We start from the raw sequence: 144179 nt of genomic DNA, 5'->3' as shown, positions 1-144179 counted from the left end.
CACCATACTGAACAGCTTGGTGTGAAGAAGTGTACACATCGACGGCCGCAAATATCGGTGACATATTAGCCAAATATTATAGTTTTTCTTGAGTCGATGAGATGAAGTTTTATTTGTTTTAGCGTTCTGAAGCCTTCCCGTTTTCAAATTTTGGGATATTCAACACTGAAGTTAGTAACTTCGAATTTCTTTTTTCCGCCCCTGCATCATACATTTTCAGTCAACCATTGTGGACCTAATAATTCTAGCCGGCCTCTCTGGCCGAGCGGTTCTAGGCGCTTCAGTCCGGAACCGCGCTGCTGCTACGGTCCCAGGTTCGAATTCTGTCTCGGGTATGGATGTGTGTGATGTCCTTAGGTTAGTTAGGTTTAAGTAGTTCTAAGTCTAGGCGACTGGTGACCTCATATGTTAAGTCACATAGTGCTTAGAACCATTTGAACCTAATAATTCTCTCTTGCACTGGGGAAATGCGTAAATATATTTCTTCACGGAAATTTAGAAAAGCTATAACATAAAAAATTGGAAAACTATTTTCAGAATACCTTTTTACAGAAAACGAAACATCTCTACTTTCTGTACTGATCCTACAATACTAATCCATGTAAATACTTATCCAAGTTACACACACTAGCAAAATACCCATTTTCCGATTTGTATTGCTTGTCCTTTATCTTCCACAACCAATAATTTGCCTTGTGAATCCCAATGAATAGCAATTAAAAATACCAGTCTATAAATAAAAATGTGCAATCTGCAAATTCGATGTTTTACCCCACACATCTCACAACAAAACACAAGTCAAATATTATAAATCAAAAAATCACTATCAGAGATCAACGAAGCGGTAATTACACACATCAAAAAAAGTTTTGCATCACCCCAGTTCCCAGAACTCCTGAAGATAGACGTTGACTGTGGATACTGTATCACAGACACAGTCACTTTTACTGTTCAGAGATGTCACTAAAACCGTCCAAAGATGTAAACAACCGTGCATGAGCAGCGCCTATTAGATAGAGGGGTCCGACAGTCGATCAGTTCCAGTCATTCCCCCACGAAGGAGGTACACGGCTCTTGTTGTCTGTAGTTCAACCATGCCTAGACGGTTAATACCGCGGTTCGATCGCGTCCGCATTGTTACTTTGTGCCAGGAAGGGCTCTCAATAAGGCAAGTGTCCAGGCGTCTCGCAGTGAACCAATGCGATGTTGTTCGGGCATGGAGGAGATACAGAGAGACAGGAACTGTCGATGACATGCCTCGCTCAGGCCGCCCAAGAGCTACTACTGCAGTGGATGACCACTACCTACGGATTATGGCTCGGAGGAACCCTGACAGCAACGCTACCATGTTGAATAATACTTTTCGTGCAGACAGAGAACGTCGTGCTACAACTGTAGGCAATAGGCTGCATGATGCGCAACTTCACTCCCGACGTCCAAGGTGAGGTCCATCTTTGCAAACAACGACACCATGCAAGGGCACACACGGGACCAACAACATGCAGAATGGACCGCTCAGGACTGGCGTCACGTTCTCTTCACCGATGAGTGTCGCATATGCCTTGAACCAGACAATCGTCGGAGACGTGTTTGGAGGCAACCCGATCAGGCTGAACGCCTTAGACACACTGTCCAGCGAGTGCAGCAGGGTGGAGGTTCCCTGCTGTTTTGGGGTGGCATTATGTGCGGCCGACGTACGCCGCTGGTGGTCATGGAAGGCGCCGTAACGGCTGTACGATACGTGAATGCCATCCTCCGACCGATAGTGCAACCATACGGGCAGCACACTGGCGAGGCATTCGTCTTCATGGACGACAATTCGGGCCCCTATAGTGCACATCTTGTGAATGACTTCCTTCAGGATAACGACGACTAGAGTGGCCAGCATGTTCTGCAGGCATGAACCCTATAGAACATGCCTGGGCTAGATTGAAAAGGGCTGTTTATGGACGACGTGACCCACCAGCCACTCTGAGGGATCTACGCCGAAACGCCGTTGAGGAGTGGGACAATCTGGATCAACAGTGCCTTGATGAACTCGTGGACAGCATGCCACGGCGAAACAGGCATGCATCAATGCAAGAGAACGTGCTACTGTGTATTAAAGATACCGGTGTGTACAGCAGTCTGGACCACCACCTCTGAAGGTCTCACTGTATGGTGGTACAATATGCAGTGTGTGGTTTTAATGAGCAATTAAAAGGGTAGAAATGTTGTTTATGTTGATCTCCATTCCAGACTTCTTTACAGGTTCCGGAACTCTTGAAACCGCGGTGATGCAAAGCTTTTTTTTTTAAGTATGTTTATAGGATAGTCAATTGATAACGAAAAAATTGGAACGAAGTACTTAACCTATTTATTATTTCAAAATTAATCACCACAGCTGTTAATACGACGGTGTGCTGAAAAGTAATGCCTCCGAATTTTTTTTCAGTTCTCAATAAAATTTGAGATATTACATGTTGGGCATACTACTTGGTCAACTTAAACTGCTTCGTTGACGTTAGAGAGCCCTGAACTGCAGCGTGTAACATGGCGATGTGTAATATAACGCTATTGGTAAGTGAGAAACAGCGTACCATAATCTGTTGTTTTGTAGGTGCAACCACAGCCAAACGTCGACATTTTTCCAAAGAAAATTCTGCACTGGCAGTATGAATGATTTTTATTAAATCTGCGACCGGTTTCGCACCACTTATCGGTGCATCCTCACGCAATATACGCTATTTATAACATAGTAACGTTGAACATTGCCCTGTAGGCACTTCCCACAATTCACGTCCAATGTACTGTCATCTGATGAAAGCGGTAGTTAAAATTTAAAAATCTTTTTTAAAAAATTTTTAAGTGATAGGAGCGGCAATGACCGTGCAAGATGAGACAAGCGGCGAGGCAGCGGACACGGCCGTGTCCCCAGTGCTTACACCTTCACTGACTTCCCATTAGATGTCCATTGGTGCAATGCCCGTTTCTCATATCCATTCTTCGAACCCCAACCCCTGCAGCTCCAAACCGAAAATATTTTTCATTGACGGGGGCACGTATGGCTATCATAGCATATCATAACATACACTGAAGAGCCAAAGAAATTGGTACACCTGCCTAATATCGTGTAGGGCCCCCGCGAGCACGCAGAAGTGCCGCAACACGACGTGGCGTGGACTCGAATAATGTCTGAAGTATTGCTGGAGGGAACTGACACCATGAATGCTGTAGGGCTGCCCATATATCCGTAAGAGTACGAGGATGTAAAGATCTTGTCCGAACAGCACGTTGCAAGACATCCCAGATATGCTCAATTGTGTTCATGTCTGGGGTGTTTGGTGGCCAGTCGAAGTGTTTAAATTCAGAAGAGTATTCCTGGAACCACTCTGTAGCAATTCTGGACTTGTGGGGTGTCGCATTGTCCTGCTGGAACTGCCCACGTCCGTCGGAATGCAATGGATGGATGCATGTGATCAGACACGATGCTTGAATACGTGTCACCTGTCACATACGTATCAGGGGTCCCATATCACTCCAACTACACACGCCCCACACCATTACAGAGCCTCCACCAGCTAGTATAGTCTCCTGCTGACATGCACGGTCCATGGATTCATGAGTGTCTCCATACCAGTGCACGTCCATCCGCTCGATAGAATTTGAAACGAGACTCGTCCGGCCAGGCAACATGTTTCCAGTCATCAACAGCCCAATATTAGTATTGACGGGCCTAGGTGAGGCGTAAAGTTTTGTGTCATTCAGTCATCAAGGGTATACGACTGGGCATACGGCTCCGAAAGCCCATATCCATGATGATTCGTTGAATGGTTCGCACGCTGACACTTGTTGATGGATCAGCACTGAAATCTGCAGCAATTCGCGGAAGGGTTGCACTTCCGTCACGTTGAACGATTCTCTTCAGTCGTCGTTGGTCCCGTTCTTTCAGGATCTTTTTCTGCCCGCAACGACGCCGGAGATTTGATGTTATACCGAATTCCTGACATTCTCAGTACACTAGTGAAATGGTCGCACGGGAAAATTCCCACTTCTTAGCTTTTTTGGAGATACTGTGCACCGACTATAACATAAGGTTCAATCTCACTTAAATCTTGATAACCTGCTATTGTGGCAGCAGTAACCGATCTAACAACTGCGCCAGACACTTGTTGTCCTATATAGGTGTTGCCGACCGCAGCCCCATATTCTGCCTGTTTACATACCTCTGTATTTGAATACGCATTCCTATACTAGTTTCATTGGCTTCAAATGGTTCAAATGGCTCTGAGCACTATGGGACTCAACTGCTGTGGTTATCAGTCCCCTAGAACTTAGAACTACTTAAACCTAACTAACCTAAGGACATCACACACATCCATGCCCGAGGCAGGATTCGAACCTGCGACCGTAGCAGTCGCACGGTTCCGGACTGCGCGCCTAGAACCGCGAGACCACAGCGGCCGGCCGTTTCATTGGCTCTTCTGTGTATAACTCCCATGGGGTATGGGCATGGGTTCGGGATTAAAAGCGACATATATTGACAAACCACGCTTACATTTGGGTTCGGGATTAAAAGCGACATATACTGACAAAGCACGCTTACATTTATCATATGTATTGATTACATTGTTCCCCTACAATACTATCGATTTTAATTAAAATGGCTTTAAGATGTTCTGCACTCGTGCTGCTTTATCATTGTCATATCTTAAAATATCTGTTCTTTGTCCGTGTATTAATGAGCCTACTGCGACTTTTTAAAATGCCTCTTGTACATATGGGTTAACCATAACAGCTGATAATGCAAAATTTTGCCTGCCACTTTTTCGTATCTGCACTGCTACCCGGCTTATCCTTCCACAAGCACCAGCCCTCTCACTTGCGTATACGTTCCATATTATTCTTCGATATTTACTGTCAATTCCTGCTTTTTCAAGACTCCAAATATTTCATCACATTTGCCATTACTAAAGTCCACATATACACATTCAGACATACTAAGCTTTCATTTTTTGGACTGGGACACATTGCCCCATAATTAATTTTTTAAAAAAATGCCCCATCCCCCGTTTTGATAAGGGTTTTGAGGGAGGTTTACTGTGGATGTAAGGCAAGTGCCAGACCTGAAAAAATCCTACCCAAATAGGAGTACTCCGAACTGGGACTCCCTCTACTCCTCAACCAGCTCACCTTGTATCCTTACTCGTCTTTATTACTATTTAGAATATTATACTTACACTACTGGTAATTAAAATTGCTACACATGAAGATGACGTGCTACAGACGCGAAATTAAACCGACAGGAAGAAGATGCTGTGATATGCAAATGACTTGCTTTTCAGAGCATTCACACAAGGTTGGCGTCGGTGGCGACACCTACAACGTGCTGACATGAGGAAAGTTTCCAACCGATTTCTCGTACACAAACAGCAGTTGACCGGCGTTGTCTGGTGAAACGTTGTTGTGATGCCTCGTGTAAGGAGGAGAATTGCGTACCATTACGTTTCCGACTTTGATAAAGGTCGGATTGTACCCTGTCGCGATTGCGGTTTATCGTATCGCGACATTGCTGCTAGTGTTGGTCGAGATCCAATTACTGTTAGCAGAATACAGAATCGGTGGGTTCAGGAGGGTAATATGGAACGCCGTGTTGGATCCCAACAGCCTCGTATCACTAGCAGTCGAGATGACAGGCATCTTATCCGCATAGCTGTAACGGATCGTGCAGCCACGTCTCGATCCCTGAGTCAACAGATGGGGACGTTTGCAAGACAACAACCATCTGCACGAACAGTTCGAGGACGTTTGCAGCAGCATGGACTATCAGCTCGGAGACCATGGCTGCGGTTACCGTTGACGCTGCATCACAGACAGGAGCGCCTGCGATGGTGTACTCAACGACGAACCTGGGTGCACGAATGGCAAAACGTCATTTTTTCGAATGAATCCAGGTTCTGTTTACAGTATCCTGTTGGTCGCATCCGTGTTTGGCGACATCACGGTGAACGCACATTGGAAGCGTGTATTCGTCATCGCCATACTGGCGTATCACCCGGCGTGATGGTATGGGGTGCCACTGGTTACACGTCTCGGTCACCTCTTGTTCGCATTGACGGCACTTTGAACAGTGGACATTACATTTTAGTTGTGTTACGACCGTGGCTCTTCCATTCATTCTATCCCTGCGAAACCCTACATTTCAGCAGGATAGTGCACGACCGCATGTTGCAGGTCCTGTATGGGCCTTTCTGGATACAGAAAATGTTCGACTGCTGCCCTGGCCAGCACATTCTCCAGATCTCTCACCAATTGAAAACGTTTGGTCAATGGTGGCCGAGCAACTAGCTCGTCACAATACGCCAGTCACTACTCTTGATGAACTGTGGTATGGTGTTGAAGCTGCATGGGCAGCTGTACCTGTACACGCCATCCAAGCTCTGTTTGACTCAATGTCCAGGTGTATCAAGGCCATTATTACGGCCAGAGGTGGTTGTTCTGGGTACTGATTTCTCAGGATTTATGCACCCAAATTGCGTGAAAATGTAATCACATGTCAGTATTTGTTGATGAATAACCGCTTATCATCTGCATTTCTTCTTGGTGTAGCAATTTTAATGGCCAGTAGTGTATTATCATAATTTAAGTAAATTGTGATGAAAGAAGTATCGGATGCGTAAAATATTAGTGGAACGTGGGTCTGAAGGCCTTAATCCGATAAACAAGATCCGGAATGAGCGAATGTAAATGTCGGCAAATAACATCAACAAACACGGATTCTGTGGTAGCGGTAAGCGCCCAGGAGTAATGCTCTTTCCTCGTTAGCTAACCAGGAGCGCCGTTGTTTCTTTAACGCGCAACCTGGGGCGGGCATCTGGGAGCCCACCAAGACGCCACATGCCACCGGCCCTGGAGAGCAACGAATAAGAAAAAAGGAAATAATCCCCTTTACGGCGCAGTAAGGAAGACGTTTATAAGGGTGCGCTATAAAATGGGAGGGGAAGCACCCAGGTAAAGGTCGGCAAGGTTGCCACGGGCTCCGGCCGACGGTATATTCCGCCTTACGAGCCCACAGAAGCGAGCCCTCGAGAAGCCCGAACCCTCGCAGAGGGCAGAATTCCAAACAAACTTGACACTGAGGGTACGTAAGACGAAGGCGAGACATCAGTTGTATTTAGGGCAGTTAATATTTCTTCATAACTGTAATACCGCTGTCTGTATATTGCAATAACAACGATGGAATTAAAATAAAGTTATGGAGTGAAAAAAGGATGATTTATAGGATCTGTCGAACGGATTGAATGTGAGCAAAGAACATGGACAAAGAATTAAGCAAAGAAGGTCAAATCTAATTAGGAGTAGCAGAACTGATATAACGATAAAACTTACCAAAATTGGCAACCATGTACTAGAAGAAGAGGAGGAATTCCGTTAGCTTGGAAGTGAGGTAGTAAATGACGGACAAAGAAAGGAGGCTATTCGAGGGCGTGCTGAAAAATAATGCCTACGAATTTTTATGTGAAAACTCGTAAGGCTTTTTTATTTAAAAGGCTTTAAGAGTTTACACGTAAAAATTTCGGAGGCATTACTTTTCAGCACGCCCTCGCAAAAGCAGGGTAGCACAGGTAAAGAGAGCACTCCTCGCTAAAGGACGTCAAACCTAGGCCTTAACTTCGGAGAGTACGTCAAGAGAATAGCATTGCATGGAAGTGAATCATAGACTGCGAGAAAACCAGAAAGGAAGAGAATCGACAGTTTGCTTCGTGGTGTTATAGAAGGATGTAGAAATCTATGTGGATTGATAAGATCCGAAATGATGAATGTGTGAAACACTGCCTATAAAAGTCGTCAGCATTATAGAAAATGTGTTACGACATCAAGGTGTAACGCCCATGGTACTAGAGTGAGCGGTAGAGGGCAAAGACTGTAATGGAGGGCAGATGCTGGAATACATTCAACAAACAATAGAGTACTAGTTTGAGATGAAGAGGTTGGCATAGAAAAAACTGATTCAAACCAGTCAAAAGACCAACAAGTAAGTTTTTTTTATCTAACTCAAAAGAGGCTATCATTGAATTTTCCATGCAGTCCTTTCCAAGAACGTTTGGAAAGAAAATCTTCAAATTCGATGTGCGCAGAACGTTACATTTCCACAGACAAGACTTATCAAGAAAATAATCACAGATAGAGGATAGTAACTTGATTAAAAGTAGCAAATCTGAAGACGAAGCCCTCGCAGGTAAATGCAGCAAGCTCTTACAGTGTACAAGCATTTACTCATTTAAGAACTAGACTGACAAGCATGGGACAGGTATTCGGCTATGGTCTTATTATAAATAAGGGGCAGTCAAACGAAAAATAGACAGATGGAAAAAAGGAAGTAAACTCTTTATTATTTCAAAAGTATTCACCACAGCCTTTAATATATTTATCCCGTTGTAAGACAAGATGGTCAATATCTTCATGAAAAATGTTTGCGGTAGCGTAAGTTACCATGATTGTACGTATACGTGCATCTTTTCACCCAGCGCAAATCGACAGCCACGAATGTCTTTCTTCAGGGCTCCAAAACTATGGAAATCGCATGGGGAGAGATGGAGACTGTATGGAAAATGTGTACGGGCCTCGCAGCGGATCTTCTGCAGATAGTCGAAACAAAATGCCAAAAAAATGCCTGCCCAAATGTTGTCGAGGACGTTTCGATACGCTGCAGAAGTATCGCTGGGAAGCCCTTACACATGATTTCTACAGTCCTTACCCATCCTATCATCCATTTCCATATTTTTTGAGCCCTGAGGGAAGACATATGTGGCCACATATTTACTTCGGGTGAAGAGGTGCACGCCTAGGTTACAATCACGGTTCTGGAGTCAACTGCAAACGTTTTTCATGAAGACACTGTCTTGTCTCACAGTGATATGAATGTTTTAACAATTATGGCGATTATTTTTTTTAATAATACACTGTTTCATTACTTTTTGACATCTGTCTCGTTTGAGGGCCCCTTATAGTAGAAACCGTCATAGTGAACGCCTGGGGCAATTTAAGGAAATCACAGAAAACTCAAATCAGGATCGCCAGATTGAGATAAGGACCTCCATCCTCCAGAGCAGAAGTCCAGTCCATTAACAACGACGCAACCTTATTCTTTTTATGAAAGGTCACATGCACATATCCAGAACACTGTGCAGTCACGACACATGGCTTTCAGTAATCATCATCTGTCACACATCACATTGAATACGTGTCCATCCTCGCTACACTAAAACCGGATTGCAAGCGATGATGACAAAATAGCCTCAGAATTAACTGACCCCCGTATAAAAGTTTTATTTTATAGTGATTTATGCAGGGCGACGAAAATGTCAATGATTCATTTCGCCTCCTCGATTCCATAAATCACATACTGGAGATTCCCTCCAGCCAATACAGAGCTTGGTAATGGACCCACCAATGGCTTAAATTAATGTGACACTGAGCACAGATGACCATTCCACAGCTATTCTGGCTACACGCAGGCAAGCTGTTACGCCATTACTAATGTGAATAATCTAGTTTCTAGAATACGTGTTAAGTGGTGATAAGGTTTTTAAGATATGTAATTTTGTTCAGACATTATATGAATTTTGAACACAAGGCCAACAGGTATACTTTTTAGTGAGAGAAGTGTGCTGGCATAAGCTGTCACCAACACACCAGTCGGCAAAGAGGTTGTGAGAAGATCGATAATAGGTGCAGGAGCAAGCGCACCTGTCAGGAGAGAGGCCAAAGACAGACTCACAACCAATGTGCCGCCAACGCCCTGTCGACCGACGCGGACCGGAGGGCCCAGTCAGTCATCCAGTCACAGACACGAGTCAGTCGCAGTCACAGTCAGCTCAGTTACTATTCTAGTTGGCGTCTGTCGGTTCATGTCACCGGGTACGAGAGTGTAGTGTTTATATCGGGACTTGCACTTTACCAGCAATGAAGCTAACGTGGACTACTACAAAAGAGCTTGCACCACAACAACTTGCTTAAAGACAAGTAGCTTTTTGTTCTTACGTACATAGAACCCTGTTAATACATGTGTACAGCTGTATTATAGCTGGCCACTGGCCACCAAACAACAACCTCTCCTTGCTTCCCATAGTACAAGACTACAGTGCCAACGACGACACGAAAAGAAGCCTCTACGCTATGCTGGATGGCTAGTGTTCATCAGAGACGAGGCTAACTTAGGGAGAGCCCCAGGGGAATTTGGTAGCACCACTTCTGTTCTCCATGTGCATAAACGATCTGACAGGATGGGCGGTAACCTGAGACGGCTTATTAGTGACGCTGTTGCATTCGAGAAAGTGTTATAGATGAATAACTAGAGGTCGGTCAAAACAAAACTGGCCCGAAAGATACTTCAGGCTTCTTTTGGCAGGCAACCCCAACTTACATTTTCTACAAGTGAGGAGGCTGACGCACGTTGGGTTGTGTATCTGAAGTATTTTCCAGGCCAGTTTTATTTTGACCAACCTCTACAAGGAAATTTAGGGAGACTGACAGAATTTCTGTTTAGTAAGACAAATGACACTTTTCTTTAAGTGAGAATAAAAGTTTATGCTAATGGCTAGTAGACACATCTCTGCAACATTCGAATACAGTGTTAATGGTATACTGCTTGTATCAGTAAACTCTATCAAATCCTAGGGATAAAGCTGTTAAACGCCAAGATGTGGAACGAGTACATCTGATCAGTTGTAGGTAAGGCGAATGGACGATTATGATGATTTACGAGAGTTCTGAGAAAGTATAGCGTACCCATAAAGGAGACCGTATGCTTTCTGCTCGTACGACCCTCTCTTGAGTATTACCTGCATGTTTGGGAGTACCTGCAGGTTGGAGCAGAGGAAGACGAGGGAATTCAAAGGCGTGCTGTTCGATTTGTTACCGGCAGGTTCCACCAGTACTAAAGTGTTACGGAAATAATGTGGGAGTTTAGACGAGAACCGCTGGAGGGAAGAGTGCGATGTTTTCGAGAACGTTATTTAGGAAGTTTAGAGAGACAGTATTTGCGACACAAGACAGAACGACTCTACTACCTCCAACATAGATCTCGCGGAAGGACCGTAAGGAGAAAGTAAGAGAGACTAGGGCTCTTACAGAGGCCTACAGTCTTTTTTACCTCACCCCATTGACGAGTGGAATAGGATAGGAAATGGCTAGCAACGGTACAAGATACACTACGCCATGCGTTGTACAGTGGCTTCCGAAATATGTGTGTAGTTGTCGATACTTACCGAGTGTTAGTAAGGCTATACGTCAGGTGCACTTCTAAAGCGAAGTATGCAGTGAACGTTTTTGATCCATTATTGAGATACTGGAATGTGGTGAGATGCAATAGAGGTTCCAATGTTTCGAGTATATGATTGGTGTAAAACTTTCAACTTGGAGTGATCTAACCGCTCCTAGAGTGCTTCTTTGCTGTGTCGTAAGTGTCTGTGGCTACAACATCACTGTAATAATGAACCACACGACTCTGCTAGGCTCCAAGGCGAAGAGATTTAGTGCAGCAGCGGTGTGCTTTACCACCAATCAAAAACTGGGATTTCACATTTATAGCTTTAAATTTGAGGAGTGTCACTGTTCATTTCAGTCTCCGTAAGTGGAAAGAACAGATGGAACTGGCCGCCTTTGTTTCAGTATCATTCTGATGTTAATGTATATTTTATCATCACAGCTATCGATAACTTCATCTATCGTCTGATTAAATGAACACGAAACGCCACGATACTGAAATTTCAAGAACCGCAAAATCATTTGAAGTCAAGCCAGTATTAGTTTTATAGAGTCAGATACAGACTGTGCGGTTGACTGTTATATATCTTACGTACTCGTATATGAATTTGCCTTTCGTCGTTATTCATTTGTTACTTCTGTAAAAGTTTTCAGCAGACTAGGAAGTCTTTGTGCCGAGGTGTAAAATGTTTCACAACTTCTCCATAATGCGTATCATTTCTATCGGTTCTTCAGATATCTGTTGCTTCTTTGCAAAGGCTTAGAACGAGTTGATTATTCATCTAGATCTCTCTCGTTACCAACATTCTGAAGTATCGCCAAAAGTTGAGCATCTCATTTGGAATCTGCTGCTCCAGACAAAAATTTTAAATGACTACATACCAAGCTAGTTGTGAGATTGCTGTTACCGTTAATTATACAAGGGCTATCTAAGACACATACTGGCATTAGTCACGCAGCGCTGAAATAATTTATTGCCACTCAGAAGTGATGTGTGATGGATATAACAATTCTTCTGAGAAAAATATAGAGATATTCCGCAAAAGTCTCCATTTCTTAAGTCATCTTAATGAAGTACGGGCGATGAAAGTTAGATGTTGCATAATTCTGGAACAGATTTACCGTCTGCACTTACACTCCCTACTCTGTAACTACATATTCTGCATTTTTAAGGTTAAATAATAATTTTACTGTTATTGTTCTACTGACTTTTGTTTATTTCGAAATAGTTTTCGGCTTATTAGGCCATCATCAGGAAACAGCTGACAAGAGTCGGGAAGGGACACTGATTCTTAGCCAACCAAACCTTATAGGCGAAGATACAAAATCACTCGCATTAAGTGTTGTGCATCGAAGTAGTTGTGATGTTTAAACACCTGCAAAAAGTATTTTTGAAGAATGGCTTTTCACGTGGGCAAGTGAACAGAGTGATGAAGACCTACAAACGACGGAACAAGGAAGAGGAAGAGGCCTTCAGGTCGACTGTTTATCTACCATTTATTGGGAATATTTCTTCACAGATAGGCAGAATATTGAGAAAGTATCAAGTGAGAGTCATCTTTCGCCCTCCTTCCAAAATTTCATCACTGGTGGGATCCGTTAAAGACGACCTGGGCCTGCGTAAACCAGGTGTTTACAAGATTCCGTGTGAATGCGGCAAATCATATATAGGGCAAACAACACGAACTGTGCAGGAACGCATTGTGGAACACCAACGGCATACTCGCCTTCTCCAACCCACCAAGTCCGCAATCGCCGAACATTGTATTTCCACAGACCATTCCATGAATAACAACGACACAAAAATGTTGGCCCATACATCAATCTTTTGGAGCTCGATTATCAATGAATCTGTGGAAATAAGATTGTCTGACAACGAGACTCTCATCAATCGAGATAGCGGTTATCAGCTGAACTCTGCTTGGAATCCTGTTATAGAGAAACTTCTTAGTCGACGTAGTTATCTGCATAAAGATGGAAATCGACCTGACACCGATACGCCAGGCTTTCACAGTGGAGGGCGCGAGGCGCAGCGCACGGAGCCGTTATGAACGCGCGCTCTGAGCAGCGCATACGCAATGTCACCTCAGAAGGCTTTAAATAGCGGAGCTCAGCGCGTACTCGCCAGTACTACTACAGTGGCATTCACCTGAAGATGACCAGAAGACTCTGCGCCGAAATATCGTGGCAGGAAGTTATTGATATCCGGCAGTTCTCCCGTGTTTTTATGGAACAATCGAAGTTGTTTCTTAAGATTAAAATTACACTTCACAAATGGACAATATTAAGCGCAATAAATGATTAAACCACACAATATTACCGGTTAAATGGTTACAAAGCCTCTTTTTTGTGCTTCTTGACACTGGCTGAGAAAGAGTTAAACTGAGTGATCTCCATTTATGTTGTGCAATAAACATATTTCTTAATATTGTAAACTAAACTTCAAGCAGTGGACAGTATTATACACAATGATTAGGATGCATAATCTTAAAGTATTGCAGATTATATGGTTATGATGCCATAGTTTTTGAGGTAGTGACATTGGTTGAGAACTATCTAACTGAGCATTAGTACCTTATGTTGAGCAACAAACATGTTATACGTTGTAAATAACATTTTTATGCAGTGTGCAATATAAAATGTAGTACATGGTTAAAATATACACTATTAAAGTATTATAAGTTATACTGTTGAAGTTTGTGGGGTAAAGATCAGGAAATTCCCTTACGTTTTAATTTTGTGTAGCAGTATGCATTATTGTGGCGTTTTGTGGGCATATGGCTGGTTGATAGCATCATGTGAAGCTTAAAAGTGGGGATGTGCTCAGCTGTAATTGATCATTTAGAACCAGCCGGGGATTTTGAGCTAAACGTGTGTCTGTTTACCCCAAGTGCTTCTAAAAGGTTTAGTTTTCTTTCTTTCTTGGCTATACGTAGTACTTTTGTGTGGCCTTTGTATTTGCGTCCTTCCTTCAACACATATTCGGCAAAGGTGGTGCCTAACTTATGTAATCTCCAGCTGTGTTCGTGTTCAGCCAGCCTAGTTGTTATAGCGTCTCCTCTCGGTCCTCTTTTAGCAGAAATCTTCATGGACCATTTCGAAAAACAGTTCCTACATAAAGAGCCTCTCAGTGATAATATCAAATATTGGTACAGATATGTAGATGATGTACTCTATGGACTGGAATCAAAAGACAACTGCACACATTTTCGAACATCTAAACTCACAACACAAAAACATACAGTTCACCATGGAGATCAGTAAAAAATCTATTAACTTCTTAGGCCTCAACCTAGGTGTCACTACAAATGAACATACTTTCAAAATTTACGGAAAACCCATCACAACAGACACTGCGATATCCTCATGTTCACAACACCCAATAATACATAACCATGCTGTCTTCCATTCAATGGTACATCATCTTACATCCATACCAATTTCAAAACAGAACTTTCAGACTGAATTAGACACCACTAAATGTACTGCATGGCTATATCCCCAGATTAATTGATAACATTTTACACAAAAAGCAAAGAAGAAAAACGTAATAACTAAAACCAACTGGTTTACTATCCCACGTTTAGGAAAGCTATCTGATAAATTAGCCAAAACCCTCAAATCCTGCATAAAAAATTCATTTTATGTAAGAGGCACTACAGCCCATATCCTATTCAACAACAAGAACAAAATAGATTTATTAAGTAACCGTAGTGTTTACAAAATCTCTTTCAATGACTTCAATAAACTGTATATTGATCAGACAGCCTGAGCCATAACAACTAAGCTGGTTGAACACAAACGCAGCTCGAGATTACGCGAACATGTGGTGAGGGAAGGACACAAATACAAAGGCCACAGATATGTACTACATACAGTCAACAAAGGAAGAAAACTAAGCCAATGAGAAGCACTTGAGGTAAACAGACATATGCTTAGCTCAAAATCTCCGGATGGTTCTAAATGATCAATTACAGCTGAGCACATCCCCACTTTTTAGCTTCACATGATGCTATCAACCATCAACATACCCACAAACCGCCACAATAATACATACTGCTATACAAAATTAAAACATAATCTAATTTCCTGTTCCGTACCCCACAGACTTCAACAATATAACGTGTAATATTTTAATAGTGTAAATTTTAACCATGTACGATATTTAGTATTTCCCATCGCATAAAAATGTTATTTACAATGTAAAACATGTTTCTTGCTCAACATAACGTACTAGTGCTCAGTTAAGTAGTTCTCAACCAACGTCACGACCTCACAAACTATGGCATCATAACCATATAATCTGCAATACTTTAAGATTATGTATTCTAATTATTGTGTATAATAATGTCCACTGCCTGAAGTTTAGTTTACAGTGTTAAAATACATGTTTATTGCAAAACGTAACTGAAGATCACTCAGTTTAACTGCTTCTCAGCCAGTGTCAAGAACCACAAAGAAGAGGCTTTGTAGCCATTTAACATGTAATACTGTGTAGTTTAATTATTTATTGCGCTTAATAGTGACCATTGTGTGAAGTATAATTTCAATCTTAAGAAACAACTTCGATGCACAACACTCAATGCAAGTGATTGTATCTTCTCCTATAAGGACTTGTTAGCTAAGAATCAGTGTCCCTTCCAGACGCTTGTCAGTTGTTTCCTGAAGATGGCATAATAAGCAGAAAACTAGTTCGAAGTAAACAAAAATCAGTAGAACAAAAACAGTGTACTTGTTGTTTAACCTTAAATATGGAATTGTTGTACCAAGACGTAATTGGATAACCCATAAGTAACACATTCTAGTTTGGGAAGAGCTTAAGGAGCGGAATTAGTTACGACATTTTCTTCGGGCACTATAGCCAACATTAACGACGAACTTTTTCTTGTGTGAACTCGACGGCCTACGAAGCGAGATAAACATGATGACCTACCTGGAGCTACATGTTAAGCGTTCCAAAATAGAGACGTTAAGTTACTAGCAAAAATTATAGCAAGAACAGACGAATACAGGGACTTCGACATAGCGGTCGCTTCGTGATGAATGGATGTGCAACAGGCAAAGAAGTGTGGTACTTTTGCATGCTGCAAATGCTGTCTATAGCAGTATATCTGCATTGAGCACTGTTATCAGGTCTCCTGATGAGAACACCTTCTTATCAGGTAAGCTGTTTATGGAAGAACTCCTTTAATCGTGGTGGAAACTAGCGCAGCTAAGCTGTTCATCACAAATATTTCCGGAACCGTTTCAGATATCGTAGCTCTGTCTTCATTCAGACGAATTGTAAGGAAGTCCTCGCCGAACAACTGTATTTTCTTTTTGTAACTATATTAATTACAAGGATATCGGTATCAACTTCGCTTTTTCAAATGGAACCATAGCAATTTCTGCTGTTAGTACTGCAGTACTAAAACAGACTAATTAAACGGCATTTCACTCTTCAAATCCCGATAACTAGTTTCAGAGTAATAACAATAACTGTCTGGAACTTAGGATTATCTGTTTTCAAGATGCAACTGGTTTTTTGTCTTATAAGTTAGTTCGTGATTACAAAAATGTTCAAATGTGTGTGAATTCCTAAGGGACCAAACTGCTGAGTTCATCGGTCCATAGACTTACAAACTACTTAAACTAACTTACACTGACAACAACACACGCACCCATGCCCGAAGGAGGACTCGAACCTCCGGCGGGAGGAGCCGCGCAATCCGTTACATGGCGCCTCAAACCACGAGGCTACTCCACGAGTCCGTGATTACAAACCCAAATAAGCAAATACGTAACGCCGGATGAGGAGGCAACAGTGCTGCACAACCACGATACTGGTACAAAAGTGGCAGAAAGGGAACGTAACTGTGATTCTATCTTCGTCGTTCTCAGGTGTCGAGTACTGATTACACTGATCAGCCATAAAATTATGACCACCTACCTGGTAGAAGCGGACCTCGGGGAAGATCAGTTTGGATTCCGTAGAAATGTTGGAACACGTGAGGCAATACTAACCTTACGACTTACCTTAGAAGAAAGATTAAGAAAAGGCAAACCTACGTTTCTAGCATTTGTAGACTTAGAGAAAGCTTTTGACAATGTTAACTGGAATACTCTCTTTCAAATTCTGAAGGTGGCAGGGGTAAAATACAGGGAGCGAAAGGCTATTTACAATTTGTACAGAAACCAAGTGGCAGTTATAAGAGTCGAGGGGCATGAAAGGGGAGCAGTGGTTGGGAAAGGAGTGAGACAGGGTTGTAGCCTCTCCCCGATGTTATTCAATCTGTATATTGAGCAAGCAGTAAAGGAAACAAAAGAAAAATTCGGAGTAGGTATTAAAATTCATGGAGAAGAAGTAAAAACTTTGAGGTTCGCCGATGACATTGTAATTCTGTCAGAGACAGCAAAGGACTTGGAAGAGCTGTTGAACGGAATGGACAGTGTCTTGAAAGGAGGATATAAGATGAACATCAATAAAAGCAAAACGAGGATAATGGAATGTAGTCAAATTAAATCGGGTGATGCTGAGGGAATTAGATTAGGAAATGAGACACTTAAAGTACTAAAGGAGTTTTGCTATTTAGGGAGTAAAATAACTGATGATGGTCGAAGTAGGGAGGATATAAAATGTAGACTGGCAATGGCAAGGAAATCGTTTCTGAAGAAGAAAAATTTGTTAACATCGAGTATAGATTTAAGTGTCAGGAAGTCGTTTCTGAAAGTATTTGTATGGAGTGTAGCCATGTATGTAAGTGAAACATGGACGATAACTAGTTTGGACAAGAAGAGAATAGAAGCTTTCGAAATGTGGTGCTACAGAAGAACGCTGAAGATTAGATGGGTAGATCACATAACTAACGAGGAGATACTGAATAGAATTGGGGAGAAGAGGAGCTTGTGGCACAACTTGACTAGAAGAAGGGATCGGTTGGTAGGACATGTTTTGAGGCATAAAGGAATCACAAATTTAGCATTGGAGGGCAGCGTGGAGGGTAAAAATCGTATAGGGAGACCAAGAGATGAATACACTAAGCAGACTCAGAAGAATGTAGGTTGCAGTAAGTACTGGGAGATAAAGAAGCTTGCACAGGATAGAGTAGAATGGAGAGCTGCATCAAACCAGTCTCAGGACTGAAGACCACAACAACAACAACCTAATAGCCGGTATGTCCTCCTTTGATAGTGATAACAGCGGCGACGCGTCGTGGCATGGAAGCAATGAGGCCTTCGTAGGCCGCTGGACAGAGTTGGCACCACATCTGCTCGCACAAGTCACCTAATTTCTTTGAAATCCGGACAGCGGAGCGATGAGCTCTGACGCCACTTTCAAGCACATCCCAGGTGTGTTCGATCGGGTTCAGATCTGGCGAGTCGGAAGCCAGCACATCAACTGCAACTCCTCACTGTGTTCCTCGAACCACTCCATCGCACTTCTGGCCTTTTGCAACAGCGCATTATCTTGTTGAAAAATGCCACTGCCTTCGGGAAACATGATCGTCGTTAAGGGGCGTTCGCAGTCTGCAACCAGAATACGATACTCCTTGGGTGCCACGGTGCCTTGCACGAGCTCCACTGGACTCTTGGAGGTCCACGTGAGTGTTCCCCAGAACATAACACAGCCGCCGCAAGCTTGTCTCCATCCCGTAGTACAAGAGTCAGGGAGCTGTTCCCTTGGAGGACGACAGATTCGCTCCCTCCAGTCGGCATGACGAAGAAGGTATCGGGACTCATCATATCATTCAACGCTCTGTCAGTGAGCCAAAGTCCAGTGCCGATGGTCACGTGCCCATTTCAGTCGTAGTTGCCGATGTCGTAGTGTTAACACTGGCACATGCAAGGGTCGTCGGCTACGAGACTCATGGGTAGGAGTGTTGCATGGGGGCTTAATTATATAAATAATGAATGCAAATACTTTTTAAATTTTTTGTAGATTTAGTAGCTGACTGTCCGGTTACACAGTCTCGTAAACGGTTGGCCCAGACTAGTATTAGTACGCAATCTGACTGCATAGAATAACAACAAAGAATGAGAGAAAACTTCCGTTAACACAATTAATTAATTAAGTCCCCAGCAACTATAAAACCTACGAAGCAACAAAACACAAGTGTAGCTGTTCTGTGTGTGGAAGTGTGATTCAACGTACACATCTGGCACGGTTCTTCCTCAATAAGACCAGATATTTTAAACATCATTTATACTGAAGTAATAAAAAAAATCCAGAAATACTATAATTGCACATAGAAACCAGAAATACAGTCTAATACAAGAACACGAGCCAGATGCTTTGTTGACTGAACCTGTAACCAATAGGCATTATTGTTCAAGACATTGAAATAATACAAAAAAAAGGAATTTTTTTACCTTCATATATATTGACGAAAAGCACATTACAGTATCCCTAATCCAACAACATCTGGTGTCTAGCCCACCAAAACAATATGACAACATCTGAACAAGCACTCTCCATGGGAACCTCTCAACAACGACTCACCACTGCTACATCTCAACAAGCACTGCCTACTACGACTTCTCCACAAGAACTGCCAGTGGAGGCGGCTGAATAATACTCTTTGGCGCAATCTCTGGCGCTGTGGCTCAGTGTAGCCACCTTTCAGTGTTCGGTGCACTGTGTGTTCAGACACACTTGTACTCTGCCTAGCTTTTAAGTCTGATGTTAGTTCCTCCACAGTTCGTCGCCTGTCCTGTTTAACCAGTCTGCCCAGCCTCCGACGTCCGACATCTCTAATGAGGAGTGGCCGCACAATCCCACGACGTCTGGACATTGTTTCACCTTGGTTTTCGACATCTTGGAAGACACTCACCACAGCACTCCTCGACCACCCGACAAGTCGTGCGGTTTCCGAAATGCTCGTGCTGAGCCTCCGGGCTATCACAACCAGTCCTCGGTCAAACTCAAATACACTCCTCGAAATGGAAAAAAGAACACATTGACACCGGTGTGTCAGACCCACCATACTTGCTCCGGACACTGCGAGAGGGCTGTACAAGCAATGATCACACGCACGGCACAGCGGACACACCAGGAACCGCGGTGTTGGCCGTCGAATGGCGCTAGCTGCGCAGCATTTGTGCACCGCCGCCGTCAGTGTCAGCCAGTTTGCCGTGGCATACGGAGCTCCATCGCAGTCTTTAACACTGGTAGCATGCCGCGACAGCGTGGACGTGAACCGTATGTGCAGTTGACGGACTTTGAGCGAGGGCGTATAGTGGGCATGCGGGAGGCCGGGTGGACGTACCGCCGAATTGCTCAACACGTGGGGCGTGAGGTCTCCACAGTACATCGATGTTGTCGCCAGTGGTCGGCGGAAGGTGCACGTGCCCGTCGACCTGGGACCGGACCGCAGCGACGCACGGATGCACGCCAAGACCGTAGGATCCTACGCAGTGCCGTAGGGGACCGCACCGCCACTTCCCAGCAAATTAGGGACACTGTTGCTCCTGGGGTATCGGCGAGGACCATTCGCAACCGTCTCCATGAAGCTGGGCTACGGTCCCGCACACCGTTAGGCCGTCTTCCGCTCACGCCCCAACATCGTGCAGCCCGCCTCCAGTGGTGTCACGACAGGCGTGAATGGAGGGACGAATGGAGACGTGTCGTCTTCAGCGATGAGAGTCGCTTCTGCCTTGGTGCCAATGATGGTCGTATGCGTGTTTGGCGCCGTGCAGGTGAGCGCCACAATCTGGACTGCATACGACCGAGGCACACAGGGCCAACACCCGGCATCATGGTGTGGGGAGCGATCTCCTACACTGGCCGTACACCACTGGTGATCGTCGAGGGGACACTGAATAGTGCACGGTACATCCAAACCGTCATCGAACCCATCGTTCTACCATTCCTAGACCGGCAAGGGAACTTGCTGTTCCAACAGGACAATGCACGTCCGCATGTATCCCGTGCCACCCAACGTGCTCTAGAAGGTGTAAGTCAACTACCCTGGCCAGCAAGATCTCCGGATCTGTCCCCCATTGAGCATGTTTGGGACTGGATGAAGCGTCGTCTCACGCGGTCTGCACGTCCAGCACGAACGCTGGTCCAACTGAGGCGCCAGGTGGAAATGGCATGGCAAGCCGTTCCACAGGACTACATCCAGCATCTCTACGATCGTCTCCATGGGAGAATAGCAGCCTGCATTGCTGCGAAAGGTGGATATACACTGTACTAGTGCCGACATTGTGCATGCTCTGTTGCCTGTGTCTATGTGCCTGTGGTTCTGTCAGTGTGATCATGTGATGTATCTGACCCCAGGAATGTGTCAATAAAGTTTCCCCTTCCTGGGACAATGAATTCACGGTGTTCTTATTTCAATTTCCAGGAGTGTAGATAGCGCCTTCCCCAAAGTACACACCGACAGCACGGTGCATTTCGCGTGTCTGACTAGCCGTCTTTCCTCGCCAGGTGACGCTGCTATCGCCTGGACGGGTTTATATCGATATTAGGTCGGTGGTCATAATTTTCTACCTAATGAGAGTAGTCTGAAGGTATAAATGTCTTTCACAAACCGAGAGACAAGAGAAATGCTGCTGTTGTGAAGAGTGCTGACAGAGATCCGGACAGCAGTATTTTTCTTCAGACAGTACTCTTTACCAACGAAATTACCTCCACAAATCGTGTTCAAAGTAGATAAATCCTAAGTTCTCAATACTGTAACTTTTCCAGTACTACGAATCGGAGTTTGAAGTGTGAAACGCCGCTGAATTCGACTCTTTTAGAACTATGACACCAGCGGAAGAAACTACTATAGTTTCACTTGAAAAAATGAAGTTGAAACCGATATCGCTGCAATTATTATAGTTATGAAGAGGAACAATTCTTAACAATTCATACATGTGAAAACAGAATTACGGTAATTTAGGATGGTTTAGAAAATATCTGACGTGAACAGCTTGGTTGAACCATCCGACATAGTCACGTCGTGGCGCGGGTAACACTGCAGGTTGTTTCAAAATATTCATCCGATTTTGCAAGACTATACCTTCCACATAAATGAAAATGAAAACTTGCGGTAAGTGTTGTCTTTCGGGTAGTTGTCTCCCTGGTGTAGCTCGCTACTTCGATCGTTCATTACATAATGTGCGTCACGTCGACGTAGCTATGACACAGCAATAAAACGGCGTTTTGCGTTCTTCGTTTCAACACGAGCATTTCGGTTATTACTGTTGTTGAGCAGCTGATTTCCGTCGACAGTACGGCACTGCATGTCCTACAAATCGTTAGTACAGATTTCCCACTGCACCCAGGTTTCATAGGTAGCTTTTATGTGGGGAAGGTTTGTCAAAGGCTCCGTCTATGAGCCTCCCCTTACGCCTGCTTCGGGTGAACTGCGAAGCAGCGTAGCAACAGCAATAAATGCAGTAAGTTCAGACTTGCTCGCTGAAACGTGGGGCGAGGTGCACTACGATAGAATGTCGGTCATGCGCCCATTGGAGGACACGAAAACTGGTTGTGTGCGCATGACTGTAAAAGTAGTACTTAAAAGTTACACTTTCGTAAAATCGGATGCTTCTTTTGAAAATAAAAACTCTGTAGTCCTATGTGGAAATTAAAATTTATCGTAAGTTTCTGTTGAAAGGTCTCTGTTGGATTCCTTTCATGTTAATTTCTTAAATCTGTTGTCATTTACGGCATAAATTCCTCTTCTAAATTTACTGTGGTGTTTCTGACTATCTGGGAGGAGACTGAGCAGTGAAACGTGTTACTTTTACACATAAACAAGAACGATCTGTCACACTACTACACTTTAAAACACAGTTTATATGTAATTCATGTCACACAGTCTCGTACAGAACCTACATCCGCTTTCTTTTATATACTGTATATGATAAGATACTGTCATCCCCCTTCCCTTCTGTATGAGAGGATGAATGAGCAAATGTATTTCTAGTTGCATACTTGATGGTAGCAGACAAGCCTGTCTGCTAGAGAACAGTAGGACCAACGTCGGAACAGGTAGCTACACTTTCTAAAAGCAGAGAGGTTTCTATTCTTAGTATGGTCCTGTCCGTCCCTTGTCATGTTAGTATAGGAAGCTGCCTCTCTGGTCACTTCCGTTTGTATCTGTTAAGCACGCTTGGTAGGGGCCCAGGTCAGTCTGTCCGCCGCGAGCGTCTGAAGTAGTAAGATCTCCGGCTATGCGTGTCTGCTAAGTTTGTAGGACAATGGATTTCATAAGTTCAGCCTAACTGAAAATTTAGTCACCTTTATTTCAGGTTTAGCTCTAAAATATCTAATGTTATCTTAAATTGCAACGCAGTATAATTCGAGTGTGAAGTTCAGAATATCTTCCGGTAGTTGCTTTGTCACTACTTTGTGAGTAAAGTGGAACCACGTGTTGATCAGTAACTCTAACTAAGATCATCAATCTTAAATGTGAATGTGCGCGAGATTATAACGTCTCGTCTTGACATTATTTTTCAATATAGCAACTTTTCTTTATGTTCAACCCACGTGGGGTGTACTTTGTGAGACCAGTACCACGTGCTTATACAATTGTTTGACCCATCAGGTTAATAGTAAGACGATAGTAACCAGTTCGAGGTTATTCTTTTGTGAATTGCGTTTCGATGTAATTTATTTTAATTATCAAAATTATTGTGGAGTTACACTCTTTGTGTAAACCAAGTTGACCACGTGAAGCATGTGGTGTAAGCATCAAAGTAGCCCTCAGCTATTCTTTTCGGGAAGATTTCACAGAGAGTTAGTATGAATTTAGTATACCAGTGTGTGGTAATTTCATGACGGACAGGATTGCGCTACGAACGTAACTTCTTTGGGTGAAAATTGAATCGGTTGGTTGTGGTTAATTTCCTCTTGCATATGTTTTAACGTTCTTCGTGTGTTATTTTATGAATGCAGTGTTGTATATAGTCCCCCAATCTTGGCTCCCTATTTGATGTGTTCCGTAAGATTACAAACTCACATTTTCACAATCCCAAATAAGGCACCAGTTTAGTTATGAATCAAGTCTGATATGCTGAAATTATAACGGAACAATGATCAATGTTAAAAAAAATGTCCAAATATAAACTGATTTATTTCTTTTTTATTTAAATTGTCTTTTTATATATATATCACCGGTTATCGTAAGATGAGTACTAAAAGATTATAATTAATGTTAGTCTGGTTGGGAATTTGGTAAGCTAGACTGGATACCTGGTGAAACAGTTGCGCAGTAATGCAAGGTTAACTTCCTCAGCTCACAACTTTTAACCCACTTTTATGGTCTTGAATATCAGCACCGCTTTCAGAACAAAATAATACAACAACGTTACACTGTCTTCATTAATGTAGAAGATATAGTTTTGTACAAAACTCACTGTATTGTGGATTTCCCTTTTTAAAACATTTTTAAGTACTTCTCTTGGAGTCTGTAAACTACTGAAGATTTTAATTTTAATTTAATTATATGTTTACTAGCCTTCTCCTGGTGTCTTCACCTGTGTAAGCGTTCAACATGTATACTGAACACACCTCTTGGTCCCCCTCTCTGTTTCCGCCTCTTCCTCCCTCTGGCTGTACCCCTCATCCTCCTATCTCTTCCTCCTCCAGACTCTCTGTGCAACTGTTGCCACTCAACATGCCTCTCATACAGAGCAGCTTATACTCTGGGGCCCGAGAAAAAAAAAAAAAAAACGATTTTGCCCGTATCTCCGCTCCAATTGGGCCTAGGTTGTCATAAACTCCACAGTGCTGATACTCATGAGGCCTGCTGTTTTTGTGTCAAATTTGGATGAAATCGATCCAGGAGTTTGGGAGAAGATCCCAGACATACGCACGTACACTCTGCTTTATATGTGTAACAGATCTGGCTTTTGGCAACTAACGACCATTCAGCCAGCTAAAAGGTAAGGAACTTGTAATTTTTCCTCCTATCTATGCTAATTATGTAATTATGTAGTTCTCAATTCGTTCGAGCAATCAATCATTCATAATAGGAAACACAGTCATAGCTCAGTTACTCAAAATGATTCAGAAATTTTACTTGTTAGAATGAAATCAGGCCATGATTCTTCTTCTCTGCAGGCTCGTGCTTTGCGGCAGTCTGCTAATCTGTACAAATAAAATGCCTCGTATTTTTGGGAGCGTTGTATAATCAGTCTGGAAACCTCAGATCAAGCGGATATTTGGCTTTGATGAAGTTTAACCTTCCGAAGAAGTAATGGAGCTCTTCGATTATTAAATGCAGGTTCGTATCCAGTCTTTCGGAAGTCCCTTCTGATTAACAACTACGCAATATATCGATGAATATCATTAATTCTCGAATGTCAAATAATGTAGACTGGTACACACCATTTGTATGAAGGAGCAATATATATATATTTCCCTTTTAATCGTACAATTTCGTATCAGTTATCTTTTGTCATAAATCTCAATAATCAGATTACAATTCTTCAAACAAAGCTCAGGCTAATCGGCACGAAGACAATCTCGGAAGCTTTTTTTCTAACAACCACCAGAGAGAGTACTCCAAAGAATAATTATGCGCTCATGGCATAGCTATTGTATGAAACTACTTTACGCATGGATTCTGCGAGTATGAAGATAGAAAATAAGTAAACGTCATTCAAGAGTAGAATTGTATCAGAATAATTCATCGAATATAAAGAGATATTACAAACTTACATACAGAACAGCACAAGAATTCATGACATAAGACCATGCAGATACAAGTAAAAATGGGAATTTGTGGTAAGGTCTTATGGGACCAAACTGCTGAGGTCATCGGTCCCTAAGCTTACACACTACTTAATCTAACTTAAACTAACTTACTCTAAGGACGACACACACACACCCATGCCCGAGGGAGGATTCTATCATCCGACGGGGAGAGCCGCGAGATACAAGTTTAATTAAGGTCTTCAGAAACTTGCAGTTGATTGAAACCCATGTAAAATACTGAACAGTAAGTTTTGGTAATTTAAAGGAAAGGTTGGAAAAACAATATAACAACATTAACGAATAACAATAATGTTGTGACACAAATATAAATTAAAAATGTACCAATACACTTTCAACGAAAGCGATTGACATGTTGTGTAAAATTTTAAAGTGCGGTTTAATATAGTTAATTGGTCTGGACCACAAATGTAGGCTCAAATGGTTCAAATGGCTCTGAGCACTATGGGACTTAACATCTGTGGTCATCAGTTCTCTAGAACTTGGAACTACTTAAACCTAACTAACCTAAGGACATCACATACATTCATGCCCGAGGCAGGATTCGAACATGCGACCGTAGCGGTTCCAGACTGTAGCGCCTAGAATCGCACGGTCACACCGGCCGGCACAAATGTAGGAAATAAGACGAAATGAATAGGAACGATACAGATACAAATGTTCAGCGCCTAACTTGAAATAACTACAAATATTAACTTTAAACGACTGTTAACACAGTTCCTAGTACTGCTTTATCACTACGAAGATATTTTAGCAGAACGTCAAATTTTAAAAAGCTCTTTATTATCGGCAGTATTCAAAGAAACTAGAATGGAGGCAATCGTGGGAACTCGACTTTCAGATGACGTGACTGTTGTAAAAACGATGGTCTGTGCCTCTCCCATTTTTCACACGCAAACAGAACGTAGTTGAATTCACATTCTGGAGTGTTACTGTTAGAGTAACTATAATGCGGTGATAATGATACTTCTGATGATTACAAAGGCGTGAGAGAAAGCGCTGCAGTAGAAGTACCAAAACTAAGACGTGTCAATTTTAAGAGACTTGTACAACCAACTTTCCAACACAGCATGCTTTTCCACTCTTAAAAACGATGACACGGCATACGGATGAGTCTGAAGAGAGACGATAATAATAGCAAACGTAGACACAAAACGTCTGAAAGGACGGGTCTGATACTTTTTTATGTGGGGGGAGGGGGCGGGTAGGGGGGGGGGGGTTGAGCGGGGCGTCGACCTTACTGCCGTGAATCACTCTGGTTCTTCTTTCATTTATTTGGAAAGAGCAAAACAATACGCACATTCTAACAAGTTACGAATACGTTCTTCCAGTTAGAGGAACTGTTGAATCTTTTTCATAAACAGTGGAACCTGTCCGTTTGCGAGTACAAAAAAGTGGTTCAAATGGCTCTGAGCACTATGGGACTCAACTTCTGAGGTCATTAGTCCCCTAGAACTTAGAACTAGTTAAACCTAACTAACCTAAGGACATCACACACATCCATGCCCGAGGCAGGATTCGAACCTGCGACCGTAGCGGTCTCGCGGTTCCAGACTGCAGCGCCTAGAGCCGCACGGTCACTTCGGCCGGCTTGCGAGTACAGTCTCACAGACACGATAACGAGGAAACCACAGAAAAATATCAGCTGCCCTACAGATGACAGACCCTACATGAACAAGGTAATGAAACCACTGACGAGTGTGAAACGTTACTGAAACGTGTATAGGTGAAAAAAGAAGGAAGTTGTGTTTGCTCAGTACAACACGGGTGGCGCGCTCTGAACACGGGTGATACCAGCAGGTGTGTGTTGACACGTACGTAAGATCGCGCAGTCACGCGATCGCGCCTTACGTGCACAGCTCGGCGGAGCCAAAACGGAAGTTGTGCCTGTGCTGGCGTCCTCGAGACGCCTCGCGTCACAACAAGCAGAACCTCGGCGCGCGGCGCGTCCTACTTTCGACTGAGCGCCAGTCCAGGGCCGACCGAGTCTGCCAACCCCACGCGGCCACCTTCCGTCTGGCCGCTCTTGCGTCACCTCCTGTGTCCCTTACGCCTCACTCCAGCTCCGCAGATATGGCTGGAAGTCAAACCGTATTGCCTCCATTAACAGAGACAACAGAAGACATATTAAATTATTAAGAACAAAAAAAAAAACATCTAGGTGCGACCCGAATAAATTTAAAGGACGTGAGGTAATTGAGAGTTACCAAGGTGGCATTAGGCAACAATTGACTGAAAAAAGGAAAAAGATAAATGACGAATGGGTAGTCAAAACAGATGATATTTTGAGGGCAGCACAGGATTAAACAGGCAAAAGCACAAGGTGCAGTATGTACTGAATAAAGCCACCGAAACGAGAAAATATAAAATGCAGCGAACTAAGCACACGAAAGGCAATAGAGATGACACAACAATGAGACTGACGGAAAATGCAAGACGGCTAAGCAGGAACGCATAGAGGACATATATAGGGCTGTAGAAACATGCACGTCTGCGGGAAAGATAGATGGCGCTTATCGTACAATTAAAGAGATCCTTGGAGGAAAGAGAAGCAACTGAATGAGTATAAAGAGCTCAGATCGCGCGTCAGTAACATGCAAAGAAGGGAAGGAATATAGAAGGGCTGTCTCCGTCAGTAGAGGCGGTACAGAGCCACACAGAGGGCGCGTCACACGGAAGGCAAGCCTCAAGCGTGGTGCAGCACAGTTATGGTCAGAAGCTACAGGTGGCGGAAATAACTGACCATACGTCAGTCAAACAGCACTATCCATTCCCGTAAGTAGGGTCTTATGCCCTAGAGGGTGCATTAAGCACGGACTGTATCATGCTTCCGCCTGCCATTACGAAAATAGTCCTCAAATGAACATTAATCTACTGGTCGCGGATGTACACTATGTGATCAAAATTATTCGGACACTTAGCTGGAAATGACTTACAAGTTCGTGGCGCCCTCCAACGGTAATGCTGGAATTCAATACGGTGTTGGCCCACCCTTAGAGTCCGTAGCTCGTGGTCGTGTGGTAGCGTTCTCGCTTCCCGCGTCCGGGTTCGATTCCCGGCGGGGTCAGGGATTTTTTCTGCCTCGTGATGACTGGGTATTGTATGATGTCCTTATGTTAGTTACGTTTAAGTAGTTCTAAGTTCTAGGGGACTGATGACCATAGATGTTAAGTCCCATAATGCTGAGAGCCATTTGAACCATTTGAACCACGCTTAGAAGCGATGAGAGCTTCCACTCTCACAGGTATACGTTCAATGATGTGCTGGGAGGTTTCTTGGGGAATGGCAGCCCATTCTTCAGGGAGTGCCGCACTGAGGAGAGTTATCGATGTCGGTCGGTGAGGCCTGGCACGAAATCGGCGTTCCAAATCTTCCCAAAGGTGTTCTATAGGATTCAGATCAGGACTCTGTGCAGAACAGTCCATTAGAGGGATGTTACTGACGTGTAACCACTGCGCCACAGGCCGTGCGTTACAAATAGGTGCTCGATTCTGTTGAAAGGTGCAATCGCCATCCCCGAATTGCTCTTCAATAGTGGGAAGCAAAAAGGCGCTTAAAACTTAAATGTAGGCCTGTGCTGTGATAGTGCCACTCAAAACAACGAGGGGTGCAAGCCCCCTTCATGGGAAACACGACCACACTATAACGCCACCACCTCCGAATTTTACTAATGGCACTACACGCGCTGGCAGATGACGTTCACCGGGCATTCGCCATACCAAAACCCTGCCATCGGATCACCATATTGTGTTCCGTGACTCGTCACTCCACACAATGTTTTTCCACTGTTCAATCGTCCAATGCCTACGCTCCTTACACCAACCGAGGCTTCGTTTGGCACTTACAGGTGTGATGTGTGGCTTATGTGAAGCCGGTCGACCATGGTATCCAAGTTTCCCCAGTTCCTGCCTAATTGTCATAGTACTTGCAGTGGCTCCTGATGCAATTTGGAATTCCTGTGTGTTAGTCTGGATAGATGTCAGCCTATTACACATTACGACCTTCTTGAATTGTCGGCGGTCTCTATCAGTCAGCAGGCGTCAGCAGGAGAGGTGGGTCTGTACATTTTTTTTTTTTTTTTTTTTTTTTTTGCTGTACGTGTCCCTTCACGTATCACTTCACTATCACATCGAAAACAGTGAACCTAGGGATGTTAAAGAGTGCGGAAATATCGCGTATAGACGTATGTCGCAAGTGACCACGTTTGAAGTCCGTGAGTTCCGCGGAGCTTCCCATTCTGCTCTCTCGCGATGTCTAATGACCACTGATGTCGCTGACATGGATTACCTGGCAGTAGGTGGCAGCACAATGCACCTAATGTGAAAAACGTATGTTGTTGGGGGTTGTCCGGATACTTTTGATCACGTAGTGTAAGTGGATGCACAGGTCTGCTCAGTACGGCATCACCAGTGCCGCAGTATCCTCCGAGCGGTACAATGAACGTATCAACACGACCACGACTTATTTCCTGTCCCTTCCAGCAGAGCCAGACTGGACAATCTACTACTTTAATCCACTGTTCACTTTATTCAGGAACAGGCCAGTGTTCAGAACTTTAATAATACTGCCACGCATCATCACACTAAAGATACGTTGTGTGTATATTTTATTAATAAAGTATTGTTGAGAGTATATGCATTTGTGTCGCCAACATTATTCTGTCATAGTTCCACTAGTCAACTGTTTGGTTTTTATATTAAGGGTCGAAAACCCTCAAAGTCAAGGCCGCAAATAAATTTTTATTTTGATTACTAGTTCAGCTACAGCCGGAACATTTTCAGGCCAAATAATATTCTTGATTAGTATAATTGCCATAGCGGTTCAACATATCTTTAAAATGGCAACATCCATACATCAGTATTTGTATTATCGCATAGCAGAGATGATCATGTGATCATGTGATAATACAAATACGGATTAAATTATGTCGATTACCAACTATTAACAGCATAACGCTTTAGTTTTATGACCTTCGTTCTACCTGATTGGTTATGAACGATTTAAAATTATTTCAGCTATACGTTCTGTATGGATTTTGTCATTTTAAAAAAATGATTTTAATGATGTGTTGAGCCGTTATGGTCTATACATTAATCAATAATGCTTTTATGACCTGAGAATGGCTCATGTGTAACTAAAACTAACAATCAAAATTAGAATTTATTTGCGATATTGATTCCTAGGATTTTCGATTCTTAATATAAAAATTACGACAACTGCTTGTCCCCAGCGTTGACAATGCCAACAAACATGAACGACTGCTTAAACCTGTGACGAGAGCTAGTTGATGTGTCCTTAGCAAGTTCCTCAATAACAGCGACGTTCCTCAATAACAGCGACGACTCGTCCTGCCACACTAGGTGTTTTTGAAAGACACTACAGTTTGTACGAGGCTAACCAACATTAACACCCTTATTTTACTGCATTTCATTCCTTGCTCAAGAGAGTTTTGTTAGTATTGTAGAAAAAGGAAAGAAAGTAAATAAAGATGACATCGGAGATGTAGACGCCAACCCCTCACAATTATTGATGTTTGCCAACGAACTGTAATTCTGGCACAGACGGCAAAGGACTTGGAAGAGAAGTCGATCGGAACGGATAGTATCTTGGAAAGAGGTTATAAAATTTAACATCAACTAACATAAAGCAAAGGTAATGGAATGCAGTCGAATTCAATCGGGCGATGCTGAAGGAACTCGATTAGAAAATGAGAATAACGGTAGTAGACGGAGTTTTTGGACAGCAAAGTAACTAACGATGGCCGAAGTAGAGAGGATGTAAAACGTAGACTGTGAATCTCCTTGTACAGAAGAGAAACGTGGGCGGTAAATATTTCAGGCAAGAAGAGAGCAGAAGCTTTTGAAATATGGTACTACAGAAGAATGCTGGAAGATTAGATGGGTAAATCGAATAACTTGGGATCATTTGATACGACACATTCTTACATATTAAGGAATTGTCAACTTGTTATGGAGCTAAACGTGGTTGGTAAAAATTGTAGGGGGAGACGAAGACTTGACTACTGTAAGCTGGTTAAAATGGATGTAACTTGTTGTAATTACGCAGAGATGAAGAGACCTGCACACGATATCTAATGTGAAGAGCGATATCAAATCAAAACCACAACAACCACCTCTAAAAATAAATAAATAAGAAATGTTCCTGAAGACGCGCGCACGCACACGCACACAAGTTACTACTCCAGACAAAAAACATGCTATTTATTCAAGTATCTTATTAACGTTGTGGATGTGCGGATGTAGTTGTTCCTAAGAGTGTATCATATGTGAACAAATGACACTCTTTCCAGTGTTCATGTGCCATAGGAGTGTGAGCTGAATGCCGTTTACGTAGGCACGTGACGCCGGACAGTCACAAAGTGCTCGAGAAGCTCGCTGTTTCAATGAATCCAAGGGCTAATAGATCGAAAGCAATTCCTTGATCCTACAGGTCACAGGTTCGAGATAGGAGACACGAGCGGCGTCGCGCCCAGAGCGAACACACCACTAGGTGTCGGAGAACAACAATTACACTCCCGCTGATAGCGAATGGCTGCTTTCTCCGATTATTAGAGTTTTCCGCTTCATTCAACAAAGGGATGTTGACTTCTCCGAAGAGAAACGATAAACAAGCACTCTGCGTATTTCTGGAAGAGCACGAGCGATTGTGGCAGAACATGACCTTTAATACAAATTCTCATGAGTTGCTGAGTGTGTGGTTCATGGTGTGGGTTCCTGTCCTAGTTCATGAACCACGGGCAACGTATGAGTGGCCAAGTAAGTGGTCCCGACAGTCGGGATACCAGTTACTTCGGAATAAGGATGGGCATCTCGGACATATTCTGAGTCGTGGTCACCTTTGTGCTCATACGGCAAAGACTACCAAATCCCCCGGTTAGTCCCTCAGCCGTTAGGGGTAAAACCCAATGGGACTCGGGGCAAGTAAGGCTAGCAACCTGTTTCCCTGGTACTTTAAATATGATGCTGGCAATAATCAGAGCAAAATGCCTCGGACCTTTGGAGGTGACGGAGTCCCACCTCTAACTGACAAACCAGGGACTCCTAAGATACGACTTGGCAAACAAATGTTAATGAGATGGGGAGCTATTAATATCAATGGGGGCTACTCTGGGAAGAAGGTAGAGCTGGCAGAGGCTACAAGTAAGATGGGGCTGGACGTTTTAGCTGTTAGTGACATTCGGGTAAGGGGTGAGAAAGAAGAGGAAGTGGAAGAATACAAGGTCTACCTGTCATGAGTCAAAGCAGGAATAGCACAATGGGGTGTAGGGCTTTACATCAGGAAAGAAATGGAACCCAGCGTAGTTGCAATAAGGTATGCAAACGAACGACTGATATGGATAGATTTGACAGTGCCTAGCAAGAAAATTATGATTGTGTCAGTATATTCGCATTGTGAAGGGACAGATCAAGAAAAGATGGATAGCTTTTATGAGGCACTCAGTGATGTAGTTGTTAGAGTAAAGGACAAGGACAGTGTTCTGCTCATGGGTGATTTTAACGCCAGGATTGGAAATCGAACAGAAGGGTATGAAAAGGTTATGGGTAAATTTGGAGAGGATATGGAGGCCAACAGGAACGGGAAACAACTCTAGGATTTCTGTGCCAGTATGGGCTTAGTAATCACAAACTCCCTTTTTAAACATAAGAACATTCACCGGTATACTTGGGAAGGCAGGGGAACCAGATCTGTCATTGACTATATAATAACAGATCAGGAATTCAGGAAGGCTGTTAGGAACACACGTGTATTCAGGGGATTCTTTGATGACACTGATCATTATTTAATCTGCAGTGAAATTGGGATTGTGAGGCCGAAAGTGCAGGAGGTCAGGTCCATATGTAGGAGGATAAGAGTGGAGAAACTTCAGGATAAGGAAATCAGGCACAAGTACATAACAGCGATCTCAGAAAGGCACCAGTTAGTTGAATGTGGTCAATTACAGTCATTGGAAAAGGAATGGACAAGGTACAGGGAACACAGTACTAGAAGTGGCTAAAGAATGTCTTGGAACAGTATTGTGTAAAAGTAGGATGAAGCAAACAGCTTGGTGGAATGACACAGTCAAGGCAGCCTGTAAAAGGAAAAAGAAGGCGTGTCAAAAATGGCTACATACTAGAACTCAGGTAGACAGAGAAAGTTATGTTGAAGAAAGAAACAAAGCCAAACAGATAATTGCAGCACCCAAGAAGAAATCTTGGGAAGACTTTGGAAACAGGTTGGAGACTATGGGTCAAGCTGCTGGAAAACCATTCTGGAGTGTAATTAGCAATCTTCGAAAGGGAAATGACAAGTATTTTGGACAGGTCAGGAAAACAGCTGGTGAATCCTGTGGATGCCTTGGGCAGATGGAGGGAATATTTTGAAGAATTGCTCAATGTAGGTGAAAATACGATCAGTAATGTTTCAGATTTCGAGGTACAATGGGATAGGAATGATGATGGAAATAGAATCACATTTGAGGAAGTGGAGAAAATGGTCAATAGATCGCAGTGCAATAAAGCAGCTGGGGTGGATGAAATTAGGTCGGAACTCATCAAATACAGTCGAATGTCAGGTCTTAAATGGCTACACAGGATAATTGAAATGGCCTGGGAGTCGGGACAGGTTCCATCAGACTGGACAAAAGCAGTAATCACACCGATCTTTAAACATGGAAACAGAAAAGATTGTAACAACTACAGAGGTATCTCTTTAATCAGCGTTGTGGGTAAAATCTTCTCAGGTATTGTTAAAAGGAAAGTGCGAGTATTAGTTGAAGACCAATTGGATGAAAATCAGTGTGGGTTTAGGCCTCTTAGAGGTTGTCAGGACCAGATCTTTAGCTAACGGCAAATAATGGAGAAGTGTTATGAGTGGAACGGGGAATTGTATCTATGCTTTATAGATCAAGAAAAGGCATATGACCGGGTTCCTAGGAGGAAGTTATTGTCTGTTCTACGAGATTATGGAATAGGAGGCAAACTTTTGCAAGCAATTAAAGGTCTTTACATGGATAATCAGGCAGCAGTTAGAGTTGACGGTAAATTGAGTTCATGGTTCAGAGTAGTTTCAGGGGTAAGACAAGGCTGCAACCTGTCTCCACTGTTGTTCATATTATTTATGGATCATATGTTGAAAACAATAGACTGGCTGGGTGAGATTAAGATATGTGAACACAAAATAAGCAGTCTCGCATATGCGTATGACTTAGTTGTTATGGCAGATTCGATTGAAAGTTTGCAAAGTAATATTTCAGAGCTAGATCAGAAATGTAAGGACTGTGGTATGAAGATTAGCATCTCCAAAACGAAAGTAATGTCAGTGGGAAAGAAATATAAACGGATTGAGTGCCAAATAGGAGGAACAAAGTTAGAGCAGGTGGACGGTTTCAAGTACTTAGGATGCATATTCTCACAGGATGGCAACATAGTGAAAGAACTGAAAGCGAGGTGTAGCAAAGCTAATGCAGTGAGCGCTCAGCTACGATCTACTCTCTTCTGCAAGAAGGAAATCAGTACCAAGACTAAGTTATCTGTGCACCGTTCAATCTTTCGACCAACTTTGTTGTATGGGAGCGAAAGCTGGGTGGATTCAAGTTACCTTATCAACAAGGTTGAGGTTACGGATGTGAAAGTAGCTAGGATGATTGCAGGTACTAGTAGATGGAACAATGGCAGGAGGATGTCCACAATGAGGAAATCAAAGAAAAACTGGGAATGAACTCTATAGATGTAGCAGTCGGGGCGAACAGGCTTAGATGGTGGGGTCATGTTACACGCATGGGAGAAGAAAGGTTACCCAAGAGACTCATGGGTTCAGCAGTAGAGGGTAGGAGTAGTCGGGGCAGACCAAGGAGAAGGTACCTGGATTCGGTTAAGAATGATTTTGAAGTAATAGGTTTAACATCAGAAGAGGCACCGATGTTAGCACTGAATACGGGATCATGGAGGAATTTTATAAGGGGGACTATGCTCCAGACTGAACGCTGAAAGGCATAATCAGTCTTAAATGATGATGATGATGATGATGGATGATGATGCTGAATGAATTTAAGATACTTCACATCTCCTCAGACGACTCACTAATTGATGATGAAACACTGATCTTTGTGTTGAGGTTGAAACTGACACCCAGTCGTCCCAACAAGCTTGCTATGAAGAGCCAAGACAGGGTCAAAAGTTTCAATTCGGTCGAATGTAAAGTACCTACTCACTGTGTTCTACAGTTCCAACGGCACAAAATACCGCGAGTTTCTGTTATTACGTCTATAACTACTTCCTGGAAGTTTTACGCTGCTTACGCGAAGTAACCCGAAGAAAACGCCCGCGTTTGTGGCAAAACAATTCAGTGAAAGCGGGCATTTGTAACACAACTGACTACTTGATCAGGAGCTTTGTTTTACCCATAAAAAGCTAGTTATGATACCTTAGCCTCAGTGTTCACCGGACTTTACTTACGCTGCCTTCTCTTCTTCCCAAAGCTGAATAGAACCAGCAAAAGATGATGCTTTGTCAGCAGCCAAGAGAAAGAATCGCTAAAAAAGCTAAATATCGAAAATGGTGCTCAATCCATGATTCGAACTCAGGATGAGGCGCTTTCACAAATGTCTCACTTAGATCTGAAGAAGAGAGCCCTGTAGGAAATGTAATTAAAATCGATTAACAAATAGCGGTTTCTTTAAAGAAAAATCAAATTGCGCGCGCTTGAAACCATGTATATTTGGAAGAGCCCAGGAAGGCATCGACTTGCCGGTATCTCACGGGCTGCTAACCATGTCGGATGCTTTGTGCAGGCTATGATCCATCGCGCTCTAGCATTACAAGTGATTCTAAAATATTTTTGTTTGCTGATGGCACTAGCTTGGTAGTAAAGGATGTCGCGTGCAATATTAGCACTGTTTCAGATAGTTCTATTCATGACGTAAGTTCATGGCTTGTAGAAAATAAATTGACGCTAAATCATAGTAAGACTCAGTTTTTACAGTTTCTAACGCACAATTCAATAAAAACCGTCGTTTTAATTTCACGGAATGGGCATATGATTAGTGAAACTGAACAGTTCAATTTATAGGTGTTCAGATAGACAGAACTGTCGTGGAAAGCCCACGTTCAGGATCTTGTTCAAAGACTTAATGCTGCCATTTTTACTATTCGAATGGCATCTGAAGTAAGTGATAGTTCGACACAAAAAGTAGTCTACTTTGCTTATTTTCATTCTCTTATGACATACGGTATTATATTTTGGGGTAACTCTTCTCATTCTAAAAGGATATTATGGCTCAGAAACGGGCAGTTCAGGCAATAAGTGGCGTAAGTTCGCCAACCTCTTGTCGTTCCCTGCTCAACAGTCTGGGTATTGTGACATTGGCCTCTCAATATATATATATTCCTTACTGTCCTTTCTTGTAAACAATATCAGCTGATTCCCAAGAATTAGCAGTTAGTTAATACTAGGTAAAAATCCAGTCTGCATTTGGATCGTACTTCCTGACTCTTGTGCAGAAAGGCTTACAGTATACTGCTGCGTCCATTTTCAGTAAGCTATCACAACAAATCAAAAATCCTAGAAGTAATCCACGCGCTTTTAAATCGAAACTGAAGAGTTTCCTCATGGGTCACTCCTATTCTGTCGAGGAGATCCTTGAAAAATTAAGCTGATTACTGTGTTATGTTGCTGATTGCGTTTACATAAACTTACGGCTTGTCTTTTTTTGTTCATAAAAATTTATTTACTTTGTTATTACTTTTATGTTATTATTTCATGTACTGACATGTTCCATGACCTTCGAGATTTGCTCCTCAATTTGGTCCTAAGGAACTAGACGCGTAAAATAAAAAAATGAAAATAAAAAATAAATAAGAATCGACCATGGGATGCGTGACAAGCATGAGAGCTCCGCATATGTGAGCTTCCAAGCTGTGCTATCAACTGAGGACGGTTGTTTCTCTGATAATCAAAAATGGCTCAAATGGCTCTGAGCACTATTGGACTTAACATCTGAGGTCATCAGTCCCCTAGACTTAGAGATACTTATACCTAACTAACCTAAGGACATCACACACATCCATGCCCGAGGCAGGAACCGAACCTGCGACCGTAGCAGTCGTACGGTTCCGGACTGAAGCGCCTACAACCGCTCGGCCACCGCGACCGGCTCTCTGATAAACTGTGGATCACAATAGCGTCATTTCATTGTGTGTGTCCATAGCCCACATTCAAAATGCACGTGAACACTTGATATAGCTTTGTACAATGGTTCTCGCACGGTGAGAGAGACAGATAAAACGATGGAGACGAAATAATCCAGGGTATCTTCATCTGCACCTGTACCCCGCAAGCCACATTATGGTGTGTAATTTGTGTAACATTGCCACAACCCCGTTTCGTGTTTCAGTTTCGAATGGTCCACGGAAAGAACGGCTGTTTCTAAGCTTCCCTGTGAGCTCGACTACCTCTAATCTTACCTTCGTGGTGTTTTGCTAAATACATCTAAAGGAATAAAAAATAGCTGACTACTCTAGGAACGTACGTTCCGGAATTTTAACTGAACCACAGCGTGATGTAGAACGCTTCTCTTTCAGCGTCTGCTGCTGAAGTTGGCTGCGCATCTACGTGACATTTCCGCGTTAACTAAATGAATCTGTGTCGAAACGCGCTGTTCTTCTTTGACCCTGCTTTATTTCCTGTATCAATGCTTTACTGTGCGGAACCCAGACTGACGAGCTATATTCAAGTACTGGTCGAACGTGGGTTTTTAAGCTACTTCCTTCGTGGACGGACTACACTCTCTGGAGATTCTTCCAATGAATCTCAGTCACGTATCTGCCTTATCTGTTATCGTTCCTGTATAAATCGCTTCGTACACACACTCTCAGATGCTTAATGGATGTGACTGTTCCGCAATCGTATAATCATACAATGGTGGATATTCTGTCTATTTATTCGCAATACTCTACATATGTTCGTGTTGACTGAAAATACTTGCACCAATCGTCGATCCTCTGCGGGTCTTCCACAAATTCTTTACAATTTTCTAACATTACGACTTTCCTGATAACAGCATCATCCCCTAAAAGCCTCATGGAAATCCCGAGGTTATCCACTAGGCTATTCATATAGGCGATCCTGTCACATAAATGTGACCACTACCTATGTTCGACGTCAACCTGCAGAAACCACTCACAGATGGTAGGTGGCAGCATGAGCAGTGGGGAATCCATAAAACCTCTCGCTCCTCAACCGCTCACGCTAACCACGGGACCACGGCGCTCCTGAGCACACACTCTCCTCGATGTTGCATGTCTTGCACGTGGACTACTCAGTTTGTATATTTTGCTTATTTTTTCACAGTTCCACACAACTTCTTCCTGTTTTCTCGATTGCTCTGTGTTCAGTTTTTCAAGGCCTATCCACTGTGCCAACTTATAACTAAATCTGAGGGGGGTGCGATGGGGAGGTTCCCTTGTCAGGTACTACTGGCAACCCCAGATGCTCGACCCGCCGAAAAACAGGCAATCGCAGGGAAGCCGTACTGTACACAATACGCAAAACAGCCACACGCACACCTTACACTGTGAGCTGATCTATGGCCGATCGTCCACTAATGCATAACGACCTCGAACTGTTACAGGGACGCAGCAGCTGCAGCAGGCCCTACAACGAGCACCCGCAACGACAAAGGTAACGATGCAGATACCTCGCACTAACATAACCACACCTTGCATGCACTGTCGGAGCTAGCAAGCCGCTACTGCTCTTACTACCCGCCCTACTGTCGCAGAGCTTTCTTTTCCCTTGGCGCTTGCCTTGGCACTTTTTTCTCTCTCTGCCCTTACAAACCGCTACCCGTCCGCCGCTTTCGTCCACTAGCTGTCTCCTGATGGACCATGTCACTGAGTAATCCTATCCAGACGCATGGACAACATCACAGCCCGCATCCTGTGACTGATTTGAAAACTAACATGTTATACGGAGGTTACAGTTCAAATTTTGGTTTGGTCACCACGTCGGTGTGGGCGTCGAGTGGCCCAAACCATTATATATATATATATATATATATATATATATATATATATATATATATATATATCGGTATATAGCGCACTCGTTGTCGTATTGCGGAAACGGAGCGATTTTTCTGACGTCCGAAAGTGCATAATAATTGGCTTTCGGGCCAAGGGTGGAAACATTTCCCAAACGGCGAAGTTCGTAAACTATTAGTGTGCCACTATGGTTAAAGTACATCTTCCATGGCAAAACGCCACTATCCAAAACCGGCGCCGAGGCAACTATAGTGTACCACGAGTTGTAGGTGACAGAGGTGAACGACGGCTGTGGTGATGTGTACGGGCAGAGACGTACAACGGTCGAGCAACTAACCGCCCAGATGAACCAAGAGGCTACCAACAGTGTTTCCTCAATGACCGCCGGCCGCAGTGCCCGAGCGGTTCTAGGCGCTTCAGTCTTGAAACCGTGAGACCGCTACGTACGCAGTTTCGAATCCTGCCTTTGGCTTGGATGTGTGTGATGTCCTTAGGTTAGTCAAGTTTAAGTAATTCTAAGTCTAGGGAACTTTTGACCTCAGATGTTAAGTCCCATAGTGCTCAGAGCCATTACCATTTTCATCAATGATCATTCATCGAACGTTGCTGAGCCGGCCGCTATGGCCGAGTGGTTCTAGGCGCTTCAGTCCGGAACCGCGCTGTTGCCATGGTCACAGGTTCGAATCCCGCCTCGGGCATGAGGTGTGTGATATCCTTAGGTTAATTAGGTTTAAGTAGTTGTAAGTCTAGGGGACTTATGATCTCAGATGTTAAGTCCCATAGTGCTTAGAGCCATTTGAACCAATTTGAACGTTGCTGCTTAGGGGACTCCGCGCAAGCGCTTGGCTCACGCACCCATCCTGACTGCAGCTCATCGGCGGCGAAGGCTGAATTTGCACGCCGGTACCGCAACTGGACGTCCACTGATTGGCGACAGGTGGCCTTCTCAGATGAGTCATGTTTCATGCCTCATCGGACAGAGGGCCTTAGCGTGTACGGCCCTGCAACAATCCTCGGAAGTGTCCAGGCCGGAGGAGGGAGAGTTATGTTCTGGGAAATGTTTTCGTGCATCTATTCATGGGGAACATTTCCACCGCTACTTGCAGTCTGTTTCTCCTCGTTTCGATGGCACATACAAGCAGGACAATGCAACTGGTCACACAGTTCGCCGTATACGTGCGTGGTTCGGAGAACACCAAAATGAGTTTATCGGACTTCCCTGGCCACCAAACTCGTCGTATCTAGGTCCCGTCAATATTCTCTGGCACCACCTCGATCGGGCTGTTTGCGCAATGGATCATCAACCGGGAACCTAGCGCAGTTGGCCACGACACTGGAGTCAACATGGCTCCACATCCCTGTCGGTAGCTTCCAGAACCGCACCGACTCTCTTCCTGCACGTATCCCACCAGTTCGTGATGCAAAAGGCGGTTATTCGGGTTTTTTTTGACCGGTGATCATATTAATGTGGCTAAACAGCGTATATTGTGACTAGAAATGGTCCTGTAACACTACTTTTATGGTTCAAATGGCTCTGAGCACTATGGGACTTAACATCTGAGGTCATCAGTCCCCTAGAACTTGTTGTTCTTGTTGTGGTCTTCAGTCCTGAGACTCGTTTGATGCAGCTCTCCATGCTACTCTATCCTGTGCAAGCTTCTTCATCTCCCAGTACTTACTGCCACCTACATCCTTTTGAATCTGCTTAGTGTATTCATCTCTTGGTCTCCCTCTACAATTTTTACCCTCCACGCTGCCCTCCAATGCTAAATTTGTGATCCCTTGATGCCTCAGAACATGTCTTACGTCATCTACCCATCTAATCTTCAGCATTCTTCTGTAGCACCACATTTCGAAAGCTTCTATTCTCTTCTTGTCCAAACTATTTATCGTCCACGTTTCACTTCCATACATGACCACACTCCATACAAATACTTTCCGAAACGACTTCCAGAAACTTAAATCTATACTCGATGTTAACAAATTTTTCTTCTTCAGAAACGCTTTCCTTGACATTTCCAGTCTACTTTTTATATCCTCTCTACTTCGACCATCATCAGTTATTTTGCTCCCCAAATGCCAAAACTCCTTTACTACATTACGTACCTCGTTTCCTAACCTAATTCCCTCAGCATCACCCGACTTAATTCGACTACATTCCATTATCCTCGTTTTGCTTTTGTTGCTGTTCATCTTATATCCTGCATTCAAGAACTTAGAACTACATAAACCTAACCAACCTAAGGACATCACAGACATCCATGCCCGAGGCAGGATTCGAACCTGCGACCGTAGCGGTCGCGCGTTTCCAGACTGAAGCGCCTAGAACCGCTCGGCCACACTGGCCGGCACTACTTTTATGTCTGAAGAGCTTTCTCCTTTAAGAGTGACATGGTGTGTAGTTACGTAACCCAGGGATGGCTATCAATGAGCGCAAGAAAGTGACCATTTATATTCACGTAACCCAGGGTGGATCTATCAATGAGAACAAGAAAGTGGCCGTTGATATTCTGACAGTATGTTCTCACACTACTCCGTTCCCTCCCATGGTACTCCTGTTATGAGTCAGCTTTCATTTACCTGAAACGTTATTTACTCCACCCGAGCGGCGGTAAACAGGTTTACCGGCGTCAACACGCAAGGGGCCTCGACACAGTTTCGTTGTTGTGGTCGACTGGAAGAGCCGACTTGTCTCTCTGCCAGGCCCGGTCTTAACTTACAGTCTCTCGCAGCCCCCTACGTAATCTTGTCATCCACGTCCCCTTATTTTACACCTAAAGCGCCAGTGGTCTGTTGCATCTCTGTTTCCGTCAAACGACCACCCATTAATAGGTAGAATAAGGCGTGGATCTAAGTCTGTTTGTATGAGGGGAGGGGGGAGTAATGCGGGTCATGACCCTCCGTCAAAACAACCTTTTAGTAGAAGCGATTATATTTTAACATACGTGCCGATAATGGTGAGCGCACATTTTTGGGAGAGCGAAAAAAAGACTCCCTAGAAATTAGACACTTGGTTTTTGTCCTAATTTTCATACCCAAACAGAGTGGGAAATAGACAAATGGGGTACCATATTGACACGCTAGAGGCCTAGTTTTGCAAAAGCAATATGCAACTGCTTGAAAGTAATCAATGCAATTAAGAAAAATTACTTAGTCATTTGAGGAAAAATTTAAATAGTTTAGGAGAAGCTGCTGTTAGCTATCTAAATGAAGTGTCAAAAAGTTAATCTCTTCAAGGCCCAGCCACTTTAGGCACAAAAGGTTATATTGTTGTAGAAATTACGGAATTCTGTCTCTCATGTTGACAAACTAAAATAAACGTCAAAATACAGATTAAATTGAAAGTTCTCTGGTTGCTCTTGCTCTATATACTCATAACAATAATAGACTACTGATGGACATTTAAATATATTATATTTAATTCTTTCTGAACAAACCTGAATACAAAAAAAATGAAACTTGGACAACAAACTAGTCAAATGTTTTGTGAAATGCGTGTCTAACACGCACCTGTGGTCTAGGGGGCCGGCACGGTAGCTCAGCGTGTTCGGTCAGAGGGTTAGCTGCCCCCTGTAATAAAAAACGGCTCAACACTGAACTTGAACGGGTGACATGGGACATCCGCATCGAACAAATGCAACGAACAAAATGAGAACAATAAAAAAAAGGGGGGTAGCGTCTTTGAGTCATAATCGAAACGACTTCGCCCCGGGTTCGAGTCCCGACGCTGCTTAAATTTTGATTAATAATCAGCACTGGCGATCGAACCTTCATTCTGCCAACAGCCTTATCAAAGAGGGCAGAGGAGCGGACAGAGGTTCAGGCCACTCTCTTGTCCTTCGGGTGGGAAATTGCCCTTAAAGGAGGAAGAATCAGCAATGATCAACGGCATGAGGATGCAGAAGGCAATGGAAGCCACTGCATTAAAGACACGTAACGTGTATCCACAGGACATGTGGCCTGTAATTGAAGAAGTGTCATGATGACCTCTCCATTGGCAAAAGATTCCGGTATAATACCCCATTCGGATCTCTGAGAGGGGACTGCGAAGGGGGAGGTTACCATAAGAAAAGGATTAAACAATCAACGAAAGGATGACGTTCTACGAGTCGTTGCGTGGAATGTCAGAAGCTTGAACTAGAAAATCTGAAAAGGGAAATGCAAAGGCTCAATCTAGATATGAAGTGAAGTGGAAGAAGACAAGAATTTCTGGTCAGAAGAGTATAGAGTAATATCAACAGCAGCAGAAAATGATATAATGGGAGTAGGATTCATTATGAATAGGAAGGTAGGGCAGAGAGTGTGTTACTGTGAACAGTTCTGCGGAAGGTCGTTCTTATCAGAATCGACAGCAAACCAACACCGACAAAGATAGTTCAGGTATACATGTCGACGTCGCAAGCTGAAGATGAAGAGATAGAGAAAGTGTATGAGGATATTGAAAGGGTAATACAGTATGTAAAGGGGGAAGAAAATCTAATAGTCACGGGGGACTGGAATGCAGTTGTAGGAGAAGGAGTGGAAGAAAAGGTTACAGGAGAATATGGGCTTGGGACTAGGAGTGAGAGAGGAGAAAGTCTAATTGAGTTCTGTAACAAATTTTAGCTAGTAATAGAGAATACTCTGTTGAAGAATCACAAGAGGAGGAGGTATACTTGGAAAAGGCCGGGTGATACGGGAAGATTTCAGTTAGATTACATAGTAGAATGTAAGGTGTACCGAGGAGTAGATATGGACTCAGATCACAATATAGTAGTGATGAAGAGTAGGCTGAAGTTTAAGACATAAGTCAGGAAGAATCAGTACGCAAAGAAGTGGGATACAGAATTACTAAGGAATGACGAGATACGGTTGAAGTTCTCCAAGGCTATAGATACAGCAATAGGTAATAGCTCAGTGGCCAATACAGTTGAAGAGGAATGAAATCTCTAAAAAGAGCCATCACAGAAATTAGAAAGGAAAACGTAGGTACAAAGAAGGTAACTGCGAAGAAACGATGTGTAACAGAAGAAATACTTCGATTGATCGATGAAAGGAGGAAGCACAAAAATGTTCCGGGAAACTTAGAAATACAGAAATACATGTCGCCAAGGAATGAAATAAATACGACGAGCAGGGAAGCTAAGACGAAATGGTTGCAGGAAAAATGTGAAGACATCGAAAAAGATATGATTGTCGGAAGGACAGACTCAGCATACAGGAATGACAAAACCATCTTCAGTGACATTAAAAGCAAGGGAGATAAGATTAAGAGTGCAAAGGGAATTCCACTATTAAATGAGAGGAGAAAGCGGATAGGTGGAAAGAATACATTGAAAGGCTCTATGAGGGGGGAGATTTGTCTGACGTGATAAAAGAAGAAACAGGAGTCGATTTAGAAGAGATAGGGGATCCAGTATTAGAATCAGAATTTATAAGAGCTTTGAGGACTTACGATCAAATAAGGCAGAAGGGATAGATAACATTCCATCAGAATTTCTAAAATCGTTGGGGGAAGTAGCAACAAAATAACTATTCACGCTGGTGTGCAGAATATATGAGTCTGGCGACATACCATCTGACTTTCGGAAAAGCATCATCCACACAATTCCGAAGAAGGCAACAGCTGACAAGTGCAAGAATTATAGTACAATCAGCTTAACAGCTCATGCATCGAAGCTGCTTACAAGAATAATATATAAAAGAATGGAAAAGAAAATTGAGGATGCCCTAGATGATGATCACTTTGGCTTTAGGAAAGGTAAATGCACGAGAGAGGCAATTCTGACGTTGCAGTTAATAATGGAAGCAAGACTAAAGAAAAATCAAGACAGGTTCATAGGGTTTGTCGACATGGAAAAAGCATTCGACAATGTAAACTTGTGCAAGATGTTCGAAATTCTGAAAAAAGTAGGGGTAAGCTATAGGGAGAGACGGGTCATATACAATATGTACAACACCCAAGAGGGAATAATACGAGTGGACGTCCACGAACGAAGTGCTCATATTAAAAAGGGTGTTAGACAATGATGTAGCCTTTCACCCCTACTCTTCAATCTGTACTTCGAGGAAGCAATGACGAAAGTAAAAGAAAGGTTCGGGAGTGGAATTAAAATACAAGGTGAAAGGATATCAATGATGTGATTCGCTGATGACATTGCTATCCTGAGTGAAAGTGAAGAAGAATTACATGATCTGCTGAACGGAATGAACAGTCTAATGAGTACAGACTATGGATTGAGAGTGAACCGAAGGAAGACGAAGGTAATGAGAAGTAGCAGAAATGAGAACAGCGAGAAACTTAGCATCAGGATTGATGGTCACGAAGTAGATGAAGTTAAGGAATTCTGCTACCTAGGCAGTAAAATAACCAATGACGGACGGAGCAAGGAGGACATCAAAAGCAGATTAGCAATGGCAAAAAGAGCATTCCTCGCCGAGAGAAGTCTACTAATATCAAATATCAGCCTTAATTTGTGGAAGAAATTTCTGAGAATATACGTCTGGAGAATAGCATTGTATGGTAGTGAAACATGGACTGTGGGAAAACCGGAACAGAAGAGAATCGAAGCATCTGAGATGTGGTGCTACAGACGATTATTGAAAATAAGGTGGACTGATAAGGTAAGGAATGAGGAGGTTCTGCACAGAATCGCTGAGGAAAGGAATATGTGGAAAACACTGATAAGGAGAAGGGACAGGTTGATAGGACATCTGTTAAGACATCAGTGAATGACTTCCATGGTACTAGAGGGAGCTGTAGAGGGCTTTCTCCAATTTTTTTATATATTGTGTAAATTATGACATTGTCAAAGCTGTAACAGTTGGCTGCTAATACAGTTCTCAACTGCATGATCCTTGTACTTCTTAATTTACACCTGCTTCAACATTATGCTAAAGTCATGTCAATACACAAATTATTATTATTATAAAACTCGTGCACTTCTGTTGCACGCTAAAAGTGAGCATGGCGGCAAAAAGTGATTCCCTCCCCTTCTCCACGGATTTAACAGACTGCGGACGGCTCCCAAGTTTAATCCCGTTTCGCACAGTATCCTTCACGGACGGATCTCAAAATAATTCGTGTTTTCTATAAGCTGTCTGTACATGCCACCTGCCCCAATATGTTTTAACTACTTCGTCTATTTAGGTCTTTACACCAGTAGTCAACGTATCAAGTTTTCGTTCCCTGCATGTCCTTTTTGCTCATTTATCATTTTGCTTGCATTTTGATATATCGAACAGTTAATATTTTCGCCTTGGTGTTCTTCCTGTTTTTAGAGAGGGGCCCTATTCAAAACCGAAGAAAATGAATGAATCTGAAATACTTTCGAAGGTTTTTGACGATTGTTATTCAGATGTTCCTGGGAGTATTAAGGTCCTGATGACTGAATGAATTTTTTATGGTTCACAGCAGCCGATGTATGCCCGAGTGCAAAGTACTGTGCCGCAGAGTGACAAGCAGAACCTTCCTATTCAAGGGATGATGCAGATGTTCGAGACCATGTTGTTTTACACGAAAAGGGTGCCTGTCAGCGACACGCACACATGTTTAATATTATGTATATATGCCTGAAAATCAAAAGTGATAATTCTAAGCAACTGAAAAATCATTATGAAATGGAGTTAACGATTTTCGATTTACAATTTAATCACGCCAATCACGTTGAAGAATAGAGCAACTCCCGTATATGTACTTCACTTTAACGACGTCAAGTTTCCAATCCAAAGGGAATATAGCACAAAAGCGATGCTAATAATTAAATAGCACACTCAGTCATTTAATTCATTTGCACCACATCTGTGAATCGCAACATAAAAGTGTTCAAAGAAAAGAGATCTGTGGCGCCAGCTAAAGGTTAGAACCCGCGTACCTTGACACAATAAACAAAAGACTATTGGTTCTTTGTTCTGTGACATTATATACACGAACCGCTTACTCATTCCGCTGTGGAGTACTTCGCGCTCGGGTATTAGCCGGCTGCAATGCGGCGGAGGGAATGACTAACAGCCGGTACGCGCGAAGTTTAAAAGCTGTACATTCAAAAGGTCGTAACTGCGCACTTTCAGAATTATGGGCCAATATTTTTCGTGGAGTGATTTCTGAGACTGATATCTTCCAAGCGTGCTTTTTCTCCTTAAACTGTGACGACGTGTTGTTGTTATTTCCGTGTAAATCATCCTGCGTCCTCCTACAGTAAACCAATGACGACAGTTTCATCAGCAAGCAGTTGCAGATTGCTGTTCATCCTATCCGTCGGATCGTTTATGTGTACAGAGAATTAGAGCGGTAATATCGTACTTCCTGGGACACTCCTGACGATAGCGATCAGGCTTTGGCAGTGATGTGTTTGTGTTACTGTTCCACTTGATGCCCTGCGCCGTTTGGTGCGACAGTGTATTAACAGACGCTTTTCCGAAGAACTTTGTTAGAATGCAAAGCAAATTATCTCTGTCGATAACATTGTGACACAAATTCTTAATAAATCAGAGCAGACCAGATTGTGATATAACATGTAAATAAAACACTTATCACAAGCTTTGATGGATAAAATGTGGTTTAATTTCGAAATCGGCACAGAATCCTGAACTTCATTATTATTTACAATTCAAGATTTCTAAAGGGTAATTTTCCTTCGAAAAATTTGCCAGCGAGCCTGCAAGGCGCACAGGATATGCTACATGGATAAATTCTTAGGGTACCTTGTTTACAGTGACTATAACAGTGGTTTTGAGCCCTGAAACCAATACCTAAGTTACGAGACGGATGGAAAAAAGACGGGTCTACTAACTGTCATTACAAGCTGTCATTAATAGCTGAAATCAAGCAATGATTTTAACGGCTGAATCGCATATTGTATTAAGTAACATGTATAATATTTTCTACAAGTGAATACGAAACGAATTTCTAAACACTACCTACGCTGTGCACTTTTTTTTTACGAACTTCTGAATTACATATTCTTCAGTGAATTCCCCCTTCGTGCTATGCTATGCCTCATTGGTTTACAGCTTCCACAGGGCTGGAAGGCAAAACATCATTTTAGCTAGATACATTTTGTTTTCAGATGATTCTTGAAAAGAAACGCGTGAATGTTTCTTCTGTTGTAACAAGAAATAACTTTCAATTTAATCTATGGTGTCAGTTTAATGACAGTAGGAATAAATGCACCTTACACTTCGTTTTTCGAAGCAGATGACATTTCTTATTTATTGATCTGAACTAGTGGGTTCCTCCTTTTTTATTATTCTTTAGGTACTAAATGCGGCCGGCCGCGGTGGTCTAGCGGTTCTAGGCGCTCAGTCCGGTACCGCGCGACTGCTACGGTCGCAGGTTCGAATCCTGCCTCGGGCATGGATGTGTGTGATGTCCTTAGGTTAGTTAGGTTTAAGAGTTCTAAGTTCTAGGGGACTAATGACCTCAGAAGTTGAGTCCCATAGTGCTCAGAGCCATTTTACTAAATGCGAAGGAAAATAAAAATAATTCGTGGCACTACATATGGCTTCAGTTTCCTTCCGATACGAAAAGCCTAGAGTAACAAAACTTTCCGGTAACAAATGGTTGCTGCATTGCTTTGTATGATCGTTTCCCTGAAAAGTTTTCCTTTACAAGGCAAGGGCACAAATATTCCTTCATAGTTAATCTGTGGCAGAACTTTTAAGGCTATTCAGATTACTGAAAGAGAAGTCACAATGTTAGTACCATGAAGATAGGAGAGAAAAATCATGGAATTAATATTTCACAAAGTTCCGCACATATTTTGCAGTTAGATATACAATGAGTGTTAGCATTAAACGAGTGATATTTATACACAAATGGACACCTTCAAACTGAAGACCATGCGTTATTTGTTCGGTAATGATATCACTCATTAGCTTCAGTCTAAATTGACCTTATCTCGAAAAATATCATTGTAAATTTTTTAAATTTGAAGACACTTTTACCTGTGCAAAGAAATATTGCTTATTTCACATATTTTTCGATTCACAGGACTTGACCATTATAATTCAAAAGTTTTACTAAAAATACCAAAATAATAAAAAATAATGTTTAATATGTTACCCGTCTACGAAGTCTATCCGTCGGATGATCGAGATTTTGGTTTTAGTCTTAGACTAGAGAGAGACACAGACCGCGCACGCCCCTATCTCTGCCGTGTTAAAGTTTGAAATACCATTTACGGCAGTTAACGGAGAGCAAAAAGTAGAGATTCCCTCGCTACGCACTAAGAGAATTGGAGCCGATAGTTAGTTTTACTCATTTACTGCTGAAATCAATGAGACAGGGTTGTAGCCCATCAGCGATGTTATTCAATCTGTATGTTGAGCAAGCAGTACAGGAAACAAAACAAAAATTTGAGGTAGCAATTAAAGTCCAAGGAGAAGAAATAAAAACTTTCAGGTTTGCTGATGACACTGTAATACTGTCAGAGACAGTAAAGGACTTGTAACAGCAGATGAACGGAATGGACACTGTCTTGATAAGAGGATATAAGATGAGCATCACCAAAAGCAAAACGAGTATAATGGAATGTAGTCGAATTAAATCAGGTGATGCTAAGGGAATGAGGTTAGGAAACGAGACAAAGTAGTAGATGAGTTTCGCTATTTCGGAAGCAAATAAACTGATGACGGTCGAAGTAGGGAGGACATGAAATGTAGACTGGTAATGGCAAGAAAAGCGTTTCTGAAGGAGAGAAATTTGTTAACATCGAGGATATATGTAAATGTCGGGAAGTCTTTCCTGAAAGTATTTGTGTGGAGTGTAGCCATGTATGGAAGTGAGACATGGACGATAAATAGACTAGACAAGTAGAGAGTAGAAGTTTTGGAAATGTAGTTCTACAGAAGAATGCTGAAGATTAGATTAGTAGATCACGTAACTAATGAGGAGGTACTGAATAGAATTGCGGAGAGAAGATTAATTTGTAGCTCAACCAGACTAGAAGAGGGCCGGTTGGTAGGACACATTCTGAGGCTTCAAGAGATCACCAATTTAGTACTGGAGGGAAGAGTGATGGGTAAAAACCGTAGAAAGAGGCCAAGAGATGAATACAGTAAGCAAATTCAGAAGGATGTAGGTTGCAGTAGTTACTCGGAGCACAGGATAGAGTAGCGTTGAGAGCTGCATCAAACCAGTCGCTGGACTGAAGACCGCCAGCAACAACAAATCTGGGGGCTGACGTATGATTAAGAGCATAGTGAACCTTCTTATTCAACTCGTAATATTTGGATATAAATAAAAACTTTGAAGTAGAAGGCCATTCGGAACTGGTCGGTAATGTTGTCACTATTTAGCTTCATCCCGTAAATTCACTGACTTAATTTGGAAGAATGAGTTGCATTTTTTAAAAAGAAAGTCACCTATGGGACGCTGTATTACTTCCTTTCACGCATCTGTCGGCGAAACCAAACGCAGCACGAGGTTTCAGCACTGTAATAAAGACGCCTTTACTGAAAAATACTACAATTAGTATAAAGGTAAGTAGAAGAGTAATCCTGAAGACGCCTGCAAATGGATACGGCCATCAATCAGCTGCTAGAGACGCTGATTTCAATACAGTTACGTCATTTACCGTCTAAGGGCAAACCGTCTGTAGTTAGACGTACGAGGGTCACTCCAAAAGAAATTCACACTATTTTTGTAAAAACACAGTTTTCATTCAGCATGTGTGAAAGCTTTACAGTGTGTAGATACATCCTTCCCGCTTGTTTTCAAACTTAGTTCAACCTGTTCCCGTGAGTGGCGCCGGCACAGCATGTCTTCAAGATGGCTGCTACACTTGACAGCAACGTGATGTCATAGAATTCCTGTGCTGTGAAAACGAGACAGTGGGAAACATCCACAAGAGGTTGAAAAAGGTGTATGGAGATGCTGCTGTCGATCGCAGTACAGTTAGTGGGTGGGCAAGCAGGTTACGTGATTAAAGCGGGCACGGCAATATTGAGGATTGTCTTCGCACTGGCAGGCCTCGTACTGCAAACACTCCAGACAATGTGCAGAGAGTTAGCGAATGACTGCTGACAGACGCATCACCGCGAACGAATTGTCACGCTACGTTGGGATAGGGGAAGGAAGTGTTTGCAGAATACTGAAAGTGTTGGCGTTGAAAAAGGTTTGTGCCAGGTGGGTTCCCAGGACGTTGACAGTGGCTCACAAAGAAGCAAGAAAAACGGTATGCAGCGAACTTTTGGAACAGTACGAGAATGGTGGAGATGGTTCAAATGGCTCTGAGCACTATGGGACTCAACTGCTGTGGTCATAAGTCCCCTAGAACTTAGAACTACTTAAACCTAACTAACCTAAGGACAGCACACAACACCCAGCCATCACGAGGCAGAGAAAATCCCTGACCCCGCCGGGAATCGAACCCGGGAACCCGGGCGTGGGAAGCGAGAACGCTACCGCACGACCACGAGATGCGGGCTGGTGGAGATGAATTTCTTGGAAGAATTGTGACACGTGATGAAACATGGCTCCATCATTTTTCATCAGAGACGAAGAGGCAATCAATGGAGTGCCATCATGCAAATTCACCCAAGAAAAAAAAAAAAAAAAAAAAATCAAAACCACACCACCTTCTGCTGGAAAAGTTTCCTGAGGAATCAAATCTATAGTAGTACAAACAGCTGATAACCTACAACATAGTGCCAAATAATTATTTTAATAATACCTGTGTACTAGTAATACTATATCATATTATCTTCTGTGAAACAAGAAAATCGATTATATTTAGAAGCAGAACATCTGTATGAACGAGAATCTTTGGCATGTTTACGTTCTGCTACTACAATGTGCGAAAAAGTGTGAGACTATGTATATATCCCAGAATGTACTGCAAAATTAAAGATGTACATTGTGTATACCAACTGCACAACAGAAGCAGACATCATACAATGTTAAACTGTAAGTTAGTTTCATATTATTAAAGCTGTTAAATTTATATCTACAATATACCATGTTGTAACACAAAAATGTAATATCAACAGGCAAACAACCAAACAAGCTGATGTAAATCACTAAAAAGCACCTGAAGTTGAGCCTCCAGGGATCGAAATGCATAGTGCAGTAAATAAACGCAACTTGTGACTGAAGGCGGTTTGTTCTTCATTTAATGAAAATGATGAAACTTCCTGGCAGATTAAAACTGTGTGCCGGACCGAGACTCGAACTCGGTACCTTTGCCTTTCGCAGGCAAGTACTCTACCAACTGAGTTACCCAAGCACGACTCACGCACCGTCCTCACAGCTTTACTTCTGCCAGTACCTCGTCTCCTACCTTCCAACATTACAGAAGCTCTCCTGCGACCTTGCAGAACTGGCACTCCTGAAAGAAAGGATATTGCGGAGACATGGCTTAGCCACAGCGTAGGGGATGTTTCCAGAATGAGATTTTCACTCTGCAGCGGAGTGTGCGCTGATATGAAACTTCCTGGCATTTCACTCTGCAGCGGAGTGTGCGCTGATATGAAACTTCCTGGCAGATTAAAACTGTGTGCCGGACCGAGACTCGAACTCGGGACCTTTGCCTTTCGCGGGCAAGTGCTCTACCAACTGAACTACCCAAGCACGACTCACGCCCCGTCCTCACAGCTTTACTTCTGCCAGTACCTCGTCTCCTACCTTCCAAACTTTACAGAAGCTCTCCTGCGAACCTTGCAGTAAAGCTGTGAGGACGGGGCGTGAGTCGTGCTTGGGTAGCTCAGTTGGTAGAGCACTTGCCCGTGAAAGGCAAAGGTCCCGAGTTCGAGTCTCGGTCCGGCACACAGTTTTAATCTGCCAGGAAGTTTCATATCAGCGCACACTCTGCTGCAGAGTGAAAATCTCATTCTAATGAAAATATTGTTCCTAAAGGATGCATCTACACACTGTAAAACTTTCAAAGATGTAGAATAAAGGATGGTTTTAAAAAAAATAGTGTGCTTTTCTTTTGTAGTGACCCTCGTATGCGTAGAAGTGTGCGCGCCACCTGCCGGGCCGCGGACGGCTGGGGCGACTCGGCTTGTCGCTGCTGGCCAGGCCCGCCCGCTCCTTAGCCCGTCCTTGGCCCACTTCCCGCCAGACACCAGCCAGCCTTGTGCGCCAGCGCCGAGCGCCGACACTTTCACCCGGCGCGCCGACAGCCGCTCTATTTACAAGCAAACCGGCACACTTTTACCTTAAACAACGCTCCGCGGGGGATTCTGCCGGTCACTGCCGCCCGTGACTTTATCAGGACCGGAGTCTGAGGCTGCGCAATTGTTCTGCCGGATTAATCATATAACTCATGAGATGTTTCCCCGTTCGACAAGTAGGTAACAAGTTATATAGCTCAGTAGGAGAGCATTCGAGTGCAGGTCGAGTAACCCGAATGGTCCCATAAAATTTACAGCATGAAATTAGCCAGTGAAGCCAGGTGCTGCGTTCGTCACTGCTTGAATCATTATTTGATAAGAAATAGTTACACTCCCATTGTAGTCTTCACTCCCAAAACTAGTTTGATGCACCTCACATCACCAAACTACTCTATGCTCTCCAAGTTTCCACATCTCTGCGTACCTACCACTACCTATGTCGATTTGAACGTGCTTAATGCAATCATAGATATCCCTCCCTCTACAATTTTTAGCCTGACGCACTTCAAAAATGGTTAAAAATAGCTCTAAGGACGGTGGGAGTTAACGTCTGAGGTCATCAGTCTCCTAGACGTAGAACTACTTAAACCGAACTAACCTAAGGACATCACACACATCCATGCCCGAGGCAGGATTCGAACCTGCGACCGTACCAGCAGCGCGGTTGCGGACTGAAGCGTCTAGAACCGCTCGGCCACAGCGGCCGGCCTCGCACACTTCATTTCGTAGCCAAATTGACTATTAATTGATGCCTCAGCGTGTCCTATCAATAGATCCATTCTATTAGTCAGTTTCTGCTATATATTTCTTTTCTCCCCAGTTCGATTCAGTACCACCTCACAAATTACGCGATCCACCCATCTAATCTTCAGCACTTTTCTGCAGCACCGCATTTCGAAAACTTTTATTCTCCTTTTATTTGAACTGTTTATTGTTCACGTATAACTTCAATAAAGGGTAAACTTCGGACAGGTTCCTTCAGAGAAGACTTCAGATACTGCCAAATTACTCTTTTTTAAAAATGCTTTTCTTACAGTTCCAGTCTCCATTTAATATCCTATTTTCTTCAGCCATCACCGATTATTTAGCTGACCAAATAGCTAAACTCATCTGCTACTTTTAGTGTCTCATTTCTTGATCAAATTCCCTCAGCACAGCACGATTTAATTCGACTGCCTATCATAACTTTTGTTTTACATTTGTTGGTGTTTCGTCTTGTAATCTCTTTTAAGCACACTGTCCATTCCGTTGAACTACTCTTCCAAATACTTTGCTACGTCTGACTAATGTCATTAGAAAACCTCAAAGTTTATACTTATTCTCCCTCAACTTTACTTTCCTGTCCAAATTTCTCCCTGGTTTTCTTTAGTGTGTTTTCAATGTCCAGACTGAACAACATCATGGACTGGGAAAAAACATGTCTCACCGCCTTCTCCGCCACTCCTGCTCTTTCATATCCTTTGACTCTTGTTAACTACAGCATGGTTTCCATAGAAGTTGCAAATAACCTTTCGGTTCCCTTATTTTATGTCTGTCACCTCCAGAAAGAACAAAGAGTGTAGTACAGTTAACAACTTCAAAAGCTCTCTTTAAATCTAAACGCTATAAATGTAAGTTTGCCTTTCTTCAATCTATCTTCTAAAATATATGATCAAGTATTGCCTCGCGTGTTGCTATGTTTCCCTGGAACTGAAATGTTCAATATTTTGCAACCATTAATTATCAAGCTGATAGTTAGGTTTATTCAGACTTTATTAATATAATAAGTGATGAAATAAGATCACGGGGATGTTCAATTCAATCTCATGGAGCAGAAATGTGACGAACAGAAGACGTAGACAATTAACTAAAGACAAATAAAAACGCTGACAGCGTAAGAGATGAATTTCTGGAAAAAATTAGCAAGAATCTCAAGGAAAGAACGTAAGGAAAATCAAATTCATAGGAATAATGGAAGAAGGAATATGTGATGGGTCGAAGAAAATTAGTAGTACGAAGATGTCAGAAGAATAGAGAAAACAAGATTACCAAAACTGATAATGGGATGGGAAATTGAGGGAAAAAACAAAAAAAGATTGTGACCGATGACCACCTGGCTGCGAAATGTAAGTCCGCAGCTCGTGGTCTAGTAGCTAGCGTTGCTACCTGTGGATCATGGGGTCACGGGTTCGATTCCCGGCCGGGTTGGGGATTTTCTTTGCTCGGGAACTGGGTGTTTCTGTTATCCTCATCATTTCATCATCATCATCATTCGTGATAGCGGCTAGGTTGGACTGTGAAAAAAACTGGACTGTGAAAAAATTTGGACTTTGTACGGGCGCTGATAACCACGAAGTTGAGCGCCCCTCAAACCAAACATCATCACCATCATCCGATACGTAAAGGTGACAGTCACAAGATCCACCTAGTGGAGATGAAGAGGATACACAAGATCGAACTTTCTGGAGGAACATCTTGAAGAGATACTTTTTAGTACTTTCGTAACGGTCATTGTAGTAAGTTCCGTGTGTATAGTTATGTTGGAGGCAAACCTCTTTATGGGGGAAAGTCTAAATAAATAAATAATAACGAATAAACATTTTGATGAGCTTTTCGTATTAATGTATTTATCCTTCCGATCCACCCTTGAGGGACGTTGTTAGTGCGATGGCGCCTTCCACTACTGTTTCACATATCTCTTGGTATATGTGCATAATGAGTCACTGCTACTCATCCAACATTTCCAGGGAAACAGCTGAACACATGCGCAGCGTGTTTCTTCGTTTTCCTTATAGACAGAGACAAGACCGCAACACTGAACTTATTCCCACAAACATTGATTAAAATGTTAACTGCAACCCATAATGTCCGTTTCAGAAAAAAAAAAAAACATCTAACTGACTGGACTGCACACATATCACTGCGTGATCTTTAGGTCGATCGAATTCTTTGCGGTTAGTACATGAGCAGAAACAGAGACCAGCAGTGGCGCGTGGCTAGATGCCTTACCGAAGTTTCTTCCACATACAAACCTTTCTTCATGATTCTTAAATCAAGTATTAGTAATATTTCAATTATGCTCTGTGCGGAATTCTACCAGGCTGCTTCCTCTCTCATTCCTTTTCCACAGACTATGTTCTCCTGTTATTTTTCCTTCTCTTCCTACAGCCTAACTCATGTCACCGTCAGAATTAAATTTTGCTCTCTCTTAAGAATCTGAATAATTTTCTGTATCTCATCACACATTGTTTCAATCACTTATTCTCCTGAGAAGCTCGCTGGCATATAAACTTATACTACTGTGTGATGGAAGTTAAATTCGTGTCTTTTTTTGGCTAGGATCACTCTTTCATTAGGCTCTCCATAGTACCTTACCAGTTGTCCTATTTTCTTATTCATTACAAGGCCTACTCTTGCATGACCCGTGTTGACGCCCTGTACTGACTTGACCAGAACCCCTTTTCCTCCTACCACCACAATACAAAAGGAAGAAGGCAAATATCATATCCAACTCACATTTATTTTTGCTTTCGGTTCTTACGAGATCGCCTTAGTAAAGTGGGTTGGGTGGATACATTTGTCAGCTACAGTGAAAAACCATTAACGGAGTAGAGGCGGCAAGGAATTCATTGAGTGTGACCTGACTGACTTTGCACAGAAGAAACCTCAGATTGTTCTTTATGTAAAGCCCCACCGACAATGATCACCTGTCTGGGTGGAATAGCTATACAGGAAAAATTATTACTGGAGTGTTCATAACTTTATACTAGTCAGAATTAACCACTCACAGCTTCTGATTTGTCACTGGGGATGTTAAAAAGCAAAAGGAGCGGCCGGGGGCAGACTAGAGAGATGTATTAGAAGAACAACTTACCGCTTCAAGTTGCGACTAGCCAGTGTAATAATAATGTAGTACAGGAAGAGATGAAACTTATTACACTCAACCGCCAAAGAAACTGGTATAGGTATGCGTATTGAAATACAGAGATATGCAAACAGGCAGAATATGGCGCTGCGGTCGGCAACGCCTATATAAGACAACAAATTTCGGGCGCAGTTGTTAGATCGATTGCTGCTGCTACAATGGCAGGTTATCAAGATTTAACTGATTTTGAAACGTGCTGTTATTGTAGGCGCACGAGCGATGGGACACAGCATCTCCGAGACAACGATGAAGTGGGGATTTTCCCGTACGACCATTTCACGACTGTACCGTGAATATCAGGAATCGGACAAAACATCAAATCTCCGACATCGCTACGGCCGGAAAAATATCCTGCAAGAATGGGACTTACGACGACTGAAGAGAATCGTTCAACGTGACAGAAGTGCAACCCTTCCGCAAATCGCTGCAGATTTCATTGCTGGGCCATCAACAAGTGTCAGCGTACGAACCATTCGACGAAACATCATCGATATGGGCTTTCGGAGCCGAAGGACCACTTTTGTACCGTTGGTGACTCCTCGACACAAAGCTTTAAGCGTCATCTGCGCCCGTCAACATCGACATTAGACTGTTGATGACTAGAAACATGTTCCCTGGTCGGACCAGTCTCTTTTCAAATCATATCGAGCGGATGGACATGTACGGGTATGAAGACAACCTCATGAATCATAGACCCTGCATGTCAGCGGGGCTGTTCAAGCTGGTGAAGGTTCTGTAATGGTGTGGGTCGTCTGCACTTGGAATGATATGGGATCCCTGATACATCTACATACGACTCTGACAGGTGACAGGTATGTAAGCATCCGACGGACTTGGGATTCCAGCAGGACAATGCGACACCCCACAAGTCCAGAATTGCTACAGACTGGCTCCAGGAACTCTCTTCTGAGTTTAAACACTTCCGCTGGCCACCAAACTCCCCAGGCATGAACATTGTTGAGCATATCTGAGATGCCTAGCGCCATGCTGTTCAGAAGAGATCTCCACTCCCTCGTACTCTTACGGATTTATGGACAGCCCTACAGGATTGATGGTGTCAGTTCCCTCCAGCACTACATCAGACGTTAGGCGAGTCAATGCCACGTCGTGTTGCGGCACTTCTGCGTGCTCGCGGGGGCCCTACACGATATTAGACAGGTGTACCAGTTTCTTTGGTTCTTCAGTATATATTGGCTCTGAGCACTATGGGACTTAACATCTGAGGTCATCAGTCACCTAGAACTTGGAACTACTTAAACGTAACTAACCTAACATCACACACATCAATGCCCGAGGCAAGATTCGAACCTGCGACTGTGGCAGCCGCGCGGTCCCGGACTGAAGCGCCTAGAACCGCTCGGCCACTGCGGCCGGCTCTTCAGTATATAAAATAGCCACTAACTTTGATGCCGAGAGAGAAACGTAAGTTAAAGCAGTAGTTCTGCAATCATTAGTTGAAGCAGAAGTGTGATACTTCTGTTACAGACATTTCTTGATACAAGAAACTGTTTCTATATCATGAGATATTGCCCAACCTCAGTTTAGACATAGCAATAAATAAAAAAGTGATTTTTAAAAAGTGATAAAGCACCAGGGTATAGATCCAGAAGTTCGTATTCGAACCCCATATGGTCAGAGATCTAATGTGACAGTACTCACTTCTTTCGCCTCCTGCCCCTCTGTTGCTAGGTGTACCGTGATTCAGAGTGCATGTTAAACTATGTGTCCCTGCAGGGGTTGGACAAAAATTTGGAAATACCAAAAGCACATTACCATGCCGTATACGTTGTAGGATACCCGTTGTCATCCTAAACAGCTTCCAGTGGCCTCGGAATTGATAAATACAGGTCCTGTAGAGTTTTCATCCTTCCTGTGAAATAGTGGCAAGTTCAGGAAATGATGATGGTGGTGGGTAGTGACCACGCGCCTTCACACTGCCCAATGCAGTGCACAAAGGCTTAATAATACGGAGATCCGGCGACTGTGGTGACCGGGGGAGACGCCACAGCTCATCCCCGTGCTCACAAAACCAGCCCTGGGCGATTCGAGCTGTGTGAACAGAGATCCTATCCTCTTGGAATACAACATCTCCATTGGGGAACAAACATTATACATAGGATGGTCCCGATCAGCCGAAAGGCTCACATAATACTTGGTAGTAATGCGACCTTGCAGAGTGACCATGGAACCCATGGAGTACCACGATATGGCCGACCAAATCATCACGAAACCTCGCCATTTTTTACCCGTGGGACGTGAACTCAGCCAGAAGATGCAAATGGTGTGAAACAAGGCTCACCCGACGAAATGACTTTCTTCAATTGCTCCACAGCCCAGGTTTTATGGCTTCGGCACTACGGTCTCCTGTTACAGGCATTTTCAACACTGATATATGGTTTTGGAATTCCGCTTGTCCTACAGTTCCCTTCTTATGGAGCTCTTTCGTACTGTCGTGCTAACAGAGCTCGTGCGTGCGACGTCCGGTTCTGCAGTGACCTGTACGGCTGTTGTCCTCTTATTTTTCGCCACAATCCTTTTCAATGGCCGTCTGTCACGGTCACTAAACGTAAATTTTCATTACCGTTGTGACTTCGCAAATGATGTTTTTCCGCTTTCCCTGAATGCGGTAATCTACGATGTCGTGCTTCTTGAAAAAAATCAAACACCTCGGCTACCTTGGTTACGGAACTACCCACTATGTGAGCACTGCAATTAGCCATAGTTAGAATTCACTTAGCTCCAACATAATGCTCTCACAACAACATAGAACTACACGACTCACACGTGTAATATATTGAAGACATCGCACGGGTGCCGTTCGTGGTCAAATAAAACAGCGCAACCTGCACGCTCGGTTAGCATCTGCATTTATGTTGAAGCATGTACCTCTCGCGGTGTTGCTGTATGTTCGTCCAACGCCTTGAATGCCTGGCTGGGTAAGTCACTTCGAGCTTCGGAGGACGGCAGTGGCATGCTACCTCTAGCACGACCATGTCCAATAAAGCAATGCGGCGTTCAAACCAACCTTCAGATTGATAACAGCTTGGGTCGAGCGGTTCTAGGCGCTTCTGTCCGGAAGCACGCGGCTGCTACGGTCACAGGTTTGAATCATGCCTCGGGCATGGATGTGTGTGATGTCCTTAGATTAGTTAGGTTTAAGTAGTTCTAAGTCAAGGGGCCTGATCACTTAAGATGTTAAATCCCATAGTGCGTAGAGCCACTTGAACCATTTTTGATAACAGATTAATCTTTCTAGCCCTTCTTATAATCCACAATTGCAAAGAAAAATTGGGGAGATTCCGCCTTACCCACTAAACTATTTTTGTTTTACCCACACCTAAGATCCTTTCTTCAACGCGTTTTTGATTCTTTGACTGTCCCTCACAAGCCTATCAGTTATTTTGCGATGGTAGTTTCACATGTATCCTACATTATACAACTTGTCACGGTGCTATAGTCTTGTTTCCGGTTGCATTACACGCGTTTAAACAACGTTTTATGTAACACATTTCCTCCTCCATCAGGCCGGTTGGTACAGCAACCGTATAAAAATTATTGTGAGGAAAAACAATCTTGGTTGAAATGAATATTGTCTAATGACGCATTCCGCCTTTTTATGGTATCATCAAATTTTCTACAAATAGAAAAGGAAGAAATAAGTAGTCAGAGGTTTGGTCCTGTCACGCACAACTCGAAACAAAAATATCAAAGTAACATCTACGAACCCTTAAAATGTTAAACATACATTTGCTGTTGTGCTGTTAGGTAAGCATACGTCAAGATGGCGCTAAACAGAGCGTGTATCTATACAATAAATATGAAGTAATACAAAAACTATTAAAGAACGCGGAAAAAGTGCAATAGGAGAGGTAAAATGAGAAATGCAAATCTCACACGCAAAGGCAGGCAAGCATTTACACACAGTATAGTAAAAATTGACAAACACAGTTGAAGAGATCAAGTTTGTAAACAGTTAAGCAATGGAGTAAGTGCTCCGTGGCGCTTAGTGGCGGAAACACACACAGACGGCTTGCATGAATTCTGAAATAATCATTTTAATTAAATGCAAATAATACGAATTAAAAAATTGGGCTACTAAATAAGGCAGCCTAAAGGATGAATATATTAAAATAATAAATAAAGATGATATGATATAATCTACAAAAATTTCAGAAGAAGAGCACTTCCATAAAGCAGTCGATGCTAACCTTAATAAAAATGCATTAAAAAGTAGATAGCGCAAACTATGCGAATGTAAATGCATAAACTAACTGCATAAGGGCTAATTTTAAAGACAAAATCACTTTTAGGGCTTGAATGGGTGAAAACCTATAAAAAATAGTAAATGTGTAAGAACATGTAAGAAGCAGACAGGCTATAACAGTAATTAAAACATGTCAAAAAGATACTGCCAGGGCAGTACTAGCAAAGCATAAAAATATAAACAGCCGTAGCTAATAATAATGGGGTGTGACTAGGGCCTCCCGTCGGGTAGACTTTTCGCCGGGTCCAAGTCTTTCGATCTGACGCCGCTTCGGCAACTTGCGCATCGATAACACCCAGTCCCTGAGAGGAGAAAATCTCCGATCCAGCTGGGAATCGAACCCGGGCCCTTAGTATTAACAGTCTGGCGAGCTGACCACGCAGCTACTGGGGGCGAACAGCTAAACACAACAGTAACAACTTCTTGCGCGAAAAAAATTTTTTAAACTATTTCACTAGCGCTAACTCTAGCCATTATTTCAGCATTTTACTTATTTTCTTTCAAAAATACAAAGGATCTCCTGCCAGCTAACTTCTTGTTAGAGCTTTTTACCGTGATCTAAAAGCTACAGTAACTCGTGAGCGAACAGCGGAGTCCCTGTGTTTTCGTAACTAATAAACGAGTGTGTAACAGTGAAGTACAGCAATAGTGTTTCGTCTGAGTCGTAGACGATATTTACGCAATCTTCCTTCGTTTGAATTACAGCCTAGTCAGTTGATTTATGTTTATAAGAATTCAGTTTGCTCGTAAACTGCTAATAGACTTAACGATTACAAGACATAATGGAAATACGTGATTAAAATTAAAAATAAATGGTTGTCTTCTAAGCGACAGTTCGACATAACAAATGGCTTGAAGCTTTAAAAACCGAGATCCTTTACGAAATTAAACAGGAGGTTTTTAAAAGGCTATCGTTTCACAAATCAACTTGCTAATTTATTTTGATTTAGGGCTCGACTTATTAAATTTTTGATTTATAGTTAAAGAATTACCTCTTACAGCCTGTTTCTTACAAGGGAAGTTCCTAACATGAAAAGCTGAAGCCGAATATAAACGACTTTATCGTCACGTTGATATGAAAAGCACTCCGTCTTCAGGTGATATGTGGCCCATTGGGACCATCCGACCGCCGTGACATCCTCAGTGGAGGATGCGGATAGTAGGGACGTGTGGTCAGCATACCGCTCTCCCAGTCGTTATGATGGTTTTCTTTGACCAGAGGCGCTACTATTCGGTCGAGTAGCTCCTCAATTGACATCGCGAGGCTGAGTGCACCACCAAAAATGACAACAGCGCATGGCGGCCCGGATGGTCACCCAGCCAAGTGCCAGTCATGCCTGACAGCGCTTAAGTTCAGTGATCTTACGAGAACCGGTGTATCCACTGCGGCATGGCCATCGTCACGTTAATACGACCACCTGACAAAATCTTGAATAACCATCTTTTGCAGCGCGGACCGCTGCGAGACGGGCAAGGAAAGAGTCAGTGCAGTTCTGGAAGGTACCGACAGGGATGACTCCAGTGCCGTGGTCAGCTGCGCTAGGTTCCTCGGTTGAGACTCCATGGCGCGGACAGCCCGACCTAGGTGACCCCAAAGATTCTTGATTCAGTTTAAATCCGGGGAATTTGGTGGTCGATGGAGTACAGTAAACTCATCCTGGTTCGCTTCCAATCATGCACACACACTGCGGGCTGTGTGACAGATTGCACTGTCCTCCTGGTAGATTCCAGCCTGCCGAGGAAAAACAAACTGTATGTAGGAGTGGAAATGATCCCCAAGGACAGATGCATACTTGTATTGATCTGATGTGCCTTCCAGACTGATGAGATCATCCACGGAATGCCACGACAGTATTCCCCAGACCATAACGCACCTAGGAGTGGACATGATCCTCAAGGACAGATGCATACTTGAGCTGATCTGTTGTTCCTTCCCGACTGACGAGATCACCAACGGAATGCCACAACAATATTCCCCACAACATAACACTCCCAGGAGTGGACATGGTCCCCAAGGACAGATGCATACTTGGGTTGACCTGTTCTGTCTTCCAGACTGACGAGATCACCCACAGAATGCCACGACAATATTCCCCAGACCATAACTCTCCTAGGAGTGGACATGATAGATCAAGGACAGATGCATACTTGAGTTGATCTGTTGTGCCTCCCAGACTGACGACATCACCCACGAAATGCCACGACAGTATTCCCCAGACCATAATGCTCCTAGGAGTGGACATGATCCCCAAGGACAGACGCATACTTGTAGTGATCTGTTGTGCCTTCCAGACTGACCAGGCAAAAAATAGTTCAAATGGCTCTGAGCACGATGGGACTTAACTGCTGAGGTCATCAGTCCCCTAGAACTTAGAACTACTTAAACCTAACTAACCTAAGGACATGACACACATCCATGCCCGGGGCAGGATTCGAACCTGCGACCGTAGCGGTCGTGCGGTTCCAGACTGTAGCGCCTAGAACCGCTCGGCCACCCCGGCCGGCTGTTGGTAGCCCCTTGGTTCATCTGGGCGCTGAGTAGCTTAACAGCTGCACGTCTACTCGGCCGTATACATCTTCGTAGCCGTGGTTCAACCCCGTCATCTATGACCCGTTGTGCACAACAGCTGCCTTGCGCCGATTTTGGATGGCGCCTTTTTTCCACGCACGGCATAATTTAGCGACATCGGTACGCGAGCAGTTTACAAAATTAGCCTTTTCGCAAATGCTTCCACCCTTAGCTTGATAGCCAATGATCATGCACTTTCTGACGTCAAAAAAATCACTCCGTTTCAGCGTTACTACGACGATTGCACTCTCCCACCACCCCCGCGCCCAGAGACCGCTACATACCCTATACTGCCACCTGCCGTCTGCGAGTAGTTACTCCACGTTGACGTCCATTAGAATAACGGCTTGTCGCTTAAACTATTATATACTCCCATTTTTTAATACATGATATTAACCTATAATAAAACGATTGTGCATATACAGCTTCATTTGTTTTTAGTGATACCACGTAAATGACTAATGTCCAGAGTGATGGCATTTTAACAGAAATGACCAAAAATTTAATTAGTTTCATTAAAATTATCCATTATGTAATATGGTTATAATAGAATTGTTTTGCATAACATCTCATAAATTACTGTTGTTGCATTGGTTGTTTATGTATGGTATGTTGTATTTAGGTCCTGAAGATGATGTTATAACAATATCGAAACTTGTTGCCAATAAAACCGACACCTTAATACAGCTGGAGGAATTACGTCATTTTTTAACATAAAAAGGTTTTGGTTTAGCCCCGACCAGTGGCCATTTGTTTAGCCATTCGAACGTCTATCTTAATGTAGCTATGTTACAGTATATTAAACCAGGTTTGAAAAACGTACCGGTGCTGATGTCTAGGCAAACTGTGCGAATCGTTAATTGCTTCTGCAAAAGATTTCAACTGGGATAAAATTAATGCTCAGTTTTTATGCCCACCGTTAAGATTTTATGTGCAAATACCTGCTAAAAACATGTTTTTCTGAAGGGTTTCTGAAGCGCACCACTTATATTTTGCAGACTAGTGGGAATCAGTTCAAATTTTATAAGGCGTTAGTCCTGTTAGAGGTGATGTTTAATGTGTCGTACTCGCATGTAAATACCTGTACTGCACTGTTCTGTGCAGTGAGTAACGAATTATTTCAAGCACCTCGGAATCATCTCGTAAATTTTGGCAAGATTGTAAAATTCGCAGCTCCAGGTCAACTTTATCAACGAAAGTGTTATACATTCTTTTGAGATGGCCGCAGGCAGAAAAATCCATAGTAGTGAGGTCAGATGACGTCTGAGGCCAAGACGCTACTCGAAGTATCCATCCGTGGCGATATTGTGCGTTAGTTGTCTTACATGAGCAAAAGAATGTGCCCATGCCCCGTCATGCATGTGGCACGTTCGCCAACCAGGGGCAATTAGTTAAATTTAAGGCCGATTAAATGCCGGATTTAATAGAAAAGCTTACATTCCAAATACAGGGTGCCACAGAATAACGGGAATGTTCGAAATCAGTAGTGGCAGCCATGGGCAGGTGGCAGCACTGCGGGTTCGTGACAGCGAGTAAACAGTCCGCCATTTCAGTAATCATGGCTCAGTGGAACAGACAACAGCGTGCGCTAGCCATAAAAATGTTTTATAAAAACAATGATAGTTTGGTAGCGGCGCAGAGGGAGTTTCGACGTTTTTATAATTTAGAACGTCATGATGCTGTTCAGTCGAAACACGCGATAAAATGCTGGATTAATAAATTTGAAGAAACTGGATCTGTCCTCAAGAAGAAACCAACACGACGACCAAGAAATGTACTTTCTCCAGCGAACATTGATGTTGTACGCGAGTCTGTCTTACAGTGTACACAGTGTTCAATTCGTAAGCAAGCAACAGTGGCTGGAATGTCCCCGGAGAGTGTTCGCAGAATTCTTCATCTTGATTTAAAATTTCATTCGTACAAACTACAGATGGTGCAACAATTGAAGTAAACGATTACCTGTTACGATTAGGATTCTGTCAACAAATGATAACAAAAATAAACAATGACGATGAATTTCTAAACAAGTTGTGGATGATAGCTGAGGCACATTTTCATCTCACAGGTTGCGTGAACAAAGAGAACTACCATTACCGGGCAAACACAAATCCTAATGACGTTCATGAGCGCCCTTTACACGCCAGTAAAGTGACAGTATGGTGTGGTGGTTCATCACTTGGGATTATGGGACCGTATTTTTTCGCAAATGAACAGGGAAACACAATAACTGTCAATGCTGTCGTTATGTGGAGATGTTACGAACTTTCGTTACACCTGCATTGAACAACTTTCCAAACGTTCAAGAACCCTGGTTTCACAGGGCGGAGCGACATCAGACACTGCACGGAAATCACTGGCATATGTGTGAGAATTGTTTGGCAAACGTGTGCTCTCACGATTCGGTAACATTCCCTGCCGCTCTAGATCGACAGATTTATCCGTTTGTGATTTTTTTCTTGTGGGCCTACCTCAAGAGCAAAGTCTGCACGACTCGACCAAGAATCCTGGATGAGCTAAAACAGAGAATTCGGGATGCAATTCACAGTATCCCAACTGAGATGTTGCAGTGGTCAGTGAGGAATCTGAACAACAGATTTCACGAATGTACTCGCACAGGAGGACGGCATCTAAAGGACGTAATTTTTTAAAAATAATAAATGTCATCAATGTTTCGTAAATGGCAAAGTTGTGTTTTATTGTAGTGTAGAAATGTTCCCGTTTTTCTGTGTCACCCTGTACATGTGTACCAGCTGGATCCATGTTTCATCCTGAAGTCAGTGCCGGCCTCTGTGGCCGAGCGGTTCTAGGCGCTCCAGTCCGGAACCACGCGGCTGCTACGGTCGCAGGTTCGAATCCTGCCTCAGGCATGGGTTGTGTGATGTCCTTAGGTTGGTTAGGTTTAAGTAGTTCTAAGTCTAGGGGACTGATGACATCAGATGTTAAGTCCCATAGTGCTTAGAGTCATTTGAACCATTTTGAACCCGAAGTCAGTGCCGGCTCACAACCACACATTTGCAGTTACCTCGCCAACATCTCGTTTGCGGATCCGTGTTTACTTGAACTTTTTTGCTGCTAGTATCGTATACTGTTAACGCGCGTCCTTAAGTATATAACACCTGAGAATTCAGTGATCACAATGTACTGCTGTATATGAACTAGGTAGGTCTTAACGCATGACTGGTTGGACATTGAAATGAAATATCAATGGAGGACTTGCCGCTCAGAACTGATACGCCCATATAAATAAATAAATGCAAACAAAAGGAACAGCTACTATGCTACTGATGTCCCTCGGACGTTAAGTACGGATTAGGTATAACCAGTAATGTGTGCACGGAGGTGTTCTCGCTTTCGACTGATGTCTAAGAACTTTTCCACTTTGCTCATTATTTCTAATTGCCTTCCAGAAACCAACATACTGCCTGTAAAACAATCAAACTACGAAAGACGTACCTATTGAAGGTACTTGAACGAAAGGAAAGCTTTTTATTAATTATCTGCTCAATGTCGGGATTAATGGAACTTTCTGGAAGTGTCCACTTGCAAACGAAGCTTTAGCCAGTATGAAATTACTGTAAAAACTGTATGAATCGGGTATTTCATTTTATGCTGTGCACGACTCTAATGCTCTAATACGCCTGTACGCTTTCAAGAGTTCCATTGCTTGGACAGACTTAAGCGATTTTATTTCAACAGTATCTCGTTAAGTTTTTAAAGTAACGACATTAAATAATTATGGATGAGGGAAGCATATCGTTTTATTTCCTTTGTCGCACCTCTGTGACTAATCAGGAGGGTGACAATTCACGTTTAGACATTTTCGCTGTACAGGGTAACAGGTGATACTTAACGCGTTATTCTCTCGTAGAAACCGAGATTATACTAATTACTGCGCGCTCACAGGGGTTTTAGCAGTCATTCTTTCCGAACTTCGTTCGCGATGTAAGTAGTAGGCGGCAGAAGTGAAAGTACTCTCCTATGCGCTTCACGGTGGTTTATAGTTTATGTACGTATACGTAAGACGTATAAACAGCCGGATGCTAATAAACCATGTCTCAACAATGTTTCTTCTGACGACGTTTGTAACAAATAAGGTATCGTAAAGGAAATCTAGTTTGGACAATCAATACTGTAGACTTACCAAAACACAGTTGATTCGCCCACAATGGAATGCCTGTAACAAAAATGACATTTAGAAACATGACAACTGTTTAACTGCTACTGCATGTAATTATTTACACTTATTCTGAAATGCATGATATAGAGCTGTATTAACAATCACATTTACAATGAATTCATTACTGTAACAAATAATCAAATTGCGTTAAGCGGTAGAGAGCCTAATCGCTTCAAATGATGCGTGTTATGGCTGTTATTACACTGTCAAAGAGGTTTCTCGAATTTATTTATTCGTGCATTTACTTTACAAAATAAGATTAGGGGCTCCAGACCATCTCTTACGTCTAACCAATCCATCTTTAGTAAGTCAACATGACAACGAGCATAAAACTGAGCCGTGCATAATAACAACAGATTTTCTTCCCGTTTCTCACACTGTTTGTGCACCTTGCTACTCGTATATGAGGTGAAGCATGTTAGTGTCAGATGGTGGTCAGACGCCAAAACCTGTATACCACGTCTGTCTGAGTCAAGAGTTAATCTACGTTCCAGAGTGAGATCGGCTTGTAGATGTCTGCGTCGCGTATATTTGCGGCTGGACGCGAGCACTCGGCCGATATTGATCTAGTTGGATGTGGGAAACCGCCTAAAAGCACATGCAGGCTAGCCGGTTCACCAGCCCTCGTCATATTTCCGCCAGGCAGAGCGGATCCAGTCCGTTGCAGGCTCGATTCCTCGTATCATGAAAGCGGCGTTTCAACGCGCTCAGCTATACGGGCAGGTCAACAATAATAATAGATGTAGAAATAAGTACACAGAATTGAAGAAAAGTCATTCTTATTGACATCGTGTTAACGAATACTCCTGATTACGATCTTGTGGAAAGTAATGACCATAAACGAAATGTATAGCAGCAGTGCAGAAGGAATCTAATGTGGACAAGAGGTTGACTGATCATACGACGAGCGAAACTTAACGAGATCAGCAAGTAAAATGGAGCGAAGAAAACAGAAATACAGCATTCATCATATGATCCTGAAACGGATCATCTAGCTTGCGACTTATCTGCGCATTGTATTATAGACTGAAGAGCCAAAGAAACTGGTACACCTGCCTAATAAGGTGTAGGGCTCCCGCGGGCACGCAGAAGTACTGCAGCATGACATGGCAAGGACTCGACTAATGTCTGAAGCAGTGCTGGAGGGAACTGACACCATGAATCCTGCTGGGCTGTCCATAAATCCGTAAGAGTACGAAGGGGTGTAGATCTCTTCTGAACAGCACGTTGCAAGGCATCCCAGATATGCTCAAAAATGTTCACGTCTGGGGAGTTTGGTGGCCAGCGAAAGTGTTTAAACTCAGAAGAGTGTACCAAGAGCTCCGCTGTACCAGTTCTGGACGTGTGGGGTGCCGCACTGTTCTGCTGGAATTGCCCAAGACTGGCGGAATGCACGATAGACAAGAATGGATGCAGGTCATCAGACGGGATGCTTACGTACGCGTCACTTACCAGAGTCGTATCTAGACATATCAGGGGTCCCACAGCACTCCAACGGCACACACCCCACACCATTACGGAACCTCCACCAGTTTGAACAGTCCCCTGCTGACGTACAGGGTACATGGCTTCATGAAGTTGTCTCCATACCCGTACACGTCCCTCCCCTCGATACAATTTGAAACGAGACTCGTCCGACCAGGAAACATGTTTCCATTCATCAACAGTCCCAAGTTGGCAGACCCAGACGAAGCGTAAAGCTCTGTGTCATGCCGTCATCAAGGGTACACGAGTGGGCCCTCGGCTCCGAAAGCCCATGTCGATGATGTTTCGTTGAATGGTTCGCACGCTGACACTTGCTGATGGGGCAGCACTGAAATCTGCAGCAATTTGCGGAAGAGTTGCACTTCTGTCACGTTGAAAGATTCTTTTCAGTTATCGTTGGTTCGGTTCTTGCACGATCTTTTTCCTGCCGTAGTGATGTCGGAGATTTGATATTTTACTGAATTCCTGATATTCACGGTACACCCGTGAAGTTGGCGTACGGGAAAATCCCCGCTTCATCGCTAACTCGGGGCTACTGTGTCATATCGCGCGTGCGCCGGCTATAACACCACATTCAAACTCACTTAAACCCTGGTAACCCGCCATTGTAGCAGAAGTGACCCATCTAACAACTGCGCCAGACACTTGTTGTCTTATATTAGCGTTGCCAATGGCAGCACTGTATTCTGCCTGTTTATATATCTCTGTATTTGAATACGCATGCCTATACCAGTTTCTTTGGCACTTCAGTGTAATAAGAACAAACAGTTTCGTTTAGAAAACGAACTTCTTGTCGTTAAGACGTACATAAATTAAACGTCCGCTAGTGGCTAATTAGCGTCTCCTACGAATAGGGGTTTGAGCAGCTAAGTGCTGCAGATACAGCATGTGATCAAAAGTATCCGGACACCTGCCTGAAAATGACTTTCAAATTCGTGGCGCCCTCCAACGGTAATGCTGGAATTCAGTATGTTGTTGGTCCACTCTTGGCCCACTCTTAGCACTCTTCCACTCTCGCAGGCATACGTTCAATCAGGTGCTAGAAGGTTTCTTGGGGAATGGCAGCCCATTCTTCACGGAGTGCTGCACTGAGGAGAGGTATCAATGTCGGCCGGCCTGGCACGAAGTCGGCGTTCCAAAACCTCCCAAAACTGTTCTATAGGATTCAGGTCAGGAATCTGTGCAGGGCAGTCTATTACAGGGATATTATTGTCGTTTTACCATTCCGCCACAGGCCGTGCATTATGAACAGGTTCTCGATGATGCAATCGCCATCCCCGAATTGCTCTTCAACAGTAGGAAGCAAGAAGGTTCTTAAGACATCAGTGTAGGCCTGTGCTGTGTTAGTGCCACGCAAAACAACGAGGTGTGCAAGCCGACTCCACGAAAAACAAGACCATGCCATAACACCACCGCCTCCGAATTATACTGTTGGCACCACACATGCTGACAGATGACGCTCACCGAGCATTCCACTGTTCGATCGTCCAGTTTTTACGCTCCTTACACCAAGCGACGTGCCGTTTGGCACTTACCGGCGTGATGTGTGGCTTATGAGCAGCTGCTCGAACACGAAATCCAAGTTTTCTCACATCCCGCCTAACAGTCATAATACTTGCAGTGGATCCTGTGTGATGGTCTGGATGGATGTCTGCCTATTACACATTACGACCCTCTTCATCTGTCGGTAGTCTCTTGTCAGTCAATACACAAGGTTGGCCTGTACGCTTTTGTGCTGTACGTGTCCCTTTACGTTTCCACTTCACTATCACATCAGAAACAGTGGATCTATGGACGTTTAGGAGTGTGGAAATCTCGTGTACAGACGTATAACACAAGTAACACCCAACTGCGGACCGCCCCATTCTGCTCTGTCACGAAGTCTATCGACTACTGAGGTCGCTGATATGGTGTACCTGGCAGTAGGTGGCAGCACAATGCACCTAATATGAAAAACGTATGTTTTTGTGGGTGTCCGGATACTTTTGATCACATAGTGTATAGTGACAACTGAGCCAACAAGTATGCGGCCCGTGCAACGAACTCGTCAGAATAGTTGGCTTGTCCGCCACACCTCGCCGTCGCTCGACTCCGTGCAGGGCCCACGGGAAATCAATACATAATTGAAAAGGTGCCCACTAAAGGTCTTAACTTGGCCGTGTGCTATCGAGAACCTGCATGCGTTTAAACGCGCAGTCAAGAATTATTAAACTCGTCTGAAATACACTCCTGGAAATGGAAAAAAGAACACATTGACACCGGTGTGTCAGACCCACCATACTTGCTCCGGACACTGCGAGAGGGCTGTACAAGCAATGATCACACGCACGGCACAGCGGACACACCAGGAACCGCGGTGTTGGCCGTCGAATGGCGCTAGCTGCGCAGCATTTGTGCACCGCCGCCGTCAGTGTCAGACAGTTTGCCGTGGCATACGGGGCTCCATCGCAGTCTTTAACACTGGTAGCATGCCGCGACAGCGTGGACGTGAACCGTATGTGCAGTTGACGGACTTTGAGCGAGGGCGTATAGTGGGCATGCGGGAGGCCGGGTGGACGTGCCGCCGAATTGCTCAACACGTGGGGCGTGAGGTCTCCACAGTACATCGATGTTGTCGCCAGTGGTCGGCGGAAGGTGCACGTGCCCGTCGACCTGGGACCGGACCGCAGCGACGCACGGATGCACGCCAAGAACGTAGGATCCTACGCAGTGCCGTAGGGGACCGCACCGCCACTTCCCAGCAAATTAGGGACACTGTTGCTCCTGGGGTATCGGCGAGGACCATTCGCAACCGTCTCCATGAAGCTGGGCTACGGTCCCGCACACCATTAGGCCGTCTTCCGCTCACGCCCCAACATCGTGCAGCCCGCCTCCAGTGGTGTCGCGACAGGCGTGAATGGAGGGACGAATGGAGACGTGTCGTCTTCAGCGATGAGAGTCGCTTCTGCCTTGGTGCCAATGATGGTCGTATGCGTGTTTGGCACCGTGCAGGTGAGCGCCACAATCAGGACTGCATACGACCGAGGCACACAGGGCCAACACCCGGCATCATGGTGTGGGGAGCGATCTCCTACACTGGCCGTACACCACTGGTGATCGTCGAGGGGACACTGAATAGTGCACGGTACATCCAAACCGTCATCGAACCCATCGTTCTACCATTCCTAGACCGGCAAGGGAACTTGCTGTTCCAACAGGACAATGCACGTCCGCATGTATCCCGTGCCACCCAACGTGCTCTAGAAGGTGTAAGTCAACTACCCTGGCCAGCAAGATCTCCAGATCTGTCCCCCATTGAGCATGTTTGGGACTGGATGAAGCGTCGTCTCACGCGGTCTGCACGTCCAGCACGAACGCTGGTCCAACTGAGGCGGTGATCTACTTGAGGTTGCAGCACAAAATTCATTTGACTTTGCCATTGTTTTTATTCTCCAGGAAGTGAGGACCGTAGCCACGATTAAAAAAAAAAAAAATAAAAATAAAAGGAAGCAAACACTGAACGATCATTTCCCAAAAGTGAACTAAAAACAAGTACAGCGTATTGAAAAGTGTACTGTCGTAGGTAAATTTTCATTTTCCGTCGAGTAACGCGTAAATAATGCAGAGGTTTTTCAAATGTGATTTGTAGCAAGTTCTGTAAAAATACAGTAAATAACTATTTCCTATTATAAAACAGGTATTTTAAATTATTCGTGTTTTTCTGTTATCCGCATTAACCCGGGTAATCGGTTTCTTGTTATAGATACGGAGCCAAAGAAAAAACAGCTCATTTTATGAAAAGTTCGGACCACACTCCGACTCTTAACGTCTGTTATAAAATATTTTTGTCACACTTATTTACAGTGTAATACGGACCTAAGTTTGAGAATGAAACAGCTATTTTAAAACAATTACGTGTGAAGGAGCGTCCCCCATGGGGTGGCCAGCCGCCGAGATGTTGAGCCGAAGTAAGGGGACGCGGCAAAGCAATCCGAAGAGGAGCGAACGCTCACGAAGTAAGCCGAGAGTAGCCGAGGTCTGCCGAATGCTGCAAGACAGATCGGAGCGGGGAGGCCGACGTCTGGCGGCCATGGCGGCTCGGCGACTGGGTTGTTGACCCCGTCTGCGACCGCAGACGGCCTTGGAGTGCGTTCCCAAACCTGCCAGCCACTTTCTACATGACGGCGGCTGCCGAGGGGCGAAGCGCAGCGACACGACCGTGGAAAAGTACTCGTTGCGACTGCCCTCCCGACTACAACACACACGTCTCGTCGCGCTGCGATTGTCAGATGGATGGCAGGCTGTGGGAGGAAACTGCAGGGCGTAGCACTCTGCAAAGGTACACTAGTGCAACAAACTTCCGATTATCCAGGTCTATGCAGACCCGAATCAGCACCGATAACATAAAAGATGACCATGTTTGTTTTTATTGGAAAACGCTGTTTACAAAGTAGAGGTAAGGGTGTAAATGTGGAAACGTGTGGGCAATTTGGAAACGTCTAGTATCTGGACTGCAGAGTGCTGTACTCCAGCGGGGCAGCCAGAAATTGTTGCAATAGTTCTTATTTGTCACGGTAGAGAGTTAGCAGTCAGTAGAGCAACAGATGCCGTGACAGTGATGCAATTTACGTTCGCGCATTTTCTAAACCTTTTTTGGGGTAAGTTGTGGTATTATATTTATCTACATACTTTGGAGTTATCTTTCTTTATGTCTAATAGATTATACAGGGAGGTGCATAGAACGTTTTAGCAGTCCTTTGTCAACCTTAAATGGATAGCTGCTTAGTGTAATCTACCGAAATTTAAAATGGCCATTGTGTAGGTAATGTGGAAGCATACATACGATGGCATTGTGGAAACATTTCCACAATAGCAACATCAAGTACATTACTTCTAATACGTTTTGCGTCTGTTTCTAGATACCACGAAAGCTAACTGATCGGAAACGAAGAGCAATTGTGAAGAAGTGGCATGCTGAAAACATGATTAAGGCTATAATAGCCTTAAAGGAAAAGCAGATGGGGTTAAGAAGAGCAGTAAAAGCTTTCAGTGTGCCTCAGACGACACCTCAAAGGTTTGTGTATAGTGATATGTCATCTGAAGAATGTGTTCTTGAGACTTGGACGTAAACCTGTACTACCTGATGCTACTGAGAAAGAACTGGTAATCTCATATAAATGGATAATCTATTCTACGGTCTTACCAGATTAGATGTCAAGAAAATGGCATATCAGCTAGCGGAAAGAAATAATATTAATCATCCTTTTACTTCAAATTCTGCAGGTAAAGCTTATTTTCACCTTTTTCTTAGACGACACAGAAATAAACTCACAATACACAAACCTATGGGGACCTCATTCTCGAGAGCAAACGGGTTCGATAAAGAAGCTGTAGACAAGTTTTTTGACATTTTGGAAGATGAGTAAACACTCCTATAGTGCTGATCGTGTGTACAATGTGGACGAGACTGGGCTGTCTGTCGTCCAGAGCAGAATACCACATGTAATTGGACTGAAAGGTAAACGTCACGTAGGTGCCCTCACATCAGGAGAGCGAGGATCCCTGGTGACTGTCATATGCTGTATGAGTACTGGCGGTACTTTCATACCGCCAATGATGATCTTCCCAGGAAGAAATGGATTGATACTCTACTGAAAGGAGCACTACCTGGAACAATTGGTGAAAGCCACCCTTCAGGCTGGATTCAAACTGAGCTTTTCTCCGAGTGGTTTGACCACTTCATTTCTAAGGCACATCCCTGAAGATAATCTCCTGTGTTGTTAATTCTTGATGGCCATAACAGTCATGCCAGAAACCTTCAAGTTATAGAACGTGCACAGGACAACCATGTTACAATCGTGAGCATTCCGCCCCACACCTCTCGTAACACTCACCCACTTGATAAGACCCTTATGGGCACTCTAGAAACCTATTACCCTGAGTATGATCGCCAATGGTGGAAGCACAGCAGCCGGCCCTTAGGACCATATGACATATCTGAGTTGTTTGGGAAAGCCTACCTAAAGTACTAGACTGCCTCTATTGCTCCAAAAGGATTTTTGCGAACTGGAATTTTATCATGTGACAGGACTGTTTTTACAGAAATCGAATTTATAGCTGCCACGTCGGCTTTAGATCAGGCCAGAAGTCTGAGGGGAACTTATGAGAATCCAGCATCTTCAGGTGGAAGTAATGACCTCAGACAAGAAGACACTCAGAATGCATCCAGACCTGTGACAACTGACAGCCCAAGTGGAGATGGCGAAAGAGAAAGCAGAAGGTCAACATCGTTTTCAAATACCTCATCCAACATGTGTGTGTCTCCACAAGATATCATGCCATTCCCTCCTCTAAAGAGGAAGGTTTCCAACAGAGGTCGTAAGTCAGGTTCATCAGCTGTTTTGACATCTTCGCCTTATAAAACACGCCTTGAAGACTCCTTACTGAAGGGTAAACAGAAGCTTCCTAAGGCACCTGCCAAAAGCAAGGAAAAACGTGGAGCTCCTACTAGAAAACCATGAAAAAAACGGCTTAAGTTATGTGAGGATTCAGATGAAGAGCCCAATGCACCAACTGTCTCTTCAGGCGAGTCTCGATTTGGATCTCCCAGTTGGGGAAGAAAAACCTACTGAAGAAGATACCATTTGTATTTTTTGTGGAGGCTCAGTTTCCAAAGACGTTCGGGGAGAATTTTGGATAAAGTGTGAAGTGTGTGTGAAGTGTAGTCACTCACTGTGTGCCGGAAATGAAGGAGATATTCACATATGCGATTTTTGCATGTGAACTTCGCTTATGAAGCCGTTTTCTATTACAGTTGCGTTTAAAAATATTTTTCTGTAATTTAAACTTAATATAAAATAGTTTCTAACGTTTTTAATAGTTTTCGTTTAAAGTAGTCAGTTTCCCTCAATTTTAAGGCGTTTCCACATTACCCGCACTTCTTGAAAAATTAATCAGTTGTTGTGCGAGCAGAAAATGTTTTTCAATTTTTAACGTATTTAGTTTTTGTGTTTCATAATATTACATTCATTGTCAAAAAACATTATGAATTAGCTTTGGCTGATTCTTGAACCTGAAAGAGAAGTATACATTCCTTTTATACAGCAAAAACAAACTGGGTTTCCACATTTACACCCCTACCTCTATCAATTATGGATGACGAACTGAATGTCCGATTTAAAATTGGTGGTTTATGTATGTATGATATACAGCCAACCGCTTTTTAAATTTGATACGAATTTCTAAAGCATTTACTAGTTTTTGAGTGACTGCAGCCTCATCAGACGAGGTATTACGGGAGCGCTATCTTCTTGGCCAAGTGCAGATAGACGCAAGCATTATGGTGATAACACGGCGTACTTGTGTCCGTGAGAAAGTCATAACGATAATTTACATTTTATCTAGCTTGCACAAACACGCACATACAGTAGGCCTATTTTCGTGCATTTGATTCTACAGTAAAAAAAGCGTAAATACTAAAAGCATAATAAAGTCTGGCCCTTTTGTGGAGGATGCTGGGACCGGAAGCACGCGGATCGCTGCCCATAGCGTAAGGGTGGCTGCCAAGCACCACATGGAGTCAGCAACATTGCGTTCTCAGCGCCTATTACAATTCTTCGGCGTATTTTGTTGTTTCGTAGTTAAGTCTGGCAATGGACGAGTGCATTCCGTGCCGGTCCGAAACCATAGGACGCCACCCGAGGGGTGTCAGAGGGGTTACCTGCCCTCAGGCGCTACAGCAGCAGCTAGGCACCATTCAGCTCAGTTAGTGTTTCTAACTCTCTGACAGGTACACCCAAACCTCAGGATGCCACGCTCCCAGGTCGGTACCAAACCTTGTGTGTCAATAGAGTATCAACCAAAACACAGATTTAGTTTGTGCTGTGTACAATCGCCCAGTAGAAGACGCGTAAACGACAATTAAAAGTAACGCCAGAACTACAGAGTACAGGCAAACCATATCTGCAAAGATTGCTTGTGAAGTTTTCTGGTAGGTGAGTTGGTGAGCGTCAGATTGTTATGTTAAAGGTCTCGAGTTCTAAACACACTGATGCTGATTTTCTGTAACAGATAATGCATGAAATTGTTATAAGGGGGAACATTTTTCTGACATGTAAAGGAAGTATCGAAGTTTGTAGCAATGTTCTTTTGGTAATCTGCCTTCGCTTTGTTAGTTGAAAGTAGCAAACCTATTACAAACATTTGTATAGATCCCACCAGACCTATGCATACGAAAGTACTCGATAGGTTTGCTACTTTCAAGCTAATGAAGCGAAAGCAGACTGCCAAAAGAACACTGCTACAAACCCTAAAACTTCCTTTTACATGGCAGAAAAATGTTCTCCCATACAACAATTTCACGCATAATCTGTTTAAAAAAATCACCATCAGTATGTATCGAGCCCGGGACCTTTAGTTTTTGTGCAAACAATTTCACAAGACTTTTCACATGACTGCACAAGAAGGAAGCGACCAGCTCTACCTGTCCACCTTTCACGCGACGTGTGACGTTTCTGTTCAGGGGCAACCTAGAGAAAATGTAGTGGTTTTGAGCCTTGCACGTTTGGTAAAGCAGGTTTTGGAGAAAGTGGAGATCGACCATACAGTAGCGGCTCTACACGACAAAATCATTGGGAGTTAAAGCGTGTGCTTTTGTAAATGGGTAGAACTGAAGGTGCTGACTGTACCTAGATCTTGGTCGGGTTGGTCTAATTTACAATGTAAGCAATTACATAAAAATGAATATATCTATTACATCGCACGAATAACGAACGTCCTCGAATTCCTCTGGTACAATTATCCTACAACACACTTGCCTTGTCTCAAATTGATAGATTTTCCCGTTTCAATATAATGGAAACACCCTAAAAGGATGTGACAACCCAAGTATCAACTTTCTAGCAAAGTAGGCCCGAAACTATGCCATCACTGATTTCAATATGAAATATTGTCCTGGTTAGAACAAATGTATTTGAAATGGCAACTTTCCAATGAAGCTCCATATAACGCGGCTCAAGTTTCACCTATGATACATTTCTGTACAGTCGTACCTATTAATGGAGGAATTCCACATAGCATATTCGTACTTACATGTAGTACTGTGCTCGTCTGTGCAGTGAGTTACTGGCTTTTTCCAACACACTCGGTTCATGTCGTAAATCTTGACAAGACTGTACAATTCGGTGCTCCAGTTTTTCAACCGTACTGAGGAGAGTGCTGGACACTCCACTTCTGAGACGATTCCAGACAGAAAAGGCCAGAGGACTGAGGCCAGGTGATCTTGGACGCCAAGATACATGCCCATCTCAACATAGAGGAAAGACGTGCAGTATTGGCCGGCTTACAGTACCGGCTGCAACGTGATTTCCATTTCCGCCTCCAAATGGCAGAAGACTAAAAAAAGCACAAGCAAGCTTGTGTATCCATGTGCACTGGAGTCGGATATATACCTCCTCTCTTCAGAGCTTTGCCTGCTCTGAGTGCTTGATTGTGTTGCTGTGGCTCTTAGCGCACGGAAGGTATTTGAGGCCTGTGGTACCCGCTGTTAAGGTAAGCGATTAATTTCGTTGCTATATTTAGGTTATTTGTATTGTGTAAGTGACGATCTCTACCAAACGTTTCGTGATAATTTCTATAAAAGAACGTACAATATGACCAGATTATACTGGGTGGTTGCCGTGCAGTACCAATCACCCGACTTTGTTTGAGCAACCGCCAGAAATCATTTCAATTTTTAAATTATATTTCCTTCCTCTGACTTCTTTTCATATTGAAATGGCGGAAAATGTTAGAAAAGTAAGAGGAAAATGGAATGAAGATTGAATGAAAATGGGTGTGAGCCAGGATATGTCTAACAAAATAACTGCGAGGGAGGCAGCTGAAGCGTTTTCAACAATTACAAAAGACAACGATCGTCACCGAATGGAAGCGATTAAAACCAGAAAAAAAGTCTGAAACCGAGTTGAAAAAAGCTGAACTTAAGTTGGGTGTCCGAAAATAAAATAAACACGCCAAGGGTGGTCATGGAAAGCCAATTAGAAAGCGGTGAAGAAATTTAGAATTTACTGGAAATACTGGGTCAAGAGAAAAGATTGAAAGGTGTCATGTGTCCGAGGCATCTGAAGAAGACCGGGTGCTGTGTATAACGTGTAGAGGCTGGGCACGTGTTGGGTGTATGGATCAGGAGAATATTTTGTATTTCAGTTACGATCTCCGTAAAACAGTAAACTAAATATTGGTGAACTGAACTAAATAGTAACAACAAGTTCCCATGCTTATGTATTATGTTGTTATTCAATAACTATCAGTGCAGTTTATCATTAATGACCGAGATTATCATATAAAAGACAATGACCGATACTGCAAGACACTTTCTACAAGCCCTGTAATTATAGCTCTTTTACTTTCGATGTAATTAAAAAAAACAAGCCCTGTAATTATAGCTCTTTTACTTTCGATGTAATTAAGTTCTGTAGATTTAAAAAAAGTCGTTACACTGTGCTATTCATAGAAAATGTCTTGAGGTAAGAGAATTGCATATTAATATTCCGATTGACCACCACAGTTACACAGTAAAGTCAGAAAACTTAACCCGGCCGACACGCACGACTCTCCCTATTCATCTTGGTCCACATTGGTGCGTCAGACGACGTCTTACATCGGCAGTATAATGTGTCGATGCGCCATCACATTCCCAAATCATGGGCTGTGCTTGAAATACGAGTCTGATCAGACAGGCAAACTTGGTCGAAATGTTTACATTTCAAATACATTTTTATTAGCTAGGCCAGTGGTTTCCAACCTGGGGTAATTGCGCCACGAGGGGTAAAACTTGACTTTTCTGCCAACTTCAATTACGTTTCGGTTACAAAACTAAATTATTTTCAATAGATCATTACTATTATCACGATTTCGTAAGACTGTAATACTGATTACATATTTTGCGTTATCAGTCTTCTAACTGGTTTGATTCAGCTCACAAGGAGTTGCTCTCCTGTGACAACCTTTTCATCTCAGAATACCACTTGCAACCTACGTTCTAAAAATGTTCAAATGTGCGTGAATTCCTAAGAGACCAAACTGCTGAGGTCATTGGTACCTAGAGTTATACACTACTTAAACTAACTTATGCTAAGAACAACACACACACCCATGCCACTCCGCGCGGCGCAACCTACGTCCTCAATTATTTGCTGGATGTATTCCAATCTCTGTCTCCTCTAAAGTTTTTACCCTCTCATACCATGAAGTTTAAGGCTGACTCTTACAGAGAAGACAATAGCAGCCAGCCACATTTTACAATGCTATTTATTTATTTATACAGCGCCGTTACCGGTTTCGAACCGAAAGGTTCATCTTCAGACGACTAGTTCGCGTTAAGATACATTTTACATTAGCTTTCACTTTTTATTTTCCCAAATCGCTTGTTATCATGCAGCAGCGAAGACTGTATGATGCACTTTTTTAAGTATATTTTCACACATGATCTGAAGCACCATTTACACACCAAGAAATTTAACCACATGGTCGTATGTAACATCCATGTGTGGTGAAATTTCTTGATGTGTGAGTGGTGCTTCAGATTATGTGGTGCTTCAGATTATGTGTATATATATACTTAAAAAAAGTGCGTCATACAGTCTTCGCTGCTGCATGTTCACAAGCACCGCGGTTTTTTTAACGACACCACCACTCCACGGAAATTTCATCACTTGGGAAAACAAAAAGTGAAAGCTAACGTAAAATGTATCTTAACGTGAACTAGCCTTTCTGAAGATGAACCTTCCGGTTTGAAACCGGTAACCGTGCTATTTAAATAAATAAATAACATTGTAGTAAGTGGCTGGTTGCTGTTATCTTTTCTACAAGAGTCAACCTATATTTTGCACACAGCCACGAGCTCATAATGTCAGTTTTCGACAAAATAGCGCCATGAAGCTATTCCCTAATGTCTTAATGCATGCCGTATCACCTTGTCCCTTCTTTTCAGTGTTTCTCACATGATTCTTTCTTCACCGATCCTGTTGAGAACCACCTCATTCCTTACCTTATCAACCCACCTTTCACATTCTACTACAGCATTACATCTCAGACGCTTTGATTCTCTTCTTTTCCGTTCTTTCCAAAGTCCATGTTTCACTACCATACAATGCTGTGCTCCACTCGTATAATGTTACAAATTTCCTTCTCAAATTAAAGTATTTGTTTGGTACTAATAGACTTCTTTGAGCCTGGAATGCCCTCTTTGCCTTTGCTAGTCTGCTTTTTATGCCCTCCTTCTTTTGCCCGATATGGGTTATTTTTCTTAGAAGGCAGCGGAGTTCCTTAAATTCGTCCACCTTGCGATCAACAATATTAAGCTTCTCACTATCCTCACTTCTGCTTGTTCTTACATAAGTATTCCGTATGTTGCAGCCCCCCCCCCCCCCCCCCCAGTACTATGAGTAACATCAATGCGTGACACAATGTGGCGGAGGCCACAGGTAATGAAATGAACATACGATCAACGTCTTCCTCAAATAGTCATTCAATACACACATAATCCGTATCATGCATCTATGATACTAAAAGGGAGACATATACATCAAATATCTCTTGTAAATGCCTACTCCGAGTTGTAGGTCGTTCCTGAATAGACCATAAATAGCTTCACAATTGACTTCACCACGATAAATGAATTAATTGGAAGTTCATCACGGCCGTAACTATTTAATGGCTACTGCACTGCTGTAAGGCCTACACAGTATTATTATTATTATTATTATTATTATTATTATTATTGGTGGCAGTCGTCGGACGCAGAGAATTGGCAGCATGACGTCTTCCAATTTCTGTCAGTTCAGAAATAAGAAGTCCAACAGTCAAGTCATTTACACTTCAAAACGGTCTCAGAAATGTTGGGAACCAATGATAGAGACAATACGGTGGAACCTCGCTTAACGAGCACCTTCCACAACGCGTAATTAGCTAAACGAACAAAACAAATTGTAAAGAAAATGACTTGCTTAACGAGCGATTTTTCGCATAGCGAGTGACGACGATTTATTGTGACGACACCAGCAGTTCGCGCGCGGCGGCGAAAACGTTCAACAATATGAACACCTTTCACTATCGGCAGTGACATATGAACAATGTCTTTAGCACACACTGCAGTCTGCGTTTAGCGCTCTTTCTGCTACCATCTTAGCGCAGCTTGTGATCACACATTTTTCTAAACTTGCGTTCACACAGTGATTTTGTGTGTGTGTGTGTGTGTGTGTGTGTGTGTTTGCACATTTTAATAACCTTCGTAGAAATGTCCCCGAAGATAAAGCCGCAAGAAGATGCCCATAAGAGAAAGAAAATTACCTTACAAATGAAAAGTAAAATAATTGAAAAACGCGCACGTGGTGAGAGCGTTGCTGTAGCACGCACATACAATCGGTCTACAACGACTATCCTCAAAAACAAGGACAAGATTAAGGAGATAGATGCTTCAACGGGCATCTAAACAACGGTTTCGTATTCAGGGCTTGTATGGCGTCACTGTTAACGAGAACATCATTTGTGAGATGGCAAGAATGATTTTGGCCGAGATGGTTAAGAAGAGGCCAGGAGCATCAGCGGCCGAAGAAGTGTTAAGGGAAGCCGTGGGTGGCTCGAGAAACCTAAAAGAAGAACGGGCATGCACAGCGTTGGGAGGCACGGCGATGCAGCGAGTTCCGACACAGGCAGCGGAGAACTTCATCAGCAACTTCCAAGACACTCGTAGATTCTGAGAGTTATCTGCCGCAACAGTTTAACTGTGACGAGACGAGTCTTTTTTCGAAAAGATGCTGAAGCGTACCTCTATAACAGCAGAGTAGAATGCATTGCCCGGTCACAAGCTAATGACCGTACCACACTGCTATTCTGTGGCAATGCAATTAAACCGCTGCTTGTTTACCGTTCAGAAACTACACGAACCTTTAAAGTTTGCGTGACACGTGATCTTCTTTGTGAATGAATCAATGAAGTGTGTCCTTCGGTGAAAAAATATTGCTTGAGATGAATCTACGACCCCACGCTATGCCTGATATGAACAGCGGTCCTGCCCATTCTCCAGGCCTACAAGACTACATTCTTTGAAGAATTTCACGTCATCAAGATCCAATTTCTGCCTCTCGACTCACTCCGTTACTCCAGCCCATGGACCAGCAGATTATTTCTAAGAAGCTCTACACTGAAGCGCTCATAGAGCACTGGTTTGAGGTAACTGAAGCTACGAATCCCATTCTAAGGGAGTTTTGGAAATATCACTTTAACATCGTTGCCTGTGTCAAGATGCTGGAAAAGGCATAGGAACGAGTTACCAAGAGAACTGCCACTTCTGCTTGGATGAAGCTTTGGCTGGAGTGCGTTGTCGAATGTGACTCTCATGCATTTGAGTCAGTATCTGTGGAGCCTGTAGTTAACGAGATTGTGTCTTCGGGACTAGAAGTGTGTGACAATCATATCAATGAGCTTATGGGCCGGCCGCTGTGGCCGAGCGGTTCTAGGCGCTTCAGTCCGGAACCGCGCTGCTGCTACGGTCGCAGGTTCGAATCCTGCCTCGGGCATGGTTGTGTGTGATGTCCTTAGGTTACTTAGGTTTAAGTACACTCCTGGAAATGGAAAAAAGAACACATTGACACCGGTGTGTCAGACCCACCATACTTGCTCCGGACACTGCGAGAGGGCTGTACAAGCAATGATCACACGCACGGCACAGCGGACACACCAGGAACCGCGGTGTTGGCCGTCGAATGGCGCTAGCTGCGCAGCATTTGTGCACCGCCGCCGTCAGTGTCAGCCAGTTTGCCGTGGCATACGGAGCTCCATCGCAGTCTTTAACACTGGTAGCATGCCGCGACAGCGTGGACGTGAACCGTATGTGCAGTTGACGGACTTTGAGCGAGGGCGTATAGTGGGCATGCGGGAGGCCGGGTGGACGTACCGCCGAATTGCTCAACACGTGGGGCGTGAGGTCTCCACAGTACATCGATGTTGTCGCCAGTGGTCGGCGGAAGGTGCACGTGCCCGTCGACCTGGGACCGGACCGCAGCGACGCACGGATGCACGCCAAGACCGTAGGATCCTACGCAGTGCCGTAGGGGACCGCACCGCCACTTCCCAGCAAATTAAGGACACTGTTGCTCCTGGGGTATCGGCGAGGACCATTCGCAACCGTCTCCATGAAGCTGGGCTACGGTCCCGCACACCGTTAGGCCGTCTTCCGCTCACGCCCCAACATCGTGCAGCCCGCCGCCAGTGGTGTCGCGACAGGCGTGAATGGAGGGACGAATGGAGACGTGTCGTCTTCAGCGATGAGAGTCGCTTCTGCCTTGGTGCCAATGATGGTCGTATGCGTGTTTGGCGCCGTGCAGGTGAGCGCCACAATCAGGACTGCATACGACCGAGGCACACAGGGCCAACACCCGGCATCATGGTGTGGGGAGCGATCTCCTACACTGGCCGTACACCACTGGTGATCGTCGAGGGGACACTGAATAGTGCATGGTACATCCAAACCGTCATCGAACCCATCGTTCTACCATTCCTAGACCGGCAAGGGAACTTGCTGTTCCAACAGGACAATGCACGTCCGCATGTATCCCGTGCCACCCAACGTGCTCTAGAAGGTGTAAGTCAACTACCCTGGCCAGCAAGATCTCCGTATCTGTCCCCCATTGAGCATGTTTGGGACTGGATGAAGCGTCGTCTCACGCGGTCTGCACGTCCAGCACGAACGCTGGTCCAACTGAGGCGCCAGGTGGAAATGGCATGGCAAGCCGTTCCACAGGACTACATCCAGCATCTCTACGATCGTCTCCATGGGAGAATAGCAGCCTGTATTGCTGCGAAAGGTGGATATACACTGTACTAGTGCCGACATTGTGCATGCTCTGTTGCCTGTGTCTATGTGCCTGTGGTTCTGTCATTGTGATCATGTGATGTATCTGACCCCAGGAATGTGTCAATAAAGTTTCCCCTTCCTGGGACAATGAATTCACGGTGTTCTTATTTCAATTTCCAGGAGTGTAGTTCTAATTCTAGGGGACTGATGACCTCAGATGTTAAGTCCCATAGTGCTTAGAGCCATTTGAACCATTTGAGATTGTGGAAGATCACTGCCAAGAAATGATCACTGAAGAGCTTATGGGGTTGCAGTGTGTTTCGCAGCAAGAAGTTGTGGACAGTTCTTCAGAGGACGAAGAGGAGGAGGAGGTAACAGCAAATCTGCAATCTTCTGGCACAATAAGAGAAATGCTGAAAGCATGGGAATCAGATGCATGGTACACTGAAAATCATCACCCAGATAAAGCAGTGGCTACGCGTACTACATATTTATTTGACGATAATGCTGTGTTGCATTTTCGTCAAATGTTGAAGCGTCGTCAGAAACAAATGACTATAGACAGCTTCCTAGTAAAATCGATTTATTTGTGTATCGTGAATAATGAAGTATAATGTTTTGAATAATTGGCATGAACAAGATAAAACTTTTAGTAATTGTTCTGCGTCGGTGACATTATCGTATTTTACACTAATTTATATGGGATAAATTGTTTCGCTTAATGAGTGTTTAGCACCACAAATAAGATTCTGGAGGTTATGTTAGGTTAGGTTATTGTTTCGCTTAATGAGTGTTTCACACTACGAATAAGATTCTGGAACGAATTATGCTGGCTATGAGTGGTTTCACTGTATTTCATACCGAAGTCGGTGACGGCTCGTATCCATAAATATGGGACCCCTGGCAACTGAAACTTTTTTCTTCTACACTTGTGTCCAAAAGTAAAGCAACAAACTGCTGTTTCCCCGTCCTGTGTCTAATTCACGGTATAATCACATAAAATGTCAACAGATGTCCGTACACTCGTGTTCTGCACGGAAGATGGCATTCCGATCAATAGACAACCACGCCAACAATGACGGCAGGGCGCCTATCGACGGGGGTAGTGTTTGCAGGGTAGTCCCACATTCACAACCGCTGTATACATGGATACAGAATGTGCAGTATGGCACAGAGAAGACGCTCATAGACTCTCTGCTGTGAATGGCCACAAGAAGGATGGTCGCAGGACAGTTGCAAACTGATGTGGCCCGATGGCTTAATGTGAATCGTTCTGTTGTTTCTCGCATGAGGCGACAGTTTACTGAGATCGAAACTGTGTCCCGTAGACCAGGACAGGGGCGACCACGTGTCACACCAGTAAGAGAGGGCCTTTATTTGGCTGTAAGGGCACGACGTTACCGCCTTATTACTGCATGGCAACTGGCATCTGACCTCGCAGCATCCCCTGGACGTGTTGTATCGAGGCAAACGGTGTATAGAAGGCCTTTGTTGTTGGAGACCTGCTTCCTGTTTACCTCTGGCGTGCCTTCACGGAAGGGAACATCCAGAGTGGAGCCGTCAACATGCCACCTGGACGGTCGAACAGTGGCCCAACGTTGTTTTCACACGTGAGTCCCGATTTGGTCTGGAGAGTGGTTCTCGACGGATTCGCATCTGAACGTCACCTGGAACACTATTTCGGGACCCAAAAAATGTGGAAAGAGACCGATATCGAGGAGGATCCCTAATGATGTGGGCAGGGATTATGTTGACCACTCGAACACCTCTTCATGAAAGTTTACCCCGCTAATCAGCAAGATTTAACTGCAGTCAGGCGCCGTGAGGAGATATTGGGATCTCATGCGCGTTTGTTGCGAGGTGCTGTGGGCCCAGACTTCGTCGATTTGATGGGCGATAACGCTCGTCCTCATAGAGCACGGATGGTTGACATTTTTTTGGAAACGGAAGATATTGCATACTCTTTAGGAAGAATGGGCGTTATTGCCTCAACATGAGATTGATGACATCATTCTCAGCACGCCCGTCATAGGCAGGCCAGTACTGGTGCCGGAGGTGGTCACACCAATAGTGAGCACGTTAACCAGTTGTCAGAATGGGTGTGCAAATCCATTAAGTTGGACGAAATGGAGAACATTTTTGTCTACCGTTATGTATGTTGCAGCTGAATGCGTTCTGTACTCTCTACGTTGTTTCTACTTTATTATCATCCATTTATACTGTTTGGTGGCAAAATAAACACAACCTTGCAAAATTTCCGTTTGTTACTTTAATTTTGGAGACCAGTATATAATCGTAAACTTGCGCGCGTGTCAGTATTCGCTATTAAACACATACGAAGGCGCGCGTGCACACACACACACACACACACACACACACACACACACACACACACACACACACACACACACACAAACAAACAATTATTTTACGCATACAAATTTTGCTACATTTCGCCAAACTAAAATGTGTTGGATGTCTGCTCATTTCCAGACCACATAGACGTCCTACCGACTAATTTCTTTCCATTGTGACTAATCTTAATTTTGTATGCCTTCTGTACCTTCGGTATTGTTATACTTGAAACGTTTTACCCCTTAACTGCACCTGTGGCATAATTTACTACCCCACGTTTGAATCTTTTGTTTACGACTCCGTTCCTATTGCAACGTTGGCACTCCGCTTCTATATAATCTTTGTACTGGCTGTGCTTTTGCATTGAGCAGGAGTGTGCTAACCACCGATGATTCATTATTTATACCACATGAAGGTGGGAAAGTTACTTTTTCTATTGGTCATCATAAATTTTTTTAAATTGTTTTATACATAATGAGGTGTCTTGTGAACGATGACCAAATCTTGGAGTTATTTTTAGCTAGTGAAGACTACTGACGTACTGGACACACAAGATTCTTTCGAAGATGCAGCCGAGTTCAATGACAATTAAACAGAAGTACCTGAGCATGAAACTGACAGTGAAATATAGGAAGATGAAGAGGAAGAGCAGGAGAATGTTCGCGAAGAAGAAAATCAATCAACAGTAAGACAATCTAGCTAGTTTAACGGAAAAGATTAGCAAGATGATGCATCGAGATTTCATAAAACAACTTCGTAAGGGATTGATCAAAGCGAATATCAAAAAGAGGAAAATGAATTCCAGAATCTTTTCAAAGGTCCTGTAAACTGCAATGAATGAAGTTCTTTGCAAAAATTCAGGAAATGAGGAATGATAGCAGGGTTAACGAATCTACACTGCAAGTCTAAACGGTACCGAATAAAGTCAAAAAAGTTAAAGGTGTCACGGTGCTATATATTCCATACTTTAACGACACGAAACTACAAAAACATGTTCTAAATGCCAAAAATACCTGTGCAATATGCATTCCATTGACAAAGACGTGTATCTCGACTGTGATGAACGAAAATGAGTTCTTAGTTGATTCGTTCATTTTTATTGAACGCCTTTGTTTATATTTTCTTTGTAGTTCAGCTAATTGATCATTGTTAGCTCCCAATACGTATTTCTGAACATTCTTGAAATATTATGTTAATTTCAAAAACTACGCTTAAGAGGCCGATGTTAATACATCGGCCTTATTTGTTGTACTTACCTATCTTCTTTTTTAATAAAGATTGATTTTTCATTACCAGACGCCTTTCTCTTATTGATTTTTTCACAACAGTTTACAGTAACATGTAAGTAAATAAGTTTCAGATGGTTTTAATTTTTGGAGTCGAAAACTACCCCACCAAGTTACTGACGTCAGACCAAATAGCTGGCATACACTTCGTTCATCATAAGAATAAGCCTGATGTAAACAAACACAGACACGATGATTGGTCAGCTCTTGGAAGTAGGTTCAACTTATGTGTTAGGTATCTCATTACTTTGTCACCGCAAATGAAACTTTCAGACATTCTGATGTATTAACGGCCGTCAACGTTTTTCTTAATCATACTTCAGCTACGTAATATGTATTTCAAAAATCGTGCACAGTCACAGTCTCTGTAAACGCTACTTGTGCTCTGATTGTCTTGCTGTTCATACGTACCGTGAAAATGGATGACACTTCTTCCTGAGCCGGCCGGGGTGACCGAGCGGTTCTAGGCGCTTCAGTCTCGAACCGCGCGACCGCTACGGTCGCAGGTTCGAATCCTGCCTCGGGCATGGATGTGTGTGATATCTTTAGGTTAGTTGGGTTTAAGTAGTTCTAAGTTCTAGGGGACTGATGACCCATAGCGCTCAGAGCCATTTGAACACTGCTTCGCCGGCCGGTGTGGCCGTGCGGTTCTAGGCGCTTCAGTCTGGAACCGCTTGACCGCAACGGTCGCAGGTTCGAATCCTGCCTCGGGCATGGATGTGTGTGCTGTCCTTAGGTTAGTTAGGTTTAAGTAGTTCTAAGTTCTCGGGGACTGATGACCACAGATGTTAAGTCCCATAGTACTCAGAACCAGAACACTGCTTCCTGCTTCGAGGTGAAACACGCTTGCGGAGTTGTTGTTATTGTTTTCCACAAGATTACAGAGAAAAATCAGCGTTGACTTTTTCGAGAAACGCTAAGTAATAGAAATAAGGGATAGTATTTTAATTATATGCGTCGCGTAACCGGTAGCGGCGTAGGTTGATGGGCGATGGTTCCAAACTCGTTGTGGTCTATAATTTTTTTGTCGGTTTCAATACATAGACCATTTAAATATGAAATTCATGAACTATTTGGTAATAAACCAATACTTAACCATCATTGTTCAGGAAAATATACGTCTTCTAGTTTCTAATTACATACATAATCACATTACGCAAAATTCTGGTTTTCATTGCAAACACACATTCTTAATTATGGATATTTTATAAAAGATTGTTCAAGTTAATAAAACGTTACACAGTCAAATTTTTTGAAGAAAAATGAAAATTCAAATGCCCTTTGTTTGAATATGCCCATTGGTCTGAAGGGCAGATGTGGTCTCACAAGAGTTAGAGTGATAAGCATCGTAGAACAATAATTTCCACGGCGTCGAGCACACGGTACAAATACTGCATTTTTATAGTTGTCACGTTAACACTGCAATATGTACCCAATAGAATTGATCTAGAGCCAAGTTAAGGGATTTGTCGCGAGAAATAACAAGACATTTAAGCTGCCAAACGTACTGGAACTAATTCATGAGGTTTGCGACACGTCACTGCCAAGCGATGGCGAAACTGTGGATTTTTTGGTGGACTGGGATTCTGTTGCTGATCGCCTCGTTATCAACGTAGCAGTACTGAAATGTATTTCTCGGAGTCCAATATGGAAGGAATTGAGAGATTACCAAGCGACTGACTGTAATACCTTCGGTGGCTTGAATATTTAACTATATGGCGAAATATCAGCAGTGCAATTTTACGCCATACATAGTTCACGTAGAAAAATTACCCATGTTTAAGTCAGAAATTTTCATCACTTTTGTTTTGAATTATAATACTATGTAGCTGCCGGCCGCGGTGGTCTCGCGGTTCTAGGCGCTCAGTCCGGAACCGCGCGACTGCTACGGTCGCAGGTTCGAATCCTGCCTCGGGCATGGATGTCTGTGATGTCCTTAGGTTAGTTAGGTTTAAGTAGTTCTAAGTTCTAGGGGACTGATGACCACAGATGTTAAGTCCCATAGTGCTCAGAGCCATTTGAACCATTTTTTACTATGTAGCTAATATCGAGAGCATGTTGTGTTTTCCGTCCGGTCACCTAAGAAGCGTATCACTTGAGTTTCACCATATATATGATTTCCTTATGTTTAAAAATTAAATTTTATTTTAAGCTATATTGTTCTCTGCTCATCTCTTTTTTCGGCTTTCCTACTGGTTTATTGGATCACTTGCCTGGTCAGTGCTGTCCAAGTTAAACGCGCCTGTGAAACAGTTGCCCGGTATTATCACTGAGTTGATGTGCGCATAACGCGTAGCACAAAACGGATCCAGATTATCGTACTTGACTGTACTCGAGACAGCTTGGTTTCGGCTCCACGTGAAACGAAATCCAATGAGGTTCCAGTAAACGCGGAAAAATACATAATGTAATGTTTACTTGTGGTTTATTCTCACGATGAACGGAACATAGTTCACGTATAAATATCTATTCTGCCTTAGTACAGGAACGACGAAAAGGCACCTGAAACGGATCGTGCTGATTTTATTAGCAAAATATACAGACCGTCGCAGCTATGTGTTGACACTCCACTTTAAAGACATTCGAGATTAGCAACTACTGTGTATGATTTCGGAGTTATTCACATTGTGATGAAAGGATATTGTGCCTATAACCACTGTTCGAAAAGTAATTCGAATAATTAATGAACGCCGGTTTACATTCAGTATCTTATCGGCTGGTAATTTCCCCCAGGTATCAGATTACCGGGACGACGCAGGTAAAAACATGCGTTACCGAGAACTCGAGTTCACCTGCGAGGGCCAAGCGTATTTCCGAACAAGGAAAACAGTGTCGTTTGCGAAAGCCGTCGCGGTATTGCCGACAGCTGTTGGCGCCGCAGATAAAAGGTTTCTCGGCAGAGAAAAACGACGGGCGACAGCCGAGGTGTGTTCGCGGAAAAGAACCCCGAGGAACAGTTCGCAGAAGTGGGGAGAGGGGCCAACCGTGGGCAGCTGATAGCCTATCCCAACACGCCGCGATAAGTGTCAGCGGCTGCGCTTATTACTTTTCCCTCCTATCGTCTCACCAATCGTGCTTCAATTTGCACGCGGAAGTGAGGAGTTGGTCAACATATCTGCAGCTAGGCGGTTGCTATTCCAACAGCACTTCCTTCTTTGTTGGCTGCGTGTCACTGCTACGTGGGCATTTGTTTCCTGTGCGATAGGCTGACATAACTGACTGAACAATGACATGTTGAAACCTTGCTGTTTTTCACGTGCGACAGCTATGTTGATTCAGCAGAGTTTCCAGAGCACTTCAGTGTTAAGTGCCCCCGCTGTCCGTATGCAAAAAGAAAGAAATGTGAGGCAATTAGTTTTCCGTTCTCGGGAGGGACTAAAGCTGCAGAGATTACTCGCAGAATGCGGCTGCAGCATGCTGATAGCTGAATTAGTGAATGAAAACATTTACAACTGAGCGTTCGTGCACGCCATCCTCTTCTCGGTAACATCGAGACAGCTGAGTGAATTATTCGTAATGATGGTCGTGCGAGAATTATTTATAATGCGGATGAGTTGGACATTAGCCACGGTTCAGCATTTGCTGCCGTGCGTGACTCTCTAAACTATCGCAAAATTTATACTCGTTGGATACCACGTCCTGAGAGACTAACAAAAACTGGAACGTTTGGAAATGGCGAAGAAACATTTAAGGCTTTCTGAAGAGGGCTTCCTCAGTATAGTAAACGCTGATGATACACGGGCCCGTGCTTCGAACCACTAAGTGGCAGAGCGTGGTTGGGAAACAACGATGCCGGCCGGTGTGGCCGTGCGGTTCTAGGCGCTTCAGTCTGGAACCGCGCGACCGCTACGGTCGCAGGTTCGAATCTTGCCTCGGGCATGGATGTGTGTGATGTCCTTAGGTTAGTTAGATTTAAGTAGTTCTAAGTTCTAGGGGACTGATGATCACAGATGTTAAGCCCCATAGTGCTCAGAGCAATTTGAAGCATTTTTTGAAACAACGATGTTCGCCTACAGGGAACAAGTTCAAAACCCGAGCTTCTGTAGGAAGCTTGATTATAACATTGTTTTGGGACAGGAAAGGCACACTGTTGATTCATTACACTCCTATAGGTCAAAAAACTAAAAGTGACAGCTACGGCGAGCTACCTCGGGATCTGAAACATAAAACCAAAACGAAGAGGATGGGGACACTTTCAAAAGGTGTGATTCTCGCTTCTGGGTAATTCCCCCCCCCCCCCCCCCTCACCACTCCCCATCCGCATACAATGGGGAAGCTCAGACTTCAGCTGCTGGAACATCCACCGTAGTCTTTTATAGTTCACCCGTAATTTTATGGAAAGTTTTTTATCTTTTTGGTCCAATGAAAGAGCACTTGAGTGAATCCAAGTTTTCGTCGGATGACGAGATCGTGGAGTCGGTGCAAGAGTAGTTGTGCACCACGCCACAAAGCTGCTACCAGGACGGAATTATGAATCTCGTCAAAAGATGGAGGGCATAGACTCTGAGAGCAATTATATAGAGAAATGGTGTTAGAGTACATGCTATGCTTTCTTCTCAATAAAAAAATTATTTTTAAAAATTGTCTTTAATTTGCCCTCGTATACACAATAGGTTTAACGTCAGAACGATAATCCAAAGCGCCCACAATCTCCTTGTTATTTTACGTAACAATGGGGCAAAGAGGATTTTTCTTCATGTGAAAAATAGTACAAAGGTAACGTTGTTTGAATTATCGTCAAGACGCAATTTGCGTCATAAGTGCCTGAACTAGCCCATTATCTGAACATAAATCAGCGAAAACGTACTGTAATCTGTAAAGATAGCACTGAATGCAGTACTATACTACTCGCATAAAGTTGATCAGCTGTTCACTTTTTTTTCTTAGAGAAAACGTCACCTAGCGTTGGTGGCTCAGTTTGTCAGTGGTGGCCTCGTCACGGATGGGATGATTCAATCGTTAATAGCTCTCATCAAGCGCTCACATAGGTTGAAGAGCCCGTTTTAAAAAGCTATCGTGTTTTCCATTCATTTTAATTTCCATTTCAATGTACACGTTCACATTTACTGGTACATGCTGGAGTGAGTGGAAGAACAGAATATACACGGTGGTCCATTGAACGTGACTGGGCCAAATATCTCACCAAATAAGCATCAAACGAAAAAACTACAAAGAACAAAACTCGTCTAGCTTGAAGGGGGAAACCAGATGGCGCTATGGTTGGCCCACTAGATGGCGCTGCCATAGGTCAAACGGATATCAACTGCGTTTCTTAAAATAGGAACCGTCAATTTTATTACATATTCGTGTAGTACGTAAAGAAATATTAATGTTTTAGTTGGACCACTTTTTTCGCTTTGTCACAGATGGCGCTGTAATAGTCACAAACGTATAAGTACATGGTATCACGTAACATTCCGCCAGTGTTGAAATGGACTGTTTACCAATTGCGGAAAAGGTCGATATTGTGTTGATGTATGGCTATTGTGATCAAAATGCCCAACGGGCATGTGCTATGTATGCTACTTGGTATCCTGGACTACATCATCCAAGTGTCCGGACCGTTCGGCGGATAGTTACGTTATTTAAGGAAACAGGAAGTGTTCAGCCACATGTGAAACGTCAACCACGACCTGCAACAAATGATGATGCCCAAGTAGGTGTTTCAGCTGCTGTCGCGGCTAATCCGCACATCAGTAGCAGACAAATTGCGCGAGAATCGGGAATATCAAAAACGTCGGTGTTGAGAATGCTACACCAACATCGATTGCACCCGTTCCACATTTCTATGCATCAGGAATTGCATGGCGATGACTTTGAGCGTCGTGTACAGTTCTGCCAGTGGGCACAAGAGAAATTACCGGACGATGAAAGATTTTTTTGCACGCGATCTATTTAGCGACGAAGCGCCATTCACCAACAGCGGTAACGTAAACCGGCATAATATGCACAACTGGGCAACGAGAAATCGACGATGGCTGCGACAAGTCGAACATCAGCGACCTTGGCGGGTTAATATGTGGTGCGGCATTATGGGAGGAAGGTTAATTGGCCCCCATTTTATCGATGGCGATCTAAATAGTGCAATGTATGCTGATTTCCTAGGTAATGTTCTACCGATGTTACTACAAGATGTTTCTCTGCATGACAGAATGGTGAAGTACTTCCAACATGATGGATGTCCGGCAAGTAGCTCGCGTGCGTTTGAAGCGGTATTAAATAACATATTTCATGACAGGTGGATTGGTCGTCGAAGCACGATACCATGGCCCGCACGTTCACCGGATCTGAAGTCCCAGGATTTCTTTCTGTTGGGAAAGTTGAAGGATATTTCCTATCGTGTTCCACCGACAACGCCTGACAACATGCGTTAGCGCATTGTCAATCATATGCGAACATTACGGAAGGCGAACTACTCGCTGTTGAGAGGAATGTCGTTACACGTATTGCCAAATGCATTGAGGTTGACGGACATCATTTTGAGCAATTTATTGCATTAATGTTGTATTTACAGGTAATCACGCTGTAACAGCACGCGTTCTCAGAAATGATAAGTTCACAATGGTACATGTATCACATTGGAACAACCGAAGTAAAATCTTCAAACGTTCCAACATTCTGTATTTTAATTTAAAAAATCTGTCACCAACTGTTCGTCTAAAACTGTGAGCCATATGTTTGTGACTATTACAACGCCATCTACCACAAAGCGAAAAAAGTGGTCTTTACGTACTACGCGAATATGTAATAAAAAATGGGGGTTCCTATTTTTTAAAAACGCAGTTGATATCCGTTTGACCTGTGGCAGCGCCATCTAGCGGGCCAACCATAGCGCCATCTGGTTTCCCCCTTCAAGCTAGACAAGTTTCGTTCTTTGTAGTGCTTTCGTTTGATGCTTATTTCGTGAGATATTTGGCCCGGTCACGATCAATGGACCACCTGGGCTGGGCAGATACCGTTTCGCGAGCACGGGCGCTCGCAGATGCCCGCATGGTCTGCCCGCGGCTCTCCCGCACTCCGCCAGCCAGCAGTACCCCCACCATCTACTCGCCTAGCCACGAACGTCACTGTACCGCGTAGAGCCACTCGGTGCGTTTACTTCCCGTCGTTTTTATTGTCTGTGTAGACATCGCGTTCGGTGTTTGTGATAAAACAGGACTAGTGGGTGGAAAATGGCTGAGGAGGAGTTAAAATCGTTGACACGAAAGTTCTTTGAACCCATACTTGTTAATACACAATGGGAAGAAGAGTACTCTTTTGTTGGAACGCAAAGCGGACCTCAGTGTTTAATTTACACTATAACATTGTCTCCACGGAAGAAATACTATGTGAAGCGACATTATCTACTGCTTCATGAGAAGGATATAGTCGGTTTGAATAATCAAGAAAGAAAAGCTAAACTTATCGAACTAAAGTAGAAAAAGGAGAAAGACGTACATATAATACATACAGATAATTATGACACTGAGTAAAATTATTAATGTTATTAATAATACGTTACGTGCATTTTCCGTCACTTTTACCTTCTCCTGTATGTATTTACAGGACGAAAACCTCATCATCCACAACGAACCAGCGATGACAGAATGATATCATGCAGCTCTTAAAATAGCTATAACAGCATGGCCCTTCGGCGATGGAGAATTTGTGAAAAAATGTTTTGTTGCTGCCACAACAATTTCGTGCCCAGCAAGTCTTGCTGTTTTTGAAACCGTTCCTCTTTCATGGAGAACGGTCTGCAAGCGCATTGAATAAATGGCACATGATGTGGAAGCTCAGTTGAGAAACAGAATCAAAGATTCGGTTTTCTTTCCACTAGCGCTGGATGAAAGCACTGATGTATGTGATGTTGCTCGACTTGCAGTCTTTTTGTGAGGAGTTGATGCTCAGTTTAATGTGATTGAGGAACTCCTCGATTTAGTGCCAACGGATTACACAACAACGACTGACGATATATTTTCATGCGTAGAACATCAAATAGAGAAATACGAGCTATGTTCGGAAAAACTTTCATCGATTGCAACAGGTGGGAATCCCGTAATGATTGGTCATAAGTCTGGTGTCGTTGCTTTGATACGAAAAAGGTTCAAGTCCGTCCGTGTCTAGCAGGAACTAATAACAATACATTGCGTTCATCACCGTGTTAATTTGCTAGCAAAATGTGCCAAACTATGTGGCGTCATGGACGTTGTTATAAAAACAGTTAACATTCTCAGATCGCATGGTTTGGGACACAGACAATTCAAATCGTTCCTGGCAGATCTCGAGTATGACTACGGCGATGTTCCATATTTTTGTAAAGTGCGCTGGTTGAGTCAGGGTGTTGGTTTAGAAGGATTTTTTAATTTGCGTAAAGATATAGAGTTATTCAAGGATGCGAAAGGAAAACCGGTGAAAATCTTGGACGACCCACAGTGGATTTTACACCTTGCGTTATTACTGACGTAACTAGGCACCTGAATAGCTTGAATGTACCTTTGCAAGATAGAAATAAGGTAATTAGCGAAGTGTTTGACACTATTTTGGCATTCAAGAAAAAATTGCTTTTCTGGGCAAAGCAACAGTTAGGAATGTCGTGTGCACACTTCCAGAGCGTTGCACTAGTTGTTAGTGAAAACAATTTGGAACAGGAGAGGCTCAAAGAACATTTTGATGGGCTTGTGAAGGCCCTACAGTCTCTCGAAGGCATTTTCGATAGCAGATTTGAGGACTTAAATCGACTGGAATGTGATGTCAATCTTTTTGCGACTCCTTTTGCAGTTAACGTTGAAAATGTGCCTTCTGAAACTTAGTTGGAACTCACTGACTTTCAATGCAGTCGTGTCCTGAAGGAGAAGTTCCGCACTGTAGATACCTTGGAAAGCTCCTACAAATATTTCTCACGTGAACAGTTTCCATTGTTATTTAAAACCGGCCGGAGTAGCCGAGCGGTTCTACGCTCTACAGTCTGGAACCGCGCGACCGCTACGGTCGCAGGTTCGAATCCTGCCTCGGGCATGGATGTGTGTGATGTCCTTAGGTTAGTTAGGTTTAAGTAGTTCTAAGTTCTAGGGGACTGATGACCTCAGAAGTTAAGTCCCATAGTGCTCAGAGCCATTTTTGTTATTTAAAATAGCTGCTCATTTGTATACTTTTTTTGGAACGATATACTTGTGCGAAAGTGTTTTCTCTATAATGAAACTGACACTATCGAAGCTTAAGAGTAGTCTTATTGATGTTCATCTGACAGGGGGCAGAGCGTCTAATGACCAGTAATTTCACACGAAATATCGATATGCTAGTTGAAAATCATTGTACAAACATCCATGATGATGTAAATTAATTCCTATGTCCTATTCGTATGTAGTGCCCCTCTTCTGAATTACAAACGTCTGTGTAAATATAACGTAACATTTACAATGCAAATGTGTTCCTTCCTTAATCCTTTACGTCTGTATCCTTTTTGTGGCCATGAAACTAGAATGTGTTACTATGGTTCGAAACTGTGTTTTTTTACGTACATGGCCAACCGTTGCATGGCACACGATACACAAACTTCGGGGAAGCAAATTTTACAGCCGGCAGGTGTGGACGAGCCATTCTAGGCGCTTCAGTCTGGAACCGCGCGACCGCTGCAGTCGCAGGTTCGAATCCTGCCTCGGGCATGGGTGTGTCTGATGTCCTTAGGTTAGTTAGGTTTAAGTAGTTCTAAGTTCTAGGGGACTGATGACCTCAGATGTTGAGTCCCATAGTGCTCAGAGCCATTCTTTTTAAATTTTACACTTACCTCCCACACAAGCATGTCGTGCCACGTGTGATTGGCCTCCCGATAACACGGACGCCGCATACGCGTGAAACGACCTTGGACGCATGTATGTTCCAGCTGCACTACGTACGTTAGCTTGTCCATACGCAGCGGTGTGCGCAATGCACTCTCACAGGGGCGCAGTTTTTCCCCCTGCAGTGTGCTTACACAAGCGGCCAGCCACATCGCACATTTCTGCTACCCGCACTACGTGCCCTCAAAGCTGCTCAGTGTTGCCCTCGTGGCTCACGGTACCCTCGGGCAGCCACGCGGGCAGCTCTCGTGCCCACCCCTGATGTACAGGGTGAGTCACCTAACATTACCGCAGGATGTATGTCGTAAACCACATCAAATACTGACGAATCGATTCCACAGACCGAACGTGAGGAGAGGGGCTAGTGTAACTGGTTAATACAAACCATAAAAAAATGCACGGAAGTATGTTTTTTAACACAAACCTACGTGTTTTTAAATGGAACCCCGTTAGTTTTGTTAGCACATCTGAACATATAAACAAATACGTAATCAGTGCCGTTTGTTGCATTGTAAAATGTTAATTACATCCGGAGATATTGTAACCTAAAGTTGACGCTTGAGTACCACTCCTCCGCTGTTCGATCGTGTGTATCGGAGAGCACCGAATTACGTAGGGATCCAAAGGGAACGGTGATGGACCTTAGGTACAGAAGAGACTGGAACAGCACATTACGTCCACATGTTAACACCTTTTTATTGGTCTTTTTCACTGACGCACATGTACATTACCATGAGGGGTGAGGTACACGTACACACATGGTTTCCGTTTTCAATTACGGAGTGGAATAGTGTGTGTCCCGACACGTCAGGCCAATAGATGTTCAATGTGGTGGCCGTCATTTACTGCACACAATTGCAATCTCTGGCGTAATGAATGTCGTACACGCCGCAGTACATCTGGTGTAATGTCGCCGCAGGCTGCCACAATACGTTGTTTCATATCCTCTGGGGTTGTAGGCACATCACGGTACACATTCTCCTTTAACGTACCCCAAAGAAAGAAGTCCAGAAGTGTAAGATCAGGAGAACGGGCTGGCCAATTTATGCGTCCTCCACGTCCTATGAAACGCCCGTCGAACATCGTGTCAAGGGTCAGCCCAGTGTTAATTGCGGAATGTGCAGGTGCACCATCATGCTGATACCACATACGTCGACGCGTTTCGAGTGGGACATTTTCGAGCAACGTTGGCAGATCATTCTGTAGAAACGCGATGTATGTTGCAGGTGTTTGGGCCCCTGCAATGAAGTGAGGACCAATGAGGTGGTCGCCAATGATTCCGTACCATACATTTACAGTCCACGGTCGCTGTCGCTCTATCTGTCCGAGCCAGCGAGGATTGTCCACGGACCAGTAATCCATGTTCTGTAGATTCAGTGCCCCGTGGTTTGTGAAACCTGCTTCATCGGTAAACAGGTAGAACTGCAACGCATTCTCTGTTAATGCCCATCGACAGAATTGCACTCGATGATTAAAGTCATCACCAAGTAATTGCTGATGTACCGACACATGAAACGGGTGAAAGCGGTGACGATGCAGTATGCGCATGACACTACTTTGACTCAGTCCACCGGCTCTCGCAATGTCCCGTGTACTCATGTGTGGGTTCATGGCAACAGCAGCTAACACACCAACTGCACCCGCTTCTCCTGTGACGGGCCTGTTACGGACCCGTTTGCGTGCTACGACCATACCTGTTGCATACAGTTGGCGGTAGATGTTTTGCAATGTGCGGCACATTGGATGCTCGCTGTCCGGGTACCGTTCTGCATACACCCTGCAGGCTTCAGCTACATTTCGTCGATACTCGCCGTAGATGAGTATCATCTCCGCCTTTTCAGAGTTCGAATACACCATGGTCACAGTTCCTACAACACTACACTATCACAGACGTCTGCTAACACGGTGTACTACAGTTGGTCTGCGTGCGGAGACGAATGCAGAATAACAATAGCAGCAAGCGCTACATGCGGACACTGCGACAGCTAGACCAAACCACAACAGTGCACTACAGCCACACTCGTAAACACGGTCGTCATCGTAAACATGTCCCTGCAGATGCTGTTCGCCGACCGTGGCCCGTGTTTGTTACAACACGTAACTGAACGTCGGAGGTTTCAAGCGTCAGCTTTGGGTTATAATATCTCCGGATATAATTAACATTTTACACTGCAACAAACGGCACTGATTACGTATTTGTTTATATGTTCAGATGTGCTAATAAAACTAACGTGGTTCCATTTAAAAAAACGTAGGTTTGTGTTAAAAAACATACTTCCGTGCATTTTTGTATGGTTTGTATTAAACAATTACACTAGCCCCTCTCCTCACGTTCGGTCTGTGGAATCGGTTCGTCAGTATTTGATGTGGTTTACGAAATATATCCAGTGGTAACGTTAGGTGACTCATCCTGTATAGCTTGAAAGTACGCCTAAAATCCGTTGTAGTAATATTATAATTAATTCCAGTGAAACGAAAATAGAACAAAGTAACACCGAAGTGAAAAACACAGTTGATGATTAGTCGCATTTACGGCCGCTGGAGGCCACAAGGCGGACAGTAAAAGAAATAACTACATGAAGAAAAATGTACTAGGGTGCTTTTAGAAGATTTATAGACAAAGCATTAAATGCGCCTTAAGGAAAGTTTACAGTCGGTATGTGTAAGGGGCACTCAAATGATTCAAATGGCTCTAAGCACTATGGGACTTAACATCTGAGGTCATCAGTCCCCTAGACTTAGAACTACGTAAATCCAACCTAAGGACATCACACACATTCATACCCGAGGCAGGATTCATACCTGCGGCCGAAACAGCAGCGCGGTTCCGGACTGAAGTGCCTACAACCGCTCTGCCATGACGGCCGACTGCACTCAAATCAAAAACCGAACACGGAATCATGCAATGGTTCCATTCAAAAATAATCACCACACTCCCTAAGACATTTATCCTATTGGGAGACGAGATAATCAATTCCTGCTTCGTAGAACGCCATAGCCGATAGGCTGCTGACGGATCCACAACCGCACCCATTCTTGCACTTCCTTATCCGACTGAAACCTATGTCCACGCATGTCTTTCTTCAGTTGCCAGAGATATGAAAATGCCACGGTGAGAGATCCAGGCATTACGTAGGATGTAGCAGTATTTCTCAACCAAATCTCTGAAGCGATGCTTTCGTCCGATTGGCAGTGTGGGGCTGGGCGTTATCGTGTGACAGGATGATTCCGTCCGATAGTATTCTTGGGCGTTTTGGTTTTATGGCGCGTCAGAGTTTCTGCAAGGTGTCTTCATAGCGCTGCGCACTAATAGTGCTTCCACGCTTGAAGAACTCGACTTGGAGAGGACCCCTACAGCCAAAGGAAATCACCACCACTGTACTCAAACTTGTGTGAATAGCTTTGGATTTCTTTGGCGGGGGAGATGTGGGATGTTTCCACTGTTGGCTTTACCATTTGCCCTCGGGCTGTCTGCTGTCGCACTGAATCATCGTTCGTCGTGCTGCACGATAGCGCCCGCTCCCAAACTGCAATATCCTCCGTACAGCCCAAATCTTTCACCATGAGATTTTCACACCCGCAGAAAGACATCCGTGGACGTCGATTTCTGTCGGGCGACGAAGTGCAAGAGTGGTTGTGGTTATAGATCCGTCACCACCACGAAACAGGAATTGATCGTCTCGTGTCCCTATTGGATAAATGTCTTAAAGAGTGTGTTGATTACTTCTGAATGGAACCACACCATGGTTCCGTTGTGGGGGTGTTCGGTTTTCATATGACTGCCCCTCATATTACCCACTTTGACTTATGGTGCAAGGCACGGGCTTTTTACGGGAAAAAACATTAAAAATTTAGGAGATTAGTGTTGTTATTACTAGGAGAGACAGGAAAACAAGCAAATGGGCCAGGCAACAGATATGAATGAAAAATGTAACAGTCACTAGACTGAGAAAGTCAGGTAGTTGGAAGGTAGACAGGATGAAGAGTCATGATAACTTTACGATGAGAAGCTAATTGGAAGTGAGCAGTTGGTATGCGAAAACAATACTACCAAAGTTAGAGTTTGTAGCGTGAAAAACAATTAACTTAACTACACAGCAACTAGTTAATGAGGTCGTATAAGGCAATGTAATCCAATACGTCGAGAAGGTAACATACGAGTAGTAATGGAGAAAAATTACTTTTCCAAGATACCATTAAATGTAGGAAAAATAAAAATTGTAATGAATGAATTATAATCTTCATCAGTGTAATAATAAAGACATGCTGATTATAATGATGGGAATATTGTTTATCTCAGTGTTAGTTTTTCTTGTGAAACAGGTAATAAAATTTTAAAGTAAAAAATGTATTTAACGATGTTTGCTAAATGACTGCAATGTCATTAATCCGAGAAGAATCTAATCCGGATAATGCCCGAACCGTTGTCCCACGAAGTAGTAAATTATGTAGGAGACGCCTTGAACAGTCCCTTTATTCATCCAGTGGTGTATATAATAATAGCTAAGGAGAGAAAAAAATGAAATGGTGCCGAATTACCCGAAAAATTAAAAAAAATCGATCAAATATTTTGTGAAATTATTTGTCTAAAAACAAGAAATAATATAGATTAGAGAAACCGCTGTAAAGATCAACTAGAACTGGAACTGGGAGAATATCAAGGAGGATTTAGATCCTGGAGAAGCTGCCCAGAACAGATAATCACCCTGAAGTTAGTTATGGATGTCTACAAAAGAAGGCAAAAACAACTAGTCATAACCTTTGTAGATTTCAAAAAGGCGTATGATTGCATCCATAGATCTTCAATGATGAAAATATTAAGGAATTTTGGACTTCATCCTAAATTAATAAAAATGATACAGTCAACCTTAACAAACACCAAATCCAAAGTAAAATTTAGAGGAGAAATATCTGAACCATTTACGATTAAAACAGGGTTGAGACAGGGAGATTGTTTATCACCATTGCTATTCAATTGTGCTCTTGAATATGTAATGAGAGAATGGTACAAGGAAAATCCTATGAATATTAAAATTGGGACTAAGAAAGATAAAATAAACCTAAATTGCTTGGGATTTGCTGATGACCTAGCATTACTAGCTAATAATATTCAGGAAGCCACGAAACAAATAACAAGCTTACAAAATATAGCACAAAAATTAGGACTCCAAATATCATTTGAAAAGACTGAAATAATGGTAACGGATCCACTTGTAATAGATCACATCACAGTGAAGAATAGGGAAATTAAAATAGTGAAACAATTTAAATACCTGGGTGAAATTATAACACATAAATTGGACGAGAAACCTGCATGGCGAGCAAGAACTAATAAAATGATAAAAGCTCAAAAACTAACGTGGTCTACGTACAATAAAAAATGTCTATCAATTAAAACAAAATTAAAACATTACAAGACGGTGGTTCAACCAGAGGTTACATACGGAAGTGAAACTCTTTTTAAAGTCAACCAGAAAAACAGAATTGACAAAATTTTAAAAGTAGAGAGAAGAATTGCTAGAACATGCATAAATAAGAAATATCAAAAAGCTGGGCAATGGCGGATAGTTCCAAATGAAGTGGTATACAGAGAACTGGAGCCCATCACTGATACTATACGAAAGAAAAGGATCTCTTTTTGTGGTCACATTCTGAGGACACCAGAAACCAGATTATCAAGGAAAATTATTGAGAAACTCAGGAAGTTGAAACAACAAGGAGGATGGCTTAAGGAAATAAGAGAGGATATGGAAGAACTGGAAATAACCCTGGATGATTCGCAGAACAAAACGCCAAATTTAAAGAAGTTGAGGGACACAGAAATAAGATTTAAACCAAAAATTGACAAACGACATACAATGAAAAGGGTATTTACAGATGAGGAACGACGAAAAGCATCGGAACGAATGAAGAGATACTGGGCCACTCGGAAGGGGAAAATACCAAAGAAGAGGACCAGAAATGATTGACTGAAGTGGTCCAATGAGGCCGTAAAAGCAGAAGAAGAAGAAGAGAAACATATCACGCACGTTATTTGCTGTATATTATTTCGACCATAATCAAAGGCGTATCAACTGTTTCCCTAGTCTATTTTATTTCTTACTTTTAGACAAATCATTTTACAAAACATTTGACCGTTTTTTCATGTTTTTAAAAGTTTCATTTAGAAAAAATGATCTTACTGAGACCTCATTCGCTTTCCTACCGTCTTCTGTTCTAGAACTGTTCTGAATTTTGTACTTAATTAGAACTAAATCATTTTGACATTTAAATATCACATCACTGTAACTTTTTTCGAGAAAATTATTTGGCATTGAAGAGATGAACTTTTTGACGCTTCATTTACATAGCTAGCAGCAAATCACTAAGTTTTTCTTAACTATCCTGATTAATTTCAAGGAATTACATATAAATTTGCAAAACTAGACTTCACGCTGGGCAGTTTGATTCTCCATTTTGTCAGTTTGCCTCTCTTTGTCGCCTATGAAAATACGGACGAAAACTCACGGCGTAATTTTAGAGGTAGTCTTTATTTTCACTCTGGTCAAACATTTAACAATAAAGATACAATCCCCAGTTACACAAATATTGCGTTCATAAGTTCAGTGAGTCCAGTGACTTCTCCGTATATTTAGTTCGTTAATTAGAGTATCCTCCCCAAGTATCGGGATCTTTATTTCTGAGGATGAATTCTAGCGTAAATCGAGTGACAAGAATAGAATGTTTTGTTCATTAAAGATGATATTTTCTCATGTAGAACCTAGTATTAGCGATGACAGCTGGTCACGTTTTCCATGTGAGTCATATTCCAGTCTGTACCTTCGACGGAAGAGACGCACAGTGTCTTCATACATTTAAACTAGTCTAAGTGTGTGTCAAGTGCCGGGTCGGCTGTGATGGCTCATTTATATACATCTACAGACGCAACACAGTGCATCACAACCAACGAGCTGAAAAATGGGCTGACAGCATTCATTCGTATCTTTTACCCTTCGGTACCTTCGTTCAAAGCAGGCGTATTGTTAATAAGACAGTGACCTTGTTTGAGATAGATTTACATACTTTTCCTACCCCATCCTGAGTTTTATTTATGTACTTTACCTACATCGCCTGACGCGAATCCCGGTACTGTTTCCTCAGGACCAGCAAGACAGATACTTTCCACCACTCTAGCTTGTGTTCTGTCCCCAGTGACATCGACGTGATATGAACCTCTGTCCGAACGTTGCAGTGGCTAACACACTGAACTCACGTTCAGGTGCAACGGGCTTTGAATCCGCGCCTGGTCAGACATGTTTAGGTTACCCAAATCAATGGCTCCTGTGATGATTTTTCCGAGAACCTAACATCTGATTTCCTGTCCCATCAATCTCTATTTCGAGCTTTTACTGCATGTCTAATGACTCCTTGTCGACGGGACGTGAAGCCTTAACTTTCGTTTCCTCTCAGCTCCATTAAATAATGAAAGAACAAAATTTAATTAAAAATCTGTCATAAAAGCTACCAAATTCTTACTATTAAGCTAAGTAAAGTAAGTCATGGTAAAATGAACAGAGTAGGTGCAATCATATGTGTAAAGAACCGCAGATTCTACTAAATGAATATGGAAAGCAACCTAAGTACCACACCTAGAGCGAAGGTACAGATTGGAATGCGACTCACATGGGAAAGGTAACCAGCTTTAACCGCTAATTGGGACACGCCTTAAACGATTAGATAATAATTTATTGAGTAATCTACTCACTTTCTAAGTGCACTCCTATATACATCGAAAGAATCTCTGTTCGAACATCACGCGCTCTTAAAAGCGTGTGAAATACGAGTTTTTGTGTTTATTAGTCCGGTAGTTCCCTGTCTTGTTTCACTAGTTCTATAACGGCCATCCATAGAGTATTTCTTACAGATAACCACACGTTTTTTTGGAATTCCCAGACAGCCTGTGCTGGTATAACAAACGACTAAAAATTTCCATTAACTCTATTAAGTGAAAATAGTTATGGCTTAAAATCATGTCATAGAAATACAGATAGATTGCAAAGATAAAAATGAACATCGAAAACAATGCTGAAACATCTTCAAATTCTGTAGCCCTGTCTTCCTCAGTTGCGTGTAATATTACGATATATTGATAATTTTACTTTGTGGACCGTCTAACTACAACTGAGTGAAACACAATTTTCCCGTCATACGCGTTTCGCCTTTATTTTCTGCAAGGCATGTTCAGTGGCAGGTTGCGTGGACGATTTTCTACATTACGCTCCTGTTGAATTTTTGGTGTTGTTCCTCATCTTATAAATGCCAATTGGCGTTTTTTTCCCCACATTTCACAGCACTAGGAACTCAACACTTGTGTAGATCGTTCACGCAACCTGCCACTGAAGATGCCTTGCAGAAAATAAAGACGAAATGCGTATGGCACGAAAACTGTGTTTCATTCAGTTGTAGTCAGACGGTCCATAAAGTAAAAATTATCAATATACCGTAAAACAACGCTGAAAATGTAACAACGTACTTGGAAGAGCATATACGGAAAAAAGAAATCAGAATCATAGGACTGTAGGTAGTAGGGGAAATAAAAACCAAAACCCATTTTTGAATAGCGTACCTTTATTAGTCGTTTTTAAAACTTTAAGTGGTTCATGAAGGAATTCAGTATGCATCAACAAAAATTTTTGATCATTTGTTCGAAGACACCAAATTTCTGACACAACAGCAAGTTTTAAATCTAACTTAAAATCGTTTCTTCTGGGCAATCCTCTTTACAAATGAGTCTGTTTATAAAGACTGGTATTGGCCCTTTTAAGATCTTGTAAATAGTCAGTATGAGGCCATACCCTAAAATTGACCATGTATATATACGAGAAAGCGCTGAAAATTAATGAGTCTGAATTTTTATGTGAAAACACTTAAAGAATTTTTGAATAAAACAAACGTTAATAAAATTCTACCTTTTATTCTTCATATATTTACTTCTCAAAATGGTCACCCTCGCGATTGATACCGTCACTGCAGAATGTTTGACTCTGTTGACGCAACCACAGCCGCACCTTTGCTTGCACCGCTTCATCACTATCAAAGGGACTTCCTCGAAGGTGTTCAGTTTCGGAAACGGATGGAGATCGGATGGGGCTAGGCCGAAACTATATGGAGGACGATCGATGCCAGTGTAGTTGTAGTTGTAAATCTGCAATCTTTGTGATAACTTCACATACGGCAAATACTTTTTAGTGTGTGTTTGTGTGTGTGTGTGTGTGTGTGTGTGTGTGTGTGTGTGGTGCTTTGCACAATATGGTGATGTACAAATTATATAAGTGCTACATATATTTTGGAATATTTGAAAAATCCAATCCAGCAACTTCGCAACAAAATCGCGCGAAATTTTCGATGGCACCAACACACCAAGAATATTTCGCCACAGTGGAAGAATAAAAATCGAAAACTGACGATTATGTAAAGTGTATTTTGCTAATCATGTGAACAACCGTCTGATGATGAACTTGCCAGTTCGAAACCGGTTACGGCGCTATTTACTTAAATAAATAGCAGTATTAATAGCGGCTGGTTGCTGTCTTCTTCTTTGTAAAAATCAACCTACATTATCTGACTTGTTTGTGTGTGCTGTATTCGTTTTCTCAGTGTGACAAGTGTTTCATTTAAAAAAAGTCCTGATTTACCGCCAAGAGCTGCTGATGTTTTTATTATACAAGAAGTTTCGGTCTACAGACCATCATCGGGTATCAAAAAACATTTACATCAGCATACAAGGCGATATAAAATCATTGGTGTCAAACAATATACGAGCCATGATTCATCACTTTTGTCGAACGCCGATGAGAACTTTCATTCGTGATAGTTGCGCAAACTGTCACTCTATTGTTTGTGTCTTCTGTCTTATTTGAGTATACGGCAATAGTTGGAAGAGCTACAATAACCAATTTTTACAATCATTTTTTGTGAGTAGGTAGAGATTCTCACGATGCTATTACGCTAGACACCAATTGCAGCTTAAGATTTGTGTGTGGGTCGTAATTGTAGGTGACTGCCAGCTAGATCTCCCAGTACGTCACACAGGTGCCGTCCATGAAGGACTCCACTGGGTAGCACACTACGGACAAGCTGCAGCAGTTGTTCCCAACCTGGGTGTAATACCCCCGAGTGGTAAAATGAAATTTTATTGGGGTAAAAGCACAAGGATTTAATGGTATTTGTAATGAACTACATTATTTTTAAAATAATTGAAAAGCCACGATCGCTTCAATCGTTTATTAGATGACCGATTTCAGCACTCTGAAGGTGCCATCATCAGATCTGTGAAGGTATAACATAACAGGTTTGAGGGAGGGCTTACATGAGTTAACTATATACATTACAATTATTACAGAACCACATACCTGAAACGTGGAAACATTTATAAAACCATATGGACAGCATGTTATATGAGGCACAACATCTGATAAAATCATTGTCACAACCAATAAAAATAATAAAAAACTGCTCTCATGGTCGTTCTTTCCATAAAATATAAAACTGAAGTCATCACATAAAACACACCATGTGTTCACTGCAAAATACATTATTTTTATATGGTCATTATTGTTATCACAATTTTGTACAACCCTAATATTGATTACATATCAGTGATTTTTTTCTCATTAATGTGTGAAGCTATGTGGTGGAGGTTACAGGTTCCTCACGTAGTTATGCACTACATATACTTTGAACTTTGTAACATACTACGATGGTGGTAAAAGTGAGACGGACGTAACAAATACTAAATATTTCATATGTCTTCTCCTAGTTGTAGATATTTCCTGCAGTAGACCAGAAAGGGCTTCATTTCTCAGTTCGAAATAGGTAAATGAAATAATCGACAGTACGGCATAATAATAACTAAATAAGGGCTACTGCACTGCTGTACGCATTATTATTATTATTAAATTGGAAGGGCACAAAACATTAATAGTCTGAAGTCTTCCAAGTTCTGCCGGATCAGAAGTAAGGAGTCCACCATTTAAGTGATTTATACTTCGAATTTTAAGTTGGTTGATTGTAAATGTGGCTGCAGGTGAAGCAATTGCTGCGAGCGAGTGTACTAGTGCAGGGGAAGCCTGTGTCTACCCTCAGCGTCGACAGTTAGGTTTCTTATTCTAAAACACACACACACACACACACACACACACACACACAATCCGAAAACAACACGTGGAAAAGGAATGTGATACTAAAGATTTAGTGATGTGAAAGTAGATTTTAGATTACGACAGCAACGAAATGAAAACTAGAGAGTGAATGGATTTGTAGCATGATTTGTGATGTGAACTGAAGGGGAAATAACTCGAATATAGAAGAAGGTTGCTACACGTAAGCGGAACCAACTGACTCACTGAGTTGTGGCTTAACAAAACAGCAACAAAAATTAAATATCACTCATATTTCAGCATTCATCACTAAAAAAGTGACCAAAGAACTTCATTCTAAAGTTTAGATAGACGCTAAAGTTGGTGATGCTGAAGGTAGTGGGGAGGGGAGGGGGGGGGAGAAGGAGGAGGAGATACTAGCTATCTGATCACAATTAGAAGTAATGGTCTAAGAAAGGTTGTGAACAACTGAGCTACAGTACGTACTTCAGCAAGTGCGATGCAGTATGTAGCTGATGCATAGCGGGGTTGCAGCACATTTTAATTAGACTGTTCCAGATGAATTCGACGATTTCTCCTTGGAATGTGAAGCTATCTCAGGCAGCTTATGCGGCAGTCATCCGTAACACAGACATATACTTCATCACTGTGGCAGCCTGCGAAGACATTTGACATCAACAGGAGTGTCTGAAAATGTGCAGCAGTCCATGGTGCATGTGTAGAGGCTCGCTAAGGGCGTTTTCTACTCCTTCCTGACTTCGAACCGGGGAAAACGTACTTTTACCAATAATTTAAAACTGAAGGATTTTCAGATGTTTTTTTATTTGGACTTTCTTCTTTTCCCCTGTTGCCCTCACCCCCTCTTTACGGACGCCACCGTTTACATGTCATTAGTTTACTTGGTATGTGAATGGCTAATGCTGCAAGTTTCATCACGGGATTCCTAAAGCTACGTAGATCGTTAACGCGGCATCAGCAGAGCCCGCAGACGCAAACTATAAAAATGCAGATCGGCGGCCGTATTTGTCGGCGCCTTCTCACGCAGTGATGTCACACAAGGTGGTCTTATTATGGGCGTTTCTTCCGTGGAGAATGGGCATTCGCTCTGAAATGCCACGAAAGTACATTATTCAAGGAACACACAAACTGCATAAAATCTGTGTCCTATACCCAGGTCGAACCCACCAAACCGAATAAATGTCACCTCTATTATAATGTAAATAAGAATAAATAGTATCTGTCTTTTGCCACTGAATTTTTATTACTGTTTTCAACCAAACGTGTTTCCATATAAGTACTGGGCGTCATCAGTGTTTTTTATGTCTGCTGACTCTTCTGTAAGCACTTGACGTACCTGTATAGGCTATAGTAATTAAAAATTGCTCTGGACACAGTCTTACTTCACCAACACTACACTTGTCACTTTAGTTCAAAACAATAATCAGCAGTCAGCTGCACAAGACACATTATATACAGTATATTCTTACTCAAATGTTGAATACAATTGCAGCAACGGCTTAAAAAGAAAGAAGTTTTCCGTCATTTGCGAACAAACTAAAGAATCAGATGCCATCAGTTGTGCCGTCTGTCGTATGCAAGCTATCTGACGACAGAAGATGGTATTCAAAAGTAGGCTCCGCCATCTGTCAGTAGCCAATGGATGGCAAATCCATAAAATAAATTAAAAGGCTATGGAACTCTTCATGATCGCAGAAGGGATACTGGAAATCAATTTGTTATCAAATAAAAAATTTGTCCGGCGCACCATGAGCCGGGAGTCGTGCCATTATCAGACGGCGACGTTCGCAGTGCGCCGTCCACCTCTTGATCAGGCCACACGCACTGAGTCCCACTTTTTCGGAGTCGCACCATCGTCTGCTGGTGAGAGGTCCATGCACAGAAACACCACACTCAACATATCAATTCGATAACCTGATACCAAGTGCAACATGGAAATTCTGACCCAATGCTAGTAAGCTGTTGTGATGGCGCTGCACCATCTCCATCACAGACCACATGGCCTGAGTTTTAGTGAAACACGAAAAATGCAGGAAGGATACTTGTAGTTCAACCAACACTGAAAAATGAGATGACAATAACATATAACCCACATATATGTTCTGCTTGGAAATTTAAAAATCAAGACATGTACATTCACCATCCTGGCCCAAAAAAATAAAAATATTGGTGCAGGTACTACGGTTGTAAAATTCGTCACAAAAATACTCTCTGGAATGGATGCTGGGTATTTCACAGACAGTAACATAGCCAGTCACCACAGATCCGTGTTTTTCGCTTCGTTGTTATTTCATTCCCTCGCCTCATATGGGTGGGGGCTGGGCTGTCAGCGGTACAATATTCAGCTTTTCAACCAAAAGCATTAACCCGCTATCACACTGGGATACATTGCTGTACTGTACTATGCTGCTGCTGCACCGTACTCCAGCGTCCAAAATCGAATTTGGGTTCAGTGATGTACTATGCCATGCCGCTGTTATGTGGTACTATCCATACGTAAGGGTGATGCTCACCAGGTGGCAGTCTCGTTCCATGCCACAGACATCTCGTGTGGTTCACATATTCATAATTTACCTCTGATCAGCTCGAGAATATTGTGATTCATTATAGATGCTTGTTCTGTTCTATAATGTCTAACAGGCTGCAACTTGTTGGTAGGACAATGCGTCCAACAGACCTTGAAATGTGTCTAGTACGTTTAACATCCACCTACATAACAAATTCTTCAAGGTCATATCTATGAAAGAGAGTGTCAAAGCAGCAAACTGTTCCTCGTACATGGAGACGGAGTTGTAGCAGAGGTATACACTCCTGGAAATTGAAATAAGAACACCGTGAATTCATTGTCCCAGGAAGGGGAAACTTTATTGACACATTCCTGGGGTCACATACATCACATGATCACACTGACAGAACCATAGGCACATAGACACAGGCAACAGAGCATGCACAATGTCGGCACTAGTACAGTGTATATCCACCTTTCGCAGCAATGCAGGCTGCTATTCTCCCATGGAGACGATCGTAGAGATGCTGGATGTAGTCCTGTGGAACGGCTTGCCATGCCATTTCCACCTGGCGCCTCAGTTGGACCAGCGTTCGTGCTGGACGTGCAGACCGCGTGAGACGACGCTTCATCCAGTCCCAAACATGCTCGATGGGGGACAGATCCGGAGATCTTGCTGGCCAGGGTAGTTGACTTACACCTTCTAGAGCACGTTGGGTGGCACGGGATACATGCGGACGTGCATTGTCCTGTTGGAACAGCAAGTTCCCTTGCCGGTCTAGGAATGGTAGAACGATGGGTTCGATGACGGTTTGGATGTACCGTGCACTATTCAGTGTCCCCTCGACGATCACCAGTGGTGTACGGCCAGTGTAGGAGATCGCTCCCCACACCATGATGCCGGGTGTTGGCCCTGTGTGCCTCGGTCGTATGCAGTCCTGATTGTGGCGCTCACCTGCACGGTGCCAAACACGCATACGACCATCATTGGCACCAAGGCAGAAGCGACTCTCATCGCTGAAGACGACACGTCTCCATTCGTCCCTCCATTCACGCCTGTCGCGACACCACTGGAGGCGGGCTGCACGATGTTGGGGCGTGAGCGGAAGACGGCCTAACGGTGTGCGGGACCGTAGCCCAGCTTCATGGAGACGGTTGCGAATGGTCCTCGCCGATACCCCAGGAGCAACAGTGTCCCTAATTTGCTGGGAAGTGGCGGTGCGGTCCCCTACGGCACTGCGTAGGATCCTACGGTCTTGGCGTGCATCCGTGCGTCGCTGCGGTCCGGTCCCAGGTCGACGGGCACGTGCACCTTCCGCCGACCACTGGCGACAACATCGATGTACTGTGGAGACCTCACGCCCCACGTGTTGAGCAATTCGGCGGTACGTCCACCCGGCCTCCCGCATGCCCACTATACGCCCTCGCTCAAAGTCCGTCAACTGCACATACGGTTCACGTCCACGCTGTCGCGGCATGCTACCAGTGCTAAAGACTGCGATGGAGCTCCGTATGCCACGGCAAACTGGCTGACACTGACGGCGGCGGTGCACAAATGCTGCGCAGCTAGCGCCATTCGACGGCCAACACCGCGGTTCCTGGTGTGTCCGCCGTGCCGTGCGTGTGATCATTGCTTGTACAGCCCTCTCGCAGTGTCCGGAGCAAGTATGGTGGGTCTGACACACCGGTGTCAATGTGTTCTTTTTTCCATTTCCAGGAGCGTATTTTTTGAAATCAGCAGGGAAGGTTTAAAACATGGACGTCGGGAGTGAAATTACGCATCACGCGGCCTATTGCGCAGAGTTTGAGCCGTAACACGAAGTCCTCTGGCTGCATGAGAAACATTATTCAACATGGTGGCGTTGCTGTCAGGGTTCCTCTGAGCCATAATAAGTAGGTAGCACTCATCCATTGCAGTAGTAGCCCTTGCGCGACCTGAGCGAGGCCCGACATCGACAGTTCCTGTCTCCCTGTATCTCCTCCACGTCCGAACAACATCGCTTTGGTTCATTCCGAGAGGCCTCGACACTTCTCTTGTTGAGAGCCCTTCCTGGCACAATGTAACAATGCGGACGCGATCGAACCGCGGTATTGACCGCCTAGGCATGGTTGAACTACAGACAACACGAGACGTGTACCTCCTTCCTGGTGGAATGACTGGAACTGATCGGCTTTCGGACTCCCTCCGTCTAATAGGCGCTGCTCATGCATGGTTTTTTACATCTTTGGGCGGGTTTAGTAACGTCTCTGAACAGTCAAAGAGACCGTGTCTGTGATACAGTACCCACAGTCAGCGTCTATCTTCAGGAGTTCTGGTAACCGAGGTGATTCAAAACTTTGCTTGATGTGTGTATTTCGCCAATCTTTAACATGTTTCACTAGTATGTCTAGCGAATTTCGCCCTGCAGTTTTATTTTCACGTAGCTCAATGTTTATGACGTCGTATCTCCTGGACAATCTGCTGTACAATGATATATTTTTGTAAGTACAATCGGCGGTAAATGTGAATACTGTCTGAGGAAAGTGTTGCGAACAGAGTTAGAAGCGATGAAGTAAGAAAGTTAAACGTCTTGCATGATGCGATAGTTTATTAACGCAATCAGTGTTTATGACGTCATATCTCCTGAATTAAGCGCCGCAGAATGATGTAATTGTTCTACTACACTCAGTGGGATACGTGAATACTGCGCGAAAAATGTGTCACGAATACAATTTGTAGTAACGAAGTAATAAATTAAAACGTCATGCTTCGTGTGGCAGTTTTACTGTATGAACGGCGAAAATGTAGTAAGCGATAAACTTCTTTTCCTTCCATCATTTTCTGTGGGTCGTCAGCGAGGAAAAGTTTCGTAAAGCTTTGAAATTATGTGTAAAATTTGTTGCAAAGCCTCTAAGTGCTCTCACTGTTTAATACTGTATGACTAATATGGGTATATGGGTATTCTCGATTTGTGGGCTACACTGCTTTTTCACCCTTAAACCCACTGCTTTAATAGGAAGGTGATTCTTACCCCCACATTGATTCTTTCGACAGTAAATGATACGTGAACCACGTTTAGCTGAAATCGATCCAGTGTTTTCGGACACATTTTTATAGATTGTACGGGTTGAGATCAGTCTCATCAGTTAGATCGTGATCCAAACTTCCAGAATCTACATTTTTAGTAGATTTAAATGTGCAGGAGGCATCCGTGTACCCAGCCTCATACGACTGACGAACGGCACAATAAGTTTATTTAGATTTACATAGTTCGGTTGTAATGGCTGCTAGCCCTCATGTTGATGAGATACATGCCGTTCACAGCTCCAGTCGTGGTAAGCAGTTTTTCTGAAATTAGGTTTGATATCAGTATAAGAGATTGGTGTTGGACAGAACGGAACTGCCCTCCTGTAATATTTCTCTTTGTTAGGAGGTCTACTATTGCGTTGTGGAAACTGTCATTACGTCCTTATACAAACAGCAAATTGACGTCTATGTCGTTTTTCTTTGCTACTATGATGGGTCTCCAGTATATCCAAAAATACTGGGTGATCAAAAAGACAGTATACATTTGAAAACTGAATAAATCACGGAATAATGCAGATAGAGAGGTACAAATTTACACACATGCTTGGAATGACATGGGGTTTTGTTAGAACCAAAAAATACAAAAGTTCAAAAATGTCCGACAGATGGCGCTTCATCTGATCAGAATAGGAATAATTAGCATAACAAAGTAGACAAAGCAAAGATAACGTTCTTTACAGGAAATGCTCAATATGTCCACCATCATTCCTCAACAATACCTGTAGTCGAGAAATAATGTTGTGAACAGCACTGTAAAGCATGTCTGGAGTTATGGTGAGGCATTGATGTCAGATGTTGTCTTTCAGCATCCCTAAAGATGTAGGTCGATGACGATACACTTGCGACTTTAGGTAACCCCAAAGTCAATAATTGCATGGACTGAGGTCTGGGAACCTGGGAGGCCAAGCATGACGAAAGTGGCGGCTGAGCACACGATCATCACCAAATGACGCGCGCAAGACATCTTTCACGTGTCTAGCAATATGGGGTGCAGCGCCATCCTGCATAAACATCGTACGTTCCAGCAGGTGTTTATCAGCTAGGTTGGGGATGATGCGATTCTGTAACATATCTGCGTAGCTCTCTCCCGTCACGATTGTCATACGCAATCACTGACGTTTTGCTGTCCAGCGCCATCTGTAAGACATTTTGTGAACTTTTTTTGGTTCTAATAAAACCTCATGCCATTCCAAGCATGTGTGTCAATTTTTACCTCTCTATCTACATTATTCCGTGGTTTATTAAGTTTTCAAATTTATACTGAGTTTTTGATCACCCAGTATATCTGCTGTTTGTTTGTCGTATCTGGATTTTTTAGTGCACTTTGGGCGTTCCAAAGAGACAAAGTAGCTACCGAACTAGAATCTGTGTGTATGGAGTTTACGAAAGGAGATGAAACACATTGCTTTCAGCGTTTAGGTAAATGTTCGTAGAAAGACGAGTTGGAGGAAGAAGACGACGAGGAGGAAGAAGATGAGGCGGAGGAAGAGGAGGAGATGAAGGCCATAAAGGAGGTGGAGCAAGAGGAGTGAGAGGAAGACGAGGGGCTAGGGAGGACGAAGAGCTAGAGGAATAAAAGGAGGTGGAGGAAGAAGAGGAAGAGAAAGGAGAGAGGAGGAGAAAGGGCAGAAGGAGCAGAAATGGCAAAAGGAGGAGAAATGAGAAGAGGAGGGAGAAGGGGAAGAAGAGGAGGAGAAAAAGGAAGGAGGAGAAAAATGAAAAAGAAAAAGCGGAGAAAGAGGAGGAGGGGAGAGAGAGAGAGAGAAATAGGAGGATAAGGAGAAAGAGGAAGAGGAGGAGGAGGCAGAGGAAGAGAAATACGAGCTATTTCTGGGAACGCGATGCTGCCACTGGACATGCCTGAAGAATAGATCAGAAATGTACACAGTAAGACAAAACGGATTATCGCATTCGTAGCGCTGAGCACTCTTTATCCCTGGTAATTAATCGTCGGAAGAGTACAGATTTAGAAAGGCGGCCTGGAGCTGCCACCCTTATTGAGACAAGGTAAAGCGTCTAATTAGGCAGCGGGCGCTGGCAGGCGAGTCGTCGGCGTGTCTTAAGAGCCGCCTCCCGACAAAGCCTCTTTTCCGAGCGCGCTGTCCCACGCAGCCACTTGCTCCTCGAGTCCCCGCCTCCCCCTCGTCAGTTTTTAAATTTCTCCTTCGCCGTAACGTCATTCTCGCGCTTGTTTCTAAAGCCCTCTTAGCCCACAAGAGCGGCTCTTTGAGTAGCTACTCTTGTAGCATTCTCAGCCGTCTGCTGCTGTTTTTAAGGCGCTTGACTGGAGGTACGAAGGGCACGGCGAGACGCAAATAAACACTGTTCAATCACCTGGCTGTTAACGGTAACTGCACCAGTTGCTAAGAAATACCAAGTGATAAAATAAACACTCCTGCAATGGAAGGAAGAAAAATTGCAAGATACTACGGCTAGCAACATACGGATATCACGAAGAACAAATATGTATTTTGCAAATATTTTAATTCACACTTACAATAGCACATATTACCTACGAGCGGTAAACACAGTGGTAAAGCTACGTATTTTTTAAAACTTTTTGGGCCATAGTCATGTAATAATATTCCAATGATATTCCAACCATCTGACTGTGCAAACTTCTTTATTTTACTATTACTACCAAGATTTCGGGTTTAAGGTAGTATCAAGTAATTTTTATATGTTGGGTATAATTAGACATTGTTAAGTGAAGTCATCTTCAATACGTATTGAGCTAAGTGCCCCAGCGTGCAGATAAGTACGAAACCACCGAAATGTATGGCAGGCAGGTAGTAAACATGAATGAGATTTCCACTCTGCAGCTGAGTGTGCGCTGATATGAAACTTCCTGGCAGATTAAAACTGTGTGCCGGACCGAGACTCGAACTCGGGATCTTTGCCTTTCGCGGGAAGTGCTCTACTATCTGAGCTACCCAAGCACAACTCACGCCCCGTCCTCACAGCTTTACTTCTGCCAGTACCTCGTCTCCTACCTTCCAAACTTTACAGAAGCTCTCCCGCTAACCTTGCAGAACTAGCACTCCTGAAAGAAAGGATATTGCGGAGACATGGCTTAGCCACAGCCTGGGGGCGTGAGTCGGGCTTGGGTAGCTCAGTTGGTAGAGCACTTGCCCGCGAAAGGCAAAGGTCCCCAGTTCGAGTCTCGGTCCGTCACACAGTTTTAATCTGCCAGGAAGTTTTAGGTAGTAAACATGCTTTCCAGCCATAAAACAACTGGGCGACACAATGAACATCTGTCTATCCGGTAACCTTGCGGGACAAGGTAAGGTTTGGCAAGCATGAAGACCAGCTTAATACAACACTGTCGGAAAAAGAGTTACTGATTGCTAATCGTATTCGGTATGTTTTATGAGGTGTTTGATCACAACTTAAGAGCAAGGGATTAAGAGGAAAAGTGAGACCACTCGGGCAAATGACAAAACATGTTGTTACCATGTCACAAACACCCAGAGTAAGGTACAGCAGCAACCACTGTTTCGCGTCATTCTAGTAAAAACCAGTCCCGTCTCATGCTAACCGACCGAGCGAGATGACGCAGTGGTTCAAAATGGTTCAAATGGCTCTGAGCACTATGGAACTTAACATCTGAGGTAATCAGTCCCCTACAACTTAGAACTACTTAAACCTAACTGACCTAAGGACATGACACACATCCATGCCCGAGACAGGATTCGAAACTGCGACCATAGCGGTCGCGCGGTTCCCAACTGAAGCGCCTAGAACCGCTCGGTCACTTCCGCCGGCTGACGCAGTGGTTAGCCCACTGAACCACATTCGAGTGGTCGACTGTTCAAACACGAATCCGGCGGTCGTGATTTAGGTTTTCCGTGATTTCCCTAGACCGCTTCAGGCAAATACCGGGATGGTTCCTTCGAAAGGGCACGGCCGACTTCTTTCCCCATCCTTTTCTAAACCGACGGGACCGAAGACTCGCTGCTTGGTCCCCTCCCGCAAATCAAACAACCAACCATGCTACCCTTAGGCCTTCCGCTTCGTTCCGTAAAATTACCAGTGAGGATGAATGCAAACTCAGAGCTGAAGCTTCTTTTCGCTTCATGTGGAACAAGAGACTATGTTGACCAGTCGACGAACTCTGTTGAGGAAACACAGGGATTATTTATTTATTTTTCTCAAATGTAAGCATTTCTTGTTTCTCAAATGCGATTTAAGCAAAATTGACTCAACGGTGGAGACAAATCTCTTCAAGCAAAACAAAACGTGTCGCTTTAACTACAGCCCTCTGGATATCAGGTGGTTGTTTCAAAGCCACTTAGGGACAGCTACTGCGTTATTTTACACTCACTGCAGCCAGGTTCAATCAGAAGGGTCACTGCCGATTTAAACATGTTTCTAACACGAAGCTGTGCAAGTTTTCGCTATCACCAACCAGAAACTTCCGATGTCTGCAAATGTAGAGTGAAATCGTACACGGCTTCCTTCTCTTCCAATAGCTTGGAACATGTTGATCCAACAAAAGAAACACGGTCGTAGTTTGACTGCTAACTTTCAGTATGAGATCAAAGATACCTGCTATCTATCTACGTAAAAATAAAAAATTGTACTCACCGTAGGTCACGGTTGTTTAGCTCCACACTTCTTCAACTCTGAAAAAAAAAAGACATTTAATTGAAGTCTCTTATAACGCTCTATGTTATATCAGTAAATTTTCAAACATCTATCAAAGCAAATACACACTGGTACAAATGGACGTCAAACATTCCAAAAATCTGAAACCACAGACATCGTGCTTTTGTATCTCCCACTAAACTACACAAGAGGTGCAACAAGAAATCATCCCATTACATAAACCTCCACAAAAAGAGAGTCACTTCAGGGTTGTGAATGACAGACTCCATCTCTTACAGGATTTCTATGTCGAAATTGGTACCAGTTGCCACGAGACAGCTTTAGCTATGATTACTAAAGTACAAAAAGGCAGCTGTAACAAATAGTAAGATTTACATGTTCAGTAATCTAGATGAAGAGGCAGTCGTGTCGTACCTCAAGGCCCAAGTTTACACTGGAAATAAATGTACCTCGTAGAACGGTTCATGATGGGAAGGACCCTCCATCGTATACATTCACTTTGCAGTAAGTTCTAAAGTGACTAAGATTACTGCATAATACGTGCAAACAAAGCGTGGGCTATCGACGGAGAAATGTTGAATGAAATGCGTTTGGCTGTCAAGAGGGCTATGCGTGAAGTCTTCAGTGACAAAAGGAGCAGAATATTATCGAAAATCTCTCACAAAACCGAAAGAAATTCTGGTAATACGTAAAGGCTGTAAGTGACATCAAATTTCATACACAAAAACTCATGGTTGATATAGGAACTGAAATTGAGGATAGCAAGCAAAAGCAGAAATGCTAAATTCCGTCTTTAAATGTCCCGTTACTAAGGAAGATACAAAAGAATACTCTACTCACGCACCACTGAAATGATGTCTGTTAGTCAGTGGCGTTGAGAAACAACTAACTAAAATCGCTAAAATCAAACAAGGTTCCAGGGGCCGATGTAATCCCTTCTGATTCTATACGGAATTTGCAGCTCCTTTAGCTCCAATCGTATCCGTAGTATACCAAGATACCTTGAACAAAAATTATAAAATCCTAGAACATATTCTGAACTGAAACATCATGAGATATCTCCAACAGAACGACCTCCTCCATTGCGAGCCACAATGAATTCCGAAAATATCGATCACGCAAGTGTGCCTGTTGAAGGAGGCATTAGTTATTCATTTAACACGGCAAGATTGACGCCATAAGGCCGTATCTTACATATAACCATTCTACACACACACATCAACAAAAGTGTTGCATCATCCCGATATGTCACGCAGGGGCCTTATTGTGAATGCTTGTATACCGATCGGAAGATCAGCCCCTGAAGTTGTTTGTAATCATACACACAGTTACTACGGGGGCTATCTACTGGTAGCACACACAGTTATATGGGCGGTATCTACTGGTAGAGCCCCGCATTAGAACGAATTGCACCATTTCAGTTGAAAGCAAAGCACCAGTAGGGACACATCAGAGACATCTGTGGTACAGCACACTGAACATTCATCCAGCCTCGAAGGACAATCGCGACCAATGATCGGGTCCACAACGTCAGGTTCCGCGCATAAGATTTGTTGACGAGGAAAGTTGCTCGACACGTACACTGGAAACAAAGTGATGTGATGCTGACATGGAATAGGTTCCAACTGACAGGTAATGTTGAGGAACGACACCACACATGCCGTCCACGTTCGACAGGTGCGCGGGATGACTGGTATCTACGTCTTTTGTGACAAAGGAACTTTGGGCTGCGTGCCCGTAACTGAACTCGGCACTCGAACTGGCTAGAGGATGTCACGTATCGCATCGAAGTGGAAACGATTGCATGATGCGAATCTCCATTTCCTGTGACCATGGCGAATTCCACTTCGTACACCACAACACAAAAGACTCAGTTACAGGTGGGCAAGAAATCATGCGGAATAGACATCCCACGACTGGCGTCGGGTGTTGTTTACGGATGAAACTTGGATCTTTTCGTAACCTGAAAATAGCAGACAACGTGTTGGCAGAAAACGTGGTAACATCGAACGGCTCCAACACTGTGTTGTGCAATAAGATGGTGGTGATGGTAATGGTCGTGGTGGTGGTGGAGTGATGTTCGGGCACGCCATTACACGGGGCCACCGCACAACTCTCGTGGTTGTTGAACGGCAATCTCACTGCTGAACAGTACAGGGACGAGATTCTACAACCAATAGTGGGGACATATCGCCAAAATTTTGGTGACAGTTTCATCCTGATCGATGACGAATCGCTTGCTCATCATTCTGTTCTCGTGAACACGTTCCCAGGATATTAACCCAGTCAAACATGTCGAGAATCGACTGAGACGCGGTGGTGCCGTGAATTTCGAAATAAATGGGTGATGCAAAGCTTTTGCTGTGTGTGTGTGTGTGTGTGTGTGAGAGAGAGAGAGAGAGAGAGAGAGAGAGAGAGAGAGAGGGAGGAAGTATTTGTAATGGAAATGGAAATGAGCGTTTGGCGTCATTGGCCGGGAGGCCCCATATCTTGATTTATTCAGTATGTTGGGACAGAGATTGAGTTTACTTACTGGGTTTTGTCACTTAATGGTTTCCCCTGAATTTGGAAAGAAATGTCATTATTGTATTCTCACAAAGCTGTTGTTAAAACATTATTTCACTTGTAGGTTGCAGAACGCATTTCTAGAAAACTAATTAATGGAAAATATAGGGAAACAGGCCAGCCAAAGCGACACAAAGTTAATATTGTTTAAAGTGGTCCACTTATTGTAGAAATACAGTCTCAGGTTGGCACGCTCAACTCTCAACGTTTGAATGCACTGTCTGTGTGCCGACAGTTTAATGTACTTCCAATCCCGAAATGGCATTCGGCTCAGATGTAGGATAACCAAATGCAAAGTTACAAATTTCTGCCTGTATCTATAGGAAAAGATACAAAGGTAACTGCGAAAATACGATTGCTTACATTGTAGTAAAGTCAGCAAAATAATTCAGCAGCTCGCGCAACTTAAATATCACTCTTAAGATGACACAGTGCACGACAAAAGCACTTCATAATGGGAATTAGTTCCCGAAACGCGTCGTTTCTGTGACCGGCAGCAACAAATAATTTCGTACAGCAAAACAAACATATGATTCCGTGCTGGCAGACGAGTAGCAACGCCCAACCTGACGTTTCAAAACCGTGGTTAAGCTTCCAGTTGGCTTAAGATATGTCCGGACCTTGGCCAGTCTATGTTGTTTACATAGGTAGGTGATACCGACAGTCTTCCTCCCTGCCTATCGTCTGTGAATGGAATAGGAAATGGGAAAAATGATATGAACCACCACGTACCCCCCCGACACCGGTGGCTCGCGGAATACAGAATATTGCTGTAGTTGTATGAGGTGTGTTAAAAAAGAAACTGAACATTTGCTGTATCAGCTTTATTGATTATTGTCCAACATTTTAAGCACTGTCGCCCTCAAAACAGCCCCATCTACTGGCAATACACCGTTCCCACCGTTTCTTCCAGTTTTGGAACGCCTCCTGGAACACATTTTGTGGGACGGCGCGCAGGTTTCTCGTCGCATTGTCCTGTATCCCTCTATGGTTTGGAAACGAGGTCCTTTCAACGTGTTTTTCAGTTTGGGAAACAGGAAAAAGTCTGCTGGGGCTATGTCCGGAGAATACGGTGGGTGGGGCACAACGGGAAGTGTTTTGCTAGATAGCTGCAGACTAGGAGCGACGTGTGAGTTGGCGTACTGCCATGATGCGACATTCAGTTCTGGTTTTCACACACTTCACACCGCCTCCTGCGCATAGCTTCCCTCATGCGCACTAGGATTCCCTGGTAGACTTTATTAATCATCCGACCACGTGGCACAAATTCATGATGGCCAATGCTATTTTAGTCAAAAAAAGACGACCATCATCACCTTGATCTTTGGCCGACAATTGCGTGCTTTTTTCTTTGGATGAGGTGACCCTTTGCCCACCCACTGCAACGACTGCCGTACACCCCTGTCTCATCTCCTGTTATGATGTTTTTAAGAAAGTTTTCATTGTCATTAACAGCGGCAAGCAGTTCCTCGTACATTTCAATACGGGTATGTTTCTGATCTTCAGTAAACAAACACGGTACAAATTTTGCCTTCACACGACGCATCTCAAGTTTTTCACTCAAAATTTGATGGCATGATACTACTCTGATGTCCACCTCCTCAGCTACTCCCGAACAGTTAGACGTCGATTTCCGCAAATGACAGCACGAACGCTATCCACATGGTCATCATCTGTTGATGTTGAAGAACGTCCAGACTTGGAATCGTCACAGACCGACATTCTGCCCTGTTGAAGACGCTTAAACCACTCGTAGTACTGCGTGCATGTCATACCGTCCTCCTCGTATACCTGGCCAGGGGCGGTTGCAGGGGGGAGGGGGGGGGGAGGCTATAGCTCCCCCCATGGAGTATCATATTACACTGGATAAAATGACATCAGAAATCAGCGAATATATTACTCCAACAGATTCAATCATTTTTTAATAATCTTGTAGCAATATTGGTTACAATGTATTTCAAACACATTTTAACAGAGGAAAAAGAGTGGAAAAAAGCTTACTATCTAAACCAATAGCCGGCCGGTGTGACCGAGCGGTTCTAGGCGCTTCAGTCTGGAACCGTGCGACCGCTGCGGTCGCAGGTTCGAATCCTGCCTCGGGCATGGATGTGTGTGATGTCCTTAGGTTAGCTAGGTTTAAGTAGTTCTAAGTTCTAGGCGACTGATGACCTCAAATGTTAAGTCCCATAGTGCTCAGAGTCATTTGAACCATTCTTTTTCTAAACCAATAAACATCATTTAACTTAAAATAGGCGTCTTATTTTTTATTAAAACACACTTTTTACCCTGAACTCGAAAACAGTTAGCAAAAACTACTTTAAGCAACACTAAATTTTACCAATTTGTCGGTAGAGGATCCAAACCCTACTTTTGTTAAGCGATAAGCCATTCCCCCAAACCCCCTCCCCCCATTAGCCCCCCCCCCCCCATGACCGACTTTTAGAATCGCCCCTGTACCTGGCTAAGCATTTGAAATGTCTCTGTGAAAGTTTTGCCAAGTTTGCAGCAGAATTTCACACACGCACGTTGTTCTTCGAGTTCCTTCACTGCACTAATCCGAAGAGAAGGCTGTACACGTGCTGACTTCAGCGGCTGTGGCTCGCTTGCAAATCGTCCGAGCGACACGAGGCAAATGGCAGTTTGTTGTCTAAACCAGCCGCTACGTGCGCTCAGTGGCGCGCTATTTCAAAATTTCGGTTCCTTTTTGAAGACGCCTCGTAGGTACTTGTGAACGGCGACCTGGGATGAACCGGGTACGAAGCGGAGGTGAGGGGGCCCCAGCTTTTGTGTGGTACACTTTCTGGAGCAGGGAAGGCGGGCGACGGCGCGCTTAATCGTTCATGCCGCTACCGCCGGCCGTGGAAAAAAAGACGAGGCGGGCAGGTAGCCAGGGCGGCGCTGGTCCTGGGACGATGCGATCTCGTTTTAAACCGGGCTTTTCTTCGACAAAGGTGAGCAGGGCAGGGGAGGCCGACAAAAAGAGGCCAGTCACCACACGCGGAAGGCGACGACACTTCACGCCGCGCGCCCCCACTTGCTGTGTCCTGGTATCGAACACACTCACACACACACACACACTTCCTGTTCGACTGCGCTAATGTTATTGCTGTCTTGAGGTCGAACACTGGTCTGATGCACCTCTCCACCCTAGTCTATTCTATGCAAGTCTCTTCATCTAGGGCTGTAGAATCGCTGGACTGCTTTGGATCTATTAGCCCTTGGATTCATTAACACAAGGAGCTCACCGAGTTAAGTGTGATTGACTGCAGTACCTATAGAGACTGACGTTAAGTATTCGAAGACAAACGTGTTTACTAGTTCTGTCATTTATATAGTTAGGCAAAGAAAGTAGACATAAATACAACTAGTACATAATAAAATTGAATCTACTACTAAACGTATAAACTCAAGAAAAGCAACTGAAACATATTTCCACCCTCAGAAAGGACAAAAATAGTTTGGGGTGTAGAAAAATATCCGCTACCAGTCACAATAAAAGGTTATTTATTTGTCACACGACCGGTTTCGGGCTTGCGCCCATCTTCAGGTGTTTATACATTCATTTACATGGTTGTACTTTTGGAGATCACAGTATAAACACAAAAAAATTGTTTGCTGCTGACTACACAGATACTAGTGGGACAACTGTAAGTCGTAAGGCAGCATTTGACGAAAATATATCTGTATTTACATAAAAGATGAAGCACCATTATTACAGTTATGCTGTGGTGATAGTTTTGCCAACTTAGTTACACACTTTTAGTCATTTTCACGTCCATATAGTCTGTTTACATCTGGGCAAACCCTAGTTTGTTTACATCAGGGCAAATGTATTCGAACAGAGAATAGCTAGTATTATTTACCATTCCTTTTTTCTGAACTACTGCCGTTAGTCTTTTGGTCACTGACTGTACATGTTTCTTGATGACTGCAGAGTCCATATTTCTCCATCTGAAGAAGTTCTTTCAGATGGTGCTTACTTCTGACGTCAAGTTTCTTAACACTGTACTCGAGTTCATTCCAGAAGTTCTGTATAGGATTTAAATATGGCGACTGGGGAACTGTCTTCAAAACGTCGGGAGTGCTGTACACGATCCAAAGCCTCACAGTTTCAGCAGTATGCTTTGGATTACTGTCCTGCTGGAAGTTATAATCGTTTACTAATCCCACCCTCTCCACACTCCTCATGTTCAAGAACCCTCTTGTAATCAAACTCGTCCGTTATTCCATCTATAAGTACCAGTTTCCTAATGCCTGACGAAGCCGTACAGGCCTGTACCATCACACTATTTCACTGTGGCCAGCATGTTCTTAGGTTGCCAGCCTGTATTTGATAGCCTCCCCACTGTAGCACGTCCATCACCCTTGTATAAGCAGAAATTGCTTTCGTCCGGCCACAGAATTTTATCACAGAATTCGGAAGATTTCGCCACATATTGTCAGCAAATTCTATGTTGTTTTTTTCTGATTCCCACGATTGATATGTGGTTTCCTCTAGAACAGTGCAGAATACTGTTCAAGGCTCATTCTAATCTGGGATGCCGCCACCCTTGGATTCTACCTCAAGATTTTTATTACCTGTCCTTAGCAGTCAATTTAGAAGGAGCACACATCACAGCATACTCACAATACTACTATTCAGTTCGAAGCACTGAATGATAAACACCTTAGTTTTCCTTCTGTTGACTCCACTCACAACTTCCACGAGGGACTTACGTTGTTTGTACAGGTTAACTACATTTCTCTCTTTCACCAAGTCTCTTTACCTTTACGCCACATTTCACTTATGAACGCTTACGACTGCGAGCGACTGTTACGAGGTGCAGGATGAAGACAACAGCTGTGTTTTAGGGCATAAAGCATGCGTCCAATCATGTGTCTCCCTACTTATGTCGTCCTGTAAGTGGGACTGCAGGATAAATAATGTATAGCTTATGTCATAAATAGATGATTATGGTTTTTAAACATAATTTCCATGACACACCATGGTAACGTTTATATGTTTACAAACTCAACACTAATAAATAAATATTACGTTGTTTATAACACATAAAAAAATTGTATTATTCAAATCCGTCTGTCAGCCTCCGTACATGAGCAATGTTCACCTCGCACTCCTGTCGTACTTGATGGCCGAAACTACTGTCGTATGTTCATTCATGATGCAATCTTGGCATCAGCAACATCCGCAAGATTCATTACCTGATTTGTCAGAAATTTTCGACTGTGGAGTCATATATCATCTTAAAACTTGTTGTTATGGTCTTCCGTTCGAAAACTGGTTTGATGTATCCCTCCACGCAAATTATCCTGCTCACGTCTCTCCACCTTTGGGTAACTACTGCAAGCTACATCCATCTCAACCCGCTTCCTGTAGCGAAGACTTGGTCCCCCTCTAAAATTTTTAGCTCCCACACTTCCCTCCACTACCAAATTTACGATTCGTTGGTTTACTATTGTGAAATACCGAAGAGAGTGATAAGCGAGCTAGGTAATTATTTAAACAAAGGAGTTTTTCGTTGAGGAGAGATACTTTCACGAAATTTCAATCATCTATTTTCTCCTCCGAATGCCAAAATATTTTGTTGACTCACACCTACGTAGAGTGAAATGATCATCATAATAAAATAGCTGGAGATACACTATTTGATCAAAAGTATCTGGACACCTGGCTGAAAATGAATTACAAGTTCGTGGTGCCCTCTATCGGTAATTCTGAATTCAATATGGTGTTGGCCCACACTTAGCCTTGATGAGAGCTTCCACTCTCGTGGACATACGTTCAGTTTGTGCTGGAAGGTTTGTTTGGGTATGGCAGCCTACTCTTCACGGAGTGCTGCACTGAGGAGAGGTATCGATGTCGGTCGGTGAGGCCTGGCATGAAGTCGGTGTTCCAAAAGATCCTAAAGGTGTGCAGGTCAGTCCACTACAGGGATGTTATTGTCGTGTAATCACTCCACCACAGGCCGTGCATTATGAACAGGTGTTCGATCGTGTTGAAAGATGCAATCACCATCCCCGAATTGCTCTTCAACAGTGGGAAGCAAGAAGGTGCTTAAAACATCAATGTAGGCCTGTGCTCCGACAGTGCCACGCAAAACAACAAAACCCCTTAATGAAAAACACGACCACACCATAACAACACCGCCTCTGAATTTTACTGTTGGCACTACACACGCTGGCAGATGACGCTCACCGGACATTCGCCGTACTCACACTCTGCCATCGGATCGCCACATCGTGTACCATTATTCGTCACTCCACACAACGTTCTTCCACTGTTCGATCGTCCAGTGTTTACGCTCCTTACACCAAGCGAGGCGTCGTTTGCATTTACCGTCGTGATGTGTTGCTTATGAGCAGCCGCTCGACCACCTGCCTGACTGTCATAGTACTTTGAGTGGATCCTGTGTGATGATCTGGATAGATGTCTGCCTATTACACATTACGACCCTCTTCAACTGTCGGCGGTCTCTGTTAGCCAACAGACTAGATCAGCCTGTACGCTTTTGTGCTGTACGTGTCCCTTCACGTTTCCACTTCACTATCACATCGGAAACAGTGGACCTAGGGATGTTTAGGAGTGTGGAAATTTTGCGTACAGACGTATGAAACAAGTGACACCCAATCACCTGACCAAGTTCGATGTCCGTGAGTTCCGCGGAGCGCTTCATTCTGCTCTCTCACGATGTCTAACGACTACTGAGGTCGCTGATATGGATTACCTGGCAGTAGGTGGCAGCACAATGCACCTATTATGAGAAACGTGTGGTTTTGGGGGTGGCCGGACACTTTTGATCACATAGAGTATTATAACTGAAAGGAAAATTTTTATTTTTAGTAGGTGTTCATTTCTACCACATGATGTTCGATAACGGGACGGTCGAGAAATAATCAGAAAATTTGTTACATAAACTCTGCCATACATTTAAATGTGAATGGCAAAGCATGTATGTGTAGACTTTCTGTATGAGCACAGTACGGACAGTCTCAACAGAAAGAAAATAATTCACGACATGTTGTACACGGCAATCTCCACTGTGCTCAATAATGACCACACACGGTTCCGTTAGTTATAGAAACAAATCATGTGGTTTACAGAGTGTAATCAGGGGAATCACATGGTAATTTTATCCAATACAGACATTACCAGGTGTTCAGAGTGTAACCATTTGGTTTCTCACAAATCTCTGCTTTGGTTCCACCTCTCCTTGTTGCAGGGTTCCTAGATAGTGCGGCGAAGATGATGCACAGTGCTGGTATTTAACGACTCTGCACTGAAAATAATGCCTTCAGATCAGTAGGGGATGTTGTGGTGCATATTGTTAGTGCGGGTTGCCTACATCAGGGGCAGGTATCCACTTAACAGAACAATAGGTTTGGCCTGAGTGCACACCTGCCCCAGATATAGGCAACCCACACTAACGAAATGCACCACAACATACTCTGTCCCCCTACTCAGACCCGTTATATGTCTGTTGATAGTAATGATGAAATTCCTGTACTGTCGCAACTGCCGTGTGAGCTTGATGTCATGGACCACAGTTCCAGAGTGTGGACAATTTGAAATACGCGGCACTGACAATTTTTCGGAGTACATTAGTTTATAAAATATCCTGTTGCGGACACCAGCGAAACACTTTGCTTCGACGACTGATAGGACATAGTACAAGGCTTACTCATCATCAAAGCATAGTCATCGAAATGTGAAAACCTGATACCGTACGAACGCGTTGTTTCACCAGTGACCCACCGATTTGCGTCCATTGAACACGGGAAAATTGTCTTAGGTCACCCACGCGTAAAAGCAGAGTGCACTATTTACGCCATATTAATTGTTGTCTTCCTGCACTTCACAAGATACGGTGTAGATAAGGACTTAAATATTTTATACGCGTTTGTAAGCACCAACACCAACATACCATACACGCCGTCACATCAACAATCTGTGATCTCTTCGTCACCGCCCTATCAATCAATTGTTCAGTTTCGATAATCAAACACCAGCACCCTTACGGCAAAGATATATAGAAATATATATGTTCTCGAAATGATTATATTGGTGTTTATTGGTAAATATAATGAATAAAATAATATAACAAAGAAAAAATATTTATTTAGGCTCCCTCGACCTTGCCTTTTACAGAATCAATATGATTATGCAGTTTAATTGTCCTGCCCAACAGTTTCACTGTAAAGTGCGCAGTACCTCAATTACTTATGCAGCACATGTTTTGCACTGTCACTCACAATAAAAAGTAATAATAGGCTGCTGACTCTTAGGCAAACAACGTGCACTGCACGAAAATACTTACGCGATAAATGAAAATCATTAAGTCTTATCACTTTCATGAAGTAAACGGTGTAAATTTAACCAAGATTCATTGCTTTTAAGTCACTATAAACGAAATGATTCAAGTCAGAAATAAGTCGTTGATACAACAGACGCCGAAAGGCGAAACTGTAACTTGAAGAATCGCGTAGGACGGAAAAACCGAGGGAGGTGTTCCAGTGGCAATACACTAGACTCAGAGTCCCAGCCATCCACATCTAGATTTTCCATCCGAGGCTTTTTAAAAGCATTCGTAGAAAATGTCGGGATGTTCCTTCGGAAAGGACACGGTCGATTTTCCCCTCATCCTTAGCCCTCCAAAGGCTACATGCGGACATGTCGGCAAGTAGCTACTAACATAGTCTTTTATTCTAAGTGGTTGTTTTTACTGATGTGACAAGACCTTGATTCTCCGGCCTTAATTTTTACATATTGACACACAGACCGTTGCCGATAAATGTCATGTGGAGACAGCTGTTACTGAGTGAACTGATAATGTTAAGTTGTCTGTCCTTCTGAAGAAGACGGGTTTAGATCCGTAGATACAGTGGTCAAGGTTATTTGAAAACCACCATTTTTTGCAACTGATTTGCTGTCCTTTATTCCTGTCAATCAAACTTCTATGTATAAAACACCTCGAAACGTCTGATTACTTGACAAGTGAGTTAATGTGTTAAATATTTGATGTAGGTAATAGGTAGGAAATTATGCTTAAAGTTTATTTGGAAGTCAGTAACTGCACTCATTATGGAACACTGGTTGAATATAATATGGGTAATTTCGCTCCGTTTTCAGCAATACCTAGATTTCGCCGGCCGGTGTGGCCTAGCGGTTCTAGGCGCTTCAGTCTGGAACCGCGCGACCTCTACGGTCGCAGGTTCGAATCCTGCCTCGGGCATGGATGTGTGTGATGTCCTTAGGTTAGTTAGGTTTAAGTAGTTCTAAGTTCTAGGGGACTGATGACCTCAGAGGTTAAGTCCCATAGTGCTCAGAGCCATTTGAAACATTTTTTGACCTAGTTTTTCAGACACCTTAATTTTTTATGATGTCATACCGCCTTAACTATGAGATGTACAATGATATAATCACGTAATATATTTTGATACTGTCTGGAATAGATTTAATACCTGATGTTGAAGTTTTAAGCAGAAGCTTGTTTTCTATCCATCTAAATGTCTATAGTGTCCATGGAATAATACTTCCTGAACTAGGTGCCGTACGATGACAATTCTGCACACACATTCCACGGTATATATGGACACTGTCTGCAGTCTATGTTGCGAATAGAGTCGGCAGTAAGGAGGTAACAAAATTAAAACTTCATGTCTGATACTGAAGTTCTACCGCATGAACAGAGGAAATGTAGTAAGCGATAATTTTTTTTCCTTTCATCATTTTTGTGAGGAGTGTTCGTGAGAATGTTTCGTAAAGCTTTGAAATGATGCCTAAATTATGTTGGAAGTCACTAAGTGCTCTCAGCTGAAATACTGAAGTCCGGGTATTTGCGTGTTACGCAGCCTCAGGACAAACACATAGATCCTAACTGTAATACTTTTCTTTTTATGTTAAACTTCTAATATCAGATTATACCACTTATTAATTTTTAGATGATACAGTTCTAAATTTTTAAATTCGATTAATAACTACGCGAAATACTGAAAATCAAGTTTTTTGCCCCTGGAAGCTATTAGATACACAAGCTTCAAATGACACTGGGTTCCGGGTTCCCTTAGTAATATATTTATCGAGTCTGTTATTCTAATCTCCCCTTTCAATAAGATGAAGGAAAGAACTGCATCTATATAAACGCATTTTGAGTAGCTATGGTAAGAGTTTAGTTAACATAGCAAGTTCGCTGATTGTTGCCTCGGCCGATCTATTCCCAAAATCGCTATGGTAGCGATTACACCGGCAAAGATCTTTGGCAAATCTTTAATAAAAGCTAGGGCAACTGTCACATATTTTATTTAACAGTTTTTTATAAAATACTTAACGAAAGTATTTCGTAGTATAATATGTGCGTAAGTAATCAGTTAGTGAACAAGTAAGGCTAGTGTATGTAAACGGTCTGTAGCGAAATGAGAGATGTCTGCGGAAAGGTCGGGCTCTTGGCCCGCCTGTGTTTTCCCATCGCAGCGCTCTGGGAGTTCAAAGTCAGTGCCTCAGTCAAGACCTGCTCTCACAGTAAGCTCTTGTTTTGTGAACCGGTGAGTTTCGCTTATGAAACACTTCTTCCGGTCGATGTCGGCTGCTATTCTTACTGTGTCTCAAGAGATCGAAAAACGAGATATTTCATTATTTAAATTCTCTGGAACGCCAACGAATACCTTGCTGTTACAAATACTGGTACTGTACACCAGGTGGAGTTATTTTCGTGTTACGAGGTTGCGTAATGTTATGCAAAACATTTCAGACGAACTCAGCAGTTAAGAGGGTACAGCGTTTTTTGTATAGCAAGTTTAGGACTCAGATTTTGATTTGAACAGGACTACTCAAAGTCTGTGCTTCTTGGAAACACGGTCTATTGGATAAACAAAACTCTTTTCAACACTGCTCTACTCTAAAACATTAGGGGTCATGTGGGCTCCTGAACATCAAGTCATGCAGTCTGCTTCACATCAAATTATGTGTATAGCGTGTATATCACCTGAAGATGGTACGAGAAACAAGTCAAAACCAATCACTAGCAATCACTACATCTTCCACATTTTTCTGGAAAATCAACTGTCACGCATGTGATCTACTCTTTTGATGTTATCAACTGCTAAATATGCATCACCTTAGTAGATTTCGTCGCATTTGTTAAGGCCGGTCCACACGCAACGATCTGTCTGCGCAGATATCGGCGCAGATGTCTGTACATGCAGATCGCTGCAAATGTGTTGTTGCGTTCACACGACACAAACTCCAATCTACTACTCGCCTGCCATCTGTCGGTGTAGAAAAGAAATATCAGTGGCAAGAGACTACGCTCGCCGAAAACGTCAGAAGTTTAACTAATTTATTTTGAAATTTAGGAATTGAAGAAATTCTGTTGTGGTCTGTGTTCGCAACTTGCGTTGCAAAAAACATTCAGACAAAACGCAGGAAACAGAGAGAGAGCGATCAAAATGGTATACATAGTGGCTGCTAAAGCAAAAGCATTTTTCGCACGTACATTTACTGCGAGAGTTGCAGGGCCACCCTAACGACTGGCGTAATTGTTTACTGATGGATGTCGAAACTTATAATAGTCTCTTAACGCTCGTAACCTCTCATATTATACGAAATAATACTGACGGTGACATTAAGATTCCTGGAAACAGGAAGGAGCTATAAGGACTTTAAATTTTCAACTGCAATTTCTAAACAAGCATTGAGTGAAATTATACCCAACACCAGTGAAGCTATTTACGTTGTCCTGAAGGATGAGTTCATGAAGGCAAGTCAAGTACATTAATTCTGAAGAGTTACAAATAATATTTTTGCTGATGAAGAATCACAATATTTTTGCTGTTTTAGACGTGTTTGAATCACAAAATACCACAAACTTGGCTGGTATATTTCATCCACTCCAATACCAGATTTTTGAACTTTTGATAATTATTTACAGTAAACAGTCCACAACGATTTTAATTATTACCGTTTCTCAGTTCGCCAGTGCGTCAACTTCTCGTAATTTTTCAATTAATGCATTGTATGCAGCTGTCTTTTTGTTCCTGTCACTGTACTCTTTACTTTTAATCTTCCACAAACATGGGTCATTTCTATAAAGTTCAATGAATTCACTGATAAACTGTCTAGAACACTGACGAGCGTCAGCCTTTTTAATGCTCCGTGCGCACGAAGACAAACACTAGACAGAACAAGCAGCTGTTTGGCGCCAGATTTGCGGCGATCTCCTGTCCAAACGCTCCAACTTGTCTGCGCAGATGTGGCTTGAACCCAGAGATTTGAGACGATTCACTCAAACCTCCAACTCCAACTTCGAGGTTTGCACACACCTCATGTCGGTGCAAATCTCCTGTCCATAAGCAACGATCTGTCTGCGCAGATGTGATGTGCACAGACATTTTCCCAGACAGATCGTTGCCTGCGGATGGGCCTTTATGCGCGAAAAACGAGGACAAAGAAGAAATTGGTCTTTTCGTAGTGAACGACGTACAGATTTTTACCCGGACTACTTTAACGAGACCATAGAAAACGAAAATACAAGATATTAGCCAAACAACTTCCCCGGAATAAGAGCTCATTTTTAAGTCGTGAACGCGCTTCACAGTAACTACAGTATATTATTTGCAACTCATAATTACGTGTGTAAAGAAGCAGTGGGACGACCATATAAACTCATTTCTAAATAAAATATCAGGGTTCGACTCATTGGTAGCATGATGAAAAATACGAACGTCTGTTAGGCTATCTCTACGTGAACGGCTTTTCATAGAAAGTTAGTCGACCTGAAATCGCGACGCTCATCGATTTCGACTCAGTTAATTATTACAGAAGAATAGAAAACCTGATAGAAGTCGACCTAGGAGGAGACCCACAGATCAAGCAATATGGACTGAAATAAACTGTTTGAAATTCTGTTGGTGCCTGGGGTAAAATACAGGGAGCGAAAGGTTATTTACATCTTGTACAAAAACAGGAGTGCAGTAATAAGAGTCTATGCGTATGAAAGGGAAGCATTGATTGACAAAGTAGTGAGACAGCCGCGCGGAGTGGTCGCGCGGTTAGAGGCACAATGTTACGGACGCGCGGCCCCTCCCGCCGGAGGTTCGAGTACTCCCTTGGGCATGGGTGTGTATGTTGTTCTTACCATAAGTTAGTTTCATAGTGTAAGTCTAGGCACCGATGACCTAAGCAGTTTGGTCCCTTAGGAATTCACACACATTTGAACAGTAGTGAGGCAGTGTTGTACACTAGTCTCGATGTTATACAACCTTTACAATGTGCAAGCAGTGAAGGAAAGCAAAGAGAAATTTGGAAAGGGTATTAAAGTTTAGGGAGAAGAAATAAAAACTCGAGGTTTTCTGATGACATTGTATGTCTGTCACAGACGGCAGATTATTTGGAATATCAGCTGAAGAGAATGGATAGTGTCTTGAGCGGAGGATTTAAGGTGAATATCAACAAAAGTAAAATAACATTAATTGAGTGCAGTCGAATTAAATCAGGCGATGTTGAGGGAATTAGGTTAGGAAATGAAGCACTTTTTTAGTAAATTAGTTTTCCTGTTCGGGCACAAAAATAACTAATGTTGTCCGTCACGGGTAGAGAGGATATAAAATAAAGACTGGTTATTAGCAAGAAAAGGATTTCTGAAAAGAAGGAATTGTTAACATCTAATATAAATGTAAGTTTTAGGGCGTGTTGTCTGGAGTGCAGCTTGGTACGGAAGGAAAATGTGAACGATAAGCAGTTCAGTAAAGAAGAGAACACAAACTTTTGAAATATTATGTTGAATGCTGAAGATTAGATGAGTAGATCGAGTTTCTAACGTTGAGGTGCTCTATCGAATTGGAGAAAAACTAAATTTATGGGAAAAATTGACTATAAGTAGGAAACGATGGCTCAATTCGGTAATGCTAGGAAACGGGTAGGGAGAGCGAACTGTGCAGGGAATCCAACGGATGAATACCATAGCAGGTTCAAATGGATACAGGTTGCAGTAGTTAATGCAGTGATGGAGAGGCTAGCTAAGAGAGCTACATTAAACGTTTCTTCGGACTGAAGACAACAACAACAGTTAAGCCGGTGGAACAATCCAGTGCATGTGCCGACCGTTAGGCTGCCAAATGCTAAGTATTATAGCATGTCAGCTTTAACTGTCATTACGCAACTCTTGTGCATCCTTGAACCCTCATAGTAGTAGTCGTCTTGATATAGGTGAAGATAATATCGGAAGTAACTGCAAAGCGGCGATAAATCATCTTTGGATACATCTACGAAAGAATACGAACAGGCTAACAAAATTGTGGAAAAAGAAACGAACGATAACATAGATAACAGAAACAAGAAAATTGCTAGAAAAAAACTGCAACAAATAATCGGAAATAATAGGAATATTTTTACGAATAAAATAGTAAATTTACATGGCTTTCGAAGCCAACAGGTAAAGATAAAGCGATACGGATAAAAATTGGAAAGAATAAAAGAAGATGAATCGAAACTGTGATTCTTCGTCAATAAGAATAACTGAACAAATCCTGTGCGTGCATTTCGGGCTTTTTGTGAAATCATCGGGATTAAATCGTAAAAAATGTTTCGTATTAAGATATGATTTTAATACAATGGTTATAAAGAGTATAATGGTTCAGAACAAAGAAATCTACTTTGAACTGTAGCTGGGCTGTGTATGATCAATGGGCCAGCTATGCAATCGCTTCACGCCTTTTTTTGATTTCCTTTTCGACGCTACCTTTTCGACGCTACCGTCTATTTCACTTTCGATCGGCTCGGGACTTTTTGGATTCCTTTCGCTGCGAGCTTTCCTCTGACTTGTGTTTTCCGAGCATATTTACATGTCATATGAGACGAGAACTTTACTACGTAATTTTCAATTTAATTCCGATTCTATCTTATATTTACCAATTTATTACTTTACACGTAGCTAATTCATAAAAGTCAGCTGCATGCGCCTACATTGGCAGAGCGGAGTGAAACGAATCAAATACTGCACGACATACCTGTACAGACGTGATATGTCCTTTGCGGGCTCAACCATTGTTTATGCATTATTAGTCTCGCAGATATAGGCGCTCCAAATATGACAGCATTTAGTCTCAAAAGAAAGTTTGACCACCGTGCGAGGTGGTGCAGTGGGTAGCACACTGGACTCGCATTCGGGAGGACAACGGTTCGTGTCCGGCCATCCTGATTTAGTAGGTTTTCCGTGATTTCCTTAAATCGCTTCAAGCAAATGCCGGGATGGTTCCTTCGAAAAGGTACGGCCGATTTCGATTCTCGTTGTTGTTGTTGTGTCTTCAGTCCAGAGACTGGTTTGATGCAGCTCTCCATGCTACTCTATCCTGTGCAAGCTTCTTCATCTCCCAATACCTACTGCAACCTACATCCTTCTGAATCTGTTTAGTGTATTCATCTCTTGGACTCCCTCTATGATTTTTACCCTCCACGCTGCCCTCCAATACTAAATTGGTGATCCCTTGATGCCTCAGAATATGCCCTACCAACCGAACCCTTCTTCTAGTCAAGTTGTGCCACAAATATCTCTTCTCTCCAGTTCTATTCAATACCTTCCCATTAGTTATGTGATCTGCCCATCTAATCTTTAGCATTCTTCTATAGCACCACATTTCGAAAGCTTCTATTCTCTTCTTGTCTAAACTATTTATCGTCCATGTTTCACTTCCATACATGGCTACACTCCATACAAATACTTTCAAAAAAGACTTCCTGACATTTAAATCTATACTAAATGTTAAAAAATTTCTCTTCTTCAGAAACGCTTTCCTTGCCATTGCCAGTCTACATTTTACTTCGACCATCATCAGTTATTTTGCTCCCGAAATAGCAAAACTAATTTACTACTTTAAGTCTCTCATTTCCTAGTCTAATTCCCTCAGCATCACCCGATTTTATTTCGACTACATTCCATTATCCTCGTTTTGCCTCTGTTAATGTTCATCTTATATCCTCCTTTCAAGACACTGTCCATTCCCTTCAGCTGCTCTTCCAGGTCCTTTGCTGTCTCTGACAGAATTACAATGTCATCGGCGAACCTCACAGTTTTTATTTCTTCTCCATGGATTTTAATCCCTACTCCGAATTTTTCTTTTGTTTCCTTCACTGCTTGCTCAATATACAGATTGAATAAGATCGAGGATAGGCTACAGCCCTGTCTCACTCCCTTCCCAACCACTGCTTCCCTTTCATGCCCCTCGACTCTTATAACTGCCATCTGGTTCCTTCCTCTTCCTTCCCTAATCCGACTGGCCTGATAACCTCGCTGTTCGGTCCCTCCGCCAAATCAACCAGCCTATCAAAGTTTGACCGACAAGCAGCTAGATGTATTTTAAAAATTAAAAAAAAAATTCCTGTTGCAGGTAAGGAATTTGCGTATACGGTGCGGATAGCGAGTTTGTATCTTCTACGCTTGGTACGTCGGCCAGACTGACACGCGAGACGACGAGGGCAGAGAGGCGGGCGTGTGTTACCTGTGCCTGAACCAGGTCTGTGGGAACCGCCGCCGCTGATAGGTCGCCCTCGGGCCCGCGGCTGATTTTGTACAGTATTTCACGTCCTGCAGCGCGCACAATGGGCCGGTAATAATTATTCTTCACTCGACATCCATTCCCCATTCCCTTCCTTCTCCACCACAATGGCCGGGGCGCCACCGCCTCCTTATGTACGGCCGGGCTCCCAGCAACGGAAGCCGGGGGATTCTGTTGTGTAACCTCGGGAAATGGGCACCCGAGGAATCTGATACGAAGGCTACCATAGTAGAGACGTGACCAACACGTAGTCGTCTACCTACACGGAAAATAGACTTTCATTTCCGCGTTGAATACACTTTTTACTTTCAGTGAACGGGACAGAAGTGAACATTTTCTAATACCTAAAATTTTCCAAAGAATAAAATGCAATATAGGATACTGCAATCCAAAGTAAAGATAGAGTGTTACACTGAGAATCAGTTTTCACTGCTCTGAGACAATGTTGGCTCCAAAGCTCTCTTTGAAATCCTGAACGTCGCAGGGGTGAAACACATGGAGCGAAAGACTATTGACAACTTGTTCAGAAACAAGACAATGGAGAAGCCATTAAAAATATCGTAAATATCACATAATGGGTAAACTCAAATTCCAGCAAAATTTCCGTGGTTGTTCGAGACGTTTCCTGAGCATATTCGTACAGGAGTCTCATGGTCTCCAGAGGCTCGTTGTTGTTGTGGTCTTCAGTCCTCAGACTGGTTTGATGCAGCTCTCCATGCTACTCTATCCTGCGCAAGCTTCTTCATCTCCCAGTACCTACTGCAGCCTACATCCTTCTGAATCTGCTTAGTGTATTCATTTCTTGGTCTCCCTCTACGATTTTTACCCTCCACGCTGCCCTCCAATACCAAATTGATGATCTCTCGATGTCTCAGAACATGTCCTACCAACCGATCCCTTCTTCTAGTCAAGTTGTGCCACAAGCTCCTCTTCTCCCCAATTCTATTCAATACCTTCTCATTAGTTATGTGATCTACCCATCTAATCTTCAGCATTCTTCTGTAGCACCACATTTCGAAAGCTTCTATTCTCTTCTTGTCTAAACTATTTATCGACCACGTTTCACTTCCATACATGGCTACACTCCATACAAATACTTTCAGAAACGACTTCCTGACACTTAAATCTATACTCGATGTTAACAAATTTTTCTTCTTCAGAAACGCTTTCCTTGCTATTGCCAGTCTACATTTGATATCCTCTCTACTTCGACCATCATCAGTTATTTTGCTCCCGAAATAGCAAAACTCCTTTACTACTTTAAGTGACCCGTTTCCTAATCTAATTCCCTCAGCATCACCCGACTTAATTCGACTACATTCCATTATCCTCGTTTTGCTTTTGTTGATGTTCATCTTATACCCTCATTTCAAGACACTGTCCATTCCATTCAACTGCTCTTCCAAGTCCTTTGCTGTCTGTGACAGAATTACAATGTCATCAGCGAACCTCAGAGTTTTTATTTCTTCTCCATCGATTTTAATACATACTCCGAACTTCTCTTGTGTTTCCTTTACTGCTTGCTCAATATACAGATTGAATAACATCGGGGACAGGCTACAACCCTATCTCACTGCCTTTTCAACCAGTGGTTCCATTTCATGGCCCTCGAATCTTGTAAATTTCTGTACAAATTATAAATAGCCTATCGCTCCATGTATTTTGCTCCTGATACCTTCAGAATTTCAAAGAGAATATTCCAGCCAACATCAGTCAGTGGCGGCTCCATCAAATAATGTGTATCCTATCAACGTAATTTCAGTGTTCAAAAATGGCTCTAAGCACTTTGGGACTTAACATATGAGGTCATCAGTCCCCTAGACATAGAACTACTTAAACCTAAGGACATCACACACATCCATGCCCGACGCAGGATTCGAACCTGCCACCGTAGCAGCAGCGCGGTTCCGGACTGAAGCGCCTAGAAGCGCTCGGCCACCGAGGCCGGCAATTTCAGTGTTACTTTGTAAAAATAGATTGCGACGCTTAATTCTGACACGAACGTAAACTTCCTAAAATGTACATGTCACTGTGGTAAAATAATACCGTGAGAAAAGAAATTAGCGACTGGATTCTCGACAACTGAGCGCTGCCATTGGACAGTCGAACTTGACGTGGTAAAAGGCTGCCATTTTGGACCTACCTAGTACATGAGAATAAGTGGGGGTACTGATGTCATTAGTTGTCATCTCAGCATGTAGTATCAAACATACAGATTTATTTCATATTAAATTAAGAGCCTAACAAAACGTGTCAGCTTTCCTGCGATCAAGAATGCTATAGTGTTTACAGTAAATTGCTTTTCGAAACTAGAACATAGTCTGTGACGAAGCAAGCTGGGATCTTTTTACTTCCTCTCTTGTTTTGCCATGGGTCTCCTTAAATTCATTTTACTTCTAATTTTTGCCCAATTATCATTAACATACGTGAGTACAACCTGCATTTTTATAAAAGAAAAAGTTTGGTCCTCAGTTCTTAAGAAATATAGCAGCAGATCTAATTTCGTGCTTAGTTTTGTGTATCTAATCTAATTATGACCATTCCTAGTTAATCTTTCGTTATAGGGTGAAATCAGTAATTGTTTTGCGACTTAAGATTCTATTGTTGACTTACAAATATAAATTCTGTACTAATCATAAATGTTTAAGAGAAGTAGTACTAGGATTCTTAAAGTATTTATTTGGCTCCATTCGAAAACATATTAGCAAAGCCAGCTCTTACTTAATTCGAAAATAATTACCAGGTTTGTCAAAATTATTGTTTGCATAACTACAACTTTTAATTTCATCATTTACACAAATAATTCGGCCTAACCCTTGTAGTAGAAGAAACGTTAAACGGCAGGAATTTTTCTATATATTCAGTTAGTTGAATGAGTTACGTTTTAATTGTAATTTCTGTAACTTTAACACCGAACAATGTATAGTTTCAGTACATATTATTGTGAGGACACATAAAGGCCCGACTTTTGGTGCCAATACAGTCAGTCCATAGCCGATTTTCAGACGAGAAACCTGTATTCGTTAAATCATCAACAATGTATCAATCTTAACCGTGAAATATGTGTAACACAAATAGGCCATATGTTAAAATAAAGACAGCGTCTGTTCAGTAGTGTCACGCGTACCGTATTATTCTGCAAGAACTGTGTGGTTAGAGTTTTACTGCTCATAGATGTGCAACGGTAAACTATTGTAGAAGTATGCTGACGTTTGCCTGCAAACTGTTAATGAGGCTTATCAAAAGTTAGCTAACAGTGACTGGCCATATTAACTGTGTAACATTAGTGGGTTGTGAACAGTGAAAGCAAAGAACTGTGAAACCCAACTGAGCAACTGTCGGCTACATCATTTACAGTAGTCAGTGTTGAACGTCCACCGCCATTTTTCAGCAAGTATAGCACAGTACGTCGACACCGAGGAGTATCAGCGAAGAAATAAAGCAGGCGAACGTCACAAGGCGTACTTGTGATGAGTCACGAAGCAACAAGGATGCAGCCAGGTCTGTAAGTACAAATTTAGACACAATCGACGTAGATCAGTTTTCACACGACGAACAGTCTCTGAATTATGTAGCCTGCAGAACTGTAGAACTAGTTCAGTGCCGTGTCACATGATGTGGGCCGTGTACCACATTCAGCAACTGAACAGTGTGAATGAGAAAGAGATCGTTGATTAACCGAATTCAAAATTCCACGACCGACGACAGCTTAGAATGCATATCGGAAGCACCGTTAAACATTACTCAAATGGCAGGAAGAGTTTTCCATGTCAACGAAAACAAGTTTTGGACTCGGAAGTACTGGAGGGAGATGCATGAGAAGCAGCCGAGAAACTTAGTCATAGCACAGGGTGCATCGAAAAGAATCCTCTGATTTAAAAAAAAAAAATCGTAATAATTTCAGTTCTAGTAAAAGTGGTGTCGGAACAACAGAAAGCGTTTCGTGTTCTACATTTTGCGCAGCGCGGGTCAT

At 43.1% G+C, this 144179-nt stretch overlaps 1 non-coding gene across 1 annotated transcript; it reads left to right on the top strand.

Annotated features, from left to right (window-relative positions):
• The first annotated feature begins 53645 nt into the window (after positions 1 to 53645).
• Positions 53646 to 53720, top strand: Trnas-uga (transfer RNA serine (anticodon UGA)). The gene has a single exon. It is a non-coding gene; the product is annotated as a tRNA-Ser (tRNA).
• Positions 53721 to 144179: the final 90459 nt, after the last annotated feature.

This window comes from Schistocerca nitens, chromosome 7 (genome assembly GCF_023898315.1).
Source record: "Schistocerca nitens isolate TAMUIC-IGC-003100 chromosome 7, iqSchNite1.1, whole genome shotgun sequence".
Taxonomy (NCBI): Eukaryota; Metazoa; Arthropoda; class Insecta; order Orthoptera; family Acrididae; genus Schistocerca; species Schistocerca nitens.
Note: the sequence above shows the minus strand (reverse complement) of the source record. Positions and strands in the feature narration are given on the sequence as shown.